Source organism: Haemaphysalis longicornis, unplaced genomic scaffold, assembly GCF_048455015.1.
Source record: "Haemaphysalis longicornis isolate Haplotype H1 unplaced genomic scaffold, Haemaphysalis longicornis Haplotype H1 scaffold_3, whole genome shotgun sequence".
Taxonomy (NCBI): Eukaryota; Metazoa; Arthropoda; class Arachnida; order Ixodida; family Ixodidae; genus Haemaphysalis; species Haemaphysalis longicornis.
In genome coordinates this window covers 118,503,277-118,647,455 of record NW_027526335.1, presented here as the reverse complement: position 1 = coordinate 118,647,455, position 144,179 = coordinate 118,503,277, and the positions used below count along the sequence as shown (strand labels likewise).

Here is a 144,179-nt window from a genome sequence, read left to right as displayed (position 1 = left end):
CGGCATCGCGATCAAGCGGAGGGAGCCCACCGGAGATCGGAGCCGTATCGACATCAATGGAGAAGATGGCGGAAGGAGGAGTGTGGTGCGGACGGGTGCTGTGAGTGCAGAGTTGAAGGGACTGTTGTTGGAAGTGCGGTGCTGCGGGAACTGTGATAGGGGAACTGAGTTTTTGGAATGTGAAGTGCTACCTCTAAATCGCGAACTAAACAATGAACTATTTCACGACGAGTTAGTGCGCAGTTGACGCTCTATTTCCGGTCATCACTAAATTAGCCATTTCAAAACAAACCAGAGCGTGTTACTGTTTCAAAGAAAGCCGTCACCGCCGCTTTTACATTTCGCATCTTCGTGACGAGTCGAGCCACCGATTTAAAATCCGACCGCTGCGCTACCGCTACCGCTCCCGCGCCCCCGCTTGGAAACTCAACGCACCCGATAAAAAACCACATTGCCCCCGCCCCTCGCATGCTTCCGAGAATTAGGACCAACCGATTCCCTGTTCCCGCCGAAGCGCTAAGCGGTATCCGCTGCCCCCCGATAAAAACAAAAAGATGCACTGATAGAAATGCTTGCATCTGCAGCGGATCACCCCCCTCGGCCCCTCTAGGCCGATGCGTCGACACTCACTTCGGGCCTCTACGTAAATGAAAGAAAAAACAAACATGACAGGCCAGTCTTAAGAATTCGGTGATGCAACCCAAGACTTAAGAGTATTCAAAACTGTACATTTAAGCTATATATGTATTCAAAATTTGAAGTTGAATAAAGTAAGAAACAAATAAACGTTTGAACCGGATAACATTGTGCACGCGGCAACCCAGTCAGCGACGGTGCCCCGTGCATAGCACTTAAACCACGAGGACCCTAGCCCGATACCTAGTGTCTCACGGTTATATTCGGCCACTTACGCTCCATAAACGATGCCCATGCCAATGAGAATCTCTACGGATCTGGTTGGTTGTATTACCCAATCCGTGCATACACCGGGACCGAGAACGACCTCGTAACCCCGAAACACTGGTAACTCTCTCCTATCGCCAGGAAAAAGTAACATTTCAACAACAATTAGGGTAAGTAAAAAACAACCAAAGAAACCTCAACAGACGACTGGGCGAGTTGGTACATTGTCTTGCTTGGTAACAGCGCAAAATAAAACAGGACACAAAAAAAAAGAAGGAACGGCAGCGCTGTGTCCGTTCCTTCTTTCTTTTGTGTCCTGTTTTATTTTGCGCTGTTACCAAGAAAGAAACCTCGCCCGAACGCGGAGAGCACCCGAAGCGTCCGTCGCGACATTCTCCTGATGCAGCCCGTACCGCCTATCTGCAGCATCTTCCAAAACCCGCTAATGTGCCTCCGCAGACGGGGCTACCTCAACAAACGAACCTTTGTTTGGAACTGTTCATCCTCACGCACGCGCGACGGTGCCAATGCCGCTTGCCCGTAACATGGTCCCCGAAAAGTAAACACAGCAAAATAACCCACACGCGGAAAAACACACGGGATACCGCGGAAAACTACTGGCGCCACGTTCCTGGAATGCCACCCTGCACCACAAACCTAACATCTTCCCACACCTGTGCTACATGCGAAAACGCGCCGTCAAGAACAAATTGGCACTAACAATCAGCTAAATAGAACACACCGGCACTAAAATAAAAGTTGACAGCTAGGCTCCCCCGTTTCCGGTAGTGTGACAGGCCACTCCCCGCGTGTCTGGCATGGCAAGCTTTGCGGGCCCCTGGATGCATTCCAGGCATTGTATACCTTCCCAAGGCCGTGTTTATTTACGCGAAACTTCAGTGTCCTCACTAATGCCGTTGTACGCCAAACTGCCAGCAGGAAAGCCAACTTTCTCTGACTATGATGATTAATGATCGTGGGTTAAGTTCAAAAACACGCTTCACGTGGCCAGAATACAACCTGAGTCCGTCGCGTTATGAAGCCGACGCCCATTCGGTTGCTTGATTGCGATGTGGTCGAAGCGATCGCCAAGAAGCAGGTACCGATGCACGCCATCCATCACGAACCCCAACGTTAGGCCTACGGAGTGCACACCGGATAGTTGCTGTGGGCATTGTAGAAAAGGGGTGCATATCTCCAGAGCAGCAATTACTTACAGTGCGGGATTCCATCACGAGGAAGCTTCGCGTTCAACCATCGTAGTCGTTAAACGGAGGGGTGCATGATTTGTTCTTGACAGCTCCATTGGACATCCTGTTTCGTACATTCAGGATGAGGCATTATTTTTTGAAAACGATTCATTCGTTGGTGCTCCTTGTCGACGCGTGAAAAGTGCGTTCGGAGTAGAGGGCTCAAAAGACAGCTGTATCACCGGATCTCTTGTTCGCAATACGGAGGAAGGGCAGGCACGCAAGATTAAGAAGACATCGGGGAAGTGTAAACTCAAAGAGCGACTAACCAAGACCACTTGATATGCTCGGAAGAACACTGGATTGTTCCGCTTCATGCAAGATTATAGCACTGCGCTGGTCTTCGTGTCTCCGTTTAGTCCTCGTTTTTTGTGTGCGCAAAAGTTACAGCTATGAATTGTCACCAACTAGCCCGCCCTTCAGAGTTATAGCACTTGTCTGGCCTATTCTCCCAACGGGTGAGCCCCCAAACTCTAAGGAACATCTAACACGTCACCGCACGATGCGGATCATAGATAGACCTGTTCTTTCGGACAACTATCGGCCCCAGTGTGGTTTCCCTCGAAGTCTTCGTCAGTTTACGGCAAGCTGATTATATGGGTGCTCATTTAAGCTTTCACTTTTATTGACTCGAGTGCACCCATTTTTTAAACGCAGGAAACTGTACGTGCCTACTAGAATTGCATGACTTTCGTAGGGACAAACGTTTATTACCATTTTTGTCTCAAATCGTCGCATTATAGCACGCATGGGCTTTCTATTTTGAACTTAATTAGTCCTCTACTCTACTGGCTGATTAAAACCAACCCAGTTTCGATACCATCTATGCAAGCCCTGAGAATGTGCCACCTCTTTTTGCAGATGTATAGAAAGTAGAACGGCAGAAGCAAGCGCTGTATCATCATCAACAGTATTCGCCCTTGCGAACACCAAGGCCGTCCCCAGTTCCGTATCCCAAAGAGAAAGCAGAGGTATGGCAGCAGGTGCTATGGGAGCCTGTGCCCTTCCGACCACCGAGGCATCCCCCGGTTTAAAGTCCCGCCGACACAGTCAACACGTGTACGGAAACGGCCTCTTCCAGCTGCTCACCCTTATGAGCACTGCAGTCGGAAGCTGCCTCTATATTTTGCACTACGAAAGCTTCAAGGTGACGGCCGGCGTCATGGACCACTGGTGCCAGCGGCCCGTCGCCTTCGCCAACCTAAGTGTGGACGAGTGGAAGTCGCTCGCTATTCCACTCGACGACCATGGTGAGCCAAGCCACTGCCTCGTGCGTGACCCACCGGACGGCGGCGAGAACAGTTCCGTGGTTTCCTGCTCTTCGTGGGAGTTCGACTTGGCCCCGTTTGGCAACAACGCGGTCAGCGAATGGAAGTTGGTCTGCAACCGCAGCTGGCTTCGTTCCTTTGTGCGGATCGCCTACGCCCTGGGAGCCATGATCGCCCTACCGGCAGCTGGCGTCGCAGCGGACAACGTGGGCCGTAAGACCGTCACCTTCCTTGCCGTGCCCGTCGTTCTCATAGCGGGTGTCGCCAGCAGCCTGCCCAAGGACCTCAACTTTTTCGTAGCCGTGGGCACCGCCGTCTCCGCGGCTACCGGCGCCCTTGTACCTCCGCTCTGGGCACTGCTCTATGAGGTCTCGACCCCGAACATGCTTGTACCCTACACAGTGGTCACTGCAGCAGCGGTCGTCGTAATAGTTCCGGGGATACTGTTTATCGCCAACCTAATCAGTGGAGGGTGGACGACTATTCAGCTCTCCCTGATGGTTCCCACTGCCTTCCTGCTGGCGCTGTACTACACAGTGAACGAGTCGCCTGCCTGGCTGATAGCTCGCGGTCGCATACCGGAAGCACAGCGCGTAACCTTGCGCGCCGCCCGTCTTAACCGCGTTGAGGTTTCTCGCAGTCGCGATGAGCTATTAAAAGCAGCTGGCCAACCAAAACAGCACAAGGCAGGAGCCCAAAGATTTTGCGGCGCGACGTTGAGAGGCCGCACGGTTTTGTCATGCTACATGTGGGCTGCACTTGCCTTCGCCCTCGAGAACTTCATCTACAATGAAGGAGTCGAAATCGGCGATACCACGAATTTCTTGGCCCTCACCCTAAGTGCGGTCACTATCTTCGCCGGCTCTTTTTACCTGCCACGCGTAGGCGTGAAACGGGCCGTCATTCTCACCGGGATCCTTTTCAGCTCCTCCATGACCTTGCTTGCCGCCACTTACACGCGTGAACGCACGCTAGCGAGAGACGCGATGGTTACTCTCGTGCGAGTAGCGGGATACTCAACGTACATGGCGTACTTTCTGATGAACATGGCAATGTATCCCGTTACCGCGCGGAGCACAGCTATAGGGACTGCCTTAAGCGCCGCCCGCTTCGGCGACACTGTGGCGCAGCTAATAATGGCTCCGGAAAATCTCAAGAGGCTGCTGATTGCCGTCACGGCTATCCTGATGGCTCTTTTTGTGGCCGCTGCTGACTTTCTTCCAGAAGAGCTGGAGGGAGCTGCTCAAGAACTAAAAGCAGTAGCCAAGAATGGCCGCAAACGTCCCGTAGGAGACCTGAGGCGTTCGTTGCAGACAACCTTGGCGCCGCTTCCCAAGAAGCCCATAGAAGCACGGCAGGAGAAGACCTTCCTCGACATTGGTGCGGCCTCCATGAAATCTTCGCTGTGGCTTTCTGGTCGTCTGCGGTAAACACTAGAAAGAGGAACTTCGCCGCATTTGAATTTACAACAGCGTCCGATAACGCCTTGGTTAGGGGGAACTGTTGGGATAGTTATGCAACTTCGGTGTTTTTCTGGCACTTCTTTATTTTTAGATTATTTGTTTCTTCAATTTAACTCCACCTAATACATTTTTGTGGCCCGTGAGAGTTTGTTTCATTGACAAGAGCTTTAAGCTTTCCTGTGAGTGAAGATTTGTTAACACATCAGGAGAGTTTGGCAGTGCGAAAGATGATTTATTACATTCTGTATTACATATCCAGCAAGGTGTCTCCGATTAAACAAATTACGGATCTGTCGAAAGTTAAATTAAGGAGGTTGTAGATCATTGTAAGTCTTCCACGCTGATTGCTCGGTCGTGAATTCTTAGTGGTGTTTCGGCAGAGGACATGAAGACGATGTGATCGCCTACACAAAATGCACTGGAAAGACGGGTACTAACCTTATGGAAGAAACAAAATTTCTACATGCACGGCAGCCTCTAGGATGCGAACATTCGCAAGACACCCTGACTTGATGCTATCGAAATATATGTTTTCAAAGGAGAGTAAGCGATGATGCATATTCGATTCCCGGCCGCGGCAGTCGCTATTCAGATGGCCGCGAAAACAATAAGGGCCGCGTGTACGAGATTTAGGCGCCCGTTAAACACCGCCGGTGATGAAAATTAATCCGGAGCCCTCCATTGCGGCTCGTCTCGTCACCGACATTGCGTCGGCGTGTTAAACCCTAAAATCACTCAAGAGCGGAGTTTGCTCTTCGTTGTGCTGTTAATGAACGTAAAAATACTAATCAAATGCCGAGCGCACGTAAGCGTTCGTCTCGTCATGTTTCTTACAGCATGGCACACACCGACGTGGAGGATTGCCCAGGAATCGGGCGTAAGGAGGGCTGATGCGCCCGCTTCATCGTAAGCATTCGAATGAAGAACGTAAGCACTTGAATGAAGAACGAGCATATAACCTTAAGCAAAAACTGGTCCCGCCATCAATCAACGTAAACACGCGCGCCCCCTTTTGTACGCTGCTTTCGTCATATGCGAAACTAATAATGCCGAAACTAGGATCCCCAAAGAAAAAGAAGACGAAATACTGAAGCAGTAAGGATCGTTTGTTGTTCGTTTTGCCGAAGTCGGGTGTCGATCAGGAACCCAACCGCCCGAGCTCCGGTTGATTTGGCAGGAGGCTGGCAGGGTGATGGTTTTGAAGTTCTTGGAGACGGCGGTCGAATTGACGAACTCGAGGCGTTGGGGTTGATTAAGTGAAACGAAGAATTTATATACAGCTACATACAGTATGAAAACTGGCTCCATGAGTAAAAGAAAGAAAAACTTCAAACTTCCTCTAGACGCTAGCTCCAAGTGCGCACAAATGACTTGAGCTTCTCAACTTCGTCTAACTCTCCTACCCTCGGAGCGTACACAAACCGCTCGAGAAACGACGGCCGAGACACTGTCTCACCGCAAGATCCGTCTAGTTGCCCGGTACGGCGCTGTACCCTAAACCTCCGACGCGATCTTAACCTCTACTCTAGGGGGCTCGCAAATCCCAACCTAGCTTTAACGGTCGAGACTCCTTTTCCCGCCGGGAACTGCCCAGATCGGCGCTCAGACAAGAACGATTTCTAACGGCCAAGTTCGGCTTTATAACACCTCGAGATCACACTCTCTCGGAAACGCCCCTGTAGCGTTCGTATACGCGTAAGGGAGTGCCCAAATTCACGTAGACAGCTGTCACTCAGCACACTACGGAATATTCAATGAGGCGCCGCCAACTTTGGGTCAACGGCAAGCTCGCAGACGGGCAGGTGCGCGCGACCCCGCGGGGTTAGAGCGAAAGGCGGCGACGGTCAACTGTGCCGGCCGGGTGCGTTAACAATGGTGTCTCGCGCGGCGCGCGCTTCGACGCCGGTAATCCCACCACCCCCGCTCGTCACGTCGACGGCTCCCGGAATCCGGCGGCGCCGTCTGCTTTCTCAATGGGGGATTATCCCTGTGGTATGCGGTGGGCAAGACAATCCGTCTCCCGTGCGCGCCGTGACGAATTGGCGACAGCTGCAGCGTAGAGTCTACAGTGCTGGGCCACCAGACAGAGTGGCGGATTCTCACGCGCCGCCCGGGCGCTTGGCCACTGACCTCATCAGGGGATCTTACAACTCCCCCCTTTAAGAGGGTTACTGGACCTCTTGGTTCAGTCAATCCGAAAAGAATTCTAAAGGGCCACTCGTTTCATCTCTCCTGCAGCAATAACAGTGGAACAAACAAACAAAAAAACACGTGAAAGGAGCTAGGTATGACCACAAATGAGCCCCCTATCATTTCTGCAGTTCAGCTTATCCGAACTCTCTCTCACCTAAGCTACAAACACAACCTATTCACTAGCCGTTCAAATGGGACGGAATACTCTAGCAAAACGAAAACACAAAAAATGCTGAAAACACTAAGTGCAAGTAAAAAGAAATTCGGTCGTGTCTCCGAGGCGCGTAAACGCCACGAACAACGAGAAAACTCAACCTATAACACTGATGCTCGCTATAACAGCAACCACGCACAATCATTCCGTCACTCAACAACAAGAACAAAAGGAATAAGGACTGGCAAAGAACCCGGGTAATTATGCAGTCAACAAAAACTCCCACCTCCCCTCGCGGGAACCCCTGTGTAGATGCGACGCGTAGGCGGAGCGGCGAAGGGACCGCGTTTTATAGCGCGCATAACGTTGAGGGGACTGCGTAAGCCAGTCCCAGTCGATGACGACGTTCGCGTACTTGTAAAGTGGCGTGGACTCTAGGTGTTTGAGCCAAGCGTGGATGTTGCTTCGCCGGAGAACGGCACACCAGTTATATGCGCCGCGCGCCCGAAGGAGGGGCAACCGCGGAAGAGACAGTACTGCACATGCGCCGGCCCCAGCGCTTCTGCCGCGGCTATGGCGCAACATGCCGCGGCTATGACGTAACACAATCCAACACAATCCAACACAATTCACTTTAATCCAATCCAAGCCAAGCCAAGCCAAGCCAAGCCAAGCCAATCCAACCCAAGCCAATCCAATCGAATCCAATCTAATGCCCCTCGCGAGAGACTGTTCGCTATCGGAGAAGAGAGGGGGTGAGCGGCGGAGAGCGCAGCTGGCGCGGCGAGGAGAATGGGGGAGGGGTGGACAACGCCGCCGACGACGACGACGACGACGCCGGAGGGACAAGGCGAGTGAATCAGATGCTCTGCATCTAAAATAAAACGTTAATAAAGTTTGCGTTGTCACTATGCCCAGGCGCGCAAATGTCCTCCTTGACGGCGTAGCCTGATAACGTTCCTTCAAGAATGTTCGGCTGTGCTTTTGATCACTTGCGGTGCACAGAAAGTTCTCTTCGCTGCGCGGATCGATTAATTCGGTGCACGGATCGAGCACCCAAGGCATCTCGTCGCGCATAACCACGGCGCACACACACACACACACACCACCGACGAAAAAGGACGGGTGAACGGGACGTTCACGTCCGTCGTGGCGGTGTTAAGATTGGGAGGCAAATCAATGGTGGCCTCCCCAAGCAACATTCTGAAAACAGGGTAGTGCATTCTGGTATTTCCAAACGCTCTATAACTGGCCCCGAACGTGGAGCGTTGTAATGTCAACGCACGTGTCGACTATTTAGCCCCATGAGGCGAACACAACTTCGGGGAAGATGGAGTGGTATCGCAAAATGCGACATCGCTTCCTGTCCCATAGGCCAAGTGGCCATGCCCCTCCAATGCCCCAACGTAAGGCAATGCTGCGCGCTGGCAGCGTGAGCGCAGGGTTGATGCTGGAGCGGAATGGCGGCCCACGAACGCGACGACGTTCTCGGGATCATTCTTTCCCCTACGCACACACTGCCCCACAACAACAACCTCACAAGCACCTGTCATTACCAAAAACCGCTCGAGCACGCTAGGTGCATTCTGAGTAGCGGCCTGACAAAGACAGTTTTTCGGCTGTCCCAGCACGCACTCATCCTGGCACAACTCAGAACTAGGGCCTGTGACACACTGCCAGGTCGCTGAACTTAGTGCGTCAACCCATCCAGCGCGGCTCCCGACTAACTCTCGGTAATGGCCGCAGCCAACACTAAAGCTACGAAGCTCTATTTCAGACACCGGTTTTGCGAGATCGCCGATTGTGTCTCGTTCCTCTGTTTCAACTGTAGCTGCCTCCTCACATGGTTTTCCCCTCCTTCGCAACCTCCTCGGGAGCTCTCATTCTTGCTTTCGCAGTCTCCACGCATGCGTTTTGGTGTTCTCCATAAACCTCCTCCGTTACACTCTCACCATCAAGACTACCTAACCCACACGACCTCCACGCATCGTTCCTACCCTCATCACATGCTTTCCCGTCTTCTATCTCCTTTCTCTTCTGGGCGAGCTCCTGAACGCCCGACACGGAGTTCACTTTCTCGTGCAACTTTCGAGCGTAATTGGGAGCGCGGCGGTCCCCAAGACTTTCCTGCCCGACTCCAGTCTCCTGCGCTCCACCGATTAGAATTTGGGTACTGCCCGTGCAAGCAAGTTCAGCATGCATTAGCGCAGTGTCCGGTGCAAAACCAGCTGGCGGCCCTACACCCGCGACAACGGGGCTACCCCTCGACTCTGCTCCTATACCGGACGCGCTCGCTGGGATGTTCCGTGTGCTCACTTCCCTTTCCATGCAGCTGTTCCCGGCTGAGCCGCTCGCTTCCCGTGCGCAGCCACGGCCGCTTATCTCGTTCTCGCGCGGATTCAAATTGAAAAACGGGCTGCCCCCATCCAACTTTGCTGTCAGTGCATAACTGGGCCTGCTCGACGGGTTATGCCTTATGCGCTGCAGCTCCATCCACAAACTTTGCCTGCGAGGCTGCTCGTCATATTCGAGCATCATTTCATTACATCGCTCTACGGTATCATCGGACGCGCTTTCTTCTTCACTCCTCATCCCAATGTCCGTCTCCACGCGTTCGACACCGGCGGAAATGCTGGCCTCGTGTAGGGAGTCACGGCTGCTTACTTTTTCATCGCAATGTTCAACTTCCAAACATTCGCCGGAACCATTACACTTCGCTGTCGCCATACAACTGGCTGGATCAGTGTCCCATTGTTTCTGCTCGCGGGTACCCGAGCGCAAGGGCGTCTGCCTTCTCCGCTCCAGCTCCAACTCATATCTTCGCAACCGCTCTTCAGATTCGAGCTTCAGTTTTTGCATGCGCTCCTTCGATTTTCGCGCGTCTCTTGTCTCTCGCTCCGCCGCCTCTCGCGCTTCTTTTCAGTCTCGCTCCGTCGCCTCACGCACTCTTTCCTCCGCTTCGCGCGCTTCTTTTCTCTCTCGCTCCGCCGCCTCTCACGCTCTTTCCTCCGCTTCGCACGCTGCTTTTCTCTCCCGTTCCTGAAACTCCAATTCCATTCGTCTAATAATTATTATTTCGGACTCCGCTTGGACCACCCCTCCTGCCGCTGCTCCTCCTTGAGGTGGCGCCTCATGCGTCTGATCATTTCCGTCTCCTTCCGCCATGTTAGCCATCATGCTCCGCGTGACTACCATGCAACCCCAGACTCGGCCTACACCGCCACAACGAAGCGCAAGAAATCCCACTCACCCGCACCTTTGGTCGGCTGCCGCGTCGTTGGCCCCGTGCGCTGGCTTGGCCCTGCCGCTCCACTCCGCGCGGAGCTCGTCTGCTGCCGATGAAGGCGGGCTTGCGTCTGCCTGTTGCCCCTGGTTGTGGCCTGGTGATTTCTTCTGCCAAATACTGTCGACTGCACCAGTAAAGATGGTTTGTTGTTCGTTTCCCCGAAGTCTCGTGTCGATCAGGAACCCAATCGCCCGGGCTCCGGTTGATTTGGCAGGAGGCTGGCAGGGCGATGGTGTTGAAGTTGTTGGAGATGGCGGTCGAATTGACGAACTCGAGGCGTTGGGGTTGATTAAGTGAAACGAAGAATTTCTATACAGCTATTTAAAGTAGGAAAACTGGGTACATGAGTAATAGAAAGAAAAACTTCAAACTTCCGCTAGACGCTAACTCCAAGTGCGCACAAATCACTTGAGCTTCTCAACTTCGTCCAACTCTCCTACCCTCGGAGCGTACACAAACCGCTCGAGAAACGACGGCCGAGACTCTGTCTCGCCGCAAGATCCGTCTAGTTGCCCGGTACGGCGCTAGACCTCCGACGGCGCTAGATCTAAACCTCCGACGCGATCTTAACCTGTAGTCTAGGGGATTCGCAAAACCCAACCTAGCTTTAACGGTCGAGACTCCTTGTCCCGCCGAGAACTGCCCAGCTCGGCACTCAGACAAGAACGATTTCTAACGGCCAAGTTCGGCCTTATAACACCTCGAGATCACCCTCTCTCGGGAACGCCCCTGTAGCGTTCGTACACGCGTAATGCAGTGCCCAAATTCACGTAGACAGCTGTCGCTCAGCACGCCACGGAATATTCAATGAGGCGCCGCCATCTTTTGGTCAACGGCACGCTCGCAGACGAGCAGGTGCGCGCGACCCCGCGGGGTGAGAGCGAAAGGCGGCGACGGTGCACTGTGCCGGCCGGGGCGCTTTAAAGGAGTACTGACACAAAATTTTTATGTTACATTTTTTTCGCTGCTATGCGTGCCTACCAGCCCACTAATCATAGAATGACAGATTAGACGGTCGAGCGCAGCGTAAACATTCATTTACGGCGTCGTTTATTCGTGCCAGTTTCGGTTTCGACAAAAAAACGCCGAGCGGCCGCCATGACAGCATGTATCACATGGCGTCACCATTCTTGCCGTATCGCTGCCTCTCTGGAAGCGCGCGCGACCAGACCGGCCGAGGTCTTCGCCGTCCCCACAGGCCCGGGCAGCATGACGTCAGTCCCAAAACCATGACGTGTACACACTCCCGAGCAGCGCGCGCCAACCACAGCCAGCGCGTCGGCTTCGTCACGGGAGCCCCGACGTCGACAGTTTGGGGCACGTAGCAGATGATGTCACGTCGACCCGCTCTGGCCTTTCTCGTGCGGGCGAAGATTAAAATGGATTTGAAATATGTTTCGCTGAACGGTTGCTGTTGAAACTTGCTGGGAGATATCTCCTGATAAAAAGGAAGCGTTTGACATAGTTATCTCAGCTTTGAAATTTCGTGTCAGTACTCCTTTAACAATGCTGTCTCGCACGGCGCGCGCTTCGACGCCGGTAATCCCACCACCTCCGCTCGTCACGTCGACGGGTCCCGGAACCCAGCGGCGCCGTCTGCTTTCTCAATGGGGGATCATCCATGTGGTATGCGGTGGGCCAGACAATCCGTCTGCCTTGCGCGCCGTGACGAATTGGCGAAGGCTGCAGCGTAGAGTCTACAGTGCTGGGCCACCAGACAGAGTGGCGGGTTCTCACGCGCCGCCCGGGCGCTTGGCCCGTGACCTCATCAGTGGACCTTACAGAAGCGTTCAACAGTGAGGGAGCACTCGGTGAGGTTGTGCAGCGGCAAGCAAAGTATACAAGGACTGAATAGAGCACTGCAAATATCCATCAATTATATACTTTAGTTTGTGTTTGATTTTGTCTTCTGCTGCGAGTGGGGTAGATATACACAGAGTAAATGTTCTTGAGTGACTCTTATGTTTGCCGCGAGCTGCTGTTGATAAAAAATCTGCAATGGCGTGCGTCACTTAGCTCTACCATGTCGTTATGTGATTGGGCCCCGGAGACCGCAACACACGCGGACTACTAACCACGAGTGCGAATAAGAGCGTTTCTTTCACACTAGGTTCTCGCGAGAGAAGGAAATATGAAATGGCCGTAATCGCTCGACGGCGTGATGTGAAGCCGCCTAAATGGTACCGGCCCGCCGGGCCTGCACGATATTTGAAACGGTACTTGTGCTTCAGAAGTACTTCGCTCGCGGCTGGTTCAATGGGGCCTCTGGGGCCGGTGTGAAGGGCACACTAGCTGTTCGAGCATTTAAATGCATTTCTCGTTCAGTCGGTCGCTAGTCATGAAGCTTCAAGCCGGCCTCTGCGGCCATGACTTGGAGCCGTAAAAGCTACCATTGCGAGTGTGGCAGCGCTTAGCGGCAACCCTGTACGCTCTATAGGGCACCGGTGCCTCGCTCATATTTGTGACGCAAGGGCTACGGCAAGAAAAAATGAACAGAAAATGGGGGAGAGTGAGCTCTATTTCATTGGCTGGCCTATGTTGTAAACGAAAAAAAGCTTCCCGTGGCCAGAATAGAACCTGGGTCTGTCGCGTTATGAAGCCGGCGCCCTTTCGGTTGCTCCATTTCTTCTTTTTTCCTTATTGCCTTACTTTGACAATACACACGTATCAACAATAAAACAATAAAACTGCTATCCCACACTTGTGTAGCAGAAAGCCGACTAAACTTGTGTCATGGTTGCAAATGTTTCCATCACGAGCAGCCATTGTAGAGGCTCAGGCTGAGCCCTCCATGCTTCAATAATCAACCGAATAGACTGAGAAAAATACTCCTTGGAGCACTTGACATCAACATCATGATGGCGTATGGCCCTACACACTTTATAATGCCGTGCAGAGCAAGAACTATAACGAGGTCGTAAGGTACACAGTCATCACTTTCGATGGCAATAATGGGATTCCGTGTGCGTCTACTGGGAAATCCTTCGTCAATGTGCGCTGAAGCATGTCCAAAAAATGACCCCATCCAAACATGCTAAAAATACATGTCCGATCAACTCGGGTTTCTTGCGCGGGTAACACTGAACGCCCCATGGAAGGGTTACTCCATTTCGAAATGGTCGAAGCGAACGCCAAGTAGCCGGTACCGATTCGCGCCGTTCATCCCGAACCCCAACGTTAGTCCTACGTAGTGCACAGCCGATAGTTGCTGTGGGTAAAGCACTGTTTCAAATATCGTGCAATCGCGGGAGCCCGATGCCATTAGGGCGGCTTCACATCACGTCGTCTACCGATTACGGCCATGTCATATTTCCTTCGCTCGCGAGAACCTGCATGAAATAAACACTCTCTTCTTGGCACCCGTGTCGAATAGTCCTCGTGGGCCCGGGTCTCCCGTGCCCAAATATAACAACAAGGCAGGGGTTGCCGAACCGGTTTTCATGTTCGCGTAACTGAGGAGGGCCAGCCATGAGAGAATTTGTATTTATTTATTTTATTTATTTTTTCACAGTACCCTAAATGCCACCGTGAGGGGGTATTCCAAAGGGTGGTTACATAGCGCACGTATAGTATTCGCGCAATAAAAGGAAGGGTATCAAAATAAAGCAAAAAGAAACTGTAGTGTCCAAGCTATAAACGAAAATAACTACACACTGTAAGCTCGAAAAGAGCGATAATGCAAAATTCAATACATGATAACAACAACAAAGGCAGGAATTTAATACGAATGGGTCAAATTCAAGTACGACACGATCTACAACCTATGAGCACAACAACAAAAAAGAAAACACAGATCAAAACAAAAATGTTCAGTGCGCATTTTCAAAGACAGAAAAAAACCCAAAATGAGAGCAAAGTGTTAGGTTAGCACTTAAATCAGTCTGGAATTTCTAGTTGTCTTTTCGAGAGACAATATGAGATGTGAGATCATTCCACCGACTATGGTACGTGGAATGAAAGACCGGGCAGAAGCAGATGAGTGGCAATTTATGCGTTTATCTTAGTAGGAGTCGTCACGGGGAGGGAAAATGGCGGGAGGTGGCTGGAAGAAATCATCATGAAGTGACGCGTGGTGACAAAGCTTATGGAACCGTGATAGGCGAGAAAGTTGGCGGTGCTGTGCTAGATCAGGTACTCCAGAGCTACGTTTTAATGCTGTGACGCTACAATGAGGTGAGTAGACTAAATATATGAAGCGAGCAGCACTGTTTTGCAGAGATGCGACATCAGTTGCGATGTATGCCTGATGGGGACTTCCGATATTTCCGGTGTAGCATGCGGCTTATCGTGAAAAAAGCTAGTAAGCTTACATGCATCATGAGCTTGGACGCCCTTGTAGACAGAGCTATTGACAGCGTCGACTGCTCCACACCGGCGGGAAGTAATGCACACTGCGAGATTTTTGAAAGACTCGCATCTGCAGCGACCGCACATGGCTGGCTCGAAGCGCTTAATGGCACGCTGAAATGTGCTAAAATTACCCCGCGATTGAGAGATATGGGAATTTTTAAGGAACATAGAAATTATAGAACGTTTAGAGATCACCGAACTGGACACGGCAATCTTAAACAAGGTGATATCATTCGCCATCGGTGGCTTTTCGAACGCGTTCCTGTAATGGGAAAACGTTGATACAAGAGAAAAAAAAACAAGAAAAAGAAGACGCAAGGCACGTGCTGCCCATGCTGAAAGGGCGGGCCCGAGCTCATGCAAGGCACCCTCTAACCAGCGACTGCCAGCGACGATGGCGCACACGAGCCGACGAGGAAAAATGAATTTGTCCGCAGTCTTGGCAGTAAAGCTCTTCTCTTGACGAGTGTGAAGGAAACTCATTAACCGGTAACACTTGAAGGATACTAAGCTGTACGAAACCTTAGAAACCATCACAAAGATTTAAGTTCACGACTGCAGCCGATTTGCTGCTTTTTCACTTCCGCAACGACCTTTACTCCATCATTGTTGCTATAAGTGTGAGCGTTCTTCATTTTTTTGGACGTGATAAGCATTGGACATGACCTTGCAGGGGCGTTTGCTACCGCGTATCTTCCTCGTTCCGGGCAAGTGTTGCCACAATGTTTTTTTTTTGCAGAAAAAGAAGGCCTTTATTAGGCAACAGATTAATATCAAACCTTTTGTGTACCAAATGAGGTCCCATAGTCAGACTGAATAGGGACGTCCTAAGCCGAAGGCTGGACTTTTTCTTTTTTTGCCAATCTTGGGCAATTTCGTTAGGTGTGTTGGCTTGGCTTGCACACATGCGCCTGGAACGATGGGCGGTCATCGCGAGGCACGCACACACGAGCCCTGTGCGTTTTCTTGGTTTCGTCAACTGCCGCGCGGTCACCGCAAGGCCCGCGCTCACGCGCGCGCGCTTAGCAGTTTCTTGGTATTTTAAACTGCAGACACCAAAAATTACAATTTGCTTAACAGCTTCACTGTTAAAAAGAGCCTGTCAAGAGAGGCGTTTTCTATTTACTCATAGTGTTGGCCGCTGAGCCAGATACAGGGAGGGGTTACAAACTTATTGTAACACATAAGCATGCATAAGCACGTACAAATGCATACACATAATTGTGGATCGCAAAATTATAGCACAAACAATGGAAAGAAATAATGCCAAATAACGCAATAAAATACAGACAAGCCAACAAGTACAATAAAGAACTCTGTACACATACATAATATACATTATACACAACCACGTGTGCAAAAATTCAATCAGTACAACTAACAACAAAGGTGAGGTTCATTTGTACATGGCCTGCAAGAAGGCGGTGCTCAAATTCTGAAGCAGTCCGAGATTGAACGACAGATTCTGGTAATGCGTTCCAGTGACGTATTGTGCTCGGAACAAAATAATATGCATAAATGTTGATAAGAGCGTAGTTGTGGTACTCTGTAAGCGCGGCTATTTGTGCCTCGAATGTCTCGACCTTGTCCCGGAATTAGACATTGGATTGTTTTTATTTTAAAGGCATTCTGGGTAAGCAAAAAGGAAAACTCGAGGCGTGCATGAATGCGGCGATCTGCTAGGGTTGGCAACTTAAGAATTTTAAGCATGTTAGAGACAGATTCAGTGCGCGAGTAACGTGGTAATGTAAACCAAGCCGCCTTTCTTTGCACGTTTTCAAACCTATCAATTAACACTTTGTGATGTGTATCCCAGATGATGCTAGCTTATTCTATTGGTGGTAGATAGGTTGATAGTTTCACCTATGCCGGTGAGTTTTAGTTTTGTGCACAGAAACCAAAGCGTTTTCTTCTTCAGCTAAACAGACATTAGTCATATGAGAAGCCCAACTTAGGTCATTGGTAATAGTCACACCCCAATATAATACTGCGTCGACTACGCTTATCTCACCATTTTTAGTCTATAAGGTGTGGGCCTCACCTCTGTAATGCAGTGCAGCCTGCCAAGGTGCCCACCATGGGTTCGAGCGAGCCAAGCCGTAAACGGCCGCGGCGGCCCTCGCCACGCGTGCGCAGTCACTCCGTGAAGACGAAGTAGCTGCTCCTCATAACGTGATTTTATTCCGGGTAATCCACGGTACAGCAACCAGCCCTGGTATTACACTCCTAGCCCTGGGGCAGAGAGGGGGGTACCCGCCGAACGTACGCTTCAAGCCACAGAGCCCGACGCGCAGGGAGGGTAATCCGATGGCAGCTGTTGGTCCAGTGGCATAAGCCACCGAAGCGCTGCGGGTGATGGGCCCGGCTATGACCGGAACCGACCACCAGACTGACTGAGAAATCCAACTCCCGGTACGTTCGCCGACCTCACGGAAGTGAGAAAACGGCGGTCGCTCAGGCCGAAGCGAGCGAGCAGCGTGCAAGCACGAAGTACATGTCGGAGTCGGCACCCAGCCAATCTCACCTGGGTCCGACCGCAGCGCGCGCCCGCCGCCGCGAGCCCTTCGGCGGGGCCACTACGTCACGCCCCACGTGGCCCACGGACCGGCGCGCATTGGTCAGCCCGTACCCCCTTGCAGGGAGAGGGCGCGAGGGGCTATCCTCGCCCCTCGGGGAGAGGGGACCGCGGGCTACGTGCTCGCGTAATTGGCATCTTCCCACTACGGCGGACAGTCGCATTACGGCTAAGAGTGCATTACGGCTGAACGTCGCAACACGGCGGAGAGTCTCACTACGGCTGAAAGTGCATTACGGCTGAACGTCGCAACACGGCGGAGAGTCTCACTACGGCTAAATGTGCGTTACGGCTGAACGTCGCAACACGGCGGAGAGTCTCACTACGGCTAAAAGTGCGTTACGGCTGAACGTTGCAACACGGCGGAGAGTCTCACTACGGCTAAATGTGCGTTACGGCTGAACGGCGCAACACGGCGGAAAGGGGACCCTTCCAGCCGATCAGCCGTTCAAATGATCTGCTGCTAGTTGCGTTCAGCATTGTCGATGCTGGGCGTTACGGGCAAGAGCCTGCATGTATATTTCGGCGTGTCTTTCCCGCATTTTCATTGTTTTCTCGGACTTGTTTTATTTTTGTTTATTAATTAATAGCTCTCCAACGTATATCTTCCACGTTTTCGCATTAAAACAGTAGCCACTATGCCATCAACCCTAACCCCGCGCGCAATATCCCTTAGTTGTGTTCTTCAGTGTATTTAGATTGCTATTGTAAAATATACACATTGTGGCAGAAGTTGCCAACGCCAGAAGCCGCCAACGCAAAAAAAAAAAGCAGTCGTTGCACAAGACAGAATCATGCGCATTTTCCTGACTCGCCGACAAATGCCGGTCAAAGATTCCGTAAGAGCGATAAGATTGCCTGTAAGATTGTCTGTTTGAAAGATTGATTGATTGATTGATTGATTGATGGTTTTACGCGCCGACGCAACACATGCGATAAAGCTCAAAATATCCCCAGTGAATTTCCTTTCCTTTTCCCGTCGCAAACCACAACCCCCAAGGCGCGCCGTAGTGGAGGGCTCCGGATTAATTTTGACCACCTGGGGATCTTTAACGTTCGCCGAAATCTCGAACACACGGGCGTTTTTGCTTTTTGCCTCTATCAGAAAAGCGGCCGCCGCGGCCGGGAATCGAACCCGCGACCTCGTGCTCAGTAGCGCAACGCCTTAGCCACTGAGCCACTGCGGCGGGTTGTTTGAAAAATTGACTGAAAGATTGAATGCTGTAGTGTTTTCTCTGTCCACTTTTCGCCCATCCTGCGCCATTTGTTAACCACTCATTTTGTTTTATGAAACCCAATTTATCTCATGCCTACGCGAAGATGACGACGGTGGTTGAAGGCGAAGCTATCTAGTGATGGATTATTTGGTTGGCCAATCCCTAGGGGCATCCTGCCACAATCATCATCAGGGGTGCCTGGCCAGGCATGCGCAGTGGGGGTGTGGACGCCGCACAACGGCGCCCACACAATGCCGGAGGGAACAGGATCGACCATAAGCTGCTTCGCATCTAAAAGCAAGTTTTAGGTACGTTAAGATAATTTCTTAAGAGGACACAATAGTTGGAAGGAAAACAGGTCAGCCTTTAGCATTTGGATCAAGGCACAGCTATTTTGATGGCAGTTAAAGACGGTGGTGCCGTCTATATGCAGTATGCATTGAGGAATTAAAACAGAGAGGAAGATCATTTGTTAAATTAAAAGGAGCAATGGGCCCAAGATCGAGCCTTGTGGAACTCCTCTAGTAACTGTGACAGGGTATGATATTGTATAGAAATTAATGTCTGTTGCATGATTAGTAGACGGCTTCGTATCAAGTTATGGCAGGACCTGTTACCCTATAACGCTCAAGCAAAATGAAAAGAACGTCATGGTCCCTTGTGTCGAATGCTTCTGAGAACTCTAAGAAAATCCAGCAGGTGCGTCACAGCGGTCAATGAACGATTTAATTTTGTCTGTTAGGCACACTGTCATAATGTTAGTCCATCAGCCGGAAAACAATGAAAATGCGGGAAAGACACGCTGAAATATATATCCAGGCTCTTGCCCGTAACGCCCAGCTGCGACAATGCTGAACGCAACTAGCTGCAGATCATTTGAACGGCTGATCGGCTGAAAGGGTCCCCCTTCCACCGTGTTGCGACGTTCAGCCGTAACGCACACTTAGCCGTAGTGAGACTCTCCGCCGTGTTGCGACGTTCAGCCGTAACGCACTTTTAGCCGTAGTGAGACTCTCCGCCGTGTTGCGACGTTCAGCCGTAACGCACATTTAGCCGTAGTGAGACTCTCCGCCGTGTTGCGACGTTCAGCCGTAATGCACTTTCAGCCGTAGTGTGACTCTCCGCCGTGTTGCGACGTTCAGCCGTAATGCACTCTTAGCCGTAATGCGACTGTCCGCCGTAGTGAGATAGAACAGCGTAATTGGGAGTAGCCCAAATTAAGATCCCCACATCCGGCCTGCGTGCTCACAGGCACCACACTTGTCGGCCCCGCACACACTACAAAAAAAAAGAAAAGGGCAGGAGCAGTCCCCTGCGCATCTCTCCGGCAGAAAATCCTCACCCGCGTGTAGCACCGCGAAGGACGCAACCGAAACTCACTCAATCCACGCACAAAATAAACACATTCACACAAAACCTACTGGGAACCCAGATACACGGGGTTCTATCTCACTACGGCGGACAGTCGCATTACGGCTAAGAGTGCGTTACGGCTGAACGTCGCAACACCGCGGAGAGTCTCACTACGGCTAAAAGTGCATTACGGCTGAACGTCGCAACACGGCGGAGAGTCTCACTACGGCTAAAAGTGCGTTACGGCTGAACGTCGCAACACGGCGGAGAGTCTCACTACGGCTAAAAGTGCGTTACGGCTGAACGTCGCAACACGGCGGAAGGGGGACCCTTTCAGCCGATCAGCCGTTCAAATGATCTTCAGTTAGTTTCGTTCAGCATTGTCACTGCTGGGCGTTACGTGCAAGAGCCTGCATATATATTTCGGCGTGTCTTTCGCGCATTTTCATTGTTTTCGAGCACTTGTTTTATTTCTTGCGTATTTCGCGTGTTTATTTTTTACGGCTAAAGTAGTGGTACGACGAAATACGCGTTTAATTTTTAAATACTTGTTATTTATAGAAGCATTTGAAGTATCGAACAATATTCCTTTACTCAAAAAAGGTCTCGCGGGGTTAATGCATAATTATCGCCTCAAATCTGTTCCTTTCTTCTCAGATAAGGTTTAAGCAAAACTAATTGAAACCAGTCTTTTCCGCCATCTTAAAAACATCCGCTTGCTCCCCATTTCTCAGTTAGGTTTTCGTGCTGTCCTATGGACTAACATTATGACTGTGTTCATAACACAAAATTAAATCGTTCATTGACCGCTGTGACGCGGCAGCTGCTGGGTTTTATTAGAGTTCTCGTCAGCATTCGATACAAGGGACCATGACGTTTATTTAATTTTTCTTGAGCGTTATGGGGTAACAGGTCCTGCCATAACTTGATACGAAGCCGTCTACTAATCATGCAACAGAGATTAATTTCTACAGCAACATCATACCCTGTCACAGTTACTAGAGGAGTTCCACAAGGCTCGATCTTGGGCCCATTGCTCCTTTTAATTCAACAAACGATCTTCCTCTCTGTTTTAATTCCTCAATGCATACTGCATATAGGCGGTACCACTGTCTTTAACTGCCATCAAAATAGCTGTGCCTTGACCCAAATGCTAAAGGCTGACCTGTTTTCCTTCCAACGATTGTGTCCTCTTAAAGGAGCACTGACACCAATTTTCGGCGTTAATATTATTGCACAGTTTGCTTCCTTCACTCAACAGAATACCCTGGCTGAAATATGAGTGGCCAGCGACGCGAATAACATAGTTCAATTGGATCTCATTTATCGCGCCGACGGAGCAGCGCGCGGAGCGGCACTCGGCAAATGGACATCAGCGTGACATCACTCCAGGAGAGGAAAAAGAAGTGATGCGACAGCGCTCGTCAAAAACTCGAGACGTCACTTCACGCGCGCGGCCCCACAAGCGGCGAGCGGGCGCAACATCCTCTCAAGCGGGCACCGGTGACGTCGCACAAAGTGGTGAGGTCAGGCAGGGAGTCTGTCATATGCGTCGTTCGGGATGAAAGCGCGGGAATTTGAAACAAACAATTTTCAGGCCGTTCAATGTAATTAACTATCGCGCGCTGAAGTATTTGAAGTGCTGTTTCAGGTTGGCCAGACCATTAAGCATCGATAAAAGCAATAAAAGTGTAACAAAAAATTTTCGTGTCAGTGCACCTTTAAGAAATTATCTTAACGTACCTAAACTTGCTTTTAGATGCGAAGCAGCTTATGGGCGAGCCTGTTCCCTCCGCCATTGTGTAGGCACCGTTGTGCGGCGTCCACACCACCACTGCGCATGCCTGGCCAGGCACCACTGATGATGATTGTGGCAGGATGCCCATAGGGATTGGCCAACCAAAGAATCCATCACGAGATAGCTTCGCGTTCAAATGAAGAACACAACTAAGGGATATTGTGCGTGGGCGGCTCCGGTCTTTTCGGTACAGGACGTTTCGGTACAGGGCGTTTCGGTACGGTCTTTTCGGTGCACGGGCGTTTCGGTACACGGGCGTTTCGGGACACGGGCGTTTCGGGACACGGACCTTTCGGTACAGGACATTTCGGTAAAGGGCGGTTCGGTACAGGTCGTTTCGTTTCGGCGAGCGCTTTAGGCTGCGAGCGTTGTTTACGGGGTGGTTACAAGCACGGAATTTGTACCTATTTATTACAGATGTTCTTGTTCGAAATTCTGCGTTATTTTAGGCCAGCAGTTGGGTATGCGGCCTTCCCAAAAAAACCTCTGTTGATTTGTTAAATATTAGCTGCGATATTTATAGCATTCAGACAACCTATAAGTCTTCATTATTTTGTTTCTTACGACCTATTATCACCAGAATGTTATATAACAAATCAGTGATAGTATCATCGTGTTTTTCACTCGTTTTTTTTTGACGACTTATTATCACCTGTTTATTTTTTCGAAAATCAGTGAGGTAAATATTTTCTTTTTGCACTTTGCGGAAACCCTTCGACAACGGTTGCGGGAATGAGTCCCACCGCACGGGGAAGGAACCTGTCCCTTTATAACGTAATGACGAAGAAGTTGCAATTTCTTGTGTTTCTGCATTTGTGTGCGTTGCTTTCTTCTGATAACGCAAGTACTTGAGGTGTTATTAGCAATGCATTACGGAAGGCACCTATTGTACCTTGCCGCACGCTTCCGTCCCGACTTATTCGTAGTTTGCAGGGACTGCGGCGGGTTTATTGTGTTTGTGAATCAAATTTGGAAATGCTTTGTAATGACATTGAAAGCACTCTGTAATGTTTTATGCAGCATACATACAGTTATTCTTCTTCGCAAGGACTGCTGATCTGAAATTCTTGGCGTTTTGCTAATATGGTCGTGACCTGAGACCAATGTCACCTGCTGCTCCCCATGATCAGTACTTTTTTGAGCCGCACAGCGTTAAAATGATGTTCGCAGAAGCAGGTGTCGGCACGACATTATACATGACACACACATATATATATATATATATATATATATATATATATATATATATATATATATATATATATATATATATATATATATATATATATATATATATATATATATATATATATATATATATATATATATATATATATATATATATATATATATATATATACATATATATATATTTATATATATATATATATATATATATATATATATATATATATATATATATATATATATATATATATATATATATATATATATATATATATATATATATATATATATACAGAAATAAGGGTTGGCAGTCGAGAAAACCTCGGAAAGCAAAGGGGAGGATGTGGTAGATCATTGAAACAGATTAAGAATTTGGAAAGAAAGAAAGAAAGTGAAGAAAAAATGCCCGCCAGGTGGGATCCGAACCCACGACCTCCAGAATACCGGTCTGATGCGATCGCACCAGACCGGTATTCTGGAGGTCGTGGGTTCGGATCCCACCTGGCGGGCATTTTTTCTTCACTTTCTTTCTTTCTTTCCAAATTCTTAATCTGTTTCAATGATCTACCACATCCTCCCCTTTGCTTTCCGAGGTTTTCTCGACTGCCAACCCTTATTTCTGTGTTATTTTCAACGAGCCCCTCATTTCCTATATATATATATATATATATATATAAACAAGTGCCGACTGCAACTCAAATCGCGGGGGATGATGTAAGTGAAAAACCCAGTGTAACACATTAGCGCTACTATTCCGACGGATAGTGTTTCTAACTGCACTGTTAAACCATTTCATTCTTATTTATAAGCTAGGTGTTTACTTAGTTTAACAGCCCTGAAGAGCGCTTAGTGCGTAAGAAATATTTCCCGCAGCAAACATGCACGTCAAAGCAGCGTCCCCGAATAGGAGCCACGTTGGATCGTGGCTCATTGGTACCTCTGAAGTACGGTACTTTTGTGACAAAGAACTTCGCTACTCAGAACAAAATTTGTCTAAGTAATTGGATGATCGATTCAAAGAACATTTATGCGAGAAGTAAACAAATGAAACAGGATCGAGGAACTATCCTCAACAAATATTTACAGGAGAAATCGCTTGAAAAGCATGCGGATTCGTAAGTAAGCGTTAAATAATCACAATATGAGCTCAGAAGCCGTCTAAAGAAATAGATCCTAGAGATCCTGTGCAAAATCAAATCAAAACAAAAACAAAATAAAGAAATAACTGATATGTTCATGCAGCGAAAACTCTTTAAACCCGTAAAGTTTTTATTCTGGACCAAAATTTTGGACCGAAGGGGCTGCGGAACCCCAATGGAGGTTCCCCGTGGGGTCAGTCACCTGTCTTACCAGAATTTCTTTGGACGCACGGACAGTGGGGGAGGAGCGTGCATGGCTTGCGGCGGAGCTTGCCTAAAACGCTCGCCCTAAGATCGGGCTCCCGCTGACATTCGTGCCGCTAACCATTCGGGGTACCAAGGCATGTGTGTGTGTTTTTTTTTTTTAAGCAGAATGCGCCGAAGCCCAAGAGATCACGTGGGCGACGACGGTGTGGGAAACGCGAGGGCGCAAATAAAAAATTCAGCCCCGCGAGAGGACGAATATTTAGTATTTCTTTTTTTATTGTAGTGTTTAACGCGCCGACGCAAAACGCAGGCGATGAGGCGCGCGGTAGTAGATGGCTCCGGATTAATTTTGACAACCTGGGGATCTTTAACGTGCGCCGAAATCTCGTACATACGGGCGTTTTTGCTTTTCGCCTCCATCAGAAAAGCGGCCGCCGTGACCGGTAATCGAACCCGCGACCTCGTGCTCAGCAGCGCAACGCCTTAGCCACTGTGCCACCGCGGCGGGTAGAAAATACATGATGATATTGTCGCTAAAGAAACGAAGTAATGAACAAGCTATACATTTTCTGGCTACGGTTACGCAAACAGGCATTTTTTTGGCAAGGCCGCATAAATTTCTACTGGACTAAAGTAACGCAGAAATACAAGCAACAACAGTTGTAATAAACAGGTTCGATTTGCGTACTTGCAACTCCCATGTTAACAACGCACGCGAATTTGGCCGCCTCAAACACTCGCTCGAATTCGTTTTCGCACCGAAACGACCTGTACCGAACCGCCCTGTACCGAAATGTCCTGTACCGAAACACCCGTGTCCCGAAACGCCCGTGTCCCGAAACGCCCGTGTACCGAAAAGACCGTACCGAAACGCCCTTGTACCGAACCGCCCTGTACCGAAAAGACCTAGACCCGTGCGTGGGGTAGGGTTGATGGCATAGTGGCTACTGTTTTAATGCAAAAACGTGGAAGATATACGTTGGAGAGCTATCAATTAACAAACAAAAAATAAAGCAAGTCCCAGAAAATATTGAAAATGCGGGAAAGACACGCCGAAGTATATATGCAGGCTCTTGCACGTAACGCACAGCTGCGACAATGCTGAACGAAACTAGCTGCAGATCATTTGAACGGCTGATCGGCTGAAAGGGTCCCCTTTCCGCCGTGTTGGGACGTTTAGCCGTAACGCACTTTTAGCCGTAGTGGGACTCTCCGCCGTCTTGCGACGTTCAGCCGTAACGCACATTTAGCCGTAGTGAGACTCTCCGCCGTGTTGCGACGTTCAGCCGTAACGCACTTTTCGCCGTAGTAAGACTCTCCGCCGTGTTGCGACGCTCAGCCGTAATGCACTCTTAGCCGTAATGCGACTGTCCGCCGTAGTGGGACGATGCCGATACACGGCCGGCAAGCAGAAAACGCCGCCAAACGGTCCACGCCACGGCTCCCCACGCTCCCTCTCGTTCCAACCCTCCAAGGAAGCCACCGTCGAGCGACGGCAGCCGGGCGAAACCAACCCAAAACAGCAAGAAGAATACACCACCCCTCGGAGCTTCCGAGAAAAAGAAGGGCGGCTCTGCCGGGCTCAGCCGGGACCCCAAAAAAACGAAGTTTCCGCCTCTCGAACATGGGGCCGAGAAAATGCGAAGAGACGCGTTCTTTCGCGCACAGTTTAAAATGAACCACACTATTATACTTCCCCTTGAATGCGGTTGGCTAAACAGCAAAAATAAGGCATGTCTTTACGCAACTGTATACATATCATGAACAAACCACTAGTTTCTAAACGCCTTGCGACACACACTACAATTAAAAAGAACATGCCGACTTTGCCTAAACGCGACAAAATACAGAAGCATGCACTTTTTTTTACACTCACGTGAAGGGGCTGGAGGCATGATCACTGGCTCACCCGGGAATGCCACGGAGAAAAGCTCGTTGTGAGAAGGCTCATGTGCGCATGTAGGGCTTTCAACCGGGAAAAGCCCGGTATTAAGCCGGCCGACTTCCCAACTATGGGCGTCGACGGAGGGCGTACCGATGCGGGGGCCGGAAGCGACCCGACACACCGGGTGTGCTCGTTTGCCCTGGCGCGAGGTCGTCAGACCCCGGCTTCAACTCTGCCGGCCTACAATGGTAGGCTTTCGGGTCGGCAATGTGAACGCGGCCACTGGATTTCCCTGTTCGGGGTTCCTTAAGCTCGTACACAAGCGGTGAGAGTCGCCTCTCAACTTGGTAGGGCCCAACCCACTTAGGAGCCAATGCAGCGGAAAACCCCTTGCTGGCATCGCTAAGAGCGTGGCTGCGTTTGAGCACAAAGTCACCTGCCTGATAGCAAATGTTACGGTGACTCTTGTCTTACTGAGCCTTTTGTTGGGCTCGAGCTACGCCGAGGCTCTTCCGCGCCTTGTCGAAGGCCAGATTGAGCCGGGCGCACGCAGAGTTCGGACGCGTACGAGGAACAATCCCGGTGCGCGCTCTCGTCGGAGTCTTGGCGTTGCGTGACAATGGTCAGGGGGTTGGCCGAGTGTCTCCCAAAAGTGAGGAATGCGGGCGAGAATCCCGTTGAACGGCTCTCCGCTGTCCGAACAGCGAACGCGAGCTCCTTCAGGTGGTCGGCCCAGTCCTTTTGGCTCGTGGCAAAAGCCGTGAGCATTGTCTTCACACTCCTATTGAAGCGTTCTGTCAAATTGGACTGGGGGTGGTAGGGCGACGTGGGACGATGCTCGATCCGCAAGGATGAGCATGTTTCACAGAAAAGTCGGGCAGTAAAATAGGAGGCATCGTCCGTGATGAGGCGCTCCGGGAAGCCGAAGCGGGTGAATACCTCCATTAACTTGCCCAGCACAGCCTGGGATGTCACCTTACGCAGTGGAAACAATTCCACCCATTTCGCAAAGTGGTCCACCACTACCAACAGGTGCTGATAGCCGTGCTTGCTTCTGGGGAAAGGCCCCATAAGGTCGCAGGCGGCTATTTGCCACGGCCGCTGGCTGTCAATCGGTTTCATCAGCCCTGGCGGGCGCCCACCGCGCGATTTGATAGACTGACAGGCATGACACGACCGGCAATAGCGGAAAATGTTCCGCCTCATGCCGGGCCAGGTGACAGTGCCACTGATCTTCGAAAAGACCTTCGGGCCGCTCAGGTGTCCGGCCAGTGGCTCGTCGTGAGCGTACCGCAAAAGCGCGCACCTCAGACGTTTCGGGATCACCACCTTGAACGAGTCGATAGACTCGTCGTCAGTGGCGACGTATTTCAGCACGAGCTCGTCGTTGTCCAGCAGGTACGTATCCTCGGGACTACCAGCAATGCAAGCTGGCTCCGGTCCCTCTGTGCCCGTTGCAAAGCCAGCAACGTCACGGCGCTCCGCCTCTCGTAGGCGTCCGAGAATGTCTCGGCAACAAGGATCGTCTCGCTGAGCCTGAATTAGCTCTTCCCGGCTGAATATAATCCCAAAAGCAGACCAGGCACGGACCTGAATCTCCGGCGTCGTGGCCTGGGGCTGTCCGAATTGGGGGGGCCGTTTTGGCTCACGAGCGTTGCTGGCGTTCCCTCGAGAGGGTCCAGCTTCCGTACACAGCGCAACAGCAGCGCGTTCTCCTTTCTCGGCGCGGGGCATGACACAGACAGTTTTCCCCTTCGGCGCTCGAGATGCGCTGGCCTCAACAACAGAGGACCCAACCACGCTTGCTACGGGTGGTGACAATGCACCAGCTGTATTCTCCCGTACCGCTGTGCACGCTTTCCGACTGCGGGCTCTGCCAACACCACCTAGGGCTCTGCCGCAACCGCCTCCTCGCCTGCGTTGGCGGGCGAAACCAACACCACCACCAACACCACCGAAACCAACACCAACATTTCTCTCGGCGCTGGCCGGGAGGGAAAGCGGGGCACGTGAAAGCGTGTCGGCGACCACATTGCTGCTTCCCTTCCGATACTGCACAGAAAAATCGTAGTACTGTATGAGCAGAGCCCAGCGTGCCAACCGGCCCGAGGATTCTCGGATCCGCATCAGCCAAGTGAGCGCGCTGTGGTCCGTTTGCACCATGAATTTCGTCCCGTCCAAATAGACGTCGAATTTCGGCAGCGCAAACACGATAGCGAGGCACTCCCGCTCCGTCACTGAGTAATTCTTCTCATCGGGGAGAAGGGATCGGCTGGCAAAAGCCAGGGGGTGCAACACGCCATCGTATTCCTGAAGGAGGACAGCCCCCAATCCGAGGTCGCTTGCGTCCGTTTGTACGACAAACTCCCTGTTCAGGTCCGGCAACCTGAGCTGCGCTGTCTCGGCAATTGCACGGGACAGGCTGCGAAACGCACCTTCTTGCTCAGGGCCCCAATGCCACTCGACAGATTTCCCCAACAGCCGCGTCAGGGGAGCCTGGAGTTTAGCGCAGGACGGAATGAATGACCGATAAAAATTGGCCATTCGCAGAAAGCGGTGCAGGCCGCGTACTTCTGTGGGCGCAGGGAAGCTCGGGATAGCCTGGAGTTTCTCCGCGTTTGGCTCGCTGCAGCCACCACCCAGCGTGAACCCAAGAAGCTGCACTTGAGTTCGCGCTATCTGCGCTTTCGCCGGATTCAATGTCATACCCGCTGCCTTGAGCCTACCGAGCACATCTCCCAAGTGACTAGCGTGCTCTTCCAGTGAACGCGAGTATATTACAATGTCGTCAAGGTAGCACATTGCATGTGACCACCTTGACTCCCCAAGAACCCGGTCCATCAGCCTCTGAAATGTTGCAGGGGCGTTACACAGCCCAAATGGCATACGTGTAAACTAAAACAAACCCCGGTGGCAGATGAACGCTGTCTTAGCCTGATCCTCCGAATTCATCTCCACCTGCAAGTAACCCTTTGAGACATCCAGAATGGTGAAATACCTAGCTGACCCCAGGTTCCCCACTATCGACTCGATCGTAGGCAGCGGGTAGGCATCTTTCCGGGTGAGGGCATTCAGCCTACGGTAGTCAACGCACAAGCGAAAACTGCCGTCTTCTCTAGCGGGACTACAGGAGACGCCCACGGGCTGTCGGAGCGCCTCACCACATTTGTCGCGAGTAACTCATCCAGCGCGCCGTCAATAGCCCGCCGCTTGGCGAGGCTAGTCGGCCTGGGGTAGCACTTCAAAGGAAGCGCATCTCCTGTCTCGATCCTGTGTCGCACGAGATCAGTGCAACCCGGCAGATCCGTGAAAAGCTCCGCAAACCGGAATAAAATGTCCGAGATGCGGGCCTTCTCCTTCCGATCCCAACCAGCCACATCGGCGATCAAGGGATGGAGCGCATCGTCGCGCGCGGGCTTGTTCTTCAACCGAGAAGCGGTAGAACAACTTTGCTCCGACCCGGGGTATTCCCCGGTGCTCAGCCCTCCGTACGGCGGCGACGCTTCTCCCGCACAAGCGAGAGCCGGCGAAGGCGGGCTAGCGAAGGGAACAAGGGGGGACAGAAGTCCGGCCCTGTAACCGCCGCTCGCAATGTCGATCGTAATTCTGGACTTCCGAAGAAAGTCGCGGCCCAAAATCACGGGGACACTCAGCCTTGGCAGGTGGATAAAACGACATCGTCTCATCCGCCCGTCCCATCGAACTGTCAACCTTGCGGCGCCGCCGGCGTGCACTGCACCACTGGCAAGGCTGAACAGAGCTCGGCACTCCCTGAGGCGAACAGAACGCTGTTGCAAGAGGTTCAACACTTCGTATCCGAACAAAGAAGCGCTAGCTCCCGTGTCCAATAAAGCCGGGAATTCTCGTCCGGCAATGACGACAGTGATGAACGGCGCAGGCTCGCCAACGGGGCAACCCGAGCGGCCTAGGGAGGGGGCCAGAATTACTTCGGCCGAACGGGCCTTCCCGCTCGGCCGGCCCTTGCGTTTCCCAACTGCGCCGGCGGCTGGGAGCAGTTGCGCATCATGTGGCCCTCTTTTCTGCAACGAAAACAGCGCAGCCCACCACGGGTATTCCCGCGATTGGCATCCCTCGGCGCGTCTCCGCCTGCCGCCGGACCTGGGGGTTGTTTCGGGCGGTTGTTCGCTGCAGAATTGTTTGGAGGCCATTTCCCGGACTTAGCCGTGCGGCGTCCGTAGGTGTATGGGTCCAAAGCGCGTGCGCTAATTTCCCACAGACCTTTTTCTTCCGCGCCGACTGCGTGGCAGGTGCGGCGGGTGGCTAGGAAAAGAGGAAGCTCCCTTCCACGCGCAGCGGGGCTCGAGAGACCGGAGGAGGAGGGTGATACGCTCTTGAAGCGTGTATGTGGCCCTGTATCCGCTTCGCCTCAGCGGCTAGCTCCTCCAGGTCGCGGAACCGAGCGCCGCGCAGGTACGCCGCAAAAGTGGGGAGCGCCTGCCTGATAACCATCTCGACGCGTTCATCGTTCGGGGCTGTCGGTTCGGCGATTTGATATAGCTCCTCCATACTCCCGATTCTTCGGGAGCCTGTGTGCGCAGCTCCAGTTCACGCCGCATCCTCCGATGGTAGTCCACCGGAAGAAATTCGCGGCGGATTGCCGCCTTCAGTTCAGTGAACGTGGCGGCTCGGTGACCGGCAACCCGGTACCACTGCGCTGCTCGCTCCGTAAGTGCGACTGGCACGACACGAGCGAGCATATCGCTGTCGCTGAGCCCCATGGCTGTCTGGTAGTGCGCGAGAGACTCAATGAAGTCGGTCACGCTGTTGGTATCCTTGTAGCCGCGGTAAACTGGCACTTCTAGCCTCACCAGCGGATTTGACAGCTTCGGTGCCCCCAGGGAAACCTGGAGAGCGCCTGAAAGGGACTGGATCAAGCGAGTAGCTTGCTGCAACAACGAGGTTGCATCTGGGGAAGCATCTCCGTTATGAACGACTGCGTGCGCGGCGGAGGGGTCCGCGTCGGGGCGAGAAAATACTCGCGGGTCGTTCGGCGGCTCGGCGGCCGGAGGGAGAATTCGTGTGCCCAGCCCGCTGGTGTTGGCGGGTGGTGCTTCCCGAGCCTCCGCTGCCCCCCGACGACAGCGGGGTCTACTGCCGCGTTGCTCCCGAAAACGGGTGGCCTGTGCGGCAAGAAAGCCTCTCTGGTGCGAGCCAGGCTTTCAGCGGCGACGCAGCCGGTGTGAAACGGTGCGGGGCTACCGCGCGCCCCGAGAGTGGCGACGGGGGCGGTTTGCCGAAGCTTAGATAATCCTGTGGCTGGCTGGATACATGGCTGGCCCCCAGTACTAACTGGGAGCGGCATGGCACTCGCTGCTCTCGGACCGTCGAGGAAAGTACCGGCCGGGGCTTGCAAGGCAGCTCGCCCGGCATGAGAGGCGCCCAATACGCCTAAGCGCTCGCGCGCAGCCGCAGCCTCCATAGCGCGCGTGCCACATTCCGGGGCTACTGAAGCACACCCGGGTCGCCGTGCATACATATCAAAATCACTAGCATCCGGGGCTACGGAAGCACACCCGAATGCATTCAATACGCCTATGCGCTCGCCAGCGCGCGCGCCACCTTCCGGGGCTACTGGAGCACACCCGGGTCGCCGTGCATACATATCAAAATCACTAGCATCCGGGGCTACGGAAGCACACCCGAAAGCATTCAATACGCCTATGCGCTCACCACCGCGCGCGCCTCCATCCAGGGCTACTGGAGCACACCCGAATTGCCATGCACAAATATCAACATCACTAGCAAGCGGGGCTACGGAAGCACGCCCGAATGCGTTCAATACGCCTATGCGCTCGCCATCGCGCGCGCCTCCATCCAGAGCTACGGGAGCACACCCGTATTGCCGTGCACATATATCAACATCACTAGCAAGCGGGGCTACGGAAGCACACCCGAATGCGTTCAATACGCCTATGTGTTCGCCAGCGCGCGCGCTCCATCCAGGGCTACTGAAGCACACCCGGATTGCCGTGCACATGTATCAACATCACTAGCAAGCGGGGCTACGGAAGCACACCCGAATGCGTTCAATACGCCTATGCGTTCGCCAGCGCGCGCGCCTCCATCCAGGGCTACGGGAGCACACCCGGATTGCCGTGCACATGTATCAACATCACTAGCAAGCGGGGATACGGAAGCACACCCGAATGCGTTCAATACGCCTATGCGTTCGCCAGCGCGCGCGCTACCATCCAGGGCTACGGGAGCACACCCGGATAGCCATACGTACACATCACTATCGCACAAACCGTACCGACTACTATATAGTGAGCACATTCGCCGGAGTCCTGGCTGAACCAGACGCGGCGAACTACTCGGCACACTCCCCGCATAAGCTGCATGCGGCCTCTCACCTCGCTCTACAATACCGGCGGAGGCCGGAGGGGCCGGGGCCCAGAGAGCTCTCCCGGCTAGGAGCGGCGTCGACCCAACACATGTGGCCTCAGGCGACGGAGGAACGGCGAACTCGGGAATTCCCGAAACTCGTACATCGCTTTGCTCGGCGTCCACGCTCGGTGAAGCGCGGAAGGATGCGATGTTCGCTAGCGACGCCCGCGTAAGCGTCTCCTCAAGGCTAGCGTCCATGGCGCGAGCGGCCTATTGCATGAGCGAAGCTCTGCAAGCTCGCTGAAGGGAGGCAACGATTGTAAGAACAAAGGCTGCCCCACGTTGTGGCGCCAGAAATGTGGGCCTCACCTCTGTAATGCAGTGCAGCCTGCCAAGGTGCCCACCATGGGTTCGAGTGAGCCAAGCCGTAAACGGCCGCGGCGGCCCTCGCCACGCGTGCGCAGTCACTCCGTGAAGACGAAGTAGCTCCTCATAACGTGGTTTTATTCCGGGTAATCCACGGTACAGCAACCAGCCCTGGTATTACACTCCTAGCCCTGGGGCAGAGAGGGGGGTACCTGGCTCGTTCGAACCCATGGTGGGCACCTTGGCAGGCTGCACTGCATTACAGAGGTGAGGCCCACAAAGGGAAATTATGTACATTTGTGGTTTGGTAAATAACACTTAAAGCAACCGTTTATTTCTTTATTTAGTTTCATTTTCCAACGTTCACACAATTTTCAGTCGATTCAAGACCTTTGCTCAGTTGGGTGTGGTCGTTGCTATCATTAATTTCCCGGTATATTAGACAGCCTTCTGCAAAAAGACGCGCAGTAATTTCATCATGAATCTCAGAAGCAATATCATTTATATACGGTAGAAAAAGGGCGGGCCCCAGAACTGACCGCTTCTAGCTTGCAAGATTTGATGCCATGTACCTCTACAAACTGAGTCCTTCCTCAATGGTAAGCCGTTATCCACTTTACTACACAGCAGTGAATTCCTAGTTCTATTAATTTGTGGATTAGGTGGTTGTGTGGTACCCTGTCAAACGCTTTCGACATATCTAAAAATATTGCGTCAATTTGCTTTTTTTTTATTTAGGGCTAGAGAAAGGTCATTTATTACTTTGGTACGTTGTGTGATAGTCGAAAGCTTTTTGACGGAAGCCAGGTTCTTGTTGAAAAAAGGCACCAGTGTTTCCGAGTTATGTAATAGTGGATTCTGATATTATATTTTAAAACTTACAAGACACGCACGTTAGGAAATGGGCCTATAATTTTCAATTTTGTGGCACTCCCTGATTTATGCACCGGGACAACTTTTGCGACAAGCCAACCTTTTGGCACCGAAGACTGTGAAAGCGATGCGGAAAATATGATTTGGAGATACCGAGCAATCCACTCTGCATATCTCTGTGAGAATGCACTTGGTATACGATTCGGCCTGACAGTCCTTTTATTATTTATGTTCAGTAGAAGCGATACAATACCTTCGTGGCTTATCTCGACCTCAGGCAAGTCTGATAAACATAGAAAGCTTAACGCGGATGCGCTGCCATTAAGCTGCGATTCTTGTGAGAACACAGATTGAAAGTATTTGTTGTAACAAGACGCCATTTTTGCATAGTCAGATATTAACTCGTTGCTTACAACAATATTTTTATGTGCTCTGTCACTCTTTGATAGATGACGCCAAACTATTGAGGAGAAGGTTTCATAAAATTTCTCAGCGTGTCTTCATAATCTTCTTGTTTAGCTTCTTTAGGCTGGGATTTTAGTGACGAAGAAAACTCAGTTATCTTTTGACGATCCCTTAATGGTTTCCTTCTTAGACGCCTTATTTTACGCTTAAGTTGCATGAGCTGACGAGTAAACCTAGGGTTTTGTTTGTTCCTTACTTTCTTCCGTACAGGCACGAACGCCCTGACGGAGTGCAACGGTCTGTAATTGAACATTGACCATAAAATGTTGACGTCATCCTCCGAAGAAAAACTATCCAAGTGAAACGATAGATAATCGATAATACTCGTGTCATCTGCATTTGGAAGGTCCGGAACATACGCGATACTTTTTTTTATCTTTTGGTTTGTGTGCATCAGTCTTCAGTACAACAGAGGCATGTTTATGGCCAGGCACTCCGTTTTCTAATGCAACATCATAATGTGCAAATCGGCCATCAAGAAATCCTAAATCTAGGACAGATCGCGCAACTTCTGTTACGCGTGCGTTGTCATTTACGATTTGTGTTAGGTCATGAGTCATGACAGAAAGCAAATCAAGAAGTTCGGTATCCGTCCGTTGGTATGAACTAGTGCTAAGTGTGCCCCAATTTATTTGTGGCAAGTTTAAATCCCAGAGTGTGGTGAGACGCATGTCGGTGGGGCGCCCGGACTCGTGCTACGCCCATATGGTCATCCATGACTGAAACCCCTAGACCCTTTTGTCAGCAAGCAAGTCGTCTCTCGGTGATTTTTGTTTATAGTCGGCCTTGCGCTATTAGAATCAAATTATCTGCATCAGCGCACAGAATGCCATCTATCCGGGTGTTGGAAAAGAACAGCGGCGCGTTCAAAAGAGCGCGTACAAGAGCTGAAGATTAGGGTCATATTCACATGCGGAGATGCAGAAAAATGTACTACTTTCTGTTGCTTAATATTCACTCGTGCCCTTCGCAGTACTGCGGCTGCTTGTTGGCTTGTCTTCCCGGCGTCTTGCCAGTGGTGGAAGCTGCGATGTTAAGGTTCTGGAGACGTCATAACCAGTAGCAGAGACACAGTAATGCAGTAGTCACACGGGTTCAGTACAAAGCAGAAACATTCTAAAAAATTGATACAACTTCACACTAGTGGCGCGAAGATTGGGCACAGAGTACCTGGCAGCCACACCAAGCTTATTGTTAGTTCAGCTAAGTTTATGCGTTGTTGTACTTGGAGACTCGGCCAAATTTTACGCGTGGCTACGCTTCGAGACTCGGTAAAGTTTTCTCCCTGGTGTCGTCGTTAGGGATGCACATTCGCGACACGTGCTTAGAAGAGTTCACAGCCCTGGCTTTTTCGCCGCGATTCCTCTTCTTCTGTCGCCCCCGCTCTCTCCATCGGAGACCCGGCTGTTCTGTTGCCGCAATGGCGGAGCGCAGCTGCTTTTATACCCCCGTTGTGACGCCATGCCTTGGCTCCGCATCTGCGGGTCCGTGGCCTTCGTACGGCACGGTCAGGCAAAGCTAAGGTGAAGAAGTGTGGCCGCACGAGATGACGTCATCGGTCGGCGAGGTTTTCTTGCGCCCGTTCGCCGGCCTAACCACAAGCATAAATTGCATCGGTGTTAACGAGAGGACGGAAGCAACACAATAAAATGGGAATTAGGACAGATCATATAAACGAGAAATATATGAGCATAAGTAAAAGGCAGAAAACACTGTAAGACGGAAACAACCATTGTCCCACAAATGAAAACAATGTTCCCGCAGTCTTACTGCTTGACGATTCCGAGTTGGGTTGGGTGGCTTGTAGGCAAAAGCGCATAAGAAGCAGCTGCAGATAGCAGTGACGGTGCGGCCAGCAGCCCTTTCAGGAATCAGCGAGCCACACAGCAAAAGCCGGCCACGGGGTTCTGCCGCACAGGTGTCGCCATGCAGCGGCGTGGCCGGTGGCTACGTGGTGTCCGGGCATTTTCATAACACCCGCAGGTCATCGGGCCACCCTGACGACAGCAAAGACAGCAATGAAGACCTTGCGTGACGCTCCCATCTCTCCAGAAGTAACTTGTTTTTCCTTGTACTATATTCCTTCTTTTGTTCGGGTCACCTCATCGCTACTGACATTGATGGTGTTTCTAGTGTCTTGTTCATTCGACGGCGACGACACCTTGCGCTGTGCCTTTTAATAGCAGAACTGTTTAAGCTTGTGCTTGGTGCGGTGGCGTTCGCAAAAACACCCAAGAATGAATGGCGAACGAAAGTGAGCTCCGCCTCGTGAAGTGAGCCCAGCATCAGACAGATCAGCTTTCTAGAACACGGTCCCCAGCGTTCGTGGCGGGTTCTCTCGCATGCTGTTCTTCTCGCTAGTTCACGTGCGTTCACGCCGGAAGTGGGCAGCAGAGATGCCTTGTTCGCGCTATAGACGTCGTGTTCGAGAAGCTGGTTGCCTCGGGTTCTAGCGTGGGCTAACGTGGTCCACTTTGGGGGAGATGTGCAAGGCAGCACACCAAATGATCCGGGCTTGCCAGTCATGGAGAAATTTTAGCAGCAAGTTAAAAAATTCATGTGAGGTGAAAGAGCCGGGTCACCGAAGAAGGCAGAGGTCCCGTCAGCTCGTACTTTTTTTATCTTTAGCGGTGCGAATCTGTCCATGTAAAGGCTTTTTTCTTGAAGGGTGTTTGCCTGGGAGCGCCACCGCACTAGGAAGTGTGATCTGGCGTCTGCTCTCTGGGAAACATTCTAATCACTTGGCGCTTATGGGATGCTCTTAAAAAAGACGCCGTGTGCCCTCGGGGCCGAAGAGAAACGCCACGTGGAGAATGCTGTACTTGGAATGATATGCGTCTCACTTGGGCCCGTCTGGCATTGCTATGGCCTTGCGACTTGCAATTGTAGCTTTTTACAACCTGCACGTACTCGTGCCTCTCTAAATGCCACTTGTTTTATTAGGGGCGACACCCCTTAGCGGTTTCGACCGTCGGCGAATCCTTTCGTCGTCGTTTGTCGTCTCCGTAGTCACGATACTAAAGGACCTGGACAGTCGCTTTTTAATGTCTCGCGCTAGAACGTAACGCAAACTACAAGAACACACCCCGCCATTCGTTTTCTAACGCCTCGCGCTAAAAGACTACGTGCTTCAAGCAAAGCTGTATACCTCTATCCCCAAATGATTTCATCACAGTGGGAAAAAACGCCAAGGCGCCGAGAATACACCTATAACCTGCATGCTTCGCCCCTCCCCAGTCTTCACGTTGGTGGAGATATCCCGGGATTTTTCTTTTTTGGCGACTGGAATTATTGACGCGTCCGCTTCAAATTTATTACACTGGCCGTTCCGTGTTGTAGTTGTACCTCGGCACCAATTTAGAACTCGCCTACGACCCCATGGGACGTAGGTGAGTAATGACGTGTTACCCCTAACTTTCCCGACACCGCCGACAAAAACGGGGAAATGTTTCTAGGTGAGCAGTCTAACCATTCAGACTTGTGGCTGCGGCGTTGATGGCGAGATCTTACCCATTTTTTGTACGCAACTTTTTAACCTACAGCCTAAATACACACGGCTTACATTACGTTCGTTGGTCAGTCAGTCAAATAACGAATGTCATGCTGTCACGCCAGCAGTCAATACACAGGAATAACATCTTGCATGAAACCACAAGTCCTAGTTACAATTTCCAAGTACGAATGAACAAGTAAGCAATCTGTTTTGGTGCACAGAGCTAAACGAACTGATGATGCCGGCTTCATTATTATTCGTGATGAAATGTAAAAGCAATGTAATTACTTACTTGAACTTAAATTTCAATAAAAATTAAGTAATCTCACACTAATGCGTAAGACTTTAAGGTAGTGAAGCTGTACGCAACAGTATCATTTTTCCACTTTTTCGCCTCACGGCGTTTTTAAGCTTCACCCCTGTACGACGGATAACTGCTGGATGTTCGTCTTCCTCTATCTCACACGATTTTGCACCACCCGTAGCCTCGTGGCCTTCCTTTGTGCCGCACGTGCGTATTGCTGCGGCGGCGGCCTCTGCGCCTTCCTCTGCCACATCCCGCTCACGTCTCCTTTCCTTCCTCGCCTATCTCTCCGCGTTATCGGGCCGCTGGTCCTTGCCGGGCCCTTGCGGCAGGGGGTGTGGTTTGATCTCCAGCGCTCAAGGGCAAAACTGGTCACCCCGCGAAGACTTCCCGAAGTAGCGTACTGTGGCTTGCGCTACAGAAAAGAACTCTGCAAGCCCGAAAACATGAACGCACAAGTTCAACCCATTACAATACTACAAGTTTAAAACTTTAAAGAAGCAACACCGGCTACCAAGCTTGACGACACATCATTTATTAATAACTGTACAGAAACACAGCAATAAATAATAAGAACAATGCACAAGCATAAGGAGGCCCTCAATGAGGGCTAGGTCGTCATAAAATCCAGTGCTGGATCCGTCATCTTTTAATTCTTGCATGCAAATTGTTTACTCCGTAGTTGTATGTAGGGAAGAAACAGGTGTCCATCATTCCTTCACCACCTTTCCAGTCAACGGCTTTCAAGTCCCTCCCCGACCACACGTTTGCAGCTTGTACTTTACATGGAAACACGGTGGGATGATCACTGTGTAGACTACAGCCTTTACCAAACAGATTCACGCTATCAATAACATGACTCGCCAAATCACCTCCCCCCCCCCCACATACACACAGTCCTCAAAAACAAGATATTTGTAAAATAGTGAAAAGCAGCTCTTCCTAAAGTTATATTATCACCTACCCCGTTACCGACCTTAACTTGGCATTAGATTATCCTACTGGGAACTAAACACCGCGCTCGGCTAACTTACTAAAATTGTCATCCACCTTCCGATCACCCCTTATCACCAACGGATGTCCGCTCAATTTTCGGTTCTCGCCTCGCCTTGAACATTCCTCACGTGCGCGGCCTAAATTCTGTGGAGTACCCCGTTACGCCCAGAACAATACATTCGGATATTCTAACATACGTCGCTTTGCATGAAATTCCGAGAGGAACTTAAGGCTGCTCACGGGTGTGATGTCAGAGCTCTACATTTTATTACATCTATGAGAACCTATGAGACTAATGGTCGGTCTGGTCTGATCAGTTCAAATTTTTTAAATGCAGAGCATTTCAGTAACTCACGTTGTCACCCGCGTTGACGTCCGTAGTCGTAGTCCGCACCCCTCCCCCTACACTATATAAAAAAATACTATCCGGCGCCTGGTTTCGATCCCTCGACCCTGCGGGTGGAACGCAATGTACATGGTGCTCTACCCACTGCGCCACAAAGCCGATACAGAATGGGAGGCTACGAAGGCGCCTTATATCCTTGACTCATTCAAACTACGTCAAGAAGCTGCTGATACAACGCATTCACTACCACCAACTCCCCAAACACTAAACGTTAACGCAATACACCCACCCCCTATGCGACGCATTTACTCGAGTCCCCCTCGCGGGGAGATGGGCCCAATTTTTGCGAAGTTTCCGTCATTGAAGGTAGGAAGGAAGATGAAAAGGAACACTTTTTCTTAAAGGGAAAGCTTCAGCCTTATTTGCAAAGAGGAATGGCGGGGAGCGAGAAAATAAACAATACGTCTGGCCCGCAATTATCGCGTCGTAACTGTTGCAGTGGTTTCCGCTGGTGGTGGATTTAGTTGCACTGACCCCTGCCTCTTTTGCTCGCCATACAGGATTTTGTGTTCCATTGCATCTTCTTCTGAGACGTACTTTCGTGGGCGGCCGCTATTGGCAGCTGCCGCTGAGCTGGACCCTGCAGACGCCATCGTGGTAGAGGCAGCACTGAGCACACACAGGGATCCAGTGGTGCCATTGTGTCCTCTCACTAGCATCGTCATTCTTTTCACGTGGTATCGTTTCGTTCTCTTTGCTGCTATGACTCAGACGCTTGGCCAATCACCCTCGTCAGCCCTACATATGCGCCATGTGCGTGTGCCTGCTTCCTTAGTCCTGCAATTAGCGTGTTCAAAATAGGCCTCTAAGGTTTCCGGGACTGAGGGAACACTCCCACATCACCAGGCTCATAATAAACTCTTCCCCCTCCTTCTCTAGCCGTCCCGTGAGGCGATTGTGTCTTTCCCTTACCATTACCACGAACGCTTTTACTTTGCATCTTTTCCTTCTTGTCTCTTTTTTTCACCCTTATAAGCCTACACACGCCGTAGTAGTAAAAACGTTATTTGGCTGCTTTTGCAATTAGCATGCTAAAATAATCATTCATGCGTCAGTACATGCTTCTAACACACGCTGTTAAGTCAATCGCCACAACGTTATCACTATGTCAATTTATGGTTATCTCGAGAAAAAGATCCGGCGTGGTGCCAAGGATGCGTGTCGGACTCGTATTCTTTGGACCGCGGGCTCGAATCTTAGAACCGAATTAAATGAGTTTTAATTTCCTCACTTCAATTTCATTTGCGGCGCCGAACATTTGCGGGGCCATTGCTTGTTTGCGCACACGCCGTGCCTCCTAATCCCATGTCTCGCCTCACCCGTGCGTGACGAGGAGAGACACGTGAACGTGTCAAGTGCGAGGCGTGTCACGTCTCGTGCTTGTTACGCCCAAGCCCGTACCTTGCAAACTTTTATTAGAGGCAATGACATAAACAACCTAAATAAATCATGTTGGAATGGGCTCTAAATGTTCTTTTTGAGGCTTGGGCGTAAAATTACGACGACGTGCGCCCTCTGCGAGACGAGTCAGAAAACGCTATCCCACATAAATTTTTAATATTTTATCTTGCGTCTTACATTTTTGTGTTTGTGAAGTAATGTACCCAGGTAGCACGAGAATCGTTTGCTCCAGTATTTGGGTCGCCACATCTTACAGTTGGAAAATGGGGTTTCAGATATGGCCATCGCATGCAGTTCGCTAGCTGGACAACTTTCTTTCGCTCGTGGCCTGAGGTCATTTTGAAGAGACACACTGCGCTGTTTCGACTAGTGTATTGTGCTATAGCTAGATAAAGCCCTCCCCCTTGATGAAAGACAAAAGTATTTTGAGCCCCTTGAAGAACCACCACGGAGAAGGCGCTGACATTGTCTTGTGGTGCAAGCACACGACAGCGTAGCTGTGGAACGACATGGTGTTTTGATCAGGATAAAAGCTTTTTCTAGTGGCCTTATGTAGTAGAAGTAATAGGTGTTGAGTAAGGGTCCTTCTGCATAAAACAGTGACGTTTGTCGTGCGCTCATAACCCGCTTCGAGGTACACTACAGTGCTCTTTAACAGCGCACTACAAATAAAATCAGCTGCAAATACACTTAATTTCGAGAAGTTTGGTTGCGACTCACTAAAATGCAAACCGAATAGAATGAACCGTTCAGATTAAAAAGAGTAGGGGATGCAGTATTTTTTTTCTCGCGTTTTTATTTAGTTTCTGGTGCCGCGTGGTAGCGTGTGTTTAGGTTTATTTGTATCGGTGCGCCTGCACAAGGTATGTTAAATTTGTATCCGAGGCGATGTAATGAACGATAAATGCTTTACCTTGTACTCGAATCTCAACCTTATTTACAAGGGTTGAGCAGAAAACGGGGACGAGGTGTGTCTTAGGAAGTAGGAGATCAATAAACGCCATTTGCACATGGCTGGTTGGTTGACTGGTGATGTAGCTGGATCAGGCGGAGCCATCTTTGGACGATATCCTGGCAGTTGCTCCGCACGAGTGCCACGGGATGCGTACAATAAATCGGCATTGCGATTAAATTTGTAATAGGTTTATCAGTTCATAGAAGTGCCCACTATTTCTAGGAATATACCCAATGTGCACACGGTCTGTGTACCCTTAACTGTGATACAGTTAGGTCATCAAAGCTCCCGGTTGAAAAATTAGGTCACGTTAACAGAAAAGTGGTATCTCATTCAAAGCAACCACTTAGGCAAGTTAATAAAGACGCAGGCCTTAGTACAGTCAGCCTAGTGAAAATCGGTAAGAAAGAGTCTTTTTGTCGGCGAAAGGCGAATTCTGTTATAAAAACAGGCACGAGCCTTTTCGAGTATCACTGCGGGTTAAGTATTCTACTTTCCGACCACCTAGAGGGTCATTTTACTTCTGTTTAACCCATTCACATCAGCTGTACGGGGTGATGTAGCCCAGGCGAATAGCTGAAAAATACACGGAAAGAATGCTGTAGTACTGGTTCATTCGTTGTAGGTTTGGAATGCGTTAATCCTACAGAAACCGAAACTAGCGCTTTGGAAACAATTCCCGCTAGTTTTCTTCAACTTACGTTTTCTATACGCAGCGTAAATACAGCAAAAGCCCGAAGCGGACCACACATCAAGGTTCAGTGTGGTTTTTAATGCAATTTTCGAAAACTTGTTCAACTTTCCATAACTGGACGTCTGTATTTTGCACTAATAGTATACACCGTTCTGCGCGGAACAGAGAAGGCACTCATGGGATCGTACCTTATAGAGAGGTAAGTGGTGGTTCGTCTTACGCCTTCAGCAAACGAAACACATGTGGCTGAAGTTTTGTACGCTTTGCAGGTCATCTTGAGAAAGAGTCGTCCCATTAAAACAATATATAGGGGCATTTGTGTAAAATGCAATCAAGCAGTTCGAAAGGGACGCTACAGAACTCGAAAATGAACGGCACTCGAACAAAAGTACTATCGGCTGCACCCTCCACTGCAAGGTTAAAAAATTCAAAGCTTCAGAGCTAGGTGTGACCAACATATGGTTGCCTTGCAGCACTTAAACTTTTTTTTCTAAGTCCACGAATGCAACACTTTGACTTTAAAACGCTTTCTTTCACAATATCAACACGATAAAAACAAGGTTCAAATACTTCGTACGCACAATATCTACTATAGAAATGACAGAATGGTGCGAAAAATGCGCTTGATGAGTGGGCAAAATGTATATTAGCACCCAGGGCATCAATCGATATAACCTGCCCTTCTACTGCATACAAAGCAAGGTCTCAGGGAACGATAATTTTAGATCGAAGACACGCTTCGAGTGAATTTTCGAACCATTTACAACATGCGTAAAGGTTTTGTTGGCGATCCACCGAAGCCACAAGAGAGTTTCATTGTACGCCGCACTTCTTGGTCTCTCAATGCTCTTTGCGGCTGATCCGACCACTCGGTAGATACGTCCCACAAATAGACAAGCTAGCGTCGATGATGGTTGATTTAACGTAGTGATGGTTGATGAGAACAGTCACGAGGCTGTCCGATAGGTGACGTAGAGTGATGATTTGTAGGGCAGACCACGCCGCCGTCGCAATTCAGAATCTCTTTGCGTGCATGGCCCGGTACTTCGTGAAGACCTCGTCAATGTCAGCGTAGCATCCTTGCAAATGCCTGCAGAAAAACGAAGAATAATAAGTACGAATGTTTAATTATTATCTCTGGTTCTTGCAACTGATGTGCCATTTATGAGCCGCATTTACGTGTCACCGAAGTCTGCGAAACATTTGTAGCACGATAACTGCATCGAGCCGATATAGAGTCATGCACGCTGCAGTCGGAAACAAAGATTTAAGCTTTCGCCGGTGAAGCACTCGTCGCGGCAAAGGGTCGAACACATGAGCGGAAAAGAATGCGTCTCCGTACGCGTATCCGCCCCGAGAACCGTTTTAGCTGCCGGATGACCCGCCGCCTCAGCCGCTCCCGCGCGCGTCCAACCTGCTAGATAATTTGCCGCGCCGCGTCGGAAACCGGATCGCTAGGACGGACATGTGTTTCCCGCTTAATTCGTTTGCATGCTGTATATTGCACAAAATATCCATCGTTCAGTCGCTTCACCATAAGCGCCCTATATGTGTCAGCCCGATTGAGGTATTAAATGTGACTTAGATGATTACTTCCTATTTTAAAAAAATGGGATGAAAACAACTTGGTCCCAAAAGTAGTATGAACGTATACTCGAATATCAGGGGAAACGACTATAAACATTACGCAGGTTGCGGCAATTTCTGATGTCGTCGCTCTGCCCCTTTGAAGAGGTGTAAAAGGTAACTTGAGCTCCTGATAACGAATCACCAGCGTTCAAAGCACTTCACCAAAGTACCAAAGCAGGCAATATCCCTCCGCTGCTTCACTCTTGTGTTGACGGAATCCTGCGCATTCTAATGAAACCTGGCGCAGGGGGTAAAAAGGGGGGGGGGTGTTGTTTGGTTCCCCTAGAAGTTTAATTACAGCGTGCGCTTCAAATTTGGAAGAAATACAAGGCTACAGGGAAAGGAGCTATTTCCCCGTTTCAAATATTCAGCACCCGATTTGCTTAGCCATTCATTGCCAGAAAGTAAAGGGTATTTGCGGTGCGATAGTTCATGCTTTTCAATCTAACGTCACATAAAGGAGGAACTTTGCGCCCTACCTAACTCTCTTGCATGCATAATCATGCGAAGACAGTGATTATGCATTGGAGTCTAATATCTTGGGGTCGGATATCTTGGAGATGGAGTTTGTAGTTTATATCTCGGAGCACAGACACGCTATAATTCTTCCAACTGGTACCGTGTAGACACACGATTGCATCTAACTTTTCTGTACAAACGTACCCATTTACTGCCGGCAAACAAGAAATTCAGTGTTCAATTTTAGGTAACTTGGCTCCTGACAGCGATAATTATCATCGCACTTTGTGTCCCCTAGCCAGATAACTTATTTGCACCGGTGGTCTTCGCTTCCCTCCCAGTGCCTAATTTTAAGAACACCATAAAGCTTAATTTTGAGCACCCAGTATAACGGAAAAGTTATCTGTGTAAAGGTCGGAACCAATGTCATTTGGGTGGGAAATCGGTGCTTCACTCAATACAACTGGGTACGGTGGGGACAGCGTTTATGCCGTAAGGAAAACCATCGCAGTCTGATGATTTTAAGCTGCGTCCTTGTCTTTTTAGCCGGTGGGGCCTCGGATTCCCAGATTAAGCCCGCGCCATTCCCTCGAACTTTTACGTTTTTTGCTTTAGGCGATAATGCGAACTCGTAGCCAAATTGCGGCCGACATGTTTCCAAACATTTTGTTTGTTCTTCCAAATCCACTGCTATAGCTCTTGCATGCTATATCTATTTATTGGAATGCTGTGGTGATGTGCCAAATACCCTCCTACCCCCCCCCCCCCCCCTCATTGAAGGACTTGAAAGGGAAGATGGTAGCTCACATACCTGGTGACTTTTGTGGGGTCAAAACTCGTCCGCCCGTGGAGAACTCGCCGGTTGTTAAAAGCGACGAGGTCTCCTGGCTTCATGTTGAAGCACAGCTCCGAATTCGGATCGCGCATCTTCATGGCAAATTCCCTGCGGAGGCAAATCATGACGGACAGCTGCTCTCACAATTCAGAAAAATATTTTTCTTTTCATTCTATGCACAAGACGCAAAGCATCACGCGCGGCTACATTTCACGCCCAAACTTACTTAAAGAGAAAATAGCTACACCTTCGTAGGTGAGTTTATTATAGATTTCAGCCCAGAGGGAAATTTTCTGACAGTGTACTTTGTAGTTTGGAGCCTCCGTTGGTGTTTTCTTGGGTAACCAAGAACTGAATGACCACAGAGAAACTACAAAATTATTCCACGCGTAAAAATGCAAGCCAAGCTGCCAGACGAATGAATAAACGAAGGTTGCTTTATTGCTGAGAGGAGGCTAAAAAACTCCGTGGGCAGAGAATGGAAAAGAGGATTGTTAAATATGTCACTAATTAGTTGTAGTACACCTGACTAAGTAATGTTCAAGTTTCACTATCAGTGAAGCTGTCCCTCAAGGTTCCGTTGGAGCAACACACACACACTGGCCTCGCTCTGAGGGTAGGGGGTGTCTGGCATAGTTCTTGATTGCACATTACGGCTGGTGTGGCAAGATGGGATGGAAGCGCACCGTTGTTCATTTGTGGCTGGTCAACTTGAAAAGGTAGTCGGTCAGCCATTAAACCATCTGATAGAGACCATTACTCAGGGCAAAGTCTGTGATTTTTTCTAACATTTCGGGGTTGTGCCTAACATACTCGGCATGCTCTAACGCCGGAGTCGGAACCACGGCGCTTGCGACGAACTGCGCACGGCCGTCTAAGAAGGCTGCATATGACCACAGAAGGAGGAACAAGTTGGGTGTCTCGTTGCTGCCACAGTGGGGGCATTTGAATAAGGAGGAACGCCTTGGGTTCGTGCACTTCGAAATCACATCACGGGTATAAACCGAGTTGGCGTAAACTTTGTTGGCTAAGACCTCTCCTCTTCTGGGAAGCATCTTTAGTTTGGCGAGGAAACCAGGGGGTAAGGCCACGGCTAGCCGGTGTTGGCTGAGGGCGTTAGCGTGATGACCTTTTTTGTTGCCAATGTTGTTCAGATGTGCTCGGTGGGCCATATTGTGCTGATGTGGTGTCGAGAATTGTGGGAGGATTTAGTAGGCACTCCCGGGCTGCCACTCGAAAAAAAATTTTTACTTCACTATTTTATTATTTTATCCTGCGCTTACACAGGGTAACTCCAACCCGGTTCATTCGGTTGGCCGCAGTGGCCGGTTGGCTTCTAGAGGACGCGCTAAGCTCTGTACCCGGCGCCATAAGATGCGATAAATATAGTGAAGGTCCTATTTGTTTAGAACGATTGAAGTAAAGAGTCATTCTACGGTGATGTATTTTGTTTGCATTGTTGATTCGAACATCATGCGTTAAATGCTGGAAAAATTTTTACTTGTCATTGTTTGCATAGAACAGTGGTTCCCAACCATGAGTGTGCCTGGGACCCGTTTACGGCTTCAAAAAGTGATGGTGGCTCACACGTAAATTATGTTGATCCATTTCATGATGTTAAATCATTTGCACTTGCAGCTGAAGACGCCAATATACGCATTCAATGCCCGATGTTTTCGTCTGACCTTCATGGTGATGCGTGAAATAGTGTGGTATGCTCTTGCATCTGCTCTTTAGATGCTCTTGCTTTAGATGCATCTGCTTTAGATGCTCTTGCATCTAAAAGTTACCCAAATACATAAATGCTGTCATTTGTGTGTCTGGCTTTTTTGCGTACCCTACGCGTCGCCGAAAAAGCAAACGTCAAAGCATGACAGCGTCTGGGCACAGTCTAGTTCGAATTCCATGACAATATTTGCAAGCGCCAACAGATTTAGATGAACGACGTAAAGGGCTGATACATGCGCTTATTTAGCCCATTGTGCGGATACTTTCTTTAGTTTCTTGTTTTTATATGTGCTGTTGCCTATATACGTGTCGTCCTGAAAATGAAATTTCAGTTCGATGTGCGCATGTTTCTGTCCTTCGTTGAAATATTTTGGAGCTTGAAAGTATTGTCGCTAAAACATGAGCTACTCGGATAAATAAAAGTAGCAATCATGCCGCGAAGCCACCATTTTGCGTTCAAAAAGGACGTGGGGGATAATAACGGGCAGGGATTGACGGATCCTGAAATGCCATCGCGGAACCCCTGGCACACGCGGACTCTCATTTCAGATCCACTCGCTTACAAAATACTTCCCAACAATGCCTTCTCGCCACAGAGCACACCATCCGCGCAAAACCAGCGCTGCACTAAATTATAGATTGCATGACCTGTGGAAAACCGCTGTAAAAACAAATAGGAATGTATGAGGCATCAGTGTACGGGGCTACAAGGGTAAATGTACACCTGGGGATAGGCCATTTGAATCCGCAACGACGTAGTGGATATCTAGGGATGTGTCAGCTGCCGCAAATGTTTCTACGTCAGTGATCGGCGAACGTTTCAGTCGGTGGGCCGAGTTACATGAAGCTGACACGGCGGGAGTCGGATGGCCAATCAAGAGAGGAAGGCCGTGGGGAAGAAGGGCGAAGGGGGGGGCTTTGGAAGCAAAATCGGCAACTTGACAATAATAAACCAAACTGGACGATGGAGGACAATGCCTACTGGAAGCGATCTTTCTTCGATCACGTCTAACCCCATCTGCGGTCAACATTTCCTTGTCGTCCTTCAGATAGGAAACGATTGATTGATTGCAGGGTTTAACGTGCCGACGCATCGCAGGTGATGATGTACGCCGTAGTGGAGGGCTCAGGATTAGTTTTGACCACCTGGGGATCTTTAACGTGCGCCGAAATCTCGTATACACGGGCGTTTTTGCTTTTCGCCTCGATCAGAAAAGCGGCCGCCGCGGCCGGGAATCGAACCCGCGACCTCAGATTGGAAGCGACAAGGGGAGGGGGGGGGGGGGCTCTAAGGTCTGACCGTGGGCCGCATAGTACTGCCGCACGGGCCGCATCATTTAGTACAGTTTATTACACAATTTTACAATTGCTTAAAACGCCACCAAACAACTTTATGAACGTTTAGCACATGCGTTCCGGATACGCCTAATATGTGTATTTATCCTTTAGGCTAGGTTGCCACAAAACATCCGAGCCAAGTATTACTGCTCCACGCATATGAGATAGCAGATAAAGACGCTCAAAAAATTTACCGCTCATTCCCACGTTCTTCAAACCTAGACCTTAAAGGGACACTGAAGTGAATTTTAAAGCGTTTTTGCTTGCACTGCGTAGGCTGGCTCAAATAAACACACGTTTCATCGTTTATCCGGTCGATAAGGCGATATTTATTTTATGAAGCCCGAAAGGACAAAAACTACCGCACGCGTTCTGCGGCGGCTGCACCAACTAAAGCAGTTACGTCCATACAAGGTGCTACGTGATTGGATAATTTCCAAGACTAAATTCAAACCAGTTTCGGTTTGAATCCGGTTCTGCGAAACAACATGCTTGGCATCGGACGTTATCGTTGAATGAGCATTCTCGGTATCTCATTAATCGGAATGCCGCGCTTCCTGTCATGTTGTCGGCAGTAAAATGCGTCAGATAAGTCTACCAGCCCGGTTTGAAATCGTAACAATCAATAGCCGAGACGTACGCAGGGGACCAACGCCCTCCGCGTCACCGGAGACGCTCAAATGCGATGAGCTCTTGCCCCACCTGTGAGGCTTGCCTGGCTCGTGCCTGTATTGTAAGAGGCGTTTTCACACCAGGCCGAGGTTCGGCTGATACGGGACTGTGCTCGCAAGCAGTCAGTGCTTATGGCAACACCACGCTAACGAGAACTCGCCAGCGCGTCAGTATTAGTCTGCACGCGTTCTGCGAACTCGCTCGCGGAGCAATGAGTGTTACAGCGCAAAAATTGCGAATTCAGTATAGAAAACATGGTCAAAAACAAATAAATCAAATAAAAACATCCGCTATCAGGGATTCAAACTTGCGAATGGCAAAACAATATACCTAGTTCTCCAGACCACCCGGCCATAATCCAGCGCTGCCACGGACGGAAATATATTGTATGTAATGTATAGCCAGTTTACATTTCTTTTATTTCATTTTAGCTTTACAAGCAAATTAGATGACTATTTCTTGAATAGCGCTCGTGCCGCAAGCGTCCCCCAAATTTCCACTAATATCTCATTTCCAGCGACTGCATTCCTCTGGCGGAAAAGCGTTCGCAGATGTGTGGTCGGGCTGCTGACCTCTGTGCTACTTCACCCAGCTCAAAACGTGCTTAACGGACGTTGGTTTTACGCTGTACGATAAAAGTTTACATCTTAATTCCTTAGTACCTGTATTAACTACGCTGACTCCTCTCCAGTATTCAATCGTCCGTGGATTTTTCTACTAGCGTACCAGTCAGCAAAGCCTCCCATTAGCGCTTGTGTAAAGCGACTTGGACTTAGAGCTTGATCCAGTCTACAAACTAACAAACTAACGACGCATTCTTCCAGGCACAAGCGTGTCGTGGCTTAGTTTCGAGTGAGGGAACGAATTTCGGCGACCCGCCGGCAACCGGCCGACCAAACGCTGAGCCGACTGATTCTATCTTGTTTTGACGTCATACCAAACATCAAAGGAAATCGGCAATGAGGGTTAAAAGAGAAGGACAGCACTTCCGAATTCGTTTTTTACTGAGTAATGTCGCGTGAACGCAGTAACAGTGGTCGAAACATGGCCTAAAGGCTCAAGACTAAAATTTACGCTATTAAACCCGCAAAGTTTACAAATCACTTCAATTTCCGTTTAACTGCGTTGGTGTGGAATACTGCAAAAACTAAATCGTCGCCACCAGTCGGCTTTGTATTGGGCGCAGCCATAAAAGCGTCTGATAACTGCTTCAAACAAAATCACAGCAGCGAACTAGACACTTCTAAACTACCTGAAGCCGCGAGACCAATTTTGCACCGTCATCCTGCGCTCATGAGGACTAATTTTCGCAGCCGTCCCAGGAACGAAAAAAAAAAAAGACGTTTTTGTCAGCCACGTTGCAGGGCTTGTGAAAGGGACTCTGCAACACTGTCGATTAACGCTTTCCTCTTTCCTTCGCGTCTCCTAGCACTGCAAAAGCTATAAGCATTGAAGGCCTCTGGATATACAAGTTATCGCCAACCTGGAGCGGCACTGCGAGATTTGCTCGTCGCAGCAGATGCGCCTTCCGTTTCTGCTTTGTCGGGTATTTTTAATGTGGCTATCGAATACATTTATTGCTGAAACTGAAACAACGCGAACGAATAGCCCCTACACGCTGCGATGACGAAATTTTAGCGCCCGAAGTACTCCAAGACCGGGAAACAGCGAAAATCTTTTGAGCAAGTTTCTAAGTTATCCGATGGGCCTAGCAGCAATACTTTTCAGCTGGTGTAGTTTGTGACCGCTGTTTCTATGTGCTGAGTGCGTTTGTTTCTACGTTCTGAAATCATTTACGATATGAAAAAGTAAAAAAGTGCTGCAGAATTCGTTTAAACTTTCAATAGTGCATACGTTTTTTGAGAATTGCCATTTTCAATGTCGGCTACACATTTGAGGCCACATTTAGTCCACTTCATTTCAGGAGGCAACAAAACCAGCTATTTGGTAAGGGAATACAAAAACTGCTCTTGTCAGTTTCCGCCCCTGGGACGCAGAACTAGTATTCATTGCTTCTTCCCTCTGGACTTCCGTGGCAAGCCTTCGTGCAAGCACGATGCAAAAACCGGAGGATCGTTTCGGGAAACAAAATAAATACCCAGAGTGCAGCCGGTCCTCCTTCCGCAATACCCTATTGTGAAGCAGTAAACCTGCCTGCGAGACTGCCGGAATACCCGTATGAACACTCCTTTCAAGAAATGTCTCTCAACAGTACCCGGTCAGGAGGTGGCGCTTCACCGTGCCAGCCATGCGCTTTTTTGCAGTAAGTTCCTCTGTTAGTGCGCGTTTTTACCGATTTCAAGTTGTTTGAATACCAGTTATTCTGCTTCCAAGCTTAGCTTACATAAAGGGGGTGGGATATCCAGCCCTGTCAATGACACGCATGTGTGGGGCACCACTCGTCCCCCGACACTGTATAACGGAATTACAGGTTGAAATTTAGTGGCGCACAGGCTCATCGAAAAGATGAATGAAACAAGCGATTGGGTACGTACTTGAGGGCGTGGTAGAATGGAGCCACAAGGTGGGGCGGCGTCTGGACAGGCGCCAGAGTCCGGTTGTTGTAGTGGATCTCGCTGACCATACCCTCCTTGTTCACGCATATCACTGGCTTCGTCTGGCTGTACCGCATCTGCACATGACGCCGCAAAAAACATTCTCAGCACAAAATGAGCGACCGCTGACTCTACAACCGCATTTCTCTAGCACGACACAACTGCCACGACAGAACTGCACCACAGGACTGCACGACAGGACTGCACGACAGAACTGAGCGATAGAACTGCCATGACTGAACTGCACGACAGAACTGCCACGACTGAACTGCCACGACAGGACTGCGACGACAGGACTGCGACGACAGAACTGCCACGACAGAACTGCACGACAGAACTGCCAAAGTCGGCCGCGTTTCTTTTCTCCTGCCGTGCTTGCCACGTAAATACGTTTGCAGCAAAGCTGGCAGAAACGTCGCAAATGTTTCCCTCAATTTTAAAATAAAATAAAACGGAGACATGGCAAAACGGTAGTGGTTTGAAACGAAAGGATGCCAGCCGGGTTGTGCGTCACCATTGCCGTAGCAAATTTCTGATCTGGGCTTTGCGAGGTATGCTATGCACTAGCGATCTCCCGACGTACTCTACGCTTCGGCGCAATTACAGTGACTTTGTTAAAGACGACAGTTTTCCTTGTTCCCAGTAAGCGCAAACAATTTGGGCCTGTCTGTCTACCGCTCAGACAAAAGAAAAAACGGGCTGAGAAATGCCTGAACAAGAGTTTATATAAGCAAAACGCTTCCACGCTAATAAATCTGCTGCTATGATTCATCCGTGCCCAAATATTGAGCGTAAAGGAAGCGTTAAAGTGCTTGTCCACGCAGAAGTAAACTGGGCATGGAAGCGGTGGCCGAAATGCATCGCGCCGCCGCCTAATAACACCGGCGGGAAGCAACCAGCAGCGTTCTGGGGACATTACCTGATATCTTTAATCGCTACTCTGCTTGCGTGCCTGACTGGGCGTGACAGTTTCAAAAAGACAGCGCTGTCCTGCACAGTGGCGCTGGTTACATTGCCGCTGGTAGTCGACTGCGTAGACCGTATCCGCCCCTTTTTAGTTCGAGCAAGCTGTGCGCTTCAAAATGTGCCTTGCTAAGTAAGGCACAATAATCGAAATACTGGTAATGGGAGGTATAGCATTGTCTTCCTACCGGGTTTATCAGTGCCTGCTTTTGAGATATGATGCAAACAAAACGGCTACAAACGCTGCAGAATATATCCAGCACATTCCAATGGTAGATATCTAGGAACTTTATCAATTTCTGAAGAATAATTCCGTTCCAGACATTGTTCGTTTGTTCTAGGTTGCCTCGTTTGCTCTTATGTAATGGTTGTAACTAATCAACTCAGGAGTGTTCCGATGAGAGGTAAACAATAAACGCCTCCGCCCGAGAAAATTTTGCATGACAGGCTATGCGGCACGTGAATAGGAAGGACATCGGCGGTTGCTGTTTCTATTGCGCAACAACAAGGCACGTTTTCAAGTGCGCGACTACGTCGAACTCAAAAAGTTAGCGGCGGATACGGTTGCTCTGTCGGCTGTGAGCGGAAATGTAACCAGATCCATTGTACAGTTAAGCGTTGCTTTTGGAAAATGCAACCCCCAGTGATACAGGCCAGCACAACGACGATTTAACATATCACATAGGGAGACGGCCCAGTACACCGCTAGTTATTTCCCTTAGGTGTTTCCAGACGGCGCTGCGATGCGATTTGGCCATCTCTCCCGTGCTCCGTTTACTTCTGTATATATCTGTACATAATTGGGAATACCATATTTATAATCATTGACAAAGCACGTTGGATTGTTCTAAGGCTACGTTCAGACTACCCACGCAAAAGCCATATCGAGATCTATGGACGTAAAAAAACGGCGTGTCGCGCTGTTCGGTTGGCTGAGACGCGAAATGACGTCATTCTTTAAAGTTATTACGAGAGTTGCGGCAACAGTCTGAACCTGGCCTTAACGAAATGAAGGGAAGTTAAAAACGACGCCGAGGGATGTGAGGTAAGAGCAAACACTTAAACAATGGGTGTCGGCTCGAACTGTTGTAAGAACCACAGGAAAAAAGTGCTTGACAGACAGCACGCAAGCACGGCGAAGGCGCGGCCATTAAATTAGGCGATCATCCATAGCATTCATCAAGGAGGGTGTGACAGTTGAGTGGTGGAAAGGGAGAGAGAAGAGGGTGTTGCGTTGCAGAGGATCATCGTCTTTCGATGACTATTCAAATATGCGAAAGCAGTTACGCACCCAATCTTATTAAAGGGGCCATGAAGACAAAATGCAAGTTTGGTTCATTCAAAAGATTGCCTCGTTCGAATCATGCTGACACCACTTTTAACGTAAACTTCGCTCAAATAAGCTATATAATTAGGAAAAAGGGGAATGGCCATGCGACCCAATTGCTCATTTCCAGCAGCAGAACCTATGATGTCATACCAGCCAGCTCTGCAATTGGCGGAGGCAGGTAAAAGCAAACGCAAATTAGGCCGAGCTTATAAGTTTGCTGAACGATGGATTTACGCTTAAATTTAGGCCCATTCTTTTCAAATCAGTAAAAATGGTGGGACAAACAACGGTAGTTAAGAAAGCACACGTAAACATAGCAGAACCGATGAGTACTGCTGTTGGTACTGCGAGCACTATGCCTGATGTAGATGCACAGCACTGCGGAGCTTTGGAGTTGTCTCAGACGACACTGGCCGATTGACGCAAGCGACAGTGTCTTACGTGACCATATTTGTCGAGCGAGCACCATGTCTCACGAAACGATTATTTTATCCATGAACAAACACAAGCCAGGTTTAAATACGGTCACAAACAAACCGAACGCAGAAAACGGCTTGCTGCGGTGTGGTGGCGCCATCTAGGTTCTCTAACCATAAACAAGTCTCCACTTTAGCGGAAGGACCTGTTCTTATGATGTCATAAAGCTAAAGGGCTATAATATAAAATAAAAGCCCACCCCGTACCACATACGTATCACGGGTGACGCCAATTAAAAATAAACAAACTGGACCGAGGTCAACTAGAGTTTTGACGAGAAGGAAATACCCACCGAAGTGGAAAATAAAAGGGAAAATGCTACACAGCGACACCACAGCCAGGAGAGCGGGCCCGGGGAGACTCCCCTGATCTCCCCTGGGACGGTAGCAGGAAAGGTTGGGCTGAGGGATGCGGATGGTGGTAATAAGGAATGGGTTATGGGAAAGTGGGTGGGAATGGGGACAGCGAGGTTTTCGTTCTAATCCTTAGATGTCTGACTCCTAAAATAGGCCTGAAAACTCAGGATGGGCGTCAGACGGTTCCTTTTGAAATTCAGCGGACCCCACTATAGGTTCCAACTATCTGAGCTCCGACAGCGAAGAACAGGGAGAACCCGCGACGGAGTGACGACACCTAATCTCTGGACCCTTTTCACAACCAGCCCCCCGGCTAACACCCACCAGGTCCCCCGAGTACTCAAGAGACACCTGCCCAGCCTACATAGGTACTAATCCCCCTCGTCTCAACGGTTTCGGATACTGGTAAAGCTAACTGTCCGACGGACGGGGTAAACTGTACCCTGTACACATCCGTCGATCCTATGTGCACCTGAATCACCTATCTCCATAGGAAGGCCTATGTGACTTATAGGGTTTCGGTGGACTTCTTATGTGCTCCTATGCCAACCACTCACCCACCAGGGAACCCCTCCCCATACGGGCAGCAGTCATCAGGTGGAAGAAGTAATCCTTATAGAGTACGACCAGCCCTACTCCCGATACTGAGAACGAGAAGCTTCCCTAAGAAGTGAGCCAATCCCTCTTTCCTCGGTCCTAGCAAGTGCGCGCCTCCTAGACTGGTCGCTACTAAAGGCCAGAGATATTGGCCATCATCAGCACCTATCGAAGGCCCTGGATCCTGTTGTCCAGGAACCTACGTGTCGGCAGCGAGCAGTCGTGCCCGCGTGGGGTGACTGCGGCGGACCCTTAATAAGAGATCCTTTTTCACCGCTTTTAAGCCAAGTTCCCAGAGCCAGCCTCGGTAGCCACCCAGGCTGTCCGGGCCTGCCTCCGCGTCCAGCATCGGCTCTGGGGCTGGAACTGGCCCATACAGTTCCAGGGAGTCGCTGCCACTCCCTTGGGGTTTTGCATCCCCGGGTGAGACCTGGCCCTCACCCACCGCTGCCGTTGGCAACCGACCAAAGCTAGGCAGCCGAAACCGCCTTTGCCCAGCCAGCTGGCAGGGGGGACCACTAGCAGGTGGCAGTCGGATTTATGCAAACGTCGTTCAAGCACATGTTTTGGCGCGAGAATGAAAATTTGAGGTTAAATTGATTAATTTCGCAGTGAATAAAGCATCGCTTGCTTCCAGACAAGCACTGGGGACAACGGACACTGTAGAACATGAAATCTTTCGAATAAAACGAACTTCTCTTTTGTCTTCCCGGCCCCTTTAAGTGTGTGCCCTGACCGCATTACGAAGGTTGTTAGGACAGATTTCGCAAGAGTAGCTAATATTCTCACGCACTCCTCCCACAAAGTTCGCTAGCACAAAGTCGTTACATTGAACGACAAGATGAGGAAAAACTTGAGTCAAGAACAAACGGTTTCAAAAACGGTTGACACAAATGGTGAGTGCGTTACAGATAGTGGAAGGCACTTAGGGCTTACGTTGTGCGAGAAGATGCTGAAAACCACTGGCGTGGAGGAGAGAATGTGGAAGGCAGCCGGGTTGTTTTCCGCCAACCAGTTGGCCACCATGAAGCCATCCACGAAGAATGACTTTCCGCCGACGTCGTCCTTGACGTCCATGGCCTTGAGGCAGTGCAGCATCTGCATGCCTGCCATGCGAAATCCAAGTACTGAGTCAGAGACAAACCTTTTTGGTTGCTAGAAAACAGCTCGATTGGTGATTATTTTCCCGATCAGCGGCATTTTTGCTTTCGAATTTAGAGGTTAGCAAGTAAGGAAGAACTAGGGTCTCAGAACAACGCCACAAAATCAGTGAACTACAAAAATTTATTGAGGTTGGAAGTATCCTTAGCCTGGCCGTAACGGGTAATAGGTCAACAAAATTGCTTGACTGTAAAAACGTGTTTATCGTTATAGCGAGAAAAGCGTTTGTACTATCATCCATTTACAGAGATGACAATGCGTATACGTGACACTGAGCCGCCCAAAGTTATTTATTAACGTAATAAAAGGCGGACTGTTAAGGTAGCATTGACACCCGAATTATTTTTACAGCTGCCACTTACGGTTTAGCAAATACATAACGGCGACTTTGGGATGGTTATCTCGCTTAAGGACTCAATGAAAGGAACATTGATACGCTGAAGTAAAATTAATGCAAGCCGCTACTCTTTCAACATATTTTTAAGGTCAGAACATCCAGTTTAAAGTGCAATAAAGCCGGCTTCCTCGCTGCTGCTAGGGGTAGGCTTTGCTTCAATTTGTTTCAGCCACTGGATTCGTCTTTTAATAACAGACCATATCAAAGCAAGCGGGCGAAGGTCAGAGCTTTCGTTTCTACTTACTTTTATAGTATTCAAATAATATAGCCTTCTAGAAAGCGGGGGAGGCTAACAGAGGTTGTAATAAGGCAACGAAACTGTCTCTCAGTTCTAAGGTTCGGGTCTCACAACTTTGCCCTTTAGCAGCATCATACTGGCTGGGTCGTCTTACGGCCCGGAAAAGGTGCTGTAATTTTTTTAACCAATACGAGGCACATCTTCAAAAAATGAACATTTCTCTGGTAATCTAAAACAATTTCGTGTAGGCGGTACTGTCCATCAACAAATGTATGCAGTGATTAGCAATAGCAGTGAAATAATACCTTCTATAACAGGCGAAAGTTATTGCTCATGAGTCGCATTTAGAAGTTGCTTCCCACAAACGAGCTTAACAGCTTACTCCTGATGCCTATAATTTCCGTGAATTCAGGTAGAAGGACGTGTTAGACCTCATACAGCACTCACATAGAGCCGCGGCTTTCCAGAACGAGTGTGTCAAAATCCTTCAGAGGTCGCTCGAACCATTTTGAGCCGTAAAGTGGCAGTTGAATTCAAAATGGCCCGTCACAGGATAGCGGTCTCTCTTAAAACACACTGATTAAACCTCACTTCTAACTGCATATGGCAGATTAGCCTTTGTAATAAATATGACTGTTCAGAGGAAGCCTGGAGCTCTATTTTCGCTGAAATGCCCACTGTACTGTGGCGGCGAGCACGGCGTCATCGCGTCTTAGCGTATGTGCGTGTGGAGACAGTTTTCCGAAAGGCAAGTAGAGGATGCCTCACTGGGCAACGGCAGAAAATGGGAAAGCGAAGCAAGCTACACAACTTTTATCCGCCCCTTTGTGTGGATTAATTTGAAGGAGTTAGAAACAAAGCAACGAGATATGCGACGCATTTCTTTAGGCTCGGAATACAATGTTCACTGAGACAATGGGGATGTTGCAGTGCACGAGATTGCGCAGGAACATGCCTAGGAACAGCCGTACGAGTGTAGAAAGCTTTTCGCTGGAGACAACTGTACAGCGCGCACTTCATTATGAAACAGCACAGAAGCGTAAGAACCGAATAAATGAACGTACCGGGTGAGTTCTCGCGGTAGTTCATGTCAGTGTGGAGCTCCAGGTGCATCCCGGTGTAGGCGAGGTGTCCCGGGTCAGTCTGGATGGGCTCGCAGATCACATCGAACGTGTCGCCCCAGATGGTTGACTTCACGTAGGCTACGCGTCGCACGGCGTTGAGAATCTCTCCCTTTTCTGTGGGGGCACCTGTGGCGACAGCGAGCTTTGCTTAGATCTGGCGCATGTAAACTGGCGTTTATTACAAGGTAGTATACGAAAACGTTTTGACACTTTTTTCGTGGCGCTACGTTTTAGGCATTTCTAACAAACTACGACAATATTTCATTTTATATTACAGCTTTTTTAGCAACAGTGCGAACGTGCGATAGTCGGTAAGGGTCATGATTAAAACAGCGCAAGGGACAGGACAGCAGAATTGACAAGCGCCTGCCCTTGTCAGCTGTTCTCGTGTCTTTCCCTTGCGCTGTTTTAATCATGGCGATTTTTTTATAGACTGGTTGGCCGACCGAAAAGCTCTTATAAAAAAATAAGGTAGTAGGACCTTCATATTTTGATTTAAGACGGTCTAAATTTCGCCTGAAAACATCTCTCCCTAGCAATGCATTTCGGTTTAGAGGTGAAGCCGGCATTCAAGATATTGATGTAAGCTTGGTCTGTGCAAGCTGGCTTTCCCACGTTGCCCGTTCTGCAGCGAAGCATGACCATTCACGGAGGGTGTATGATAATAGAAAATGGCTCTAACTCTTGTATTACGAAACGTACCCCTAAACAAATACATGACAAGATCGCGCTACGACGACTCTACACGCGTAAAACGGGGCTTCTATTATGTCAAAACGTTCAGTTGAACATCACGAAAAGGAACGGCTCTGTATAAGACAATACAAGGAGTACAATAGACAATAGAAGGAGAATCCGTCAATAAGAAGGAGTACAAAAATATACCTTCATCGCTTGAATCACGTATCGGTATACATTTAGATAGTGCGTAGATGCGCTTACTCAGTGCGCGAAAAATCGTAGCTTTTGCGCTTCCCTCAACTTTCTTAAAAAGGGGACGGTAAAATTTTCACGAAATAATTTGCTGGACCGAGTCAAAGCAGATTTATGTAATTCTATGTAGCAATTTCGCACTATAAAAAATATTCAATTCAATTTTATTTTATTTCAATGTAAGTGATGCTTGGGGGCATGGACAGAAAGCCATACTGTGGCTTCACTGGGTCCATGGCCCCTACATGGCAGACAGTGAGTACTACAAAGGACACGTACTGTCGGCGTCAAATGAAACGCGAACGCAAAAATATGAACCAAAACGTGCAAAATTGCAAAATACTGTTCGTAGAGTTCATATATTGGCACACTATTGGTATAATTGAAAATCTACTTTTCCCAACTTTGTTTTTGTAACTAAGCCACGCTTCATTTTGCTTGCATGGAAAGAAATCGCGCTATTTGTGCGTTCAGGTTCATATTTTCGTGTTCGCGTTTCCTTTGACGCCGATAGTGCATCTCTCACAAGGCACATATTATAATTCTTTCACAACACCTGTAAGTGCGACAATTTTCACTACAAAACAAAAAACAAAGCAAATAATAACTATCAGCTTGAAAATTCTTTACAATACATAGTTATAACGAGCTGAATGCCGAACACTTCTTAATAAACACATCATTACGTGTAGTTTTAGAAACAACCGCAAACGTGCACATTGGCTTGAAAAAAAGCTGACATCAGGTAATGGTGAGGCCCTGTGTATGCAGCATACCGATCTTGCAAGGCACCCCATATGCGCGATGTATACTGTACGGTTTTAGGCTGTACGAGACACGAGGCCCCAAACAGAACGTCCTTGTGCTCAAAAAAGCCAGCTACGCCTGACAACTTGCGAATTTTCACGCCAAGCTACAATATCCCGGAAACGATCTCTTCTCAGTGGCCTCGATTAACTGAAAAAATTGATTCACGCAGCGTCGTGGCCACTTATAAGCTTCGCTTTATATTTATTTCGTTTGCGTGTCCCCAAAACTTCTCAGGTGATAAGTTAGAGGTCAAATAAAAACTGGCAAAGAAAACAAGCATATGCAGTCGCGTGTGTTATAATTTAGCCTGAAAGTTTAATAACGGGCTGAAATTTGTGATTTTGCTAGATATGGGAATAGATGCTCCCTAGCACTAATACTGTAGGTGGAAGAGCTTAACATTTCCACTACAGCGCCTGTTATTCCAAAAAGCGAACTGTCTGAGGATTCGGCTCAGGTTAAATGCATTACTCAATTGAAACCCACTTCAACAAGACACAGGTGAGTGTTTTCGAAAAGGAGTGCAGACACCGCGAATACTTAGATACACGTTGAGTAAGGCACAGCGCGGTACTTTTAGCATTAAGAAACTTCAGTAGCAGCGATATTTCATGCAGGCGCCAGCCCGAGGTGTCTCTCCAAGTGCGAAAAGGTATAGGGGTTTTGTGGGTACAATTTACGAAGTACTGTGAAGATGATAGGCGGCAAAATAGCTCTTTCAGGATGCCCATTATTGATCTCTCGCTATGTCATTTATGTTATCTTCCGCTAAGGAAGCATCCGCGTTGTACGACTGCCGTCGCTTCCACTAAACGGCGATTACTTTTCCGGCCATACTGATCGGCACCGTAGTAGACGCAACAAAAGAGAAAGAAGGCGACCGGCAGGATGATGTCGTCTTAGTTTTCCAAGAACAGATAAAGGAATGCCTTCTCCCCGCACCTCCGAAACTACTTTTAGCTCTGTTGCATGCAGTGGGCAACACTTAGCCCGATATTCTAGCAGTGCGTATGAGATTATGGGGCAAACAAAACGAACGCCCGTAACCGTGTCGGCTACGTTTTGTACGTTCATGGGTTGAAAACAATTTCAGTTGTTGCAAGAGTCGATTCAGCCGGCTTATGTAGGGCTTTCACTTCACCTCGAAGTACGACGACGCCGAACTTGTGCATGTAGTCGAGCCACCGATAGAGGCCATCGTCGGAGTCCATAAACTCTTTGTAAGAGACCTCGGGAAAGGTCTTCCAGATCAACACGCGGTCCCAAAGCACCTGGGGTGGCACTGCGCTGAGGTTCTCCGCCGTGTCAGGGTTCAGCATGTAGCTGCGGGCATTTCTGTACAGCCTGCAAAAAGAAGAATTTGTTGGTGCCAATAATTAGGTGGCAGTTATTCGATAACACCTCGACACTTACGACATAGTTTTCTGTACTCATCTGTTTAAAGGGGATAAATAAAATCTGCAATCACTCTAAAAGCTTTAAGGGCAAATTTTGTCGTTCATTAGTTAAAATTTGATGTTTTCGCATTTCCGTTTCATATATCCTGGCTACTTCTGGTTCATGGTTCAACATACAAAGCCTTCTGCTCCTTGAAAAAAGAAAAGTTTCGTAATTGACCCATTTTTATAGTCTCACACGTTTGTTTGTTTTTCTGTTTTTGTACTTCTGGCCCCAAAGGAGTAAAAATACCGCATCTTAGAAATTAATAAATTGAAGATTAAAATCTTCGATTGCAGGTTTTACCCAGTACTATTCTCTTGAACAAAAGCGGGATAGAAGTGGTTTTGTAGACGTCCCTCTCCTGTCGTCCTTGAAACTCCGTCAATGATATCCGTCGCCAGCTCACTTACTGAGGCTGGCTTCAAAGAGTGCACAGCTTTTTGCTTTTACTGTACTTTTGCAAATTCAACTGTTGATGTGGGTCAGCAAAGTTTTTTGTTGTATCAGTTTAGAATGGTCAAGGGGTAGGAGTTTTTATGTTGAGGATACCTGCCAAAGAAATGAGGTCCAAAATACGAAAAAAAAATTCTCGGTACACTCAAGTCTTCCTTCGGGATTTGACTGCCTGGTGTGGAATTGTGACCTTTTATATTCACGTCCTTTTGTATTCGTGTCAACAGTTCAACACAGCACTACGTTATTGTAGCGTCCTTAGCCCACTTTACTGCGTCCTAATACACCTTATTTTACCGTAACAAACCCTAAACCTTTTTGTGTCAACCTAAATATCCCAATCCACCATAATCCATTTCAATCTACCTTAATCCTACCGTAATGCATCCTTATTCTACCTTAATTTCTCATAATACACGTTAGTCTGCCTTCCGTCATACTAATTTTCCTTTCCTTTACACATCTGAATCTATTTCTCACAGTATTCCATCTTAATCTACTTCAGTCTGTCTAATCATTATTTATGCGGCGTACTCTGCCTACACCTACTTCAAATCAGCTTATTCCCACCTTAATACACCCGATGCCACCCTAATCACCCTACATTTGTCCCATTATTCCTGATCTACATTAGCCCGTCTTAATTCTAATCCCTCCTTAGTTTCCATCACCCACCTTAATCCCTTCATTAACACTCCTTAATTCATCTTTCTCCTTATAGGAGAGGCAGAATTTGAGCTATTGCATCATTATGACTTATATACTGGTCAGCCTTAATTTAACTCAGGACACACACAAACGAAACACGAAACGCACTGTTTTTCTCCGCACTGTTGCAACAGAATCACCTGCCTAGGCAATATATAAATTTACAAGGCGAGGCGAAGTACCGTAAAATTCAGTTGGTCGTGCCAGCGTTGCGCTTCGTCTTTCCTTTGTGTGTGCCTCGAGTTAAACTTAGGCTGAGCAGCATATGTCATCTTAATCCACATAAATTCTTTATTACACCTAATCAACTTAAATCTCGCTAAGTCAAGTATCCGTTCATCTCCTATTCTGCACCAATTGGGCTTTGGACCTACACAACTTTCGGCCCAACTTTTTCAAGGGTGCTCCAGGGCGCTGCCTCATGAGATATATGGCCTTCATTACAATACGCGGACAACAAAAAGTGTACCTCAAGTCCATCACAGTCTACCATTTAGAGAATAGTTCTTATCCTGTTTATCATACATCAGAAACATTGGCTTAAGTCATGCTGGAAAATTTCCTCGCATTTCTTCTGCTTCTTCAAGATCGTTCCCCTAAAGCTACCTCCTCACCGACAGCATGCTGTCCGCAATGCCAGCTTAAGCTAACTTCTATTCGGTAGTTCTAAAATTAACCACGAGTTCGTTAATGTGTTGCATTCTTTGCCGAGTACCCCCACAGCCAGGGCCGTGTAACGCCTGCATGTCCACAAAAAAGCTGATCTGGGCAAACTTTCACCAGTAATCCTCATAATCGCGTAAACGAACATAATTGTTCGAACTGAATTTTGGAAAACCGAAAATAATACAAATAGAAAAGCAGCAAAAAGTGGCGATCCGTGTAAAGCCCTGCATTTCCACAAAAATGCTCATCTGGCGGGGGTTCCATCAGTAATCGTTATAATAGCGTAAACGGAGATCAAGAACCAAAAATAAGAAAAATAGAAAAAATAGCGGAAAGCGGGGAACCATGTAAAGCCCTGCATTTCCACACAAATGCGTATTTGGCGGAAGTTCCCACCTGTAATCGTTATGCGTAAATGAAGATAAATGGACGATCAGAATTTTGAGAAACCAAGAATACGAAAAATGAACGAAATACTGACAGAAGACGAACCGTGTAAAGCTCTGCATTTCCACAAAAATGCAGATTTGGCGGAAGTTACACCTGCAATCGTTACAAGCGCGCGATGGAAATGAATGGTCGAACAAAATTTTAAAAACCAAAATACAGAACTAGAAGAAATAGCGAAAAGCGACGAACCATGTGAAGCTCTGTATTACCACAAAAATGCTGATCAGGCGGGAGTTCCATCAGTAATTTTTATAATGGCAAGAACGGAGATAATTTGATCAACGAAATTTTGGAGATCAAAAAATAAGAAAAAAGGAAAAAAATAGCGAAAAGCGGACAACCACCTAAAGCTCTGCATTTGCACAGAAACGCTGACCAGGCGGAAGATCCACCACTAATTGTTATAATGGCAAAAACAGAAATAATTTGTCCAACGGAATTTTGAAGAACTAAAAATAAGAAAAATAGAAAATATAGCGACAAGCAGAGAACCGCGTAAACCTCTGCATTTCCACAAAAAAGCATATTTGGGGAAGTTCCACCTATAATCAATATAATGGCGTAAATTGAGATAATTGGTCGAACAGAATTTTAAAAACAAAAATAAAAAGGAAAATATGGCGAAAATTATCGAATCGTGTGAAACGCTGCATTTCTACAAAAATGCTGATCTGACGGGAGTTCCACCATTAATCGCCATAAAGCGTAAACGGTGGCTATTGGTCGAACAGAATTTTTAAAAACCAAATATAGTAAAAACGAAAACCGCGTGAAGCCCTGCATTTCCACAAAAATCTAGATTTGGCGGAAGCTCCACCTTTAGTCCTTATAATGGCGTAAACTCAGATAAATGGTCGAAGAGATATTTGAAAATGCAAAATAAAAACTAGAAAAAATAGCGAAAAGTGGCGGACTTTGTGAAGATCTGCATTTTCACATAAATGCTGATCCGGTGAAAGTTCCACAAATAATTTTTATAATAGCATAAACGGAGATAAATGCTGGAACAGTTTTTTTAACAAAAAATAACAATACAAACAATAGCGAAAAGTGGCGAACAGTGTGAAGCCCTCTATTCGCATAAAAATGCAGAATTGGCGGAAGTCCCACATGTGATCCTTATAGCCGCGTAAACTGAGATAAACTGCGGAACAGAATTTCGAAAAACCAAAAATAAGAACTGGAAAAAAAAAAAAGCGAAAAGTGGAAAACCATGTCAGGCTCTGCATTTTCACACAACTGCTGATCCGGCGGAAGTTCCAACAGTAATCTTTATAATAGAGTACAAGGAGATAATTGGCAGAACAGTATTTGAAACACGAAAATGAGAAAAATAAAAAAAATAGCGAAAAGTGGCGAACAGTTTAAATCCCTGCATACACAAAACTGGTGATTTGGCGGATGCACCACCTGTAATCCTTATAATGGCGTAAACGGGGAGAAATTGACGAACAGAATTTCGAAAAACCCAAAAATTAGAAACATATAAAAATTAGCGAGAAGCGGTGAACCTGCAGTACCACAAAAATGTAGATTTGGCGGAAGTTCTACCTGTAATATTTATGATAGCGTAAACGTAAATAAATGGCGGAACAGAATTTTGAAAAACTAAAAATAAGAGAAGCAGAAAAAACGCGAGAAGCGGCGAATCCTGTAAAGCGCTGCATTTCAACAAGAATGCACATTTGGCGGAAGCTCCGCCTGTTATCGTTATAATAGCGTAAATCGTGTGAGCATTCGCGGCGTTACATTAATGGGATACGCAGTGCAAGCGATACCGCCACTATCATGGCCAGTGTGAGCACTGAGGGATACGCTTCCCTATCTCTTGAACTGACGCCCCATCGCCATTACCATCTGTAAATAATCATCAGCATCATCGTCGGTCTCGCGCTTCCCGGTTGGTTCGCTCCGAGGAGGACAATAAACGTCGTCTCCGAGACCTCGTCTCTCACTCTCTCAATCGTTATAATTTCTCGAACAGAATATTGAAGAACCAGAAAATGTGACTAAAGAACTCACACTTTGAACAAGCGGGCCATGATTGCTACGCATGAGTGGATAATTTCTTAGTTTCTGCAAGATTTTTGTTGTAAAATATTCCTACTCGCTCTTTTCCCGGCCCTTTGATGTGCTTGAAATACGTGAATACAGTATAGGGCAAGCTCCAGTGCAAGAAAAGCGCATTGCACTAACCATAAGGGTTCGTAGGAGGATTGATGGGTTCCCTTGGAGTCGCCCCACGTCACCTCCAAGTTGCCGTCCGCGGATACCTCCATGCTGACGGGCCGCACGTTGTAGTCCAAAGCCACGCTGTCTACCAGCTTCTGCTTGCTGTCCGGGTGAATGCACTGAGGACAGCTGCAGTTGTCCCGCAGCTGCATTGCGAAGCGGAAGGCCGCTGCGGCACTTGCGACGTAATGACCTTCCCAAGACCAATCGTTACAAAATATAATAGAACAGAACAATACGATGTAGTGTGGAGTACTTGTAGCTGCAATATTTAAGGAAAATTAATATAAGGTATTTTCGAAATTATGCCAGGTCTACCTGATGTTGAGATACAGAAGCATATATGATTTTCTGGGCCCTGAAACATTTCGACCGCAATCGGACAGAAAACAACTTGTGTTTTAAGGCTATCGTATACACTCAGATTGGGGGGCTTGCAATATGTACAGTTGTAGAAATTCTCAACTGCAATATAGTCATCTATTTTGGGACATTTCATTTTTATACCAAATCTTGACGACTGTTTAGTACGTTTCACTGATCACGCAGTTCATGTGCCATGCTACGTAATCCGGCAGTAGCTTTAGGACTGGTATTGTGAGGATCTATTCCTTGAAACAGCTGCTCTTGCGGATCGGAAAACTTTTCAAAAGGGTACTTTTACAAAAGTACCCTTATACAAACGTTTCTGTGCCCCAGCTGGGCCTGAAAAATATTCGGCAGACATCCGTAGTCAAAGCCAACGTATCTTGGTGGTTTACTAGTCGAGGTCTCAAACAATTCGCTTTACTCCTTGTCATATTTAATACAGCGTAAGTTTTTATGTGTCGTACCCAAATGTAGTTGAGCTCGCAAGCTTGGTCATCGCTGAAGACGACCTTGACGGTGTGTGCCCCCATGGGCAGCGCCTGGGCAACGCCGAGGGGCTTGGCTTGCTTCCCGACTTGGGCCAGAGCGGCTGTTCCTGCATAGAGCAAAAGGCAGACGTTCCATGTAAAGATTCCTGAACAAGAATTTGCACAGGCGCCGGCAGGAGCTTGCTCAGGGGCCCTATTTTGTGGCGCTGAGTAACAGTGTTAACCGAAACACAAATGTCCAAGTACCAGAAGCTCACCAAGCAGAAGCCATGACAAGTGGCTGATTAGGGCTATTTAAACACCTAACCAGAAAATGGATAGCTTACAAGCCCAAAACTGAATGGTCATTCCACGAAGTCAACACGAATTTCACCTGAGCGTAATTCAGTTCATTTCTGCCTATTATGTTTTGCTAATTATTCTTCTTTCATCTATTTGCTTATATATGGGCTTCATTTTCAAGACCGCTTACAAAAAGCACAAATTAGCACAATTCTCCACCGAGGCAGCTGCGCCACTCACCTCGTTCTCGGCGCTCTGCCAATTATCTACCAGTTACATACACCCACGACATGTGCCTTTCAAGCGGCAATAAAGAGAAAACAGGTTTTATTCATTGGAAAGATTGGCTTGTTAGGATAACTTTGACAACACTATTACAAACGTGGTCACTCAAATACGCTATATAAAGAGGAGAACAGAACACACATGCGACATCTTAGCGACTTTTACCTAATGAATTCACGAGGTATTATGGGCAGCTCGGTGATATTGGCTGAGGCCGGTAACATTCAACGCAAATTCCACAGCTTGAGAAACGAGCTCTTTGCGATTGCATTCATTGCAGAATTCATTTATGGGAATAAGAATGATGGGCTAAACCATGATATTTACGAACGGACACGTAGACATAGAAGTAATGTAGTGCGTATGGCCTGGAATATGCCGGCCGACGCTGCGCACCCGTCGGGCACTCTGGGCTTTTCTGACACGACACTGGTCAACTGGCACGAGCAACACTGCCGCTTACGTGGCCCTTCCCGTCGAGTCATACCCAATATTTTACGACACGATTAATATCCACCGTAACAATGAGCTAAGTGCACGCCCCGGGAAAAAAAGAATTGCGTACCAGCAGTGCTCCTTGATCGGTATTGTTTCTACATCTATGGAGAAAAATAGTATCCGGGCTACAAACAATTATGCTTTGACCGTTGGCGGCAGCCTTAGTCAACGTACTAACTATAGTTCTTGGTACCTGCCTTGGATACGTCATTGTCGACATCACCAAACACACAATGTAGCGGGAGCAATTTAAATTTTTCTCAACGTATTTCATGTCTCAGTGAACAAAGCATCTTTTGCTGGCGTACAAGCATTCATGGCACCATAAAACACCAAATCTTTCATATCAAGAAAACTTGTATTTTCCCTTGATGGCCCCCTTAAAGGTGAGGGCGCATACGGGCATCCGGAAAATTGTGAATTGTTTCAAGATGAATGCCAGTGGTAATGCTCGAGCAGAAGGCGCGCCGCTTGATTACGCACGGCAACGGACGACACAATTCTAAGGCTCCCGGCTGCAGCGCCACACTTTTACCGTGGCTGTTGCCGGGAAACAGCCACGGTAACCCTTTCGATGCATCCTTGTTCTACACTACTTCTCGGCCCACTAGAAATGCTGCGTCTGGTAATTTCAATCTGCCCCCCACAAACAACGCGTATGGAGAACGTCAGTTGCCGTTTATTGGAGCAAAAATATGGAACAGCTTGCCATCTGAAATAAAGAAAGCCCAAAATTTTAACACTTCTATAAAAAAATTTTATCTAAGCTTGAATGATGCGAGCTAACTTCGCGATTTTTTGTTTTCTGGCATGTCGTGTTGCAGTGACAGAAATATCATACGTGCTGGATGGTTATTTGGTTTGTGCATTCTTCAAAATCTGTGCCGCTATTCTTGATTGTGAATCTTGTTGTGGCCTAGCAATGAATGTTGTATTTGTTTTGTATTTGGGAATACCGGTACTGGTATTGTTGGCGACTTAAATGTTTCTTGTTTTTTATGTTATTATGTACACTTTAGAGATTTGCCTGCATTGGTGCACCTTTTGACACTATCGCGATTATAAATTTTATTGTTTTTGGGCACGAAGATTGCATGTTTAAAAATGCTTGTACTAGTACTGTACAACAGCCTGTGTGTTGGAGTGTTAGTTTTTTTTTTTCTGTAGAAGAAAGCCTGCATCGCATACATTTTCTTTTTGGACCCAGAACTAGCCATTGGCTATGGGTCCAAGCAGTCTGATGATCCTTTGTATTGTATGATTTAACAAATAAAATTAAAAAAAAAAGTAGTGACATTTCTATCCCGTTTGACTATCAATGAGAGGCTTCTCCCTCTGACAGAACCATGCTGCCTGATTACGCTCTTTGTTGTCGCTGACAGCCTTAGCGGGGCATACCGATAGATTTAGGCACCGGCATGTGTGTTTTTTGGGCAACACGCGCCCTAAACTGCCAGGCTTCGTACGTACACCTACAAAGATAATCGTCAGACGGGGGTCGTATAATATCAAAGATTACAGATTAACGGAGAAACGTAATCTTCTGGCTAGAGCATAAACAAATATGAGGGGCATGTTGTCCAGGTACGGATATGCAGCACTAAAAACGGTGACACAAATAAGAAGGCAGTATGGTCCTCGTAGGAAAGTAGGCTAAATTGCTGCCTAATTCACGGTATCATATAGCAGAACACGTATTAGAGACACGTCTAACTACTATAAGCAAAATTCACTGCGCATACGTATGCTTACAAGAGAGCGCGCGTGTATGCGTGCGTGCGTGCGTGTGCGTGTGCATGTGCGTGTGTGCGTGCGTGTGCGTGTGTGTGCGTGTGCGTGCGTGTGTGTGCGTGTGCGCTTTAGAGATGCTGGCATTGAGAATAAAAGCACTAATTTTCAAAGGGGTACAAACAATTGTGGGGAACAACGCAAATATACTTACAAGGATAGAGCAACTCTTAATTAAAATATATTACCTCCCTTTCTGGAATTAAATTCCACGTAGCTAATAAAAACTCTCCTCTGCGAACGTGTACAAACAATAAAAAGAGAAAAGAAAAGGAAAGGAAACTGATTCCATAGCGAACGCCTCATCCAACGCAAGGCTCGCGCAAGGATGTATGTGCCTGAATTCTACAACCATATGTCGTCACCTAGCGTAGTTAGCCTCGACTTTTTCAGTTGCTCTCTGAATCATCAGGTTGTGGAGGAGTATCAGGACTTCAACGTGGGGTGGTTTAGAAATCTCGATATGTCAACGGTTTGGAGAGTGAAGAAATAGCGAAACATTTGCGAGAAGGCGGAACATTCAGATGCCATAAGGCCGAAATGGTGACGTAACCTGTTCAAAGAATAGTAAATGTGTATTGGCTACCCAGTGCGTAATGTGAGTGCTGCATGCATTTAATGGGATTCGAAAGCTAACGAGAAAAACTTTGCGACCCGACGCACGAATAGCTTCAAGCGTAGCTTCTCGAATGTCGCAGAAATTATGCTTTTGGGTTGCTTATGTCCGTAGACGGAAGGTCACTTAGACGAATTTTCGAAGTTCTTGATCGGTAAAACAAGACTTGAACACGACTCACTTTATAGCACAGGTACCGCTAGAAGGAACGTTTTCTGTCACATCGACTTGTTTCTGACAACTCGGTTTCAGTATAGTTGAAAAATTTCTAATAAAATGAAACGTTTTCACATCCGCCGGTATTGAACTTATCGCATATCAGTCTTCGTGCTTACGAGGAGCTATGCCAGTTCCACCATAGTGTTTTAGACGAGCAGTGTAAAGCGTAATTTGCTTCCTCTAAATTATGAGGACTGCTTTTAATACTGTGGTCCCGTACTTGTATCCTAATAAGCAATAAAATGAAGGCAAGTATAATGGGACCCCCTACAAATTGTGGCAGGCAAGAACATAACGTGAACACATGATTAATAAATAAATTTTCAACCTACAAACGCTGCTTAACGTAGTAGAGCGAATGACTTATACCCTCATCTGTATCCCTGATTTGATTGTAGGGTTTAAAGCGCCGACGCAACGCAGGCGATGAGGCGCGCCGTAGTGCAGGGCTACGGATTAATTTTGACCAGCTGGGGATCTTTAACGTGCGCCGAAATCTCATACACACGGGCGTTTTATCTTTTGGCCTCCATGATAAAAGCGGCCGCCGAGGCCGGGAATCGAACCCGCATCCTTCTGCTCAGCAACACAACATCTTAGCCCCTGAGCCACCGCGGCGGGTTTTATTCTAGTTTTATTTGGGCCGATGCAACTTTTTTTAAATATCACGAAAATAGGCGCATTCGAGTCAATCCATTCTCCGTGTTACGTTAATGATGGCCTTATTCCTCGTTTTGAAGAAAGGCTCCAAGTAGCTACCCGTATACAAAAACCACAAGTTCTTATTCTCGAGAACGTTATGCCCGCTTTTCTGACGGGGGCGAAAAGCGAAAACACCCGTGTATTCGAGGTATCTGCGCACGTTAAAGATCCCTAGGTGGACAAAATTAAGCCGGAGCCCTCCACTACAGCATGCTTCGTCGCTTGTGTAGCTTCGGCGCGTTAAACCTCTTAACTAATCAGCAGGAACGTCATGCACCGCTCTAGTGGCACCCAGAATAGGAACAGAAAGACCTGTTACCAGAAAAGATACGGCAGTTTGATAATTTTGGTGGGGCTGCCCATCGTTGCAGCGGCGTCAAGGTCGGCGCCAGTGGTCGTGGTCTGAGGCTGCGCACGAGGCTCGCCCTGACCAGGGACAACATGACTCTGAGGTCGACGCTAATCCCTGTCAAGCGTCCGCCGTGCCCCGGACGATGAGACGCTGGACCCCGCCCCTCTCCGCTGATGATGATGATGCTTCTCGGCGAATGGCGCATCCCCAATCGTCTGTTTATTGTTCCTCTTTGTCATTAATTTTCAGTAAAAGTTATACTGCGCACAAACACTACTTTAAGCAAGGGCACACATACGCGTTCCAGGGTTTGAGGCGGGCTTCACAAGTCTAGCGTAGCCGAATTAAAAATAAGGAAAGAAATAATAAAAATATCAGTCCCTTTCTTAAGAGAAATATCTTAAGAAAAGAAAGGCCACGCGAGATCTCGTTGGTGCTATTTTGGACGGCATTTCACAGACATACCTTGTTTATTGAACCTTGAAGTTGCCTTTAATGACGGGTCTAAGCATTTCCGCCAGGTCTTCGCTTGCTGTGGATAGTACTGTAAGATCTTGATTAAAGCTGAGTTTGCAGGGTTAGCTGGGCGTAGGTGTTTCTTGTTAGCACGTGCCAGGCTGAGCAAATTTTCCTGCAAATATTCTGTCAGGCCAGTGACACGAATAGCCTTACGAGGGAGTGTTGATATTCGTTGATTTGTCGTCGGCGCGCTTGGATACAATCTACCGGTGCTGTTTGTTTGCTGCCGGTGCCTTTATTGGCCCTTGAATGTGTTTAGAGGTCCTGTTAGGCATTGGTCTCTTGGCTGCAACACGACCTGGTTTGTTGAAATGGGCTTGAAGTGTATTGTTTGAGAATTTAGACACGTTATGATTTGGGAAATTCCAAAATTATTTTATGAATTCCCGATTAACTTGATTGATGTCCTACATTTTTTGCGGGGACACTGATAGCGGGTATCCAGTGCGAGACATTGAGGGCAAAGAGGCGAAGGGTGGAAAATGGGGTTGATGCGGTGAAGGTTAGTTCGGCAGGGGGTTGTGTGGGTTTACAGTAACAGCCAGTGGCGAGCAGCCCCGCCCCGTGGGTGCGGGAAGGGTGTGGGGGAGGGTATATCCTGCGGTGGAGGCGGACGTGTTGGGTAATGTCTCGGTACGAGACTAGAGTGTCTCGGTAGCTGGGGGTGGCGTGGGCAGAACCAAAAGAAGGGCCTTCTGGGGTGACAAGAGTTCGAGCTGGACGGTGGCCTCCCTTATTGGCTTCTTTTCCCGTGTGAGCAGGGGTCTACAGCAGAGCCACGGGGTGGGATGGTTTTCTACTGGAGAGGCTTTTAAGGGCGATTGGAAGGAGTAGTCCTGCAGAGAAGTTGCGAATTGCCGATTGAGAGTCCGAAAGGACGACTCCGGGTGTGAAGACTCTACTAGAGCGACGGCAATGGCAGTCTGCTCCGTAACGTTTGCTGATGTGTGAATTGTGAGTGAGTACAAGGGGGCCCTGTCAATCGGCAAAATGACAGTTGGGACGAAAGCCGGCTTCCCGTGGTAGGTAGTTGCGTCGACGCATAAATGTTGCTGGGAAGGAGGGAATCTGCGCTGGAGATGTCTTGCCCTGGCCAGTCGGTGGTAGGCGTGATAGGTTTTTTTTTAAACAAGAATGTCAGACCGAGCAGCCTCCGTGCTTCTTGCAGTTTTGTGCTGCCAGTAATGTTTCTAACTATTGCTGCGGGGTATCTGCGGTGCACTGGCATTGATGCCAATCTTTCGCTACTGCCGAAGTTGCGGCCGCCGATGGTGTAGGTGCTTCAGAATCGATAGAGTACAAACACCCACCACTACGCAGAGTGCAACGTAGAGCGCACTCTGAATCGCGTCGCAGTCAACATTAGGATTTATTGTGGTGAAACAGTGCGGAAAAATCAGGATAGGAAGAAGAGGACAACAGGAGCACTGCGTCAGGACTGCTGGATTAGTTAGATTTAAATAATGACACAAAAATTAGCACGAAGAACAAGTAATAACGTTGAAAAGTGTCGCGAACTGGGCCAAATTATGACACAAAAAAGAGCCCGAAGAACAAGTAATAAAGTGCAAAAGTGCCGCGAACTGGGCCAAATTACGACACAAATAAGAGCCCGAAGAACAAGTAATAAACTTCAAAAGTGTGTGAACTCGGCCAAATTAAGACACAAAAAAGAGCCCGAAGAACAAGTAATAAAGTTCAAAAGTGTAGCGAACTTGGCCAGTTCGCGACACTTTTGAACTTTATTGGCCAGTTCGCGACACTTTTGAACTTTATTACTTGTTCTTCGGGCTCTTTTTTGTGTCCTAATTTAAATCTAAGTTATCCAGCAGTCCTGAGGCAGCACTCGTGTTGTTGTCCTCTTCTTCTTTCTGTCCTGGTTTTTGCGCGCTGTTTCACCACAATGAATCTGTACCAACTGGCCCAGTTCGTGACACTTTTGAACATTAGGATGACAAGCCTTTTGCTGCTACAGGAGCCTAATGCGGGATAAGTAAGCCGGCTGTTTCGTTCAGTGGGTAACAAATTTATTCGGAAACGTTGCCCAATACACCTCCGCAAATGTGTGCGCTGCTTAGGTGTTTCCCAAGGCACTTCAGCGAAAATGGACACAGCGAGAAGCTCCTTTGCTCCACCGGACGCTGTGCACCTGCTTTTTCCCTCAATGGGTCATTTATTGCCTGGCATTTATATGCTTTGTCGCCGTAGCGGTGGTCACATTAGTGCCATCGTCATCCCAATTCGAAGAGGCTGGGTACGTTCAGATAATTCATTTTGTTTAAAGGTTGTTGTTATGTTGTTGCTACAAAACTACATTTAATAACTAGAGTGTTCTAAACAAAGACCTGTCCGGAAGCTTTACTGCTCCTAAGGCTGGCAACATTCCTGAAAATGTCAAAACTAGGCATTTCGTCCCTGTGCGATATCACGAACCCAGAAAATAATTTTTCCATATGAAATTTGTTTTGGTACACACTCAAAGGAACTTTTTTTACAATTGCTTCAACTTGAACAGACTTCTACCGTCTTCACACCAAGCCCGCACAATGCATTGCTTATTGTTGCGCCCGTCGGTAGCGCTGATACGTTGTTTGATTTCATGGATATATAATTTTTCCAAAATCTCCAGACACGTATGTTGTCCGAAAAGAAATGAGGTCGTCAATCCTTTAAAATTACATTTTATCCAAGCCATTCTTCAAGTGGAAGTTTCAGTCTGTGCGAGGGTTGGCATAAAAGCTAAATTTTTTTTTATTGTTATCAGAGAGAGAGAGAGAGAGACAACCTTTAATAGAAAAGGATGACCACTGGTCACGATGGGGAAAGGAATGGGGAGGGATGAGAAGAGTTTGTGTCATGATCAAGGCCAGCAGAAGGCAAAGGAAATACCCTGATGCGAAGAGGGCAATTACCCCGAGTGGGTATGCGCCTTATATATGTAGGCCATCATGACTAACATCTACAGCCAACCGTCGACGAAGAAGGACCACCGATAAGGGTTCGCTCACGATCCGCCTAGACCCCGAGTTGCAATTCACTGCTACTGCCACTGCTTGTAAATAATTTGTAAATGGATTACTTATGTACAGTGCTCACGGATTGAAACGCGACACCGCGAGCGCGCGGCCGCCGGTACATGCAGCGTCGTCCACGGACGCCCGCGACAGCTAGGCTCGCGGTGTTCCAATGTGCAACGCCTAGCTGTCGCGGGCGTCCGCGGACGACGCTGCATGTACCGGCGGCCGCGCGCTCGCGGTGTCGCGTTTCAATCCGTGAGCACTGTACATATCTTGTCAAAGCCTGCCTTTCGGCTGCGTCACAAAGTGTCTATTATCACGTCAACCGTGAGAATTACCATCAGAAATTTCTCACGGCCGTCGCCTCTCATTGGCTAAGCACGCTACAAGGAGATTCTATGGCATAAATATTCTCTAAAAATCCGTGTTTGCAGCTGCCCCTATAGCCCTCCGTATGGTGCTGGCTTTTAAACAAGAAGGCTCAGGTTCGAGTCCGACATTACGAAGGTTTATTTTTGTTTTTTTAACTTTAGAAATTTGTCGGTCATCGTAATTGTGTAATGCCTTTTTTACTCTGGTTTATACTGTACCAAGAGATCGACGTACACGACTCCTAGAATGTGTTGGATTACGTTTAATACAGGTTGTGTTCTGTGTAACTGGATTGGGTAACATTAGGTTTGTTGCAGTTGGGCTGGATTTGGGTAGGTTATGACGCGTTCGCTTAGGTTAGGTTACGTCAGGTTCGGTGAGGGTATGTTCTGAAAGTTAGGTTAAGTTGGGACGTAATATTATTCAGCGAATTTTAGGCCAGCAAGCTTTTATGGTAACAAATTTCCCGGGGTAGTTCTCACGGCTGCTGTGAGATTAGACGCAGCGAACTTGTAAATAGCCTGCCGATCGGCTGCGTGACAATATTCGGGTTGCCAAGTTAGATCTCAGTTGTCTAGAGTAAGGGCTCACCAGCACGACGTTTCTGGTGGTAGCACCGAGCGTGTCGAAGCATGGGAACGGTCCCCGTGCGCACGACGTCAGCCCTGGTTGCGGGGAGCGATGACGCTACCGCCAACGTTCTCCGCACCAGAGGAAGCAGTAGGGACCTCGCCGACGGAGCAGCCATCTTTGGGTCGGATGGTGAACTAACACCTCCTTGTCCTTACGGGCGTTCCTGCGAGGAAAAGCAAGTTTCGCTTTCGTAAGCGCTTGTTTAAGAAGACCTGCTTGGAGAGCTGACAGTATATCTAGTTAAGCTAGACAACCTTGCTAATCATAATGTCAAGAACGGCTCGAAACTATGGCTGTCTGCACAACTATCGAGCCCTCATAATTGCTCTTGTGAAAGCATATGTTCAAATGTGCTTCAACCTTGAATTCGCACTCTGCACCGGCTTTACAGGTTTTGTTACTCAAAAGCATTGCGGAGTGCCAACTGTTCCTTCCGGCAAAGAAGTTTATTCTTATAAACCGCATTGAAACTGACATAACAACTGGCCCAGCTTGCACTAGTTGCGGAACTGGCGGCCCCTCTTTCCCCGACGGAGACCCGGCTGTTGCACGTCACATGAATTTCAGAACTTGCCACTGAAAGTTCTTAATGACTGGCAGACCTGGATAATTTTTTTTCCGCAGGCTCCCTCATCTCTCCCATAGAGGACCACGTTAGCACGCTCTAGAACCCGCGGCGAAGTCGAAAGCCAACGCCCTCGCTTTAAACCCAAATTAAATGCTGTGCACCTGAAATGTGACGATATCTCAATTGTATATACGCCGATTTCATAACGCGAGGAACCCAGGTTCGATTCCGAATGTGGGAAGCGTTTTTTTTTTCTTTCCAATTGGATGCGTATGCTATTCTTCCCCGCCTGTGCTAACGCCCTACCCGTCGGGTCTTTGGGGTGGCCCAGTGGGTATGTTGCCGGTTTCATGGCCTGCGGTACCTCCCTAGCCAGATTTTTTTTCTTGAAGATTCGCGGTTTCTTTGTGCGAACGACGGTCAAAGCTCGGCCTTAACAGCTAGGCTGTTAAGAAGCCAGTGCGGGGGTTAACTGATGAAATCCAGCTGGTGTATATTTACATGTTACCGTCAAAATACCAGCATATTTACAGTTAACGTGCCCACATGGACGTAAAATTTTTACTACGTTCCACAGGGTTTATTTTTCCTGTAGATGAGCCAATAGTAACATTTTACGAATATAAAAGAGCACATTTTTTTCCTATTGTAGCACTATATAAAAAACATCAAGTTCGAGCACGAAGCGACCACAAAAGTAGGTTGTATAGATCAGAGGAAAGCACTCACGAATTGCTCAAGAGCGAGAAGGGAGCCGGAGAAATGTTTAATTGTGGCAACTAAAGTGGTTGGTACTCTGTCGATAATTGCAACATAAAATTGGTGCACGCAGCGGTAGGCGAGGTGGCGCCTTTTCTGTATCATTTCCTGGTTGCAACAGTTAAGGATATGAAGCAGCCGGCTACCTAAAACCTATCGCTGTGCACATCCACGCCGCTAGGGGGACGGTTCCCTTGCGTTTGGTGTTTTTCGTTTAGGTATTGTTTCGCGCTTAGCTCACCAAATACGCAGGGAACTGAGACAAGTGAGGGAGCGCAGTTCTAAACAGATTATATGTGGATCATGAGCACGTTGGTCGGCTTCCCATAAGTGGGAATTTTTTGAACGGAGGTCGACCTGATCAGAACGAGCTAATCCAAACAGACGCAACGGTAAAACGAGCACCATTGCGTCTGTTCGGGTCAGCTTATTTTTATTCGTAGCTGTCCAGCTCCGGTCTTGATTCTTAGCTTAGGCTGGTGGGAAGGGCCGTCGCGGCAGGGGTCTCCAATGTAGTCCTGGACTGAGGACACCGCACGACATTACGATGTTCTTAATAAAGTTTATTCTCTCTCTCTCTCTCTCTCTCTCTCTCTCTCTCTCTCTCTCTCTCTCTCTCTCTCTCTCTCTCTCTCTCTCTCTCTCTCTCTCTCTCTCTCTCTCTCTCTCTCTCTCTCTCTCAAACGAAAAAGAAGAGATTTGCTTTTTGCCTTTTTCACCCATATTTTTAGTTCGGAAAGTATATTGAGGTCATATTTTTAGTATTTGTGTTCAGTTCCTTGCCGCAGTAAACTTGACATCCGCGTTCTGTCCAGTGCTTATGCCAACTAAGTTGTTTAGTTTTCAAGCGGGATATTTTTTTCTCAGCACAGACAAAATTGTGCATTTTGCTATGCTGCTGCATATACTTTTTTCATGAGACCAAGGAGCCTAAGAGCTAACTTTTTTTAAATAGTTGCTCTCAAGTTTGATTCATTCTTAGCAGAAAAACCACTGGTTGCCGAGAAGTTTTATGTCGTACATCGCGTTAGAACAAGCAGGAAAAGGATTCCCGCCCACGTAGAGAAAAAAAAATATTAAAACAAAAATATTGTTAGCTACAGACATATGTTTGGAGACACACTCTGTTTCCCAACATCTATCACAAACCGGTCACCCCGTGTATCCTAGGCAGCGTGTAGCAGTCCAAACTTTACAATATAGTATTAGCGAGTTTTGCTCTACGCAGCCTAGTTTGCTTAGTGAAAACAAGTTAGTAATTGTAGTTATAAACTGTATGCTTACATAGTTATATTTTGCATGCAGAACAGCTTGCACGCATGCAAGCATGCTCTGAGTGATCACATGCACAAATCAGGTGTACGTGTTCAACAAGAAGACAGTCCGAGACACAACACGACATTTCGGTGCATTTTTGGTAAACAATCGACATATGCGTCAAAGCTGCTTTTAAAGTCAGGCCGCTTTGTGCAGCCGAGCAGCAGCAGTTATAGAACTCTCGAAGGCGCTTCTCAAGAACCGATCTGGCACAAATTATCTCGGTACCTCTTAAGATAACGAGTGCAAGGTACAACAGCATGAACTCTTGAACCTTGACTCCTATCTGCGTCAAGAGTCGGGATGACAAGGAACTGGTCTTGCGGGAAAGAGAGCGCGCCCTTTTCGCAGCAAAGAAATTCAAACCGGCCAAGAAATCGCTAGAATGGAAGAGGCCTGTAGTGAGACTCACTAACGAATGGGTTCAAGTTTTTTGGTGGTACTATAGCCATGATTATAAAAATATAGAATGAATAATAAGGGCTCTTATTAGAGGTTGAATACGACATGAACTTATCAGCTTAAAAATAATCGCTAATGTCGGCGTTTACGCTAATGGTACTAGAGGGTAGATGAAAACATGACCTCAAAATGTGATTTGAAGTCCAACCCCGAACATTTGCGAGATTGAAAAAGCAAACGTTGATTTAGTTGTTTGAAGTCCAACCCCGAACATTTGCGAGATTGAAAAAGCAAACGTTGATTTAGTTGTCTCAATGGGAAGCATTAGAACGGTTAAACCTCGCTTAGTCACGTCATCAGATTTTAAGCATTCAGAACTTCGAAATTGCCTAGACATCCATCAAACTGCATCGAGACAACACGATGTTTGTTTGGTTTATAACGCTTGATGAATCCAAGCTCGCGATCAAAGAGTGCAGCAAGAGCAGTGTGCGAAACTCAAGGGGAAGTTAAATACTTCATTAACTAGAAATGGCTGGCTGTCAATTTTACTCTTCAATGATAATGCTTTGTTTTTTAAAAATTTTATGGTGAGTGTTCCGTTTGCACCGGTGGCTAAATACCTCGTTGTCTTGTTGCAGATATCCACGAGTACAGAGACACGGAAGGCAGGCAGGATCGGGACCCGTGTGAACGTATTTCTGGTATAATGGAAGCTTCGGTGGAGACGTGAAAGTGATACGCACCTCAGGCAAAACAAACTGCGCGCCGATGGCGTGACGTGAAGCCAACTGACAACGAAGCTGTGCTGATTAATACAGGGTGACGTGACAAAGCAGCAACTTGCTCAGGTGAATTCAGAGTTCGAACCATGTCAATAGATTAATTTCAACACATGCTTCAACAGGCTCCGTTTACCCCCAATTAGCGTAGGTGGCACCGCGACCGCTCTATGGCGCGTGACGTAACATCTTGTTCTACACGGACAAAGAACAAGCAGAGCAACTGGCCGCACGACCTTTGCGTCTCCCGGGAATTGTGGTTCTCTCGCAGTCGCTCCTTAGAGCGTTTGCTGTGAAGTTGGCTTTGTCGCGGAACGCTTTCGCACTGGAAGACATATTCGTCTATGACAGCCTGATAACATCTCCTCCGCACCTCCACTAAAAAAGAAAATCCTAAGTGAATCATAAATGACGCCGTGGCCAGTGGCTGTAAAAATGACGTAGCGGCCGCCCAATGTCGCTGTGACTCTGCCTACAGTGGATGATTCAGGGGGTGTGTGCATGAGGGAATACGAAATTATCTGTTGAGTGGTCCTGCTATCTTAACAGCTAGGAACTGCCCCAGCGATAGTACCTGTAGTGTCTGCGCCATTTTATCAGCGAGACACTGGAAGCCTACCATGTGCGTCGCAAATGCTTGACATGCGCCCTACGCATGTGATACGCAGTTGAGCACGTGCTTACTCGGAGGGTGTGTGCCCTGACGCATGTAGATAGGCTGGGCCGGCAGCCTTCGTATGCGCAGCGGACCACCTTTTGTACAAGTGATACAGCTTCTTCAACAATCTCTGACGATGGGGCAAAAGGAAATCCGGCTGGGAAGTAGATTTGAACGGACGTAAATGGACTAAACTGATGTAGATTAATCAGGGCTTTTCAACCACCTCCCGCCTGATAAACAGGGTGTATCAGGGGGGTGTAAAATTCCAATTGGTTAAAGGGGCTTAACAACTTTGGCAACTTTTTCCCAGATCTTAAAGGCTTCCAAATAACAGTCAGTAAACACATCCAGTGCATAGAATAGAGGTCACAAAGTACGTACGCCAAAAATTACTGCTTTATGACCCTCGCATAATTTGGAAAGCTACTCAAAAACTTATCTCTTTCCTGAGTCTTGGAGTGCTTTGAGCCCTATAATTCGGTCATTACCGTAATGTAGTTGCTATTGGCCGATTCGCTTCTGTTGCAGCAATAAACGCATTGATAGCCACCTTAGAAAAAAAGCCATAAAGCAAAGCAGAAACGAAAGGCGGTTAGTTCTGGAGAAACGAGCAAATCACGCAGTGTCGCCGTGCTGATAACTATATTCAACAGCGCGGATAACTATAGCTTTGACAATGCTTCGAGACGCGAGGAACAAAGTGAAAGTGTTTATCAGAAGCGTTTCAGAGTCCCTTTAACGCACTTCAATTTCCTTCGTATCCCTTTTGTCCTACCAAGCCGTCCGTGTACGGAACTTGCCGTGCATATTCATTATTACTGCCCGTTTTGACGCCTAACGTAACAACAGTGACAGTGATAACTAAGAATTTCCTCACACACGCGCACACGCACACACGCACACACACACACACACACACACACACACCATCGCACGCACGCACCATCACAGTCGGTCGTTTCTAACGTCTGGAGTGGATAAGCCGCCATAGTGCCTTTTGAGAGTGGATCGGTCCTCTTCGCCATTCACCTGGAGGATACTTCCAGGTGCGTCAGGTGCGGCCAGGTCGTAATCCTTATTCGGCAACATAATGACGCGAGATACTATCCAGTTTTCTACTTAACTCTTGCCATTTCTCTTAAAATATATTGCCCGGATCATCCGGATCAGCACCACGATCCCTGTCGTGTTCCCAGTGAAACGACTTGCCCATTGTCTTCACACGAGTGCCATCATTATCATACTTCTCATTCCGCTTCCTACTCTTGTATGATGGGAACTTGATGATCGTGATGCACCTTAGCATGCACGTACGCAAGACAGCAATGTTTGCCAGAAGCCAAGCACACAAACTGATTTTCTTTGAGCCACGAATTTATCTCGAGCTAGCTGATGGAGTTGTTTTTATTGTTGGCCGTCGATACTGAAGGCCTCTAAAATTCACCAGTTCCGCCCTCCTAGGCATTTTAAGACTCCGCAAATTAAACCTGTTCGTGTAATTTCTGGTCAAAGAAGTAAAATTACCAAGTCAATGAAGCTGATGGTGAACATACATATTTACTACCAGCAGAAAAAAACTTCTGCGACGAAAAATCCTGTGTAGAGATTTCCGGCAAACAAATGCCTAAGATGCTTGCTCAGCACTGGTCAAGCTTCCCTGATCCTTCCAAGCAATTCACAACTAAAAGCTTAGAAATGTGTTGTTGTAAGGGCACCAAGCAACTCATTTTCGATCATTTAACTGTAATAGCACGACTAAAAAACACGCACAAAAGAGCATTTTTTCATTTCAGATTTGTTCATTCTTTGTATCTTTGCACCAGAAGCTATGCAGTAAGCACCTCTCAATTTGGCAGTTACTTCTCTCTTCATACTCGAAAGTCATGATTTTTTACCTGTAGCCAGGTCACTCTAGAGCTCGTGCTTCTTCTCAAGCAGCACAAAAGATCAACGCGTCATTGTGATTCCCTCAGTCTTAACGCATCACAAAATGTATCTTGGCCAAATCAAACCACTCCAGTTACTCCAAGTCTGTATTCTACTTAAACCGTAGCCCTCACTTTTTGCATAAGGGATATAGCGTTAAACATTGCATAAGCGCTATGCTGCTTCGCCGCTTTCTAGACTCGCTGACCATTTAGCAACGTTTAGTATCTTTTTCTATCAGCCTGGCGCATCTGTTCTCACTTCAGTTACTTGATTTAAAACTTCGTACCTCCCTGATTATGATTACCTGGCTCTGTAGCTGCAGCTTCTACACAAGATCGTCCCCGTAATTACGCAGAATTTGGATGCTATTATCAACCAAACTATTGGCGACAAAGTAGTCTATGGGAGGCTTGAGAATACCACAAATGTCTGATTCCCTGGGCTCTAAAAGATCGTTCTGAAACTCTGCTAGAGCCCTGCTACTTCTACAACTCTAATCTAAACTTTGCTCTAGAAATCGCTCTAGACAACTTCTGGTGTTCTACAGCGGTTGTTTTTATTGGCGACACCAAAGGCCACATGTGTAAAAATCCTCCAATTGTAAAACCAATACATATCAGCAAAAATATTTTTACGAATGCTCGCCATAAAAAAGTGCACTGAACAGATAAGGACGAGCAGGCCATCTGCGGAATAAGCCGAGTCATGTTCTCGGCAAAATGAAAGATTTAAAGGTAAATATTGTAATCGCAATAAGCTCATAACTTATTCCGTTATTTAGTCAATATATTTAAGCCCTGGCTAAAAAATAAATTAATTCGTAAGACCTGTGCAGCCTCACAAAAAGAACGCCTATGAGCCCGCGTATTGACAGTTGAGGTCTAGATAGCGCTATTGTGGCAGACGAACATCGATTATTGTGTCCTGAAAAGAAAGGCGTTGGCGGATAGATAGCTTCACAAAGATAGCTTCACTCGTTGACCTCTTTTTTTTCTTGCTACTGCCCGCGAGCTTATGGTAAGAGCGAATGCTTTTGGCTCCCTTGGCTGCTAGGGTACGATTCAAGAGGGCACTCGCGATGTTCCGTATTGAAGGCTAAACAACAATGTCTTTTAACGTCACTTTTAAGAACTCCAAAATTCTCCCGTTTCATGTTGTTTCATATGGTGTTTGAAAAAGTAGGCAATTTTGCGAAAAATCTTACGCCTCTTTAAGGAAGAAATATGGTTGACACCGAAGCTTTCTCTTTAACAAATGCAAAGGCCACAACCGTATCATCAAAAGTCCAAAACTACGACATCTCTGAGCTAACCGAATGTGATGTCATGATTGTATATCTATTTGTTTGTGATTGGGTCATCTGAATGTGCTGATTCGGTTAGCTCAGCGTTGTCGTTGTGTTGGGCTTCCAAATGGTTAGGCGTGTGGCGTGATCAACGTGAGTGTGCGCCTGTTAGAGAATGCTGTCATCATCATTACCATCGCGCAACCACATTCCGCTATTATACTACATTCGTCTGCCACAATGAAACACGCTATGCAGGCAAAAACGTCCAATTAGTTATGCGGTGTGCGACTGATGTGCCCTTTGTGGAACCCAGTTCTGTAAAGTTGGCCTTCCTGCAGTAAATTTGGCTTGCCCGCAGTGCGTTCTTTCAGACTCCGCCACCGACAGCGAATTTTCCTGTACCTGTACCATTTCCACTCCGACAACATTGTGTACGATTGTGTCACCTTGCGCGGAGAGTACAAAAAGCTGTAACGGTGCCACTCGAGTCACTCTAACGTTATTGGCATTACTGATTTCTTCTAGTTCTTTTCGTCAATGGCGTAGTTTTCATTGGCTTCACTGAACCTTTGAGGCCAATTTGCTTAAAACCTGGTTTGATGTTGGCCATGATTTAAATCCAGCGGGTAGTCCGGCAGCAAAGCATGCTTCTGGGGCTTTTAAGCGACGGTAGTACCAACTGCGCAAATGTTTTCGCGGTCCGTATTCTTGGATGTTCGGTCAGTGCTGGCCCACTTCAAGTTTTTTTGGGTTGTCAGGAGTCCTGTGTTTCGACGGATACTGCCGTTAAAGGTCAGCAGGTAAAAGTCAAGGCCGCCTAATTTTTCTTTTTCTATTTAACTCTGTCTAGTGCTGGTTGATAATGCAGCACCCCAGCTCGCGAGCCGCCCAGTCAATGTACCAAGCAAAGCAAAAGAACACCGTAAACTCTAGTGACTGTTGTGAGGGCTGGTCAGGCCCGCTGTCATGGGAAAATCATCACTTCTCACCTAAGCCACGTTTACATGCTACAGAAACGCAGGAGCCTAGTTTCTTCCGCGTCGACGCCATTGACAGGAAATATTCGCTCGTAAAGCGCGGTGAAAGGGACTGCGCGAGCAAGCTTGGGTACGCTCCTTTGCCGCTGCTTACTAGATGGCCTGCTGTAACAGCAATACCAAGGAGGCTAATGGCGCCCGAAGCGGCCACTCCTGTGGTATTGCAGCGTCCCCCTCCGTCGCTCCTGGATGTAACCGAGAGAACTAGAAGGGAACCTAGGAAAGGGCTAGGAGGAAAGCAGAGGAGAAGAGTATGCCGAGAGCGTGAGGAGGAAAGCGAAGCGCCGCGAGTGGGCGCGAGACGTGCTCCCCTACTGCGACCCGCTTCAAAATGATGTCAGAGTAACGCCTGCATTCTACCGCGCATGCGCCGATGGCGCACTCATTTGCTTAGACGAGAGAAGTGTTAAGTCTGCTTCTACAGTTTAAACACGTTGCCAATACAGAGGCTCAGCGCCGCTGACGCCAAAATGCAGAGGTGCTCGCCGCCGAAGCCGCAGGTATGCGACGTCGCCGAGAAGACTCTGCAGTCACGCGGCCAACGCAGAGGCTTTATACATATACGCGGGTTACAAAGCTGCGGCATGGGCGCAGCCATGTTGGACAATGTGACATCACTCGGCATTGCTGGCCGTTCCGTACGTGTTTGTCGCCGTGGCCTTCAATGGGCCGGGGCCCATTGGCGAGCGCCGGAGTAGTTTTATGGGCGAATCGGGATTATTTTGGAGTAACGCTCTAATTGAGGCCTTATCGAACGACGTGATATCGTGTTCCAACTTCCAGAGGGAATTTAGTTCCGAAAAATGGCCCATAAAGCTTCTAAAGCGCTGTTCTGACTGGTGCGCCGCCAAGAGCTCTTGTTCACACGTTTCATAGCAATTTGGGGGCAGTTTTTTTAGGTCTACGTGCAGAGCAACCACGTATATCAGGGGTCGGCAACCTACGGCCCACGGGGAAGAATTATGGGGCCCCCGGAACGACGTCCGAACCCCCCTCCCTTTGACACTTCCTATCTGAACGCTGACAAAGCAATTTTAAGCTCAAATCGAGTTAGACAGGAACAAAGCAAGATCGCTTCAAGTTGGCAGTCCCCCCCGCCCCCTTCTTCACACTTAGCCAGTGAATGTCTTCACTTCCTTTCGTTGGATTCGTGGAGGAAAAAACCCTCCCCCCCCCCCCTTATTTACCGTCTGGCCCTGGTCGTGTCGGCTTCATGCAACTCAGCACTCTACGCGACAAGCTGCCGACCCCTGATGTAAATGAAACGGCATTGAGCCGCCGGTTGGCCCAGTTTTATCTCATGAGCATGTAAAAATTTTTTGGCACGCAGATTATTAACAGAGTTCGAATTAACGTCAAAGCTACAGTCTCCAACGCAAGGCAACTGCCGCGACGGCTTAGCTCTTATTGTGCCAACGTGCATAATACAGGCATGCAGTGCGACGAAACACATGCACCGCTTTCTGGGGCCAGGTTATGCCAGGTTTCTGCGTTCGTCACGACTAGAAAGGATGAGTTAGCGGCAGCAACGAACGGCAAGGTTCCCGGGACACCGGCGGTGTGATGGAACGCGTTTGGTGCACTTAAGTGACGCGAGACAAGCTATTCTACTCCGTGGCAAAGCTGATATGCGCTAGCTAAAACAAGAGAAGGATCTGGGAGCCACCATTCCAATTAGCTTAAATAGCCAGGCTGCCTCCTTTCATGGCGACGACAGACCCGCCGCGGTGGCTCAGTGGCTAAGGCGTTGCGCTGCTGAGCACGAGGTCGCGGGTTCGATTCCCGGCCGCGGCGGCCGCTTTTCTGATGGAGGCGAAAAGCAAAAACGCCCGTGTGTACGAGATTTCGGCGCACGTTAAAGATCCCCAGGTGGTCAAAATTAATCCGGAGCCCTCCACTACGGCGTTCCTCATCGCCTGCGTTGCGTCGGCGCGTTAAACCCCCCCAATCAATCAATCATGGCGACGACACGCACGCAGTGCGTAAGCACAAGAGGAGACATACTTTATTTAGAACAAGCGTGACGAGGCAGATTGGTGTGCACTAGATTACGCTTTCTGGCAGCCTTGCGTAAAGCTACGCGCACACTAGCGTCGAACTTGCCGTGCCGCCCTGCCGACGGCCTACAGCGGTGTCGCGCCGCAGCCACCACCCTCAGCGCGCCGTGGCGCCGCTGGCCGCGGTCGGCAGGGCGGCGCGGCAAGTTCGACGCTAGTGTGCGCGTAGCTTTACGATCAGAAAAAGTGACCCTTGCCGATGATTTTGGAAGAAAGTTGTTCCGTTGGAGAACGACAATCCAGCGCAGCCTGGTTTCCGTGTCGGGCTTACTGTGCGGAAAGCGGTGCATTGCGAAAGGCCGCACACACGCACAGTTTTTGTCATGTTGCGGCCAGTGAGACTCGCATGGCGATTCGTCGTAAACCTTGAGGTCCCGATCGCACCAGGTACATCCGACTAGTTTCCCCACGTGACTTCCACATTTTCTTGCTACGCCCTTCGCTAACCACCATGTCAGCCTACGGCGGCAACCGAAACCACTCCGTGCTAAAGGCCAGTCGGCGAATGCGGCGCTAGTGTCACCTATTGAAGGTCAGCCAAACTGCTCACAGTAAACGGTCTATATGTGTGAAATTCTTCGCCTTCAATTTTTTCTTGGGGAGCATCGTAAGTCAGCGATTTTTTTTTATCGGACCTTTGTTGCCAAAGTACCCCACTATGATGCTTACAAAATAACTGATGACGTCAGCTAACGATCGCATAATTTACATTCTAGTCGCCACCTGTGCTATTTCAGTGTCCCGCCTACGCTTTAAGTTCAAAGCGCTGAGTATTTCCGAAGGGAAAAAAATAAATCAGCTACAGCCACAGGGACAGGAACAGGAAATTGATAAAAAAATCTCGGTCTTCACTCTGTAGAAACCAGACGCAAAATTTCCCTGCTCCCATTTTTTTTCATAACCTGTACTATTACCCTAACAATTTTTGCTACCTCAATAATAAAACCGGGGCAACATATTTCCGCATGTGTAGACCACGCAGACACAGTGCAGTCTGAATTTTCGCGCACCGATCTAGACCGCTTCTCTTTCATCATTTTAGCCATTAGTGAATGGAATGCCCTCCCAGAGCGAATTTAGCCGCCGCGGCGGCTGAGTGGCTAAGGCGTTGCGCTACCAAGCACGAGGTCACGGGTTCGGTTACCGGCTGCGGCGGCTGCGGTGGCCGCTTTTTCTGATAAAGGCGAAAAGCAAAAACGCCCGTGTGTACGAGATTTCGGCGCACGTTAAAGATCCCCAGGTGGTCAAAATTAATCCGGAGCCCTTCACCATGGCGCGTCTCATCGCCCGCGTAGCGTCGGCGCATTAAACCCTACAATCAATCAATCAATCAATCAATCAATCAATCAATCAATCAATCAATCAATCAATCAATCAATCAATCAATCAATCAATCAGCCCAGAGAGCATTGCCATCATTACTAACCATGGAGGATTTCCCGAGGCAGTTGTTGAACTGTTCTAGTGTGTGCAATATAAAGCGGATTATTCCCGTTTCTTGCCTATGTCCTACTTTTGCTCGGACCTATTCCGTGTCTTTAGTTTGGCTTATGTTCTACTAATTAAATTTCTAGCATTTCCTCTTGGTTTTGTATTTCCACACGTTTTTGTGTGCGTAGTTATTTATTTTAATTCTTCGCGTACACCTTTTGTAGCAGCTTTATTGAATGTACTTCTGTACTGTTCAGCGTGCTTTGTGCAAATCTGTTGCTTCCAACTTCCGATGTAATACATGTAAGGGCCTTTAGGGTAATAAAAATGAAAATTAATGAAACCTAAATGTGTTGAAAACGTAAATAGAAGATAAAGAAGGCAGACGTCGGCCATCAAGAAAACCGGTTTCAGCCACATGACCAGGGAGGACAATGTTTCAGCAATGTAACAATTATACAACAACCGCAAATTAGTCGCCTGATTGCTTAGACTGAAAAAAAGAGAAGCATCAAGGCTCCTAGCTAATAAGAATCGCTGCTCCTGAAATGGAGCGTTGGCAGCGTTTAAAGGCTTCGTTGAAAGCGTTACGCGATATACATGCGCCGGCATTCTGAACCCCCGCAATGGCTACGTTTTGTTAATCGAGATCAAGGGGACACACATACACAATCTGGCTGAGCGCTGCATAAGGCATTTAAGGCAATAATTTTTTCGACCTGGCTCTCCTGTTCCTGTAAAACAAAAGCAGCCGCCAGCACAGGTACCGATAAAACAATCTCCCCCTCCGGGGCATTCAAGGCGCAATTGGTAATAAACACCAATTCTATTTTCTAGGATGTGGTTCAATTGACGCGGCACTTCTGAACACCTGCTCGTGCAACGGGAGAGTATAAAAACGCACGGGGACGTAATCATTCCCTCAAAAGTACACATCTTACGCGCAGTAATAAGTGAACAGAGGTCAGGTGGTAGTAGGTTTTATTCACCGGAACTGTTAACATTTCTTGGTGACTCCTCTTTGGATTCTCGCCTCTAGGTTGTGACAAAATTGAACAGACTGCGAAATAATGTCTGAGCAGTTTTTTTTTTTTTCATGGATGATAGTCATGTGCTTAAAAGTGAACTGTTGTCATCTGATTCAGCGCCCCGTTGTACGTGAGACGTTTATTGGTTTACTGCTTGTACATAGTTCATTTGTCGCTTTCATTTTCATTCCCCATACCTTCCATATTCATTCCTTTCTCTTTCTGTCCCCAGTACCCTCCCCCCAGAGGGAAGTAGCAGGCCCAAGATCGATTTCTCAGGCCGACCTCTTCTCCTTTTTCAATAAACATTTACTCTACTACTACCGGAATTGAAAACACAATAAGTGCAGCGTCCTGGACACGTTGGTACTCCATTGCTGAATAAAATTATTGCGCCGTGTGTGTCTGTCGTCACTCCGTCCGTGTCCCTTTTTAGCGCAATAATTTTATTCAACAATGAAAACACAAATGCGTCGCTGCTTCACCATGCTGTGCGAAATTCCCCGGAAAAATTCTTTCAACGGAAGCACTCCGTTACTCCCTGCGTAAGTGTGAATGCAGGACTGGGTTGACCACTAGGCCCGTGAAGATGCCGAAGAAAACCCTTGAAAAGGAGGCCAAATTAGGCGAGCAGATTTGGCCTCGCCACTCACGCTGCATGTGCTCTGTGCATGTAAAATTTAGCACCTTGCGGGAGCATTAGACACACCGAACCGAAAAGATTGCCATTATCACGCCTCGTGAGCAAACAAATGCCTGGAGAGAGAAAATCAGACAGGAAAGAAAAACCGAAAAAAGACGAGAAACACATAGAGATCGACGAAGAGATAAACGTACTCCGCCTGTATGTTAGTGTCATTCTTACTGCCCTTTCTTCCATTTTTCGCGCTGTCTAGTTTTGCTTCAAAATCCTGAACAAAACGACTGGCATCAAAGTGCTCTGGAATGAATGAAAGAAACCCAGGCAGTCAATATTAACCCGGAACCCCAACTACAGCGCGCCTCAGAGCCCAGGTGTATATTTGATGCGTTGAAACACCCAACTTTTATATTTATTTGTGTTAGCATGTTCTTTTTAAAGAAAATGCTCATATATAGAGGTTGTCTGCTGAAAACACAACAACGTTTAATACATTTATTACAAGCTTTCCGCAACCCTTATTCTGGGGAAATTTCGGTGCAATGGTGTATTTCCACTAGTGACAGATCAGGAAGTGCGCGAAAGCGAGTACTCGAAGTTGCCGAGCTCCAAGCTCAACAATCCTGTCTACGGTAAGTTCAACATGCGCTTGCGTCACAAATAAATGCGACTTTGATTTGCGTCTGACGGCGCGTGTGGCCACTCGGCTCGGATAAGGATGGAAAACGTCGCGATAAGATAAGTTGGATATAGCGTGAAGACGCGCACCACATCGACAAGACATGTGGCGCTCCGGGCCACTCGAAAACACCAGCTGAAGTGGCCGCTTTCCTGTGCAAATAAAAGCAGCCTCGACAAACAAGTGCGCGCCACCACCCTTTTCCTCCAATGTTTGTCGTTATTCTATCGGCCGATGCTGACGGAAGGTTTCCACGTGGATGTACCGAGCGATGACAATAAAGAAACGCGTGTGTTTACGTCCAGATAACCGAAATTGGGCAAAGTATTGACAGCCTTTTGGCTTCACCAAGTCACTTTTGCTGTGGTGATGGGTTATTTTTTAGCTTTGTTTTCGCTGGATTTTATCGTTCACTAAACACTTCACCTATACGGGCTAAGGACAGCGCGATATCCGCGCTGATAACGTAGGATGCCTCGCTGCCTTGAGGGCTTTTCACATTACAACCATATTCTGCCTCAAGATTCTGCATGGAGGCTCTCTCTAGCACGACTAAACAGGTCATACCAAGACAAGTCATACCAAGACACACCAAAACAGAAACCAAGACATTTAATCCGAAAAAACAAAATGCCTTTAAATTATCAAGCCTTCCAACATGCGTAAGCCTAGCTGCACTCAAAATGTGGAATAACGCAGTGTTCAGGATAGTCAAGTATAATGATACCAGAATTGCGACGGGTACAATAGCAGTACACCTGAAAAAAAGATTAAACTAACCACAACAGAAAACCTAACTTGCATTGAATCAAGAGAGAGCTGAAGAAGTTGCAGTTGCGTATTAAGAGCATATTGGCATTGTTTATGGGAGTAGACGATAGCGTCCGCGTACTGCACGACAACTTGTATAACACAACTTTTATATAACAACGACAACTTTATATAAGAACGACAACAACGGCAATAAGAACGACAACTTTTATATAATCACACATTCAGCGCTGGGCGTAGAGAAAAACATATGGCAGGAACTTGTAAATTATCTTATAGACGGGGCCCTTCTTGAAAAACGCAAAAGCATGACACCTGTAATTGCGAAGAACACGTACGAAAGCTGGCTCAGTTTTTGCTTACTTCAAGTTGGTCCACATCGAGGTAGCGGAAAATGCTTTGGAAAGGTTGGATGCAGGAATAAATTTAAACGCAAACAAAAAGTAGTGAAAACAAACACACTGAGAACCGCCTTTCAATAGCGGTTATAAAATTTATAAAAGAGCAAGGTAATACAGCAGTCTTGAGCAAATTATAAGTGATATTCCACACGTAAGAAGAAAACTACAGTCGTATTTAACTTTTTTCTTTGCGTCAAAATAATTATTACACTACCAATGTTTGGATCTGGTGAGGACGCATAGGGTGGACCCTTTTGGTCTTACTGGTTAGCTTGAAAAAAGAATGCGACCGTTGTTCTGTGCGAGTGGGAAACCGTTGGTATTGGATAGGAAGCAAACTCGGGTCGAAGACAATCTAGCTCAACTTAAATGGCAATGCTGAATTTCGCCGGTCATGTAATGCGTACGAGGGACAACCGGTGGACCATTAGCTTGACAGAGTGGTTACGAAGGAACGGCAAATAAACTGGCGGCATACCGAAGGCATTACGAAGCGGTGAAATACAAAAATGTGGAGGCATTGAATGGCCTCATGAAGACTGCTACAGGAGAACCTTCACATGTACTCGCAACATCTCTTCCCCACAGCGCTCCAGAATGACCAATCGGAGGCACCGAGTATGCAAGATTGCCAAGGAGTTCCAGCATACGATTTTACTAAAAATTGGATTTGCGCAAAGAGAGGAAGCAAGGCATGCATGGCATTTCGCATTACGAAGTGACGCCACACAGATGCCCTTTTACAGCCAAAGTGAATGCAGGGCCTAGACATTCGAGGTATTTGCCCACTCAGCTACTTCCATTGGTCATTGTGGCACACCGTGGTTGAGGGGACAAAGGGGCCTTCTTAGAGATAGTGATCAGGAATCTCTGAAAGAGGCCCAAATGGGCTGTTGTTCAAGTTGATGGGGATAATGGTGAGGATGATTATGATAATGATGACGATGATAAGCACTGTCTAATTTCACACTATACAGGAGACAGTCTGTCTTGGGCACAGTGCTCGTCATACTATCATCTTTTTCAACGCTAGTACCAGAGATTATACCAGATTCACTTGACTGTGCACGGACATGACTTGATGGCTTTGGAAACAGCTGTGTGGCACAGTTGTCCCGTTAGTTTGTAACGGCATGCCTCTGTATAAAGAAAAATTCTGCCTAAATTCAGAGAATTATCTACTAATGCCCACGATTCTGAGGCCGCTTGTCTCGAGTGTGAGTTCTTTACAGCGAAATTTTCGGTTTTTAGAAATTTCGTTCGACCAATTATCTCCCCTTACGCTAATATAACGATTAAATGTGGAACTTCCGTGAATACTTTGTAACTGTAGAAATGCAGGGCGTTACGCGGTCCTGGCTGTTGGAGTACTCGGCAAAGATTGCTACACATTACGAAATATGTCGCATTTGCTCAACCACACGTAATCTTGACTATCTCTGATAATGTGTGAATAAAAAAAGGAGGTGCCTTATTTATTCGAGCAAATGAATCATCTGCCCTACCACCGAACCTTCACCCAGAGGTTTTTGTTTTTTTGTATTGATCGTAGGGTTTAACGCGCCGACGCAACGAAGGCGATGAGGCGCGCCGTAGTGGAGGGCTCCGGATTAATTTTGACCACCTGGGAATCTTTAACGTGCGCCGAAATCTCGTACACACGGGCGTTTTTGCTTTTCGCCTCCATCAGAAAAGCGGCCGCCGCGGCCGCGAATCGAACCCGCGACCTTGTGCTCAGCAGCGCAACGCCTTAGCCACTGAGCCACCGCGGCGGGTGTTTTTTTTTTCTTTTTTTTTGTCTGCGTGTGTCGGTGCATAGAAGCCACAGGAATGCTTCTCCCAGAGGTCAGCATACGTAATGCGGATACATCAGACTTAGCGGATTCCGAGCGTCGTTGGTTTTTATATGACAATAACACCGTAACAATAACAACTTTACAAAATACCGTTCTCTTTTGGTGTTAGTATAGAAAACCACCCACGTTATTCATTGAAAGAGCCCACAAAATGGTACAGTACGAATGAATTTCCCTGTTTTATGCTGACTGTGCATAGAAACCTGCTGGAGAAAGACACCCGGCCATACAATTTTCTAGAGCGTTTTAAAGCAATTGTTCTTCCTGAAAACCTGCAAAATAAAATCTGGCTTCCTTGTGACTCAAATCACACTAAAAGTGAAGTTGTAATGGTGAAATTCTTTACCAAACACCGATTTTCATGCCTCTTTCAAGGCGCGAAATTTTTTTTTTTTTTCAAAATTTCTTCTACCTGACCGCGCGTAGATTGAAAACAGCTCGTCAATTTTTTACTGTTATAAATACTTCTTCTCTGGGTTACATGGAGAAAGAATCACTCGCTGAACCAATCGTGCTTGCTTAGCGTAGAGCGTAGGGGTTCTTTTGCTATTGCTAACCCAATCTTGCAGTTTCGTTAGCGGCTCCCCAGGGAACCCCAGACAAAATAATTTCGGCCGATTGCTCAACAAACCGAGCATAAGCATAGATTACTGCTGTACGTCCTATGAAAATCAAAGAATCAAAACTTTTACACCGCACAATTACTTTTTTGTGCCTGCGTTTGGCATACCGCAATCTGAGCAGCGCATCGTGCCGCATATAGATTGCATTTGTGGCCGAGATACCAACGTACACGTTTTGTCGCATGATTAACCCACCAACTTCAGCTAAACGGAAGGACAATTACTCCCACCCAAGCGCGTGCACTGCATTGCATTATCCCTACAAAAAACCTTAACGCCATTGACGTCATTGCTTCGCACCACAATTGTCACCGGAATCATTCTATAACGCATCTGCGTACCTGTCATGCGCTCACTACAAGCACTTGAACAGTAATTTGATCATCTACATTTCCAAGGGCACCCGCTCCTTTCTAATTCTATCACTTTGTCTGCAACAATGAGGCTCAGGCAAATGCCGTGTCAAGGTCGATTATATGTCACAAAAGCAAATGTAATCAGTGCGGCATATCTACCGTCTACAAATGCACGCATTATCGGAGATAGTGCCCCGCAGCTAATCAGGTTCCGCCTGCAGTGCATGCGAACTCTGGAGCAGGCGAACCTCGTTGGGTCTTGAGATTGCTCACTTCAAAGAAGCTCTCAAGTCAAGTGTAGTTTAATCGTGCACCGGCCTTACAATTAGGCGTTGTGTAACTTGAATTTTGAGTGGAAAATTTTCTGAGGAGTGGAAGTTTCGGGACTGCAAGGCAATAGTGATTTCGGGGAAAACGTGTCTGACCCTAGTCAATGGTTGAGCAAACTTGAGATCACTCTGTATCTCCAGCCCAAAAGTACCTGATATCGTCGGTGCTGCTGTCGTCGTATCTCGCCGCCTACACTTCGAGGAAAGCCTGTTCTGCCGGTTTATCGTCGAAACATTGACCTTTTTTGTCTCCTGCCAGCCGATGCCTATTCACCCCCCCAAAGGAATAGGCGCAAACACCCTCCAAACCTACAGCTGTCTATCTAGTGGACAAGTGTCAAAGCAGCAAACAGGAACAGAATACCTAATCTAAAAAGATGCTCACATGTTTAACTTTGTTATATAGATCGTTAAGGTTCCTCCGTAGTTAATGTTTGAGCGAGTTATGAACTACGCACTGACAAATGTATTAAGTTTTTAACGAAACACTCCTCATAAGTAACGTTCAATGTCGGTACCGCAGTAACGCCAATTTGACATCGTACTGCGGTTTTAATCGCATGATCTTTCAAGGCACGTGCACTAAATTCACAACAATAAAAACGCATCTGGCCAATTATTCTGCACCTAATTTATTGTGAGTGCTGGCCAACAACCCGTGCTCCCTCCCTAAATGTACTGGAGTCCCACACTGTAGGCCCACTGTCGAATTGCCGGCAAGTGTTGGACTACACCAGCAAGTCTCCAGCTGTGAGCATCACATAGGCGTTTTAGGGCGCACCCCTTTGGCGGCTGTCTGTGGGCTGAGCCGTGTCGGCATCGTAACCGAGTGAACGATAGCAAGACCGAATAGTGAAAGAAATCAAAGTAGGAGAGTGTCGTGAAGATCGAATGGTGTAAGAAAGAAAAGAAGGAGAGTGTCGCGAAATTGTGAGGGGAGGGCGGTTCGCCGTGGCAGCGCGAGCGCTCTCCGAAAGTGTGCGTTGGGGAGGGGGGCAATATGCTGTGCCCGCATAAAACGCTCGTCTGCGCGACGCTGGCGAAAACGTGAGGGAAGAGAAGGCAGGCGCGTGACGATGGTGTACGTTCCCTGGCTAAGAAACGAGTCGCGGTCCATTACTGAGACGCACATTCCGCCGCCAGCGCAGAGGCTCATCCTCGCTGCCGTCGAGAGAACCAACGAGTGGCGCCAAAATATCGCATTAGGGAGTACCGTAATCGCCAGCCTATTTTTTAACATGCTTGAAACTCGGCCACTGCATTTATCTGAGTGACCTCTTAAAGATTACAGCGCAAAAAAAGGTACTATAAAGCATAAAACCAATATAAAACATGTTGGCCTTGGCGCGTTCCTCTTAATATAGCAAGTGCGCCACACCTAACGGACACATGCGGGCTTTATGTAATCGTAGGAAATCTGGGTGAGGCGGATAAGAGATACCCAAAACGGCCACCATGCGTGAATAACATTCAGTGAGACGCAAATTGAACGCTAGGGGAACAATATTTGCGTTTAAAATCTTTGTACTCTTTATTTCTCTACCCGTCTGTCTTGTTTTGTATAAATCCGCCATTTCAACGAACATTCATTCACCCTGATTCGTGCATTTCCACGCGTATCGGTTATGATCATAAGATAGAAAGTGTATTTTCTTGCACAAAGAAACACCAATTTTCTCCTCTTGCTTCGTCGATAAATAAGTCGAATTGACTGCCTGCTAGTATTGTCGCACACACAAAGCAATCAACTTTCCAAACTGCGACTGGCTTTTCTTGAAACTGATAAACCCGCCGCGGTGGCTCAGTGGCTAAGGCGTTGCGCTGCTGAGCACGAGGTCGCGGGTTCAATTCCCGGCCGCGGCGGCCGCTTTTCTGATGGAGGCGAAAAGCAAAAACGCCCGCGTGTACGAGATTTCGGCGCACGATAAAGATCCCCAGGTGGTTAAAATTAATCCGGAGCCCTCCACTACGGCGCGCCTTAACCAGGTGGTTAAAATTAATCCGGAGCCCTCCACTACGGCGCGCCTCATCGCCTGCGTTGCGTCGGCGCGTTAAACCCTACAATCAATCAATCAATCAATCAATTGAAACTGATAAAGAGAATTAGTCATTCAAATATTTTGCTTGTGTAAAAACGATACGTAGTGCTCTTCCAATGTTTTTACTCTGTGAATTGATCTTGTGATCTTTTCTATATATTTTTGTTGTCAGACTGTTTATTTTGCTATACCGTTAATATATCAAACAACCTTCGTTGTTATCTTTGCTGTATGTCACCCCCCCCCCTTAAGTAATGCCCTGTTGGGGCCCTAAGGTAAATAAATAAATAAATAAATAAATAAATAAATAAATAAGTAAACAAATAAATAAATACTGTCTTGTCGAGAGCCAAAGCCTTTCAGCTCATTCACTCCACTGCTTCCTTATCGCAGCGCTTAGTGCCATACACTTTTTTCTATTTCCTAGGCCGTTACGCCGAGGAGAACACGATCAGCTAGGTACACGTCTCTGAGAGATCTCCGTCGTCAACAGTAAAAAGATCACCTGCTTAACAAGCTTCGCGTAGAAAAATGGCCAGTGCTGATTATGAAGGTGCTGAGAGAGAAATGATAAAGGCGAGAGGCGAGAAAGTGGTCGCAAGATTTTGAAAGTATTCATCCGCACCCGGATGAATACTCGGAGTGCAAGAATACCCGGAGTGCAAGAAAAAAACATAAGTGTTACCGAAGCAAGGGTTTCCTAGCGCGCAACTGATAAACCACCCCATCTCGTCCTAAGCAGATTTTAAGCCTACTTCGATCCACAGCCTTATCAAGCTAAGCGGAAAAGAGCATGAAACGCAATTGCCTGGCATTGCTAATAGAAGACAAGACAAATTGCGACCATGCCGACAACGATATCATCCGAAACTTCGACTAGGCGCAATGGAGCAGCCCGAGATGATAGGTAATTATAGAAAATGCTAAAATTCTTTGCTGAAAGGATGCCACAAGTGTACACTAGTTTGCCATTTATTATATCCTTGTTATACATGCCAAGCTGCCTTATGCCACTTGGACAAAGTGCAGGTATAGTACTTTTCTGGCAATTGGATTACCACCCAGCTGGTTGATAACGAATAATTTCGGCCGGGACAGTGCGCATGCGTATACGGCGAAAAGTCGAAACATAATCAGTGAATCCGCGGTTGTCTGTTTCACATTGAGACCTCGCCCGCCCCAAAAATATCGCGGCTGCTGCGCCTTGCAAGTGTGTATGACAAGCAAAGCTGTGCAATCATTGTTACGTAGCAGCGGAGGTGAGAACGGCTTCGTGTATCCTCATAAATACACTCTAAAGGACAAATAAGGGCCACATCACAAGCCAAACATCTCCAAACACAAAAAGAGGAAACCGCTCCCTTTGCGTTCATAACACATCCACCCTGACATCGTTACTACGACCCTAGCATTAAGACGATCAGAACTAATCCCCGGTCTAGACTATGCAGTTTAATACTCTAGATCAGTTTGCTCAAATGAATTTGAACATCAGGCTTTTAAGTATGGTTTCCTCTCCGCCTCGTGTATTTGAAATCTATCCTCCGCGAAGCAACATTCGCTCGAAGCTTCGCAGACCGTTGAGAAGCGGCATAAATACAGTAGTACTACCGCGTCCTACCCACGTACTAGCTGAAAAGATTTGTGGCTGCATGAGAAAGTATCTGCAATTAAACGTAGTTTTAAAACTGACTAAAGTAACGAAGGAAAGAAACTTCGCATACCAGTAGAAAAACAGCCTGGACCTGAATACAACAGGCAAACACAAAAATTCGGAGTGCAGGTGGCCTGTAAATGGTGCTTTGAATCAGTTGCGATGGAGAAGTCTAACCTTAACGTAAAAACCCAGCCAAAGAAACACGTTTGTGAAACCTCTTGTTAAATTACGCATGTTTGCTCCCTAATTCATCACTGTTGTCTATGCACGCTTAGAGATAAAATGTTTGGTGGAAACGCGTCATTATCGCTGAAAACCCGCTTGTTTAAGCTCGAAAGTAATTTAGGGCACAGCCGTAGTGTATCAAAGCGTGTCAAGATTACAGACGGCAGCCCCGGCGCTTGTCCTTGATATTAGCGAGGTGGATGAAAACCGAGAGGAGATTGCGCAGCGACCCCGGAAAACGGGCCCTGACCTCTTTAGCCAACAGCTGCAGAGGCGCATTCGTCCTCGACGAGGGTGATCAGTGCCGACAACACGGTGGCTCCGAAGCCATTGTAAAGACGAAAAAGTGCTGAGTAAACTGGCAATTAATTCGCCCCTTATGCCCTGCGCGAAAGCTTTCCCGAGCGAAGCAGTTTGTAAACCCTCATCGTAAGGTTGTATAGACGGCCTATCAAGAGCAAACATACTACGTGTACAATGCACCGCTCAAAGGGCAATACGAAACCAGAAGTCGTTTACTCACGTCTGCTGACGTTAGGTGCCAGTACGCCACTGGTTGATATAAAAGATGCGGCGCGAACGGAAACTATATATAGCCGCTGGCATCTCAAGGAGGAGGGATCAGCCAGCCACTTTTTCGCGTGCGGGCAGTGGACCAATCACGAGCTTCGCTTGAGGGGGCAGTGCTTGTTTACGTGGTCATTCCAGGAGATGCCCATATGGGACAGCTGATAAGGCGCTGCGGCAGCGATAAAGGGACATGGCCTCTCTCATCTTCTCGAGAACGATAAAAAGAATTCAGACAAGGATGACCCGATAGCGAGGGTATAAGTGGAGAGAAGGCGGTCGTCTGCGGCTCGGCGTTTCCGGTGCACTTGCACGCTCACTTTGGAAGATGGATCTGCCTTTCCGGGTCTCCGGGAGCCCGTCGCGAGAGCCACCTAATAAAACCGGGTTGTGTGTTCATATTGCATTGACCTAATGGTTTAGTTTGGCAATAAAACTGTAAACTGAAAAGAGGCTCGACAGAGTACGCTTCGTGGCTTCGTGCATGTGAAGCTTCGTTGTTTCAAAAGCCGATAAACGTGCCCGCCATGCTATTATAATTGAGACTGCCAGGAAAAGCAACTTAAGGACCAGAGATCACTGTTTTGTGCATTGTCAGAACGTCACGTGGCGGCGAGGAGACAGTGCGGGCCACCGGGGAAACAGAAAGAGAGAAAACAATCGTTTATTCAAAGGCCAAGCGGCTATCCTGGTCTGAAGCATTAGGGTGATGCTCCTAGTCCAAGATGCCTAAAGCTCGGCCGGCGTGGACTGCCCTTTCGGCATTCCCAAGCTGGTCTTCCATTGCGGTTCTCTCCAAAACTCTCTTCTGAACCTCAGTTGTGGAAAACTTAAAGCTGGAGAGAGTTAGTGGGTTATGAGCGCAGCCGCATGGCATGCGTTGCAGTGTCGGGTTCCTCGTCCAATCAGCAAACAGTGAAGTTCTGATCACTAAATTAGTGAGGATGCACAAATAAGTAGCGTATCTTGTCTGAAGCAAGCGCAAATTTTGTTCGTGCTATCGAGGTGTTTGCTAGGGAGGGGGGAGCTACTCCTCGACATGACAGTACATACCGCTGCGTGTTTTATACGTAAGATGTCGAAGGTGTATGACCTCGGATGCGGTTCTCTAGCTGCCCCCTCGGTAGGTCGATTTTCGGCTGATGGCACCTGCCACCTCGTTTCCAGGATAGGGTGACCTGCAGCAACTCATGTATACTCTTGATTTAACAGTTGTTGTGGTGACTGCAGGGTGGTTCGTAGTGTTACGCTGTACAAGAGTCCCGTTGCGAATTTCTGACCGGCGTGCTGTGATACGGCGCGACAACCGACGCAGTAATTATGGCAGCTAAGGGTACGCTCCTTCAAAATCAGTACACATGGTACCTCCAGCGAGTAGTCCCGGCAGACTGCAACTTAGCTGTAAAAACAAACTTCAGTTGTGGTGCAAGTGCATCTGAGGCCGACCAACAGCGCTTGGGTGAAACCGATGGCGTCCTGTCAAAAACTAATGCATTTCCCCATATACCTGTTGGTCGAATAAAAAGCTCTAATGAGACCTCTGGAGACACGGCGCGTGCGTGAAACCAGGCTCCTTGTGTGCCAAAACTTTTGCTTGAAAATCTCGAAGGAACTTCCACATAAGACAATACACGCATCGATCATGAAGAAGAAGTAGAATAGTATACAGGTAAACCTGGATATGTATAACGAAGTTAATAATCCTGGATGTAACGCACTCAAAATTATTGGGAGTGTGCTAGCTGGGGCACTGCACCTGGCGGCGACGTTCTCCTTCCTCGCCGGTGGAGACCGCATTTAAAATTGCGAACTTCTCTTGAAAAGGCAAAAGTTTTCGTTTTCTGCCAGCAGAGCTCATCCCCAACGAACCGTCACCCCAGATGGCTGTGGATACGCGCAACCACACGCCGACAAGCGGGTCAAACGCCTCACCTACACCGCACTCATAACCGAAAGGCACGGTAGTTTGCGTTCCGGGCGAAGTTCGCTAAATTAGTGCATTTCTACAGCCGATTTTTCAGGAAAAGTGCAAAAACAATGGCTCATCAGCGTAGCAAACTCGTTACATCAAGGTTAAGCGTCGCAACGCCTTCGTTACATCGAGGTCGCGAACACATGGATTTCAATGGGGCTGCCAATGCGGAATTGAAAAACTTCGTTAAATCCAGGAATTCGTTCCATAGAGGTTCGTTACATCCGGGTTTACCTGCACCTTTATCGCATAAACCGCGTGTCGGTATACACTTTGATCGTTCACAGTTGCGTTTACTTAGTGTGCGAGAAGCCGTCGAATGGGTTCGTTCTTCGGTTGCGATTTGCATCTTCGCGCTTTCAGCTAACATTGGCAGCACTTGTAGCAGAGGTTTTGACGCACTTTTAACGAAGTTTCGATATCAGAAAGCTGTCGCGCTTTTCTCAACTTGCTTTAGGAAGGCATAGTAAAGTTATTGTCTGCAAAACAACGTGGATAGATACCAGAATTGTGCCGTAGTGGTCCATATATTGCATGCGCCATAATAAATATAAGGATGAGTATTTAAAACTGTTTCCAACCTGTAGAAACTCAGTACATTCAGTCATTAAATTATAGGTTTCTTCCACGTCACTTTCGTCGCAGCCCAATATGAGAGGGCACGGAAGGGACAATATTCCGAACTTCTTGTCGTAATATTGTGGAAGTATAGATGCCTGTGGATAACTACGATCTGAAGATCTTGAGTTGTGCGTTATAAAAAAAGTACGGGCCCTAATGCGCGGGTGTAAAACATCAGCGTAGGATGGGACCACAACCAATTAATGCAGTTCAGATAACCCAAAAACTTGTTGCGGATAAGAGTGTTATTTATTCGTATTTCACCAGATGTGGCATGAGCGAATAGTAAACCAGGCAGAGTGATGCCTAGTGGAGAGTATAGTCCCTGCTCGGCAAGAGAAACTTTCCTAAGAGCCTTGGGCCAGTTGACGTTCCTTACAAAGTCCTATAACCCTGCGGCTTTTACCATGCGTTAAAATCTAAAGCAGTGGGGCTATCAATACAATAAGAGCCATAGAGAGGCAGCTGATGGCAATATTGAACACAATGAAGACAAAATACCACTTTGATGAATTCGACAGAAAGTCATTCGCCTCCAATAATTTATTCACTCCTAACTCCTTCACATTCATTCCAGTCGCGAAAGATGTTTCTTTAACCGAAAAAAATACGGCACAAGGAATGAAAAACCTGCAAATTTCGCTCCTAGCGACGTAGTATTCGGGATAAGGGACGCAAAATGCACCAGCACTAACAACATTGTTACTATATGTTACTATATGGTTAACTACACGAAAGCATTCAAGTAGTACCAACAAATTCACCACCATTAACTTATTCCCTCCTAGCTCATTCACCTCCATTCGGGTAACGAAAGACGTTTCTTTAACCCAAACTACGGCAGAAGTAATGAAAAACAAGCAAATTTCGCTCTCCAGTAACATAATATTATGGAGGAATGACGTAATACGCGCCAGCACTAAAAACATTGGTACTACACGGTTACCTACACGATAGCATTCCAGCGAAACCAACAAACGGAATATAGAGGACCCACTGTCATCGCCGAGTCTTGTTTCTTAGTGGTGGCTTGGACAGTGGCCCCCCAATCCCACAAACAAGATTTTCTCAAGCCATACAACGTCGCCAGGACGTGGCGTGCTTCTACTGCTTCAAATTGACTCAATTATTTCTTTAAAGTTTGCGGCAAAATTGGTGTCCTTGTTATTGAGACAAAGCAGCCTTTCTAATAAATCAAACGCATATTTTTTTCATAGCCCATTTATATTGCATTGGGCACATTTTACCATTTGTGATTTTGTGTAATGTTTTTTCTCGCGGTCGCCACATCTTTTTCAGCACCGTCCACGTCGTCTCCCTTTTAGGGGTATACTTGAGATTAAGCAGTCAAGGTGGCAACGAGGTCAGTCTTTTCCAACAAGAAAGCATGCTGGTGATAGGGGAGATGGTTGTAAACAAACCTGAGTAGCCGGGAATTCATTATGGCTTCCACTTCCGTGATAAAGGTAGCCATTTCGGCTACGTCCACCAACTGTCGTCCTGATATATTTTGCAAAAGGTGTTTTTACCGAGCGCACAAGTCGTTCATAAAGTCACCCCAGCAGGGCGCTGCTTCCACGATAAACTTCCAAGAAATTGATGAGGATGTGAAATAATCCTGTACGTCTGGGTGGTTAAGTGTTTTCCACATAGCGGCGAGTTCTCGGGCGCTGTGTTCGGTTGTACGCGCATTGTCACTGTATACCGTATGACAGAGTCCGCGTCTCGAAACGGAACGGTGCATAGCGCGAATGAAGCTCTCTGATGTCATGTCTGGTATCGATTCAATTCAATTCAATTCATTTTATTTTCTAAACAGATCTAGATGGATATATATATATATATAGTATAAGTAAAGAGTCGGATACACAGCAAGAACAATAACAAACAATGTTTACTTACGTAGTGGCAACGGGACTTGCCTTCATCAGAGTAAAGTTACATGATTTTGCTGTCGCAAACATTTCGAACTCTGATGAAGGCAAGTCCCGTTGCCGCTACGTAAGTAAACATTGTTTGTTATTGTTCTTGCTGTGTATCCGACTCTTTACTTATACTATTTCTGCGCGCTTTGTGAGTTTATCTTTCTCTATATTTATATATATATATATATATATATATATATATATATATATATATATATATATATATATATATATATATATATATATATATATATATATATATATATATATTATCTAAATGGTCATATATTTTGAGCATACGTACAATTCACAATTCTCGCATCTTGCGTTCGTTTTATTTTTCTTGCACTGCGTCAGAACAATTTTTAATATCCACAGCGCACCTAGAAGCTTCAAATCATATAGTAAACACCCGCAACACTGACACTTGGCGCATCCCTCGTTTTCGTACTTTTTACACATTTCAATCTTTGCATCACAATCTTCATGTCATTTTAAATAAATATCAACAGATACAAAACTGCTCATTGAAAGAATGTCGAAATTATTTTTTCCGGTTAGTACTTACCCGTGGTACTTGAATGCTTTGTTTGTTCAGTTTTATTATTTTTTGTAATGTCTCCGTTTTTCTTGTGGTTTTATATTTTTGGTGCTAAAATTTGAACTATTCTCTGCTATGATTCGTAATTATACGTTCCTGTATATCTACCTCGTCCTTAGTAGCTGGTTCATGTATTAACTAATGTATAAAATTGCGTCATAGGGTGTGTGAATTCCTGATATTGTTTCTGATGCTTTGTTATAGTATTGTCTGATAATATGTTGATATTTATTGTACTTGCTTGCTTTCCCTTCTATATTCTTTTATGAATTGACAGTTATAGCATCGATTGTTTAGAAGCTACGCATTTCTGGTACCGTTGTATTTTTTCCGTCTAGCATTGTATGTCACGCCATGTGTTGGTTCTTGGGCCTCAGTCAAGCTGTGAATAGCAGCTTTCTGCCCTGGAAGCCATCTAGATCTATCTAGAAAATAAAGTTAATTTAATTATTTGAATAAAAACACATACTCCTGCGTAAAAAGGTTAACGATCAGGATTTGCTGCATTTCATCACCCTCTATCGGCGTCAGGAGCTGGATACGTTATCCCTGATAGTCTATCGTTTCGAGAAATCTTTACTTACTCATTCACTCGCTGATTCGGGGCGAACGGACCAGCTCGTATCGCCAGCAAGACCAGTACGTGTCTTGTAGAGCGCAAGTTTACTTTTACTCGCGCAGACATATCGGTGGCTCTTTGGAACGTGTAAACTTAAGCCGCTGCAACCATTGCATCAGTTTTCTTGGGCGTCCGCAAGTCGTTTTCCTGCATTGCCCCTTATTTGCAAAAAATCCGTAATAACTGAAAAATGCGAATATGATTTACCTCATTAGGAGTAAGCATGTCCGAAATCTAATGTTAGTTTTTTTTGTACCTTCGCTTGAACGCTTTAATCACTGCCCTACAAGATGCAGCTACACGCCAAAGCTTCGCCAACAACACAACGCGTCGTCAAGTGCCTTGGTAGGACATTTAATGTAAAAAACCGTCACTTCACTTCACTTTAGTACCTTAAAGGCCCCACGGGGGGTGTTACACAAGGGGTCTGTTGTACAAACATAGTTACAAAAGCTACAAGGCAACATTGTCAACGGAAACAAAATAGCGGTGCCTATTTGATGGCACAATGAAAATGGTCGCGGGGCAGAATCACTACACTTATTTTCATGAAGAGCAAGAGTATTTATGCCTAATAATTTTTGTTTTGTTCCATTTGATTCCACTTATGTTATTTTTATTATCAGTGTGTAGAGCGATAGTATGCTGTGCATCGGTAGGTTGCAAAGAGCAATCGTTTCCGAATCAGCTTCAAGCACTACTGCGCGCGTCTTCCAAGCTGCTGAATAATAGCCGTTTCCGCACTACCAACTTAAACACGGCACGCTTTTACCGATGCATTCGATTGATTGATTGATTGATTGATTGATTGATTGATTGATTGATTGATTGATTGATTGATTGATTGATTGATTGATTGATTGATTGATTGATTGATTGATTGATTGATTGATTGATTGATTGATTGATTGATTGATTGATTGATTGATTGATTGATTTTACGCGCCGACGCTACACGGGCGATGAGGCGCGCCATAGTGGAGGGTTCCGGATTCGTTTCGACCACCTGGGGATCTTTAGCGTGCGCCGAAATCTCGAACTCACAGGCGTTTTCGCTTTCGCCGCCATCAGAAAAGCGGCCGTCGCGGCAGGGAATCGAACCCGCGTCCTTGGGCTGAGCAGCCCAATGCCTTGGCCACTGATGCACGGCGGCGGGCGGATGCATTCGATGTGTTCTCATACCGCTTTTATAATATTCAGGCTTACAAGTCACTTTGTAAGCTTAAGTATGTGGTCCAGCAATGCGGGAAACAGACGAGACAACCGTGTTTGATTGATTATGATGTTTAACGCGCCGAAATTACCCCTGGCCTATGATACGCGCCGTAGTGGAGGCTGTCCGAATAAGTTTGACCTGGGGATTTTTAACATGCACGAAAATATCGACACATGGGCGTTTTCGCTTTCCTACATAACTCTCACGTGAGTCAAACAATTGGCCTTATTCTTCGAAGCGCTAGCCGGCACCGGGGGCTCAAGGAGAGAAAACGAATCCGTCTACTTCAGGCTTTCATCATCAGTCGGATCACGTACTCTCTCCCCTACCCTAAGCTTATCACCTCTGACATAGGCAAAATTGAATGCCTCATCCGAAAGGCGTAAAAGGCAGCAATACAAATCCCCCTCATGTCGTACACTGCCAGACTCACCTCCTTGTGTGTATACAATAGTGCCCACGAGATACTAGACGCCCTTCGTATCAATCAGTTACGCCGCCTCTCTATGCCATTTAAACAGGGCGGCACATTCTTCACCGCTTACAAATTAACATCCCGGCGATGGGAGAAAGCAAAGCTTCGTTGCCTCAAGACATCCGAGACTGCCTTCACATGCGTTTCCTCCTGCGCAACATGCACCCTGTACATCACGGGAAGCGCAAGTGCCAGAGCGCCCGTGCCATTAAAAATTAATACCGCATATACCACGCAAACCATGTATGTAGGCCGCCGAGAACTGACACGCGGACGGCTTTGCTCTGGCAGTAGTGACTCACGCCAACTCTCCCCCGGTCTCTTTCTAACGCCTCGCACTACTTATTAGCATACTTTTGAGCTTGCTGTGCCGAGTGACACGAAGACAACTAACAGCCAGTCTGTCTCTCGTTTAATTGCCAAAATCCGGTTCAACGCAAGACAGGGCGCCACCGCCTCAGGAAGAACGCGATTGCTCCTCCCACCGGCGCTTCTCCGGCGCCCAATCAGCGCGTGCCGTGTGGCAAGAGAGAGCCTTACAATCTTTGAATACACTTATACACTGCATGCTGCACCCTTCCCCGGGTTTCACGTTAGTGGAGGTGGCGCGGGATTTTTCGAGTTCTGCGCAGGTGAGCAGCTACTGCCGCTCATCCTATATACCGGCAGCCACAGTCGGCGACACATGACAACGGCGGCTACGCCCGAACGTTGCCACCTGCGGTTCTGCTGCTACACACGTGAGAAGTGGATGGACGGGGAAACCCTGCTGCACCAAGGAAAATCTATAGAGGTACTTCGACTAAAAGGTTGTAAAAGCGCCATCCAACTGGTACATAACAAGCGACCACGCGAGAAAATAACGAGAATGATACGAATGAGAACGCATAAAAAGCAATTAAGAAGGTACGGCCCGTGAAAATGGAGTTTTACGTCACAAAATGTACCGAAAGCATGTGAATGGACTGGTATTTAGTTATATTTCACTAGTACCGTTAAGAATTTTGCAGTTCTCCCCTTTCAGATGCCCCATTTATGCATTTCCCATTGTGCAATCTTCGCCCTCCCGATACAAGGTGTGCCTGTACCCTGAACAGCTACATTGTTCATTATTAAAGACAATAGTCTTTCTTGGGCTACTTAAACACAGAAATTTTGGTCTGTCTGTCTGTCTGTCTGTCTGTCTGTCTGTCTGTCTGTCTGTCTGTCTGTCTGTCTGTCTGTCTGTCTGTCTGTCTGTCTGTCTGTCTGTCTGTCTGTCTGTCTGTCTGTCTGTCTGTCTGTCTGTCTGTCTGTCTGTCTGTCTGTCTGTAACTCGATTCCGCCACCCGGCCAAAGTAAAATGCTTACTGCGCAATAGTCTTATATACTCACAGCCAAATGTAAATGCCTAAGCCCGGTTTATATGTTCATACTTATCAACTTTGTTGAACAGGAACACGACACTCCGCAAATATAAGACAGGAAATCAGTACACAAGGAATATTTACAGTGTTGCTTCATTAAAAATTCCTAGATGCGTTGTTTTTATCTACTGCAGAACAACGCGTGGCGCCTGCTGTTGCTCGTGCCAGCTCCGGGCGGCTAATGAGAAATCACGCGGCAACAGCAAAGAAATGTTCCACTTGCTAGGTTTCACGTTCTGCTTGGAACGCACATGGAGCACGGCAACGCGGTACTATAAACCTTCAAGTCGGCCGCCTCGATTTACGCGCGTCTCCGCCGTAAAGCAGCGCTGGCATCGAGGAACCCAGCCTGTAGCAGTGGAACGCGGTAAATTCAAATCGCCTTGAGCAAACCTTTAGTGCGTTTTCCTTGGGATGAGCGCGACGGAACAGGAACAGCATGAGAGGTGAGCGGGAAAGCAAAGGGGGCATTTCCTTGGCAAATGCCTACAAAGACTATCGTCTTTTGACGACATTTGCAATGAAAGAAGCAGATACGCGGCAAATTTCTTTAGGGATGCTTCCTATATATGTGTCGTGAAATTTAAAATCAGTTGAAAGTAGTGGATATGCCTCTACTTCACGTCCTTAGCCCAAATATTTTCGCGCTTCTGTCTCGATCATGGAATTCCAACTTGCTCCTAGCCACGCTTTGTTAAGATTACTTCAGTATTGTTTCCAACAAGCATAAACTCAGTACATTTTGTCATTATTAACCAGTTTTTTGGACGTCACTTTCGTCGCAGCCCAATATGAGAGCGCACGGAAGCCAGAACACTCCAAACGTACTGTCCTAATATTCTGGAAGTATCGATTCCTGCGGATAACTACGACCTGCAGAGCTTGCATCGTGCATTATAAAATAAATACGGGCCTTAATGCGCCGGTGGCAAACATCAGCGCCGGATGGGAGCACAACGAATAAAATGCAGTTCAGTTATACCTTTAAACGTGCCGGAGAAGACTTAGTTATTCGTATTTTACCGCTTGTTGCATGAGAGAGTAGAAAACCAGGCAGAATGATGCGTATTGGAGCGTATAGTCCCTGCTTTGAAAGAGAAACTTTACTCAGAGCCTTGTGCTAGTTCAGGTGGCTTAAATGTTCATTAACCCTGCGGCACTCCCAACGCGTTGAATCTACAGCAGCGTGGATAAAAGATACAATAAGAACCGCAGACAGGCAGCTGCTGGCAATGTTAAGCAGAATTGAGTGGGTAATGAAGACAAGCTGCAACCCTTCTTTATTCGACAGAACTAATTCTTGATATCTCATTCATTTACATTAGAGTCATAAAAGACGTTTTTTTACCCGAAAAAAAGCAGAAGTAATAAAAAACATCAAAATTTGCTCTCCAGCCACGTAATATTGGGGAGGAGTGACGTAATATGCGCAAGGATTAAAAACATTGTTATCAGTGTATTGACTGCACGGTATCACTAAAATTATACGAACGAACGGAACTAGAGGACCCACTGCAATCGCCCAATCTTCTCTGTTTGCAGTGGCTAGGTCAGCGGCCCCGTAATGACAAAAGAAAATTCTTTTACAACATACAAATATCACCAAAAATTGGCTGGGGGTCTCCACTGCTTCATTTATTTTCTTTATTATCTGAAATATTCGTTTGAAGTTTCGATAACATTGGTTTCGTTGTTATCGGGACAAAGCAGTACCTTGCTGAACCAAAATTGTATTTTCTTTTCATGGCCCATTTATATTGATTGTAGGGTTTAACGCGCCGACGAGATGCAAGTCGGCAAGTCGGTGGTCAAAATAAACCCGGAGCCCTCCACAACGGCGCGCCTCATCGGGCGCGCCGTTGTGGAGGGCTCCGGGTTTATTTTGACCACCTGGGGATCTTTATGGTGCGCCGAAATCTCGTACACACGGGCATTTTTGCTTTCCGCCTCCATCAGAAAAGCAGCCGCCGCGGCCGGTAATCGAACCCGCGACCTCGTGCTAAGCAGCGCAACGCCTTAGCCACTAGGCCACCGCGGCGGGTGGCCCATTTATATTAGATCGGGCCCATTTTACCATAGGTGATTTGAACACATATGCTCGTGTAAAGAGGCCGACAATGAGAATACGTTGCATTTCGTCACCCTCTTTCGTCGCCACGAGCTCCGGTGTATTATCCCTGATAGTCGCCTGCTTAGGCAAATCTTTACTCCCTCACTTACTCGCTGAGTGGGAGCGAACGGGATAGCTCGTATCGCTAGCAAGACCCGCACGTGTCTTCCAGAGTGTAACTTTACTCCAGCATGCTTATCGGCGTCTGTTTAGGGCGTTTACACTCAAGCGGACGCTACCATTGCGTCAGCTTTCTCGGGCATCGGCATGCCGATTGCCTGTACTGCCCCGTCTATGCAAAAAACTAAATGTAAGAACTTAAGAAAGTGAGTATAACTTTCCCCTTTAAAATATATATGCCTGCAATTTATTTTTAGCTTTCTTTGCTAAGCTTGAACACTTCGATCGCCGCCGTACAGAATGAATGCACAGGCTAGAGTGTCGTCAATAAGAACGCGCTGTTGAGTACCTCGGTATGAGGCGTCACGTGAGAAACTGCGGCTAGCGGACACGACAATAAAAAAGAGACGGGCGCAGAATTACAAATAATTTTGTAGTCATGAAGAGCTGGACTATGTAGGCGTTGGTTTTGCTTGATTGCTTTTGCTTTCTTTTTGTGCTTTTATTTTCAATGAGTGCGAATGTAGCGAAAGTAGCCACAGATTTTTTCTCCGCAACCGTCGATTACACAAGGCGGGTATTGCCAGAGATTTTAGCCTTAAGTACTACCGCGCGCGTCTTCCTTTCCGGTAAAGAAGTGCCATTTCCGCGCGAGTAACTTGAGCAGGTCGAGCTTCCATCGATGATTCTCAAGTATTCTCAGTCCACTTTTTTGGGTGTTTGCTTACAAGTCAACTTCTAATCTTGAACATGGGGCCCTGCAAGCCGAGAAGCAGACGGGGCTCTCTGGAATACCTACCACCCTGACAGTTCAGTACAAGCTTGAAGTACCTCACGACTTCGCCCTGCTTAAAAATGGCACAAACGCACAAACATACACACACACGCACGCACGCACACACACACACGCGTGCGCGCGCACACAGGCACACGAACACACACGCACATGCCCATACACACGCCCGCTTCAAGAAGGCACTCCGTGAGCTGCAAAAGCAACAAAACACGCTATCGCAGAAACACTCTGACATTCTCAATTCCAGCCGAACATTCCCTTCCCATACGGCAAGTGACGTCGCCGGCTCTGCTGAACCTGCACACCATAGCGGGCACGCTCCGGCATCTGAAGAAAAGCGTAACTGAAACATCACTATTTTTTACTGCACCCTCCTTTCGGGCGGAGCTGAGCAACCAAGGTGGTTCAAAAACCGTCAACTCAGAGGTAGAAATCTCGGTCCCTACCACTATACTCCCGGCAGAGACTTATTGAAAAATGGAAACTTATTCCTTACGAGTGGTCCTGTCACACAAGGTGGGCGCTCCTTCTAAAAGTACGGGTATATCCATGTGCTTGTTACGTATTCTTGGCTCCTGCTCAGCACAATTGTATGGTGTCCGTGCGGCTGACATGGCTTGTGTGCGCTTGTCGTGCAGGAGTGCGGAATCAATGAAATAATGACTACGCCAAAGATATATCTGGAGTACCACGCATCCACCCAGAAATAAAAAGAATCGGAAGTCAATGTTCTGTCGTGGAAAATTCCCCTTTAAAATTTTTCCTAAAGGTGTTACAATAATGAGATAAACAGTTCGGCATTCAGCAACGTCTGCATTGCTACGTGCGATAATAAAAATAGGGTGATGTTCACCTCTCGAACGCGTCATTAACAGAGTACCGTCCTATTTTATCTTTCCCGACCTCATAAATTGCCTGAAAAGTGGTGGTGTTGTTGCAGATGACAAAAGACATTGTCTTTAATTGGTTGCAATGTTTTTGCCGTAACATCAGCAAGAAGCTGACCCGTAGAGAAAATTCCTAGTCGTTCCTACGATATTATTACTTTTTGAATACCGTTTCAGCTGATTTTACAGCACCAGCGTTTTTTCTGCATTAGAGAAAGATAACTGTGTAGCTCAGGCTGTTGTTAACATGAAAATAATAATAACGCGCTTTTCGAGCTTAGAATATGATGGTCGGTCTGGTATTTTACCTCAACATTGTCTACGATTTCATCGTAGACAATGTTGAGGTAAAATAAGAACTAACCACATCAATTGTCGTTTTCGTCGACACGTTCGCAGTCAGCAGCCATTCCGCTGTCATTTTCGTTCTGGTACTCGTTGGCGCTGGCGATTTCTGAATAAGTTTAATGCAGACTACCAGAAGTGTCGCCCTCGTGAAGGGATGTGGCATTTGTTGTGGCTTGCAGTGTTTGGGCGCTACGTAATCCCCTGTGTGCACTTTCGGCTTTGCCAGGCGCCTCGCACAATGTCAAGTGTTTATTCGAAGGCTGCTGACAAAACTCTGCCTTGAAATCCTCACACGCGCCTTCTGTGATCGCCTGCAAACCACGACCAGCTGCCAAATGTTTTAATGAGGTCCCTTGAAAAGATGGAGCGCCTGGAAAGGTAAATCTGACAAATACGTGCGCGAGAACAGCCATTAACATCAGCCCCTCAATAACAGCACTCCTTACAGTATATACCAGGTGACCTTTCCCAAGCCTACCGACTTAGTTACACTCGCTTGCAGTAGCATTACTGACCTTCTTGTCGTGTTTATAGCATGCAAATAAGGCAGTCTCAAACCACAGATGCTCACCAGAAGACTGTTTTATTTCAATTTTCGAAAGCTTTTACTATGTCGTTTTAAATGGTACCTGGAAATGTAGTGCACTCATAGACATAACACGTCTTTCGAACGTATTACATCATATTTTATGCTATGTGATCATCTATGTGTTATTGTAAGTCTGTCGTGGTCATGTCGATGGCGACACTGTCTTCGCCATCGGAAGGATGCGGGCCTCACGTGTAATATTCGCGTTGTAACGATTGCAGCGGAATCACTGGTGGTACGTTTTGCCGCAGGAAACGCCTGCCTCTTCACTCGCCTGTTCCCCGGCATCTTGTTCTGTTGTGTGGGCTACCATGTTTCGCAACTCCCCATTTGCTCGTCGCTTCAGAGCCCATCGCACTAGAGAAACCACAGGCTTGCAGAAACGTGTCCAGTGGGGCGATTGTGCCCCTTATTGCCATCGCCTTGATCATTTCCCCGTTCTATTTTTTCTCCTCTCTGGAAATACGCCTGAGGGGCTCGGCCAATCGCCCTTGCTCGCCCTACATATATGCTATTAGCGCAGACGTAATTGCGTATTTTGTAGTAAACATGCTCAAATTGAATGTGAACCTTTGGTGGGTGCTGCGGGATACTCTTGGAATTCTTTAAGACAGAATTTTTCGTCTAGTACCAGGGAGTTTTGAAGGATTTGGATTAAATTTTTACCATGTCTTTTTGTGGCGTGTTTTTTTTATTTGATGACAAGAAACCACTTGCGCTGTTACTGTTCCTTCCGTAAAGCGATATTTTGTTCTTAGATAGGTACAAGACAGGTAATATAATTAAACATGTTGATATGCCAGGCACCAGCCCTTAACAAACTTAAAGGAAAAAAAACCATCCTTATTCACAAAAAGTGTGCAGAACTGAGCCAAAAGAACGATTCACGGTAAAGAAAACTACTGAGCAAATTACCGCACTGCCACGGTTCGAGTCCCGGTCATTGAAAACAAAACCCGCGATTCTACCTCTACACTACTGAGGCCGTGTGGTGGAACCTCCTTTAGCAATTGCTCAGAATAATAGAAAAGGTGCTCGAAAAAACGTGTAGGTGGTGCTGGTTGACTAAAACAAGTGGCGGGCTTGTAGCCACATGGGAACGGGATTGAACTGAATAAACTTTACTTCGTTCGTTGCTTTCTCGCAGCAGACGTGTCTAGTCCTGTTGCTGGTGGTGCAGCCATTATCCCAGAGCAGAGCGGGTTGGCGCTTCCTGCTTGATTCGCTGTACCAGAGCCCGTTGTACTTGCTCTTCCTCGTAGCTGAGCACCTGCTCCGACTGCACTGTACTACGGTGCTTTAGGTGCAGTGTGATTGGTGATTTGGCGCATCCCACGTGACCTGGTGTAGTGTGGGCGTGTTTCCGCGCGGTGGATATACATGTTTCTGGAATCTTGCTTGGCAGCGTCTTTTCTGTGAACCATACACCAGGGTAATGTGCAATATTATTCTATGGACCAAACCATGCACAGGCTAATGTCCAGCTTTATTCTGTGTACCCTACCACAGTATACTTGAGCCTTATTATATAAACCGTCCTAAAAAAGACCAAACCCCAATTTTTTACAGAAAATAATGCGTACAATTGATTTAAGAAACATTTTGGTGTAAAAATTCATTTTGAAAGAACGTTTACATGAAACTTCTGGGACTCGAACTCCGGCGTTTGCGCCAAAACCCGAGACTCCACCTCTGCGCCATGAGAGCTAGGAGACGCGCGGGGCCCTTTTATCAGATGCGCAAAGAGCAACAGCACCGTGTTGCGCTCAAAGCTCAACAGCACGCAACGGCCAAAAAATAATGTTGAACACTATTGTGTGGTCTCGTCCACAGTATGCCTGTGCAATCTCGCTTCTGTAATAGCCACTTTGAAGACAATGTATAGTCAGGCAAGTCATGTTGAAACTACAGTAAAATCTTCTGACTTCGAACATCAAGGGGACGCCATTTCAGATCAAATTAATGAAAGATCGAACTAAGGAAAGTGAACAATAACAAAATTAACCTCAATTGGGAGCCAGTAGGGCATGTCGACACTTTGGTGATTTAAAAAGCCTGTATTGCGGCCTGCCTTTTGTCCGTGTAAAGGCGACAATGAGCACGTTTTCCCCTAACAAACGAATCTAGCGGAAAGCCTGCGGAATGCCTTCGCCTACATGAAAACTAAAACAAAAAAACGGGCGGCATTCCATCCAGCCATGACTTCTACGGCCGCACTTTGCTTCGTCCTCGTCTTCCTCGTCGTCGTAGAGCGCGACTGGTTCGGTGCTTCCTACCTGAAATATGATGCCCTCATCAATGAGCCCACCACACACATCACTCTGGCCTCCTGGGCTTAGTTCGCAAGAAATGCGCCTTCCATAACTTTAGTTAGATTGGTTTCATCTCTGAGGAAAGAAAATCATTTTGCCCTATTTTGCTTTTTCCGTTCTACGCAGCGTTGTGCATAGGCACAGTGAGCGTTTCTTCGTCCATGTGCCAGGCGCTATGTCGCCTGCGCGGTAACACGTAGTTCGAATTACCTGTGGCAGGACCTGCTCGGGTTTGAATTAACGGGCTTCTTTGCACAGACTTCTATGGAGACTTGGCCCGACCAAACCGTTCAGTTCGAATTATCCATAAATTCGCATTACTAAAGTTCGAATAAACGAGCTTTCACTGCACTAACACTGGTGTAATAGTTCAGGTGTTTCAGCACTGTTTACTGCAAGAATATAACGAGAGAAACGAAAATTACAACGTCCTTTTTTACTAAAACATACTTGATACAGTGTCTTCGTAAGCAAACTGCGCGGGATGCTTAGAACGTTCTAATAATGTGAAGACGAAAACCAAGACTTCGTTGATCTTCCGTCGAATTTTGGTTAAATTTACGGTCGCCCCAATCATCACTTGACCAGCCTTCTGGGCAGCACACTCCGAAGCTCGTTCCACTCGCTAGACAAGGCCAGGAGCCTTCTGTTCGCCCCCTTGGTACTTTCGCCCATTAACTTGCATTAGACGTGCGGAACCGGCCTACCCTCCTCTGGAGCAACTGTTTCTGGCGTGTCGTGAAGTGAAAATATTTGCTGTGCCCGTCCTTGTCCGATGTTCAGGTGTAGAAGTTCCACCTGGTACGAAAGAACCTGAAGAGAAAGCGCGGCGAGAACAGCTGAGTATAACTGCCCCCTCTAGGGCAATTTTGTGATAGGAGGCTTCGGTTGCACTTTTTTCGTCCGCATGCATGAGTTACTTACTGCATGTGTGGCGGTTTCGCCTGCCAGTCTGTGTGAGGAAGACGGACTCACGCAGTTTGTTTATTGAAGCTTATTTCGTGAAGATCACGTATTTTCTAGTTTATAACTAGCTTGCGCTAATGTTGCTACGCAGCAGAGTCGAAGACGGTATGGGACTGTCCTATGTTAAGCCTAACGTTACATGGTAAGACGAACCTTATCAGCCATTACCTACAGATCGATTTGGGACGAGCATGACGTTGTTTCGCATGCTGTAAGGATCAACAAAAACCTTACCTATTATTAATGGTCAACATTGGATGTTAGGCCAAACTCCACATATTCAAGATGAAGAACGGGCTAGCCGGTACACTGCTTTCGCCGCTCTGTGAGTTTTCATTTCTTCGTGCCATTGCAAAGCTTCCCGCCCCATTATGCTAAGCAGTATGGCGTTATAAACGAGTGCGGACGACGGCGACCCGGAAACGCTTAGTCAAAAAAGCCATTCACGGTCCTAATAAGCGGTCCTTGCTGTTAAGTGGGGGGCCGCCATCACTGGTGCCTCATGACGCTATGATGGAGCCTTCTACAATGGCTACAACCTAAGGAAAGCATCGTACAGCGTCCCTGCCACAAGAGAACAATGTTTTACTCAATGAACACGACCCGCCAGCCGTGAAAAAGCGCGCCATCGAGGAGCTACAACGCCACACAACCGGAGATGAACATGCAGCTGAAGAGGAAAATCAGGCTGCATTTACTGTAGTCAGGTATAAGAAGTCTATGCCTGCCGGCGTCCCAGTTGTGATTCAACCAACGCAAGCAGGTTGTTCATTCTGGAGGCTCAATCCCAATTTGCTTGCATCGGCAGTCGTCTCGACCGCCAAAGAAAAGTTTCTTACGCATCGCTTCAACAAGGACGGTGGTCTTGTTGTCACCGTATCATCTCTGAACGCTGCCAACCGCCTTCTTGCCGTGACGGAGCTGGTTGGCATGGCGGTCCAAGCACGTCTACCACGTTCCTATTCAGCGACGTCTGGAAAGATTCATGACGTTCCTCTTGATTACACGGACAAAGAACTCCTTTCCTACCTGCGAGATCAGGGTGTTACATCTGCCAAAAGGCAAGTCTCGTATGATCGGGGCGAAAATGGTGTAGTGGCTGAGCGTTGCCGAAAAACAGTGCTTTTGGAGTTCCCAAATGGCTCTGCATTACCAAAGCGCATTTTCCTCGGCTTTAGCAGTTATCCCGTTGAGGAATACTTGGGAACAGCAACCCAGCGCTTCAAATGTCAAAGGCACAGTCATGTTGCGAAACAGTGCAATGGGCCCGTTCAATCCAAACAATGCGCAGGCCCGCACCCGTACAAAGACTGCACTTCGCGCGCGCACCCTCGATGTGCGAATTGTGATGGACCACATCCTGCTACCTTCGGTGCCTGCCCGAGGAAAATAGCCGCAACTCTTGCACGCGCAGTTGAGAAACTTCAAGGAAGGGCTCGCAAACAACGCAAGCCGCCCCCAAATCCAGTAGTAGTTTGTGCAACACCTAGCTCTGCTTAGGGTTCGCTTTCAACACACACCAACGCTACAACAAAAACGTTCTATGCACGTACTATTCGAGAAAGCCCCAAAAATCCCCAGCCTGAAGAGCAACAATAAACGACACAAGCTTCCGTTACCACTGTGCTACTCATTGCGACTAAGCGTGCAACCGAACCGCCAGTGGGGAGCCACGCTCCTACAACGCAAGTCGACTTCAGTAAAGTGATAATTCCCCTGTTATGTGCGGCACTCAAAGCCCTTATCTCCACCATTCCATCGTCCAGCGGCTTCCCTAAAGGTGCTGCTATCATGGGTCTGGAACCTCTGCTAACAGCATCTTGCTCCCTACCTGATGTGCCGTTCACGATTGGGAGACAATGACGGCTTCACCATCGCCAACAGTGTCATTGAACATTCACCTAAAACGATGCACCATTTTCCAGTGGAATGCTCGTGGTCTGAGGTCTAAGCTCTGTAATCCACGTCAGCTTCTTCAAATTTACCGATTCCCATTCATTGTCATTTCACAGTCACAAGTAGATCAGAATTTCCGCTTGAGTGGTTAATATTGCATCCACTCACAAAGAGTAAGCGGTACAAGCCGGCTTCTTATCGCGTTCCGTACTGACATTGCGGCAGTTGAAATTCCAGTCTCACCACAAGAAACAAATGAGTACGTTTGCGCAACTACAATTATTGGTTCTCAGACTTTCACATTCATCGCAGCGTACTTACAACTCAACGCCAAGTTTGATGAGACCAGGCTGGACAACCTCATCACGTCGACTGCCAAGCCGCACATTATCTGTGGGGACTTTAATACTCATAATGAACTTTGGGGCAGTTCCCAAACAAGCCTACGTGGTGTAAAACCCACAGACCTTTTAATTAGGCATTGCATTGAGCCCCTAAATGGTGGCAGCACTACCTTCCTCAAATCCCTCAAAACAACCAGCTGTATCGATCAATCATTCGTCCCTGCTGGTTTTTCCTCAAAATGTACGTGGTGCACAGACTTAGAGGCAATAGGAAGTGACCGCTACCCGATTTTGATATCAACTCGTGACTCGCATATACAGACTTACAAAGAACAGGTCGCGTGCACAAACTGGAGAGCCTTCGTGGAAGCCATACCCACCTGCATTACGGCAGTGGCTCGAGATGACGACATTATCCCAATGATACTCCACTGTTTTCGGAATTCCACATGCTTCAGAACAAAACGCTGGAATCAACACAATAATGATGCTGAGTACCAAAGATTGTGTGCCATGTGTCGCCAGGCGGAGCGAAAAGCCCTCCGTACAAAGTCTGTAGAACATTTACGAGCTTCTCGAAAGGCTCAGTGTCACCTATACAAGGTTCAGCGACAAAGGTGGAGGGACTTTTGTAGAACGTTAAATACTCACACACCATTGACGCGCATCTGGCGTGTTGTCAAAGGGTTACGCACGCAACCTAAGCAGCTGCGCCCTTTCATTGCCCTCTCACTGCACGAGCACACCTCTTTGAAAGTGGTCGCACAGGAATATTGCAAGATCCTCTCCTCATCAACGCTGAGTACACTTCCATCTCCTAAGCCTCCCGAATCAGCTGTTCCAGCGCTGGACCTGCCTTTTACATTGCAAGAACTGACAACAGCAATCTCCGATGTAAAAACCAAGTCTCATGTCCAGGTCCGGATGGCGTTTGTTACACAAATTTCACGCATTTGCCTCACAATGTCCTGCTCCGTCTCCTAGAATACTACACTTCCTCTTGGGTTAGCGGTACGCTGCCCTCTGATTGGAAACTCGCGCAAATTACTCCTACTCTAAAGCCTAGCCGGCCGCCCACGTGTTATTCCTCTTTTCGGCCAATATCTCTGTTGAACTGTATTGGAAAACTGATGAAGAAGATAGTACATAAAAGAATGTCCTGGTTTCTCGAAAGCAGACGCCTTTACCCCTAAGAGATGAATGGATTCCATAGGCACAGATCGTCGATTGACAATTACCCTTATCTCGTCAGTTGAGGAGCAATTGGATTCTAGCCACATACCGATCGCAATTTTCTTGGACATAAAAGCTGCCTACGACTCTGTCACACACACAGCCATTCTTACTGACCTTGCAGTACATGGCTTTGGAGGAATACTCTACGCCTGGATCGAGGATTACCTTGGTGAACGTCAGCTTTTCATGCGCACTTCGGACAGTGACTCACCACGTTTCCCCGTCGAAAAAGGCGTACCACAAGGAGGCGTTTTAAGTCCACTGCTCTTTAATTTGACTCTCATACAGCTGAAACGGTGCCTACAGCGGGGAGTTACCATCGCGATTTACGCAGACATTTTCATCTGGTACGCAGCACGCTCCCGACGCACCACTCAGCAACATCTCCAGAAGGCCCTCTTCTCCATTTCAACCTAACTTGCTGCTCGTGGACTTCACCTAACGCAGGAGAAAAGCGTAGCAATGGCGTTTACAAGGAAGAGCATGGATCGGTACCCAATTCTGCTGAGTGGGCGAGCCCTACCGTACTCCCGGACCCACAGGTATCTTGGCGTAATCATCGACCGTAGTCTCTACTGGTCACCTGAGATAAAAAGACTGTGTGGCCGCATCTCTGCGACGTCTCAGGTTCTGAGATACCTTGCCGGTTCGCGATGGGGCAGCAATTGCGGGCCGATGCTACAGCTTCACAAAGCTTATGTGGATGGCTTCATACGCTATAGCCTTCCCTTACTACACCATGCAGCGCCTACTAGCAAAATGAAGCTAGAAGCGGCGCGACAGAACAGCCTGCGCATTTGTCTTGGTCTACCCAGAGGTTACTCGGGTGCCGGGACCGTCGCTGAAGCTCGTTGCTTGCCTCTGGACGCACTCATGTTACAGGAGTCGCTCCATGTCCATTACCGGCATCTACTTCAACCTACACAGCACTGTCTGAGCAGGATCACTGCGGCCCACAGATCTGGGTTTTGAGATGCTATTATAGCTTTGTACCTTCCCAAAACAACGCAACCACCGCCAGCAATGCCACCTCAGTTTCCGCCCTGGACATTAGCGTCTTCTCGTATAGGTTTAGGCATCCCAGGGATGACAACTAAGAAAATAACGCCCCAGGCTGAACTGCTCCAAGTGGCGTTGGACTACACGCACAGGTTGCATTTTACTGGGGCTCATATTTTCACTGATGGGTCTTCGTTGCCTCAAAGTTCCTCCTCTGGATTATTCGTCCCGTCGACCAGTGAACTCTTCTCGTGCTGTCTAGAAAGACCAACGTCCTCGACATCAGCTAAACTACATTCCCTCAAAGAAACAATGGGCTACATCCTCCGTCAAGACCCCAATGAATGGACCATATTCACCCACTCTAAACCTGCCCTTCAGTGCCTGCTTAAGAGCGGCAAGCAGCTTACATATGAACTTGCCGTTCAAGATATTCTCTATCTACACCACCTGGCAGTAGGCGCTGGGCACAATATTGTGTTTCAGTGGGTGCCTGGTCACTGTGGGATAACCGGAAACCAAAAATCTGATGACGCTGCCTCTGCAGGCCACACCTGCCGAAATATACGAAGAATATTTTTTACCAAACACGACGCTTCCACCTTGGCCACACGCTACGCCCTTTCAGAGAGAAACAGAATCTGGTCAGATCGTGCCCACCACCACAAGTTTCTCTACTCCCTTGACCCTCAGTTGTTGTCAAGACTTCCTCACAAGCTCCTCCGTCATCTAGAAACATTATTTCATTGGCTCCGACTTAATGCAGCGTACACCAAGAGCTACCGTTTCCGCATAGGACTACCTCCCGATTCCAGGTGCAACAACTGTGCATCGGAAGACAAAATTGAGCATCTTTTACTTTACTGTCCTGCCTACAAGGGCTCTAGATCAACCTTGCTACACAACATTGCACGCATAGGTTATACGAAAGGAGCAGTGAGTTTAAAAACCAATTTAGGGCCCTGGCTTCCTCCTCCTCAGCAACGCCTAACCCTAACATTTCTGTTTCCGTACCTCAGCGATACTGGCTTAATTCAAAAACTTTAAATCTGTCCACTCTGAGACTTTTGCACTTGCCTTTTTTCACCTAAGTTCGTTGGCCCTCTCGAAACTTGTATCTTTTTTCTGCCCTCCTGTCTTGGGCCTTTCTTGATTTTTCCCTTCCCCTAACAGAGTAGCATGAAGGCGATTTTGTACGCCGGCTAAATAAAGACATTCTCCCTCTCTCCCCCACATATTCAGGTTCAGCGTCATGAACCCGTCCCTTTTGGAAACGTAGCCACTGTACGTCAAGCTGTGGGATCCGGTAGACATTGTAGCATTAAAGATAAACGCAAATACTCGGGCTAGCTCTGGAATAATCGAGAGTTGCAGCTTTTCTAGCAGAGCCCTATTCACAGAGTACCATTTGCCCGCTGTGCGGAATATCCCAACGCTGTATAAGCTTGGTGCATGCTGAGGCACGCACCAGGCAATCAGTTATTGAAATGCTTATAGCGCAAGAACTTGTAATGGTGGCTACAAGAATTGCGTGCCCCTACTGTACGGCTAGATTCCGTTCCCTTGTTGGTACAAGCCGGGGCACTTCCTGTGCGGACCCTGTGCCAGCTACAGTTTCGTTTGGAGCCCTCTTCCTAATTTTCATGCAACTGCTGCCGCAGTTGCATAAAAGTTCTGCCCCTGTAGCCTACCTCTCCGCAGTTCTGCCCCGGTAGCCTAGCTCTTTTTTTTAAAAAATGGCCCGTTATCCAAGGTGTAGTATCGTAGGTATTGCCGTGAACGTCCCGGGTTCAAGCGCCAGCAGTGACTGATTTTTTTTAAGGATTCAAGGATTCAAAGATTTTATTAAACATTTTTCGGCGCATACACATCGCACGTAGCTATTAACAGAAGGAGGTACCAAAGGGAAACTGTCGGGGGGACCTCCTGTTAATAAATGCGAAAATAATTTTTAAAATATGTAGGTAGTCGTGCTACGGGTCAGTTTAGCACGCTAATTGCTAATGCAAACACTATAACAAGACATTATGCAATATTATATCGGAAAAAACAGGTTTGAGTACCATAAACAGGGGAAAGCACAAAAATTATTATTCAGAAAAAATTGTTAGTAAGCATGGTCTTAAACTACTGTACAATAAAGAAATATACTGTATAAGTACTAAAATATCGCAGTTAGGTACGGGTCAGTGTAACACGCAAATAAAATATGCAAGCACTAAAAGAAATTATACAATATTAGCTCTGGAAAAACAGGTTTAACTACTACACGAGACTTTATTATTCGGAAATATTGTTGAGCAAAAACGATTTTAAACTACTGTAGAATGAACGCATAGAATAAGTAAATTTAATTGTTATTGGTAATGAATTTCATAGTTGAATGCCTGCGAAATGGCTGTTTGTTTGCAGTAATTAGTGTAGACCTTAGGTAGCAGTAAGTTAAGGCCTTGTGCAAATCTTGTGGAGTTGGTGTTCGTTAGGTGGGAATCTAAAAAGCTACTAATGATAATGTCGTGTGTGCGAGCCCGAAAGATCATAGCGCCCAGTTTTAGTTCAAAAGCAAGTTTCAGTGGTAGAATCTTCAGGCTCGTGCAGATGGAAAGCACCGATGCGTTATGAGGGCTGAATGTAATTAGGTGAACTGCTTGGTTTTGTAAATGATGGAGACATGACAAATGAGTAGAATATGTGTTTCCCCATGACGATAAGCAGTAATTAGGATGACTGAACAAATGCATAGTATAGAGATATCAGGATATGTTTTTGAAAATAGCTTCGAGATCTGATTAGTACGCTTACGCCAAAACCAATTTTCTTTGTAAGTGATTTCACGTGGACATTAAATTTCTGATGAGTCTCGAGAACTCCCGGGAATGTTACTGTGCTTGACACAGGAATGGCGGTGCGCTCAAAGCAAAGGCTTGGAAATGAAACTGGTTGCCCATTAGAGGCGTAAATATTAAATATGTTGTTTTTGTGGGGTTTATCTGCAGTGCGTTTTTATTACACCATGCTGCAATATTTTCGAGGTTCTGGTTTAGCCTTGCAATTAGGGCGTCTAGATTGGGATAACCTGTTAATATTGTGGTGTCATCAGCGTAAAGAATACAAGTTGGGTTATTTAGGCACGCAAGCAAGCCATTATTATATACTAAAAAGGGAAGTGGACCTAAAATTTACACTTGCGGAACGCCTTGATTTACAGTTATAGGTTGGGAAGTTGCGTCTAAAAGGCGTACCACTTGGGTTCTGTCTGCCCGTAAATTTCAACACGAAAGAGTTTTATTCCGGGATTCACGAAGATTTCACTTACGTCATATCCGTCACGGAAGTGACGCCAGTACAACGAAGCAAGCGGCCTCTAAAGGGTGCACCCCTACACCCAGGTCTTTGCTGGGAAGCAACCTTTAGTACTAAAGAGTACGTTATACTTCGGGTTGTTCGTTTTCGGGTTTTATATTTTAACACAAAAGTGTTTTATGTCGGACACACCAATATTTTACTGACGTCATATCCGTCATGAAAATTAGTCCAGTGCCCCTTTGCCGAAGCGACCCGCCAGCAGGACGTCGCTCGCAAAGCTCACTTACAAGACAGCCGCCGACCCGCAAACCATGCTCAGCTGCAGATTTCGCTGCATATTTCACTTGTGTGTTTTACCGATTCCTATGACAGAGAAATCAACCACAGTTTTTATTGTAAATGCTCACTTTGTTCAATTCCATGCGGTATTTTCGTAGATAAAATTGGTTTGGTATCGTTTAGGTTGCATTTGGGGTGAGCACGGCCCATCAACACATTTAGCTTATGTTTTTCATCGCGCCGCAACAGCCGCAATTGTACCTTCTTTGGAATGAAATATTGCTGCTCAAGGAGCTGCAAGCGTGTTCTAAAGCCCGCCAGAAGGTTGCATATCATCAACTACCAACTGAATATAGCGCATACCTGCAGTGGTGTGTCTATTGGGCAACGCTTCATAAGAAAGAGTGTATCCTCCTTTCCCACGATAGTTCATGGTTGGCGAAGCCGAATCGTCCGTCTTTTTTTGGGTCATCAACCTTGAGGAATAACGGAGGGAATGTACAAGGAATCCTTTCTCCACTGTGGAGTGACTTCTCTCGGTCTGAGCCCGTGGCATCACTTAAAGTTCGATGTCTAGCCTATTGGATACTCATGATACCGCGATAGATCCCCTGTATACATACTTTATTGCGTTGGTAACCAAGCCACGGTCATTTTCACCCTAAAAAAACATATATTCGCAGCTATTAGCATATACAACTAATTTACAAAGACTAATAAACAGAGTAAATACGTAATGTACATTGCGTTGAGGGCCCACTTGTGTTCCAAGTATTTCTAATCGGATTCTATAGAAAATAATCTAAATAAATGAACTGAGAAGCACACAGAAGTATTGTCAGTCGAAGCCAGGTATCCAAAGGGCAAGGGTGCACTCGTAGATTGGACGCTTTCTTCCAAGTTGACGAGAAAGGCAAAATGTCGGAAGGATCTTCAGCCGCCGGCGCGTCGCTGCTACTTCTTTTTGACGGGGACTGGGTGCGCACATGCGTAGGAGATGAGTAAACGTGAGAAAGGTGCGTGCTTGGGTACATTTGGTACAATAATAAAGAGACAACTGGCGTCGAACTGCGGCAATCGTTAGTTGAGCTGTAGCGCCGCCACAGCTCAGCGACTACAAAATTGTGGAAGAGAGATGTCACTTTTCTTCAATTTAGCGGCTCTTAAAAGCTAAAATTTAAGGAACCCACCGTACCTTTTTACAGCTAACCCAGAACCTGCTAATATCAGCTACCTTTACGTAATACTTCGTTACTCGATTCGTGGGCTAGGGGATCAGACACATATGAAATCGCTTTGTCTGCCTTCAGTTACCGAAAGTTTTTTTCTCGGAACAGCGATGGCATTACAACATTTGTGAAGTTACAACATTTGTGAAACCAATAGTTGAATAGTACAAGAAGGTGACCGTGATGTTCCCGACAGCATATTCCCTCAAATCCCCGAAAAAGTGCCCAAGTCGCTTTCCTATACACCAAACCCTGTAAACTGGACTTCAATTCTTGCAACAAAGCGCATTTCTGCGAGAAAATGTTTCCACATGTTGCATAGAAGTCTGGCACCACGGCAGAAAGGCACAATGGCATCTTATTAAATTCCGTCTTAACACGCAGTGTATCGTAGAAATTTGGGCTTGTTGGTGCATAACTTTCAAAATATGTAGCGCACACGACGAGAGACACAGACTAGCGCCGTGTGTCTACTAGTCTTTGTCTCGCTTCTTCTGCGCTACATGTTTTGAAACGCAGTGTATCCCAATCAGGCCATAAAAGTGGTGCCCCTTTAAAGTCGTCGTTCCTTTTTGTACTCAAATTCTTTGTGGGGAATACATTTTTTTCAGGTACAATATAAGATATACGGACCAGGTGTGATAGACTAAGGGCATTTATTTAAATACCTTGGTTCAAAACGTGGCCTCCGACTTTCCAAAAATACCGCCTTCACAGGCTAAAAGCTTGCATTTCCTCCGGAGTAACCACGGCACTTAACAGGCTTTTTCTCCCCTTATAATCCAGTCTAACATGCTGATCTTTCCATTGTGTTTCCTAGATCTGTGGAGGCATTCTGCAATGCATTCGGAATGGAGAGAACGTCCTGTCGGGGATATTAGACAAAAAATACCAGGCAACCTTGCACTCACAATACGAAAATGAAAGGGCATATTCTATTGCTGAGATATGTCGCCTTTTTATGTTGCTGGGTGTAGCGCCACTAAGTTTTGTTCTGCACACTGCGTGGTGATATTGCCAAACACGAAAAACTCAAGCTTTAGTGGGCTTCACTGCAGCATGAGACGTTGCAAGGGCAACCATACAGAAACACAGCTTCTCATCGAGTATCTTTCAAGCCGATTTCCCTATTTTGCAAACGTTTTTGTTAAAAAGCCATTTTCAGAGCAATATAAGCACCCTCCTATTAAATTACGAACTTCCTTGCAATTTTTTCTGAATCGCCCATTTATCTTTTGCAGAATCACCAGAAACATACACCTTTGCCGACATTTTTACTGCCACGTTTTCTGCTGCCAGGATCCGGCTACGCTGTTTGCTGGAAACGCCGTTTCGTCAAGACGATCTGGGGACCTGGTTTCGTCATTTGACGACCGGACCAAGTCACGTACGCTGCTTACACTCTAAATTCTGCTGATGAAAACATGAATGGGCAGGCATCCGCATTCCTTGCTTTGAAGAGAGCAAATCACACAAGACCCCTTTGAGGAATGTTTAAAGAATTGGAATCATATATCGGCTTATTCACGTAGATAATAGTCCCCGTGACAGATCGTTCCTATTTCCAGGTTAAAATTACAAGGGTCCACATGACGTGCGCCAGCAGGTGGAGATCGCCATTACACTCGCGACCAACTCCCTTGATTGGCTGTGTTTTCACAGTTCACTACAACGGGAAACGTTGTTTTCGCTACTCTCATGACTGGGCATTTTCTGCGTATCTGCTATTCTTAAAGCGGTTGTAAAGAATTCATCGGCTCACGTAAACCACTACGTTCTTTGAGGGAGAAAGCCTGGCGATACTTATTAACAAATTCTTTACTGCTACAACGTACGTGCGCCTCTTTTCCAGCTTTTGTTTAGTTCTCTTTCGGAAGGAATGCCTCTGACCGCCTTGTTTTTTTTTTTTCTAGAAAAGCCATCGTGCTCCGTGGACCTCGCAGCACGCAACATTTTACAACTTTACGTTTTTCATTCGCAGTTTTCCGAATTTTCTGAAGTGGCCACAGTAGCCCTTCATAGCTCGCGATTCGTGACCAATCCCTTTCGAAGTGCGTATGTGGTCCGAAGACAAAAAAAACGAGAACAATTTCATAAGCAGCTGATTACTCTCGTTACAAACCGAGGAAATGCCTGCTACCATTCTGCTGAGCTTCAAGCAACCACCTCGCCACTAAATGTCATGCAAGTGCACCTGCGGTTCGCGCCGACGGAAGTGCCGTCGACCGCGCTTCCGCCACCGAACGAACCAATTTGCGGCAGCGACGGCTTCCCTAGTGAAGGTACCTAATCGCTCGTTCCGTTTAGGGGTAGCTTTGCCGAAAGGGGGGATGACGAAAGCGTAAGGGCACGTTCCCTCAGCTAATGATACACGGAGCTGTCTGCATAAGATCTCAGTGCGCGTTCAACCCCTTTAGCGACATTGATTGATTGATTGATTGATTGATTGATTGATTGATTGATTGATTGATTGATTGATTGATTGATTGATTGATTGATTGATTGATTGATTGATTGATTGATTGATTGATTGATTGATTGATTGATATAAGTATTCTCGGGCCGAGCTCATTGATAGCCTAGACAATCTTCAGCCAGGGCTGTGACATCTGTCACTATGGCTGCTTTATGTAAGCATTTGTGAAATATTTTAGCTTTTGTGAAACAGAAACTGTGTGTATTCTTTTGTCCGCAGGTTGCCAAAAAATCACATGCAATTAGAAAACATAAAGTTACCATGACCCATTGTCAAAATGTTCACCAGTCGATTGCGTAGAAAAACTTCACCGCTATGAGGTGTACGATTTGGAAGCACGTTTGAGCCGAATGCTTTTAAATACTTTGTGCGAATGGCAAAAGAATAAAAGCCATGAAGCTACAGTTACTCTATATACTCCGCAGAGTTGTGCGCCTCCCTTCGGGGAAATCCCGCTTTTGGAGACGTAAACAAAACCCGTTTTCCAGTTCCGCGCAGGTAAGCGGCTACAGCAGCTTATCCCAAATGCCGGCGGCCACACCCGGCAGCATGGGGCAACGCTGACTCTGCCCGGCCGCTACCACCTGCGCCGCGGCTGCTACACACGTGACAGGTGGATGGACGGGACACTTGCTTCACCAAGGAAGCTATATACAGGTACTCCGAGTAAAACGTAGCGAAAGCGCTATCCATCTGGTACATAGGAAGCCGCCACGAGAGAAAATATTGAGAATGATACGAATAAGACAGTATAAAAAGGAAATAAAAAGGGACGGCTCTGAAAGCTACGTTTTACGTCACAAAATGTGGAAAGCAGGCAAACGAACTGCTATTTAGTTCTCTTTCAGTAGCGCCGTTACGAAATTTGCAGTTCTCTCCTTTCATTTGCCCCATTTAGGGAATCTAAATTGCACGAGGCGTTACTAAATTTCAAAGATGAATCTGGCCGCCTTTTCTGAATGTTGTGCAGACAATCGCTAATGGGTGATTAGCACAAGCCGGCTTCAAAATTTCTGGCTTCGGCAGAAATAGCGGTTGTTACAAAGAAAACGTAAGAGCGACATTCGTTTCCTTCACAATGAAAATGGATCAGTTCGGGTATAAGCAGCGGTATAATTGATTGCTACTTAGGTCGACACGAATGCGCGTACCTTGCACCAGCCTTTCTCTTTTCTCTCTCCATCAAGTACTACGTTTGTATTTGGGAACTACGTTTATTTTTTATCCTAATACTGCATGCGTCATATCTGTCATACGAATAACTGTACTTACGCTTGACGGTGCTGAAAAAAGAGCAGCAGATATCAACGGCTGGCACTTACGATAATCCCAAAATAATGTACGGCTTCATCGTACAAAAAAAACTCCTTTTCATAACTAGGGCAGCAGGTTACCTGGATGTACCACTGGTTGCTTCGTCCTCCCTGTTGTGAAAGAGCAGCAGAAGTGTAAATGCCTTTAAGAGACTCTTTTACTTCACTATTACGAAATAAACATGTATGTGCAATAATCTCTTGAATATGCTAACTACGATGTTACTTGATGTGAGCCGAAGGCTTTACAATATAAGTTTAGTTTAAATATCCCCCGTTATTCAAACCAAACCTATTAGGCTCTATCATGCATGCTGCAAACCGGTTTTGAGTTATGGCGTAGCAGAGTGCTGTGGCACAATTTAGACCAGACAGTGGCATTCAATGACAGAGCCCCGTCACCCCTCGCAACGGGATAGACAAAATGGGTCATCAGCTCAATACCTCAGAGACACACGTACAATGCGTCACGACCGGCTTCTACCATACGTTCAACCCAATCAAGTCTTGATACCCTCGTCATCCGCTATGCAGCACCCACACCTTGTACGGCTGATTGAACACGACAAGCAATACTAGACACCTGTCCCGCAAATAGCCAATGGAAGGTAATTACGCGGTACTTTCAAGAAAAAGCACGTCTTACTTAGCACGCCCTATTTACAGCATGTCTAGTGCTGTGTTATTCTCCTTGAGAAAGCACGATGTTCGCAGTTCATCACTACAGACTACACAGGCACAATAACCACTCCATTCGTCAAAAAACTGGTGACTACTCAACCGACGAAACAGCTCACCATGTGTCTACAGACATTACTGGCAGCCTAGTAGAAAAGCAGTGTATTTTGAGGAACGCGAAACAGCCATTGCGGTTCGCAGACAACTAGCCCCCCGTCAGCCAAATTTCATACCACAGTCGTCGTCTCAGCCTACATTCGAAGAGACAGGAGAAAAATGCGAAATATTTTTACTCGAGATGCGCCCTCCTAGAAAAAATTTAACGCACAATACAATCATAACAGGTGAACACAACGCCAGCCACAATTACGTGGACGATCCAATAAACTATCCCAGTGGCCACCTGCACCGTCAGTAAAAGTCCTCACTTCTACATGAATAAACATCCACGTCAACAGAAAAACAGGAAACTAGTTCTTTTGATGGACAGGCGGCCTGTTCATACTGGACTTGGCCAATAGTATCGGGTCTGGCCCTGTTTAAATATTTAAAAATGTTCACCTGCACAAACGCAAATTCTCCACCACTGCTAAATGGCAGAAATACCGATTAGGTACACCAAATAACCTGTACGTATCAACTATTGAACGCTATGAACTTTGGATAACTAAAGTAATCTATTGAAGCTAATGAACACTGCACAGAAGACTCGCACACACCTGGACAACAGAACAGTGAACCCGTACACCATCCTCCAAAATATCACTCACCGTGACAGAAATCCCGACAAATGATGTGTCCGTGTAAAAAGCCTTTCCCCAACAACGAGAAATAAAAAATACGAGAAAGATGCGCCAAACCCTGTTGGACGTAACAGTGTAGACTTCAACAGGTATCCAACGTTGCCGAGGTTTATCATCGCACAACGAAATATTTTTTCGTAGACATACGAGGTAACCAGCAGACAAAAGCTGACCTAACCTAAACCCGTCTGCACGTCACAACCGACGAAAGCGCCGCATTACCCATCACCATTGCGCAGATAGAAATGGCACCACCACATGTTCACTGACGAAACTGCACGTGGTAATGATGGTGTAATATAAACTACGCTAAACAAAATGAACAGCATCTTCAAAGAATGGCTGTATATCAGCTACTGAATGAAGTTTGTATGCATAAATTCTGCCAAACAATTTCAACCCACCAGTTACACGAGTTCCAACGGTTCGTGTGTATCTTAACAGTCATACGCCATTTCATTTCATCATCATCATCACCAGCCTATCTACTCCCACTGCAGGGCAAACGCCTCTCCCATAAATCTCCAATTACCCCGGTCCTGTGCTAACTGCGAGCAATTTATACCTGCAAACTTCTTGATCTCATCTGGCCATCTAACTTTCTGCTGCCGCCTGCCATGCTTGCCTTCTCTAGGCATCCACTTTGTTACCCTTAATGACCAACGGTTATCTTGCCTTCGCATTACATGCCCTGGCAACGCCCATTTCTTCTAAATTTCTACTAAAATGCCCTTGACACGCGTCTGTTCCCTAACCCACTCCACTCTCTTCTTGTCCCGTAATTAGGAGAAGACAGGGCAGTTTACACACGGACACAGGGAAGAGTACTTGACACACACGAGACACAGCGCTCGTGTGTGTCAAGTACTCCTCCCTGTGTCCGTGTGTAAACCGCGCTGTCTTCTCCTAATCCTGTTAACCCAACACGCCCAGATAGCCACGTTAGTGCATTTCCTTTGTCCTGTAATGTTACACCTATCATCTTCCGTTCCATTGCTCGCTTAGTCGCCCTCAATTTAAGTTGAACCCTCTTAGTAAGCCTCCAAGTGTCTGCCCGTAGGTGAGTACAAGGTAACATGCAGCTGTCATACACTTTCTTCTTCAGGCACAATGGTAGGGTGCCATTCATTATCTGAGAATGTCTGCCGTATGCACTCCGCCCCATTCTTATCCTTCTAATTATCTCTACCTCATGGTTGGGATCCGGGGTCACAACTTGGCTTAAGTAGATATATTCGCTTACCACTTCCACTGCCTCGGCACCCATCTTAAACGGCTGTGCTGTCCCGAGGTTATTGATCATTACTTGGGTTTTCTGCATATTATTTTCAGGCCCACGGTTCTACTCTGTTTGTCCAGAGCGGAAAGTATGCTTTGCAATTCGTCCCCCGAGTTACTTTGCAAGGCAACGTCATCAGCAAATCTGAGGTTACTGAGGTATTCTCCATTAACCCTTACTCCCACCTGTTCCCAATCCAATGTTCTGAATACTTCTTGTAAACATGCTGTCAATAACATTGGAGAGATTGTCTCCTTGTCTGACGCCCTTCTTTGTAGGTATTTTACTGCTCTCCTTATGGAGGATGATGCTAGCTGTGGACCCATTCTAGATATCCTCTAGGATTCTTACATAATGCTCATCTACCCCCTGGTTCCGTAACGCTTGAATGACTGCTGAGGTTTCGAACGAGTCAAATGCTTTCTCATCATCTATGAAGGCTATATATAGGGGTTCAGTATACTCAGCGCACTTCTCTATCACCTGATTTATCGTGTGAATATCGTCCATTGTTCAATAACCTTTACGGAACCCAGCTTGTTCATTAGGTTGACTTAAATCTAAGGTTGCAAAAATTCTGTTAGCGATTACCTTGGTAAGTACCTTGTAGACGATTGATAGTAAGCTGATCGGCCCGTAATTTTTCAAGCCCATGTCACCTTTCTTATGGATTAGGATGATTTTCGCGTTCTTCCAAGATTCCGGTACACTTGAGGTCATTAGGCATTGCGTATAGAGGTTTGCCAGTTTTTCAAGTAAACTTTCTCCGCCATCCTTCAAGAGATATACTGTTATCTGATGCTCAGCAGGTGCTTCGCCCCATTTCATTTCTTTCAAAGCCTTCCTTACTTTTTCGGTCGTTACTGATGGGATGTCTATCTCCTCTGAACTGCTTTCTCGTTCGGCATTATCCTGGATGTCCCGGCTACTGTACAGATCCCTATAGAACTCCTCGGTTACTGTGACTATTTTATCCCTATTTATGATGACATCGCCTTGCTTGTCTTTGAGTGCATACATCTGATTTTTCCCCACTCCAAGACGCCTCTTCACTGCTTTCAGGCTACCGCCATTCTATACAGCGTATTCGATCCCCTCCATATTATACTTCCGTATGTCAGCTGTCTTACGGTTATTAATTAACTTCTAAAGGTCCGCTAGTTCTATTCTGTCAGCTGGGGGTGGGGGAGATTGTCATGGTTTGCCGTTTCCTAATTAGATCTTTCATCTCCTGGGAAAGTTTCCCAGTATTCTGTCTAGTCATCGTGTCCCCGACGTCTACTGCACACTCTGTGATAATGCGTGTAAGGTTGTCGCTGGCTTCCTGTGTCGTAAACTCTGCTTCCTCGGTAAGCGCTGAATATGGGTTCTGCAGCGCGATCCTGAATTCTTCTACTTTACCGGCTTCTTTCGTACTAGCTTGTTGCGGTCCCTGCTCAAATCCAGCCTAATTCGAGATCGTACCATACGGTGGTCACTACACCGTACCCTTCCGAGCACTTCCACATCCTTCACAACGCCAGGGTTATCACATAATATGAAGTCTATCTCATTTTTATGCTCCCCATTCGGGCTCCTCCACGTTCGCTTCCGGCTTTCCCGTTTGCAGAAGGAGGTATCCATTATGCGTAGGTTATTCCGTTCTGCGAACTCGACTAGTAGGTCCACCCTGCTATTTCCACAGCCCAGACTGTAGTTCCCAGCTGCCTTGTCTCCAGCCTGATTCTTGCCTACTTTAGCATTGAAGTCCCCCATAACTACGGTATACGCCTAGAGCGCTGCCTGTAGGGGCACCACTGAAATCCCCCCCGCGGACCGTTTCGAAACCAGCCGCGGGAGTTGCCGGCCCGCTCCCCAGTGTCGCCGCTGCTTTTGGGGCACGTTCGAGATTGAGATTTCCCGTTTGGATGCGTTCGAAACACACACTGATGTGGAGCAATCGCTCTGTTCGCAAATGTGGTGTATTCACGAGAGGGTAAACGTTTCTGGCGTGATCTTAGTGTGGCACATTCGGTCTGTATGAGCGCCTGGTGTGTGTCACAGACCAATGTCGCGAAGCCGGCATATGGAACTGATTGCATTTCCACTGTCCTAAAATTTAGTAACAGCGTCTTCGCAAGCAGCGTTTCCTCAGGTGGTCATGATCGTGCCAATATGCCTATACACCACGATGTAAATCGCTTTTGTGCGCTTATATATCCCAGCGGAGAACTCATATCTGACAACACGCCAGTTACGATTGCTGATATAATACCTCGGATATGGATCACAATCTTGGAAAAGCAATGTGGCCTAGTTTCACGAATATTCTACAAAATAGGTATGGTAAATAATACAAAAGTGTACCTGGGGGTCCGCACCCGACAAAAAATTTAAGGATAGGTCGTGTTGTCCTGAGTTGAGAGAGCGCAGACATTCATAATCTGATACGCATATCCTCCGCGACCAGCACGGCGACCGGCAAGCTGCGTCCGCGACTAAACGCGTCTTCGAAACGTTGCCATATGACACGGGGAGCCTGCAGAAACTAGCACAAACTAAAATCAGCTAGCCTTATCAAATACCACACTCTTCCAGAGACACCTTTTATTATTGTGGCCTCCCTGCCCTGCACTTCGAAAAACGCGTCCACCGGGTGATAAGATGAGCGTTGAAGTCGAAAAACAAAAGTAAATTTAACGCGGATATTGTTTGTGCGATTACTAAACCGTTCATTCCTTGGTTTTGTTCCGCTTTCGGACACAACGATAGCTAAGCGTCCCCCCCCCCCCCCCCCCGTCCTGCGAAAATGCAGGGCATTTCGCATCTAGTTGGGTATGGTAAGTCCTACCTGACTTCAGTTCAGACAACCGTCTTTAGCATTTCCTAAGCAGCAATGGATTCTTTTCATCCCCGTACGAGCTATTCTGTTTCTTCATGACTTGTAGACAATTTATTATTCCGTGTTTTCATTAACTTTCCGTGATTCTCGCTAGAGGGTGTGAGTGGGCACACATTTATAGACCCTTAGGCTATGCTTAATATTTTCGCGTGGCTTATATACCCTTAAAAGGCACAAGTGGTTCTCAGGTATTGGGATAATCTCATTACCAAAACAGATTTTTCTATTCGAAACGTGGCCGCATTCCTTGTACTCACTGCATGACGAATCCAAGCTCTCTCTCTGTGTACTAACCGCGTTTAAACGAGGCGACAATAGAATTCATTTGTACCTGACGTCTTCGGAGGTGACAGTGGTGATATGCTGCTGCCGTCGCTGACGCCCAAAAGAGCGGTCAGAAAGCGAGAAGAACCGCGTTCTCGGATAGTTTTTGATGGCGTTTCAGAACTCTACCAAGCTGCTGCTGTTTTTTTTTTTTTTTTTTTTGAAATGGCCTAAACGCACTATTTGATCACCGTAACAAGTTGTTTAGGGTTTGTTTTGTTTAGGCAAAAAGACGCGAAAGAGAAGCAAAACATAGGATGAGCCCCTACCAGCCAGCCAGCACTCATCCCGCAAACGCCGCGGAGAAGCGGCGGCAGGCGGCGCAGCCATCGCAAATCTCGAGGCGTATACTGTGTGTTTACTTTAGCCATTGCCGATTCCACATCTTCATAGAAGCGTTCCACTACCTGGTCGTCGCGGCTGGATGTAGGCGCGTAGCCCTGTAGCACCTTGAGTTTGTACCTCTTATTGAGCCTAATTACATTTCATTTATTATCCACAAAGTTCGATGTTATGTTACAAAGTGCATACATTACGCCGGTATCAAACAGCTAATGTACCTAACGGACAGTTTTGTCTGCTTGGATGAGTTGTAAATATATGTGTACAGGCCTATATCTAACTGCCGCCCATTTTTAAGCAAAATTTTTTGCTGTTTGTTTCTATTTTCTGCAAAGTCTCTCCGTGTTTATTGAATTACCAGCTCTTTCTAAAACTCGCTACTCCCTAGAAATATTTTTTGCGTATTGAATCAATACTGGCGGCGTTACAATGTCTAACTCTGGGACCCCTTTTTGTATGTCATTCCCTATCGACTGTATATCTTTAATAACAACTTATAACAGAGCCGCAACTGTTTCCAAAGGAAAACGTCTTTAAACAAATTTAAACAAATTTAAACAACTCCGCCAGGTGTACCCCCAACCAGCTATGCGGTCCCACCAGAGAAATTATCGAGCATGCGTATTGACCTCGGTAACACTGCGTTTCGGCACAACATGAACACACGGAAAGGTTACGGCTGCTAAGACTACCCCTCGACTCTTCCAAACTTTGCTCACGACCATGTAACATGCACATCCTGGTAGTGGTAGATCTCCAAAAACTTTCTACCAAGTATAGCACGAAAAAATTCTTTTCTACATCCAACCCCATTGTACCCCAGATCGATGTACACCTCGATTACCAGGTTGACAGCTCATGCCTCTTTTGCTGCAGCTTTTGTCGTTTTCTCAGTGCGTCCAGTTCATAAAACCAATTAATCGAATTCTGTTTCTCTGCTACCCTCCCTATTTTATAGGTGTCTTTCTCAGTGAAAGTCAAAGAAGTGTGGCTTAATTCCGCGCCCAGAAATATACCTACATGTGTATTCGCCCGGGTTTTAAAACTAGACAGAGCCGGCAACTCTTGGTCGAGCGCTTTGATGCAGTCTCCGAAGACCGTACCTGACGATCCCAACCAACCTCCAAAGCACAATGTGGTATTTTGTAGCATCGGTATTTTGTAGACGACGTCGGTGAGCGCATTCGCGGTTGTGCTGCCGTCGCCTCTTCTCGTATTGGGCTTGTTTCACTGGCATGTTTGCAATACGTTTTCCCCTCCTTTTAGCTATTGCAACTGTCTTCAGTGGGTGGTGCACTGACGCGGACGTCTACTCCTCGCTAGTGTTGAGTTTAAACTCGCGATATGGAGCGCCTCCGTCTATGGAACTTTCTCATTGCACCCTTTCTCTCGACCACTACTTCTTGACACGTACTTTCTAGAGTAGGGAACCGCTTGGGAATGCATGCTATAAATGGCCTCGTGCTGTGAAACCTCCTCGCCACTTCACTTTTTTCATCAAAGTTTCTCTACACGGGCATATTCCGGCTTGGGCACATCCGGGGCAGGCATACATGACCAAGAGGTAAACAGCTTCGTGTTGTAAAATGCAAGCCGATTTTGAGTTTAAATTTAACTAAATATAATTTCGGTCTGAATAGAATTCGAACCAGACACATCTGCCATACGACACTGGCATAAATCGCCCAAACCATTACAGTTTTTTTTTTAATATCCAAGACCAGCCCATATCAGCGAGTCCAGTTGAATAAATGTCGGCCTATTGAATGCGTTTTGACCTTCGACTAAAAAAATGAGTTGGAAAACCTATAGAGGCCTAAATGAGTCATTTGGGCGGTAATTAGAGGTACCTCCTCTACGTCCCCGCAAAATGTCCTCTTTCGTAGGATATGTGAATGCGAGTATGTGCGCAGTCATATCCTCCAACAAAAACCTATATTGGCATTGCTAGCTGTCACGGCGAAGCATTTCTATGACGTAAAATGTGACAGATAATAACTGCGAAGGGAGATATTCCTAGGGTAATGAACAGGTTTCCTTTTAAATGTGAATAACAGAAAATGTTTTGAAGATATGTTCTGCGTGAAAAAATTTGTGGAGGATGAACTCACGCGGATGAGCAGAAATTCGTGTGGCAATAAACTGTCCCCGTTCATTATTCCATTGAGATCAGCAAACTGAATTATATTTGTGGCGAAGAAAACTGCCATTTCAAAACGCAGCAAGATAGGCTTTTTCCATGAGTGAAACTTAAGCGCAAAGGTTTTTCACAGGGACGAGAAATGGAACGACACAGGCGCTTACTATCAACTGAAAGTTTTAATGAAAACGAATACACATTTATACCGCCCCCAGACCGAACAACCCAGCACGTGTGCCCTTCGCACATGCGTACGGCCGTACAAGAGAACCGCCCCATTCCCTTCTCGTTTCTCTTCTCCTTTCCCTCATCCTCTACCCCCTCTCCTTGAGAAGTTGCACTTCCTTATCTAAAATACTCAGCGACGGGTGACTTATACAATCGGGACCCTTTATCCGGATATCGAAGGCTTCTGCAAGTTCCCTGGTGGCACGGTCTCTGTGCTTAAAAACTACTACCGTGTCCGTGAAGTGTGGCTGACAACGTGGCTGATAACCGCATTTAGAACAGTGCTGCGCCTAGATGTACGCCTGAGGGAGCATCATTCCTCTTTGAAAGGAAAGCCCTACACACACCTGGCGCAGCACTGTTCTAAATGCGGTTATCAGCCACGTTGTCAGCCACACTTCACGGACACGGTAGTAGTTTTTAAGCACAGAGACCGTGCCACCAGGGAACTTGCAGAAGCCTTCCATATCCGGATAAAGGGTCCCGATTGTATAAGTCACCCGTCGCTGAGTATTTTAGATAAGGAAGTGCAACTTCTCAAGGAGAGGGGGTAGAGGATGAGGGAAAGGAGAAGAGAAACGAGAAGGGAATGGGGCGGTTCTCTTGTACGGCCGTACGCATGTGCGAAGGGCACACGTGCTGGGTTCGGTCTGGGGGTGGTATAAATGTGTATTCGTTTTCATTAAAACTTTCAGTTGATAGTAAGCGCCTGTGTCGTTCCCTTTCTCGTCCCTGTGAAAAACTTTTGCGCTTAAGTTTCACTCATGGAAATTGCGAACCAACAGCTCGTCTCTCCATTTTGCTTAAGATAGGCTTGTTGGTTTTTCATCTCGACACACCAGGACGATAGTTAAAAACGACACGTAGTGTACACAGTTACAAAGGGGTATCAAGGGATTGGGGGCATCTCGGAACTACGTACTCGTCTTGTACTGTATTTATCGTCTTGTAACCCTTCTTCTTATGTCATTTTCGTTAGCGCTTTACTTTCCCACACTCTTAGCCAAAATGGGAGAAAATAAGACTAACTGCAGCAATTACGCCTCGCGAGGAACATTCAGTCCCCAAAAGACCAAACGCGCCAAGATTAGGGCCGTGTGCAAAATGAAGGGACCAAACGTTCGTCCCTCGACGCGAATGGGACCAACGGAAAGACTAACAGCGCCCTTTGCTCCCGCAACGTTGCTTTTGCTCCCCCTGGCGGGGGCCCTCCGATTTGTTTCTACTTGTTCGGCGGCCAGCGGGGACGGACGTGCGAAAGGTGAGCTGCGGCGGCGACCGCTTTTCCCCATTCGCCCTTTTTTTGAAGTTTGTGAGCTTGCATCGTAGCGTCAGAGTGCCAGCTATTTTTTAAAACCAACGCCAGTCGATTCGCTGTGCGTTACTGCCGACGGCGACCTAATTTTTATTTGTTTCGGTCAATAGTTACCCAATTTTTTGCTTAACCCTAAAATAGTAAAAATGCAATTTCTCTTTAAACAAGTGGCCCAACCGCATAAATAACCATCCCAGCAGGAGCAGCGTACAAAAAGGAAGCTAACCGCTAACTTCTTTTCTGTTGAAATTGCAGTTTTAATACATTTATAGCCAGAAATGTCAAAGCGTGGTAAACACGTGGCCGAGAATCTTGAAGGGTTCTAACTTTTTAGGCAAACATATGAACACTAAAATAACAACATGGTGCTGTTGGGACACAAGAATTACTCGCAGACATATTAAATTTTAAATGAAAACGTGATATTTTAAGCAGGAAAATTACAAGAAGTCTGGCACAACGCCGGAACTGCAACGAACGCGTACACTCTGAGGCTGAGTAGGGCAAAAATAGTTGCACCCTCGTAACCGCAACTACGTCCAGAATAAAACTAGACAAAAACGGTTAAAATCTGATGTAAATTGGCTGAGTAAGGCATTTTTTTCCCATAATTTGCGGAACCCGAACTTGTAATCTGCCGGACCACAGCAGAACGGCAAAATGAAGTCTTCCTCGAAGGCGCGGTCTGACCGCCGTAATAAAAATCCTATAACAAAATCGTAGAATCTTTATGTATCTCACGGCAAGTTTTTTTTTTTTTTTTTTTTTTTTGAGAATGCAGTGTCATCTAATGGCCCTTTTCCAGTACCGGCCCTACTTGTGGCCGCCACGGCGAACCTAACTGGCAGTAACGCGCCCCCCCCCCCCCCCCCCCCCCCCCAAAATTGTTTGGCTTTCGGGGAACTCGTTCACGAAACATTCTCGTCCTGCAGTCCTTTCCGCACCCACCCGTCACCCGTGCCTTTCACATGAATTTCACAGTAGCAGGCGCACGCTCGCGTGACTCATCTAACGTGGCCGAAAGCTTCCTTCACTTTTTTTCATTTTCGTTGCTCCCTCACTGGTAGCCAAGCGCTCGCAGCGTGGTCAGCCTCAAACATTTTTGCCCCTTTTCTTTGAAAGCCTTTTTTTGTGTGCACGTACGAATTCACTGTGAACTGTCCGCAAAGAGGAAATAAAAACGTGCAGCCATAGCCACTCCCCATGCAGAAAGCTGAGAGGACGCCGTTTTGTTTGTTTCGCCCGAGGCTATTTCTTAAACATTAGGTTTACTAAACATTGAGAAAATTTGGCTCTTAATACATTTTCGAAATAAAAACGCATTCTTCGACACCGACATCACAGCCAGAAATCAATAATGACCTTGTTCTATACAAACCCGCACCATCAGCGCAGGAAATCAGGTTTTCTTCCAATAAATAAATATTCCTTCCCGTTTTCTTTTTATTTTTGATTGCAGTCAAACCATTTTGATTTAGAGCTGGTGCTGACAGGAAGCGTCTTACATGTCTTGTGAAAGAGAGGGAAGAGGCCCTGGTTTCGTGCTACCAGAGTCCTTCAATGCTTTTCTGGTCACGAAACTTCTCCGTAACGCTATGGGAGAGCTTCATATGGGGACCAAAGCTCCCGCGCGGTGGCGCTACGAGTCTGGTGAAGGCGGCTTGGACGGCGGCGGCCGCATTTGCAGTGCGTTGGAGCGCGAGCTTGCCGGTGTTTGTTGTGTGATATAGCTTTCTAAACTCATTACGAAGGGCGAACTATGTGAACTACCATGCCTCTGACGTGCTGTGTACCTTGTTGCCGCTCTGGGTATCGGAGTACAACGGAAAAGGCTTCGCTGTTCTGCCTCCCAAGCGACCGTGAACAACGCGACAGGTGGAAGCGAGCAATTCCACGACAGGAGACGGACGCTTTCAGCTTCGAGTCGAAGGCCGTTCGTGTGTTCGAGAAACATTTCGACCCCACGGACATTATTCGAGCCGATAAGTTCAAAATAAGTGGACAATCTGTACTACTGCATCGCGAGAAGCTCAAGCTCCGCGTCGCCCCGGATATTTGAAATCCTGCCGGCGTATCAACGCAGCCCAAGCCACGATTGCGCTCACAACGAGAAAATCCGTCTGCTAAACGTCGTCGCGTTTCGTCGCCGCACAAAGATTGGACTGCAGCTACTGTGATTTTGGTTATCCAACCAGATATTTTGAATTTGGAAAGCGGAGCATGGCTATCTTTGCCTGCATATATATATATATATATATATATATATATATATATATATTTCACTTGCCCGCAGCGCTTGGCCAGGGGCTAAGGCATTGTGCTGATAAGCCCATGGACGCGGGTTCCCAGCCGCTTTTCTCATGGAGGCGAAAAGAGAAAACGCTTGTGTGTTCGACATTTCGGCGCAAGTTAAAGATACCTGAGTGGTTAAAATTAATCCGGAGCGCTACGCTACGGCGCGCGCCCCATTGCCTGTGTAGCGTCGGCCCGTTAAACCTCATAATGAACCAATCAATGTTTTTTTAACTCGCCGTTTGGGTGGGAGGGGTGTGACAGGCACTGAGCGGGCGAGTTTTTACCCTGGCCCCTCCGCGCGCCCATTATTCTGCTTCTATTTCGTGAGCGTTTTTTTCCCTGCTGTACACGTTCACTTTCCGAATATCGATTATTTTTTTACATTATTAGCGCGCTATAAAATAGCGCAAACACAGCGCTAACCCAACGTGCTGTACGTTTGCACACCTATTTGCTCAGCGCAGCATGTCGCGCCTAGGGGTGAATACAGATTTAATTCTGGCGCCAGTTCACTCAAATCATGCAGGCGGCTGCAAAGGCTAGTCAAAAATTGAAAACTCCAGATGTCCGCCTTCTCAAAGCGAGAACGCAGCGGTGCTTGCCGCAACGAACGAACACTGCAACATATACGCCTCAGTAACACCCGTGGTCTTGCCTCAATTTCACAGCTGAGCTACGCGACTACAACTGACTCAAAAACATGCACACTTCGCTCGCGTTTTTACAGGTCGAAATGAAGAGCAGATGAAAGTAGGCGCGTTGCTGACGGAGAAACAGCCGGCCAGCAAGCGTCGTCGACCGCCGGCGAAGCCTTTACGTTAACAGGGGCGATCCTAGCGGCAGCTTTTGTCCCTGAATGAAACTTTGGCCGGAGTTTCGTGACCAGAAAAGCATTGAAGGACTCTGGTGCTACGTAAGCCTCTGAGAATGATAGCGAACCTGCATGCGAGAAATGAGCAATCTTTCTATTTTCTGTTGCCCTTATACAATGGTTCAATGCGTTGAGTGAGGGAGCATGAGTCCCCAGGTTCTATTGCTGGTTTGAGTGGCGTCTTTTCTGCTGGAGTCGGAAAAACAACAATGTCTGAGTTTCGCTTGTTAACTACCGTGGCCATGGTCTTAATTAATCCGTAGTCTTATACTCAGTGCAATTCACAGGCCACATTTGGCTGCACTACATAAAGCGTTGATTTTGCTTCTTTTTGCTTTTTGATGTACTTTTTACGGATGCTTGTTAGGGCTGCTGGAAACTGCGTTTTTCTCAATTTTGCGTCCTACCATGAATAACACTTGTTTTGTTGCCCTATTTATTTCCTGCAGGAACGTGACGACATACGCCCATTGCCGACAGCGTCACGGAGGATGGCTGTCTCCTCTCAACGGACAAGTACCTCAAGACAAGTGGAGCAAGCTTGCGCCAAGGACAGCAGCCATGTATACCCGGAATAGCCCAATACTGGGCGCATCGCCTCAATAAGGTGTGCCGTACAGGCCTTCGAAATAGAGACTCCAACGTCAAGAGTAGAGTACGGTTTACTTTTGTGGTGTATGTTGCTCACACAGTGTTGCAATAAAAAGCTTGAAAGTAACATTTTCTTTGTCGTGAACAAGTGGCCAAGAAATACTGCTTCTGGTCTCTTGTGTTTACTCCTGTCTTCTGAATTGTCGGTCTAATGGAACGACAGTCACTCATGGAGTACTTGCAGGAGCCAGCACATCGTCTTTTAGTATGCACGGTTAATCCAGAGGGGAGCATTTGCAGGGATGAACATTTAGTCTTGAAAGCATCAATTGGTCTAGGGAGAGTAATGGGAAAGATTAACGATTGATACTCAGAGGACCAACGGTTGGTCTCCAGTCGACTAACAGGGGTGACTAACAGTTGATCTGCAAGGGACCAACAGTTAGTCTTTATGGCGGACCAACAGTTGAACCATCAAGGGACTAAGTGTAGAGGGACTAACAGTTGGTACCCTTGCCGTTAGTCCCAAAAAGGACTAATTCTAGTGGCAACGCAGTTAGTCCCCAAAAGGACTAACGCCGATGCCCCGTTAGTCCTTTTTGGCCAAGAGTGCAGGAAGTTTTCTTATTGAATTGGAAAACGTCAATTTAGGTTTTACATGCCCGATGATACCACGGTATGGCATTGGACTAGTAATACGCCTGTGCAGTTTCTAAATCAGCCGTATCATAGCCAAATAGTCATTTTCCGTCTGTCTCCGATTCTTCG

The 144,179-nt window shown here is 47.2% G+C and overlaps 2 protein-coding genes across 2 annotated transcripts in view; one reads left to right on the top strand and one right to left on the bottom strand.

Moving 5' to 3' along the window:
* The window catches only part of LOC144175039 (solute carrier family 22 member 7-like), a 14,571-nt gene extending 9,400 nt beyond the window's left edge, over positions 1–5,171 (top strand). The window contains exon 2 of the mRNA XM_077704072.1: positions 3,015–5,171. Coding sequence (XP_077560198.1) covers positions 3,015–4,851 — 1,837 coding nt within the window. The 3' untranslated portion in view covers positions 4,852–5,171. The remainder of the gene's footprint in view (positions 1–3,014) is intronic.
* Positions 5,172–42,323: 37,152 nt separating this feature from the next.
* On the bottom strand, positions 42,324–99,733 carry LOC144175038 (gamma-butyrobetaine dioxygenase-like). Its single transcript, XM_077704070.1, has 10 exons — positions 99,580–99,733; positions 76,180–76,384; positions 66,915–67,045; positions 66,046–66,227; positions 61,274–61,476; positions 58,330–58,515; positions 56,406–56,575; positions 51,687–51,823; positions 45,430–45,561; positions 42,324–43,620 (listed from the first exon to the last, which is right to left on the bottom strand). The coding sequence occupies exons 2-10, from the start codon at positions 76,334–76,336 to the stop codon at positions 43,545–43,547; spliced, it is 1,374 nt and encodes a 457-aa protein (XP_077560196.1). The 5' UTR covers positions 76,337–76,384; positions 99,580–99,733; the 3' UTR covers positions 42,324–43,544.
* Positions 99,734–144,179: the final 44,446 nt, after the last annotated feature.

Bases quoted from the DNA above. Each gene is read 5' to 3' on its own strand.
- LOC144175038 (XM_077704070.1), bottom strand. From the start codon at position 76,336: ATGGCTGCTCCGTCGGCGAGGTCCCTACTGCTTCCTCTGGTGCGGAGA. The intron at 61,477-66,045 runs GTTAGTGCAATG...TTCTTTTTGCAG, and splicing joins TCCTCCTACGAACCCTTATG to GCTGTACAGAAATGCCCGCA. The intron at 51,824-56,405 runs GTAAGCCCTAAG...CGTCATGTGCAG, and splicing joins TCAGCATCTTCTCGCACAAC to ATGCGGTACAGCCAGACGAA.